This window comes from Manihot esculenta, chromosome 13 (assembly GCF_001659605.2).
Source record: "Manihot esculenta cultivar AM560-2 chromosome 13, M.esculenta_v8, whole genome shotgun sequence".
Classification (NCBI taxonomy): domain Eukaryota; kingdom Viridiplantae; phylum Streptophyta; class Magnoliopsida; order Malpighiales; family Euphorbiaceae; genus Manihot; species Manihot esculenta.
Genome location: NC_035173.2, coordinates 13,883,225 through 14,022,397, shown reverse-complemented (window position 1 = coordinate 14,022,397; position 139,173 = coordinate 13,883,225). Strand labels below are relative to the sequence as shown.

The following is a 139,173-nucleotide window of genomic DNA, read 5'->3' as shown; positions in this document are numbered from 1 at the left end:
TTGTTCCTGTATGTTTGGTCCCTCATTTGAGTCCACCTGTGTAGGTTCGGACTCGAGGAACCGAGGACCCCAGCAGTGAGTACAGCTGCTTCAGTGTCTGTCAGAGCTAGCCAGAGGTGAGTGGAATAACTCTTTATACTTTAAAATAAATAAATCAGTTTTAGCATGTTTCACGCATCATGAATGCCATGATATCTATATAATAGGGTGCTTGCATTAGAAATCATGAATATGTGCATTGCATAATATGTTGATGATGCGGGTGAATGTTGAATGATCCCTTAGTCCTCGTAAGTTAAGATATGATGATGATACGGTACGGAAGACCAGTGAGGCCCATTCTACGCCCCTAGCACAGTTGGACCATGTTATGTTATGCTATGTTATGTAAGGGAAAGACCAGTGAGGCCCATTATACACCCCTGGCACAGTTGGACCATGTAGAGGACCATGGGTGACAAATTCATCCTTGATGTGATATGATTGTGTTGTGATGCATTCCATGTTATCATATGTTTTAAATGTTTTATTATTCTGCTCACTGGGCTCTAGTAGCTCACCCCTCTCCCTTAACCCCCAGGTTTGCAGGTACGGGCTAGATCAGGAGTTCAAGAAGAGTAAAGTTATGTGTCATGTAATAGTTAGTTAGTGGACATGATAAATGGTTGTGTAATGTTAAGAATAGTATAATGAAGTAATGTAATGATGTCTATGGATGTTAGAGATGTGCTTGACCATAGAATGTTGTTATCCCTTTAATACATGATCTTAGATGTTTTATGATGTTTATGTAAACCAACTCAACTCATGTTATGTTGCCCATTGAGGCATTGATGAGATCCCATAGAGGGGTCGATGTTTATGATCATGATGATGTATAATGTATGTACAGGTTAAGTTTGGTAAATGAATGAAAGAATGAATGTATGACAGGAAAAGTTTTGAATTTTTATGTATGTTGTTGATCATGTATGGGATTAAATAGGTTTTCAGATGTATGTTAAGGCTTGCTACGGGTCCAGGCGACCTTAAGTCGATCTGGATTTTAGCGCCGGTAATGGTCCGGTTTCCGGGTCGTTACAACAGGGCACTTTCGACGGCAGGTTCGGCGGCCGAAAGTCCCTCCAGAGCAGAAACCCAGCCACTTTCGGTGGCACCTTCGGCGGCCGAAAGTGAGCTCTAGAGACGAAACTCATGCATGTTCGGCGGCACCTTCGGCGGCCGAAACTCCCCTCCAGAGCCGAAAGTCCACTTTCGGGGGCAGGGCTCGGCAGCCAAAAGGCTTGCCTCACAGACAGGTTCGGCGGCCGAAAGTCCCTTCGGCTGCCGAACCTGGTTTCTCCCAAAAGGGCAGAAACTCAGCTCAACATGCATAAATGCCTCCCAACTCATACAATCAAGCATTTTTCCTATTCCACAACATGCATACTCAAGCATACAAGCTCCTAGGGCTTCAAACCATCTTAAACCCCATCTACAACACAACAAACATGCATATCCAACATACATTGCTCATAAACACACATTTAACCAAAAACTCAACATAAACCTACACATGCATTTCTACCCCAAGGAACTTCATAAAACTTACTTAAAACATGAAAGGAACTATGGATCTACTCTTACCTCTTGTAGAACGAGAGGAGAGATGATCCAACTTGGAGGTGGGAGACATCCGCTCTTTAGTCTCCAAGTTTCCAAAACTTGTTCTTTTGTTCAAATCTCTTCAAATCAACATAAAGCTTGTTAAAACATGAAGGATTGGAGGAAAAACATCAAAAACGAACCATGGGAGAGCAAGAACTCACCGTGGCCGAAAATGGGGAAAAAACTCGCTCGTTTCGGCCATGGAGCCCTTAAATAGGGGCTGACCAGGCAACCTTCGGAAGCCGAAGACGCCCCCTAAACTCATGCAAGTTCGGCGGCCGAACCTTTGCCACCTTCGAAAGCCTAACTTGGCCTCCTAAACCATCCCACGTTCGGCGACCGAACCTGGAAAATGCCTCCATGGTCTTTTCATTCAAAACTTGATTTCTTTCTTACTTAAAACCTTAAAATACATTAAAATATTTTATGAAAACATGATATTACCCTTCTAGAGGTTTCCGATATCAGAGATTCCATCAGACGGTAGGAATTCCGATACCGAAGTCTAGCCGGGTATTACAATTGTTATTCTTCATAAACATATAGCTATATTCTCTTTTAAAATCCCATTCCTTCAATTCACTTATACTTGCCTCATTGTAACCGATTCAATGTAAGAACTATCATCCTGCCCATCTATATTTAGATCATATTCACTTATACTTAAATCTGAATTATTGCATTCTTCTCCATCCAAACCATACTATGTTTCTTTATCTTTCTCTATTCCATCATTTTTTTTAATGATTTCTATATTAACAACCTCATTGTCTTCTTCAACATCAATATCTTCTCATCATCTTTATTAAGTACATTCTTTGTTGAATCTAATCATGTTGAATCAGAAATTTATTTTGTTTATACCAGAGTCCATGATATTAAACTCATCAAACGTATCCATAAAGGCTCATACTTCTAAAAGATTATATTTGAATTTTTCGATTACGTAATGTTTAAATAATTAATAAATAGGATAAAAAGAAATTTTTGGCATAAATTTGCTTAAGTGGTTGAATTCAAATATGTGATTAAAATGTGAATTTTTGGTATCTTTTATGATAAATTTAATTTAGATTGAATTAAAGGATGTTAGAAATTAATTTGACTAAAATAGAAGTTTTGGAAGGGTATTTTGACCATGGCTAAAACTTGGAGGTTCATACGAGAAGCATATTCATGTTATCCTTTTATAATAGTTTTAAGAAATTGGTAGGTTTGATGAATATTTGAAAGTTAAAAGTATTAGAATGAAACTTTAATGATTAATAAGAAAAAAAAAAAACAAGTTGGATTAAATGGAAATTTGGTTAATAAGTGTAAAGTATTAAATAGGAAATTTGCAATCTTTTTGGAATTATGTTGAATTGTATGTTACAAAATCCTTTTGGAAGGATTAATTGAGTAGTTGAATTATTGATTGTTAAATTTTTAAGTGTGAATGAATTATTTGGATATTTATAAAAAAGATATTTGGAAAAATTAAATATTTTAATATGAATTTTGTTTTTCATGTTTATTAATTTTGATTTGGAAATATTGTATTGAACTATGAACAGCATATGCAAAATAGTTACGGTTAAGTGAAAAGTATATGAAAAGTATAGGTTAATTTTCATTAAGGATCAGGTTTAGCTCAACGGTCCTAAAAGCTATCTTAAGAGAAAGGAGTACTTAAAACTCTTTATTACGTTACTCTTATTCTAAATCGACGTGAAATTTAATATATCCTCTCATAAAACTCAACATTTTATAAAAAACTCTAATATGATGTTAAATTTGAGTCAGACTTAATTCACTCTAAATGCTAATTCAAAGAGAGAAGCGCGCTAAGATTCTTATAAAGAGCACGTTACTCCTATTTCAAACTGATAAAACAAGTTATATATGTAAATCAAGTATTTTTAAAAAATAAAAAAGATTTTAATTCCAATTGCATAAACTGAACATAAATGAAAATTTACCATTTTATTTTGAATTTCGCTCAATTCTAATTTTACAAGATTAGAATGTATGAACGAAATAGGTTAATTAAATTGCAAAAAATATTGTGATTAAAAACTAAATTATATTTTTATAAAAATTAAGTATTTATGAGTTAATTATAAAAAAAATGAAAATAGTAAAATTAATGTACTATTACATTGAATTTTTGCGGAAATGATTACTAGAAATATAATGTGGTAAGGTTTTGGTGGAAACTGTGTTCACTGAAATCTTCGAAGGATCTCCATTGGACTCTTCCAATATAACTAGAAGATTTGCAGAAGACATATTAAGAAATGCTCGTGGAACATGGTACCTAAACAGAACCAACATCAACAACATTAACTAGTAGACAGACATTGTTTAAGAATTAGATGATATTCACATTTGGAAAATCGCTAGATGCATACCATGTTTGTGAAGGATGGCCTTTGGATGTAAGAAATGAAATCCAGTAGCGACCAATGTTTTGGCCATTCACCCATGCTTGGCCTTTACCCATTGTGGTAAGGTTTAAGATCACTGGATCATTTCCTTTTGGTGTTTCAAATTTTGTCTGCTCAAATCATCCAATAAAATAGAATTTATAGCTAAATGCTTGCTCAATCTCCAGCGTTTAATTAAAATTATAACCTATTGAGTGGGTTGTATTGTAAAAAAACTAAAATTTTCATCCTGTTTGCACGGCAAGTATTAAATTTTTTAATATATTATAATTTTAATTTTTTTCTTTTTATTTTTTAGAAAAATAAATTTAAAAAAATAAAGAACATTTAAAAAAATAAATAAATTTTAACATTTGTGAGTTTGTTGTTGCCTTTGTTATGCTGTAAAATTTAAATGATTTATTTTTCTTATAAATAAATGAACTTATATTTTTTAAAAAAAATATAACAGTTCAAAATTATGTCAAGTCAATATAAAAATATAAATATATATCTTTTTAGGATAAAATTAATAGATAAATGCTATTTAATTTTTATAAAAATTTTAAAAAACAAATTAAAACTACTCAAATTAAAAAAGAAATTCAAAAGGACAGGGTTAATGCATAAATAAATAAAGAAAAAAAATCAAAAGTTAAGGGGACGGGAGGAAAAAAATTTAAGAGGAACACTTCCCAAAATTTAAGCAACACGAACAAAAAAAATTATCATGTTATTCAATAAAATAATTTTAAATATATTTTTTTAATTATTATCTTAAAATTATTTTCTTTGTATTTATTTTAAATAATAATATAAATAAATTTTATTATTAGTTAAATCACCATGATCTTCTACAACAAATGTTTATTAAACATTATATGTAATTTTAATTAAAAAATATTTTATACGTGATGTTGTATAAGAGTCATATGAAATAAGCCATGAACTGTCGTTACAAAGCAAATTCATGTGGCAAGGAGCTGATAAGTAGGTAATGCTATTTCACCCAAGCAAAGAAAGATTAGGACATCTTAACACCTAATTCATCATCAAGACTTACCTTTCCATGATTGGTCGAGTCTCAGCATAAAGTTATTATTAGCAGGCATAATTCAGCAGATTTTCATTACGCTTGTAATCACGGGATGTCTGACCAGTCAATCTGGTGGAATTTCTTATCACGTAACCAACCACATCATAGCCGGATTATTAGGAAATGTTATATTTATTCCATCTTTTTATAGTATAAAAGGATAATGATCACAGAAATAAATGTACGTAATTCTTATACTACTCAAATTCTAAACAATTCATTACGTTCGCCCTAATCTCCAGTATACTGACTTGAGCGTCACGTTCTCTTTCTTGTAGGTCTAGCCAATCACACTATAGGTTTATTTTTTGGCTGCATCATTTAGTTCAGTTGTCGATAAATCCATTGAATTCTTTCCGTTCATTTGGATTGAAATTGGTCTCTTGTTCCTTTTCTGTGAAAAAGAAATCTTTCCTCTTTCTCTTAAAATGGCTGGGATCATACATGTCATTACAAGAGGACCTGCTGATAGCAAAGGGAAGAATAAGCGCGTAGCAGAAGATGTCCTGTTAGTTGAACATGAGCCATAGACCAAACAGGAAGTAAGGTTCGGCCCTGCAGACAAAGCACTAGCATTCTTCCAAAATGATCCAATGATCGTCAAAATCTTTTTAAACGGGTATGAAGTAAGACGAGTATTGGTGGATACAGGTAGTTCTGTTAATCTTCTCATTTTAAATATTTTTAACAAGTTAGGCTTGGATAGAAATAGTCTTGTCAAAGTTTCTTATCCGTTAGTAGGATTAGGAGATAAGACCATAGTAGTACTGAACCTCCCTCTAGTGCTAGATGATGAGAAATATAGGCAGGAGTTGTATACAGAGTTCGCAGTGGTTGATATCCCATTTTCCTATAATGTGATACTCGGCCTCCTAGTTATAAACTGCCATAGTATAGTTATTAACATGGATGATATGTGTCTTAAGTTACCAACTCAAATGAGGATAGTCATTGTTCAAAGCAACCCAAGGTTAGCCAAAAAATGTTACAAACATTCTACAAAAAGTCTCGAGAAAGTAGCTATGCCCATCGACTTGTTGAGAAGCCGGAATCTCATATAAAATCAGAACCAACAAACCCAGTAGAAGAGGTCCAGCTAGATAAGGATCAAAAGGTACGGTTCGATACTGCGTTAACTGGTGAAATGAAGACTCATTTAATAGAGTGCTAAAATGCCGAGTAACCACTTTCGCATGGTCTCTAAAAGATGTAACAGAGATGGACCCAACTCTCATCACTCATAAGTTGTCTGTTAACAAAGCCATCAAATCGGTCCAACAAAAGAAAAGTAGGTTTGCGCTGAAGAGGCAGCAGGTGATCAAACCATGTGGTCCTGGTGAAAAAGGCTAATGGCAAATGGAGAATGTACATGGATTTTACTGACCTAAATAAAGTGTGTCCAAAAGATCATTACCTATTGCCGTCTATCGATAGGTTAGTAGACTCGACCTTAGGTCATGCAAGGATTTATTTTCTTGATGCCATTTCAAGTTACCACCAAATCATAATGGACACTGAGGATGCAGAGAAAACTGCATTCATAATAGATGAAGGGGTTTTCTGCTATAAGGTGACGCCATCTAGATTAAAAAACGTAGGGGCGACTTAACAGAGGATGGTGTTAGGCATTTTTAAAGACATAGTGGGGTCAACAGTCGAAGTGTATGTGGATGACATGGTAGTAAAGAGCCAATCCTTGAAAGACTATCCAGAAGATATCTGAAAAGTCTTTGACGTACTCGATAAGGCGGATATGAAATTGAATCCTAAAAAGTGCACCCTCTGAGTACAAGCTGAAAAGTTTTTAGGGTATATAATCTCAGAAAGAGGCATACAAGCAAATTCTGAGAAGATTAGCACCATCCAAAACATGAAAGTACCCAAAACTATTAATGAAGTATAGAAGTTGAATGGGTGAGTCACAGCGCTGGGTCGATGTATATTATGCTCGGCCAGAAGGTGTCTTTTGTTCTTTAAAACCTTAAAAGGGAAAAGTAAGTTTGTGTGGAGTGGAGAATGTGTAGAGGTATTTGAAAGTTTGAAAACTTTTTTATTATCTCCTCCATTGTTAAGCTCACCTATCGAAGATGAGGTTTTATTTTTATACTTGTCTGTGACGTAGGAAACAGTTTGCTCGGTACGCATTCGTGAAAACAATGGATAATAAAGCCTAGTAGTTATTTATGAACTATCATCCTTTCGAAAAGTTGGCATTTGCAGTCCTAATTTCAGCCATAAAACTACTTCCATACTTCGAGTCACACACCATAGAAGTCAGAACAAATTATCCACTGCAAAATGTTCTACATAGATCGGAACTGTCAAGGCGCCTATCTACTTAGGCGGTAATATTGTCAGCCTTTGATATCAAGTACGTTCTAAGAAAGGCCACGAAATCCAAGCAATAGCTGATTTTATCGCGAAAATGACTCCGCCGTTAGAACCTTCGGAATCCCCTGAATCAACTATGGAGGAGTAGAAGGTTTGGGAAGATGGAGCTTGTTTGGAGCCGGGGGTTCTGCAATCGGAATCTTGTTGCAGTCTCAAATCGATATAAAACTTCGATATGCGATAAAACTCGCCTTCAACACTACCAACAATATAGCCGAGTAAGAGCCTGTAATAATGGTCCCGAGAATCATCAAAAAACTAATTATACAAAAATCTACCATTTTTAATAACTCACAATTGGTTGTTAATCAGTGCTAGAGATAATTTAAAATCCGAGAATTGAAACTTGTCAAATATGAAGAGAAGGTTCAGTCCCTAATGGAGAGGATAAAAGATGGGCAAGGCAGCTACGAGCTTCGCCAAATGGTTCGAGAAATAAGACAATCATCATTTATAGGCAAAGGCAGGCAAAACGCTGCAAAGAGGGAAGACCAACCAAATCATGCCACATCTTCCAGATCGAAAAAATAAATCATCACCTTCGAATTCGAAGAATCAAAGACTAGCTGGGGGCTTCTAATGCGGTACAAGAGTTGCCCAAAGTAAGACATGAGCTATCACCACAAAACAAGTCCACGTGACAAGGAGCTGATAAGTGGGTCTCATCCAAGGAAAGAAAGATCTGAATACCTTAACACCTGGTTCATTACCAAGACTTGCCCTCCCCAAGATAGGTCGATTCTTAGTATAAAGTTACCATTAGCAGGCACAATCCAGTGGGCTTTCGTTACGCCTGTAATCACGGGTTCCCGAACCAGTCAATTAGACGAGATCTCTTATCACGCAGCCGGCCACATCATCATCGAATTATCAGGAAATGTTATATTTATCCCCATCTTCTTACAGTATAAAATGGAAATGATCTTAAAGGTAAAGGTACGCAATTCTTACACTATTCAAGTTCTAAGCAATTCATTACATCCGCCTTATTCTCCAATATACTGATTTGAGTGTCGGAGTGGCTGCCGTGTACACCCACCACTTCAGGTTCTCTTTCTTGTAGGTCTAGCCAATCACAACACAACTTTATTTTATGGCCGCATCAATACGTTCACTATCCATATGATTAATAAATTTTCTTAAATTCTAGCGTTTATAAGTTTGTTGTTGGTTTTACTGTGCTAAAAAATTTAAATGTTTTATTTTTCATATAAATAAATAAATTTACATCTCCACGAAAGAAAAATATAACACTTTAAACTTATGTCAACCCAACGTAATAACACAAATATATATATCTTTTTCAGGATAAAATTAATAAATAAAATGCAAATTAATTTTTATTAAAAAATCAAAAGATAAATTAAACGAATGTAGATTGTTAAAACAATCGCCTACCAATAATAAATATATAAGTAGATCAATAAAAAATTTAAAAAAAATTAAAAAAAATTAATAATAAAAAAAATTATTTTCCTATTCACTGAGCCAGCTTTATATATATATATATATATAATAGATTATAATAATTAAATATAAAATTATTATGTTACCGATGGCCTATTTAAATATTCAGACTATGCTTTAAATTGACAACTAAAATTCAGACATAAAATTATTAGGTCATATTTATTATTAACTATATTTTAAATTTTCCTTACCATTATTTAAATTTTTATAAAAATAACAAAGTCATTCTCAATAATTTTACCATTTCGTAAAAATTTAGACTACATTTAATGAAAACTTAAAAGCAGATATAGCAGAACATAAGCCACATGAGAGCTTTTTTTATTATTTTTTGATAAATTATTAGAAATATAACTATTTTATTTTTAGTTTTATAAATTTAGGCATTCAATTTTTAAATTAAATATTTAATGGATGGATTTTAAATAATATGGAGATGTAAACGTATGTAGTACCATTTATTTTTAATTGAGAAGTGAAAATGAATTGAATCCACAAATCATGTGTTCCTGTGTTCTGAGCCGAAGGTTGAAGATAAAGCTAAACGGTGCGTTATGCAATAAGTAAGAGAGTGACTGCATTAAAAAAGTTTTGAATAGAAAAGAAGTGTGGCATTAAGTGAAACGGTACATTTTATGTAGAATGTAACTTGTGAAAATGGAGTTGGAAAGAATCAAGATCGGGTTGTTGAGAAGATATGGAAGGCAGTTGAATTTAGTAAATGGGATGAATGTTGATAGCAATTCTGCTGCCATTTAGAAGATCACACAGAAATATTTCCAAATCTACTTGGCTCACTAACTTTGTTGCCAGTGCCACCGCCTCTGGTTACCAATTTTCACCAAATCACCTTTCCTTTGCCAACAACATCTCACTCGTTAGTGAACCTATATCTTATTCTCAAGCAAGTAAATATCCAAGATGGAAGGCTACAATAGAGTTGAAAGTGGATGCTTTTGAAGGCTATTTCCCTTCATTGAAGTGGATGCTTTATCAACGAGATGGGATTCAACAAAAATATATATGACATGAAGTAACTAATCTTAGATTTTACGGCAGACTTTGATCGAATCTAATTTTTGCTGCCGACGTCCGACCGAAATCCACGATAGTTTTTCGAAAAGAGAAATTCGAGACACACGACTTTCAAAAGTGTGACGAAAGCCATAGGTCTGTCACAAAATTCGATATGAAAATTTTATTGTTTAGGGGTCAATTTTGTATTTTAATTATTTTTTTAGATATTTTAGATATTTTCATAATTTTGCATATTAGGGTTTTGTTTGTATTATAAATAACATCCTTTAACTATTAGAAATCTACTTTTCAATATTTGAAAATTTTCGATAAAACTGTTTCTTTTAACCTATCTTAGCCAAACGATATTGATTAACACTCTTGACAGAGTCTAATTAGTCCTTTATCAACATGGAGAATTAATTTATGTACCTTAAACCAAGTAAGCGGCTGAGCAGTGGAGAAATCAGCTTTCCACCAATCAACACTGTCCAAAAGTTCACCTTTGTATATTTGTAAGTTCTCTCCCACCACTCCTACCTGCAACAATGGTGGATAATAAAAAATTATTACAATAAAAACCGACAACATCAGATTCCTATAGTTTGATAACTAACCTGATATCCCCATTGGTAATCGGTAGTAAAATTGTACAAGTCCTTTTCTAGAGTACATTGAATTTCAACTCTTGTTAATCCAGCATACCTCTTCTCCAAAAAAGCTCCAGAATCCTTCAACCATTCTTATTAAAATTAGTTGTTTTTGAATAATTAATTAATTAAAAGTACGCACACCAGCTGATATTATTAATTAATTTTACCGGTAATCCAACCATAACACTCAGAATAGAAATATTATTGGTCATTCCGTCGTCGTTTAAGGCTATCGGCACTTCCATAATGAATGGACCTTTGTCATTTTTACTTCCATGAGCTGACCCTGGAACCAAAAACATTTTCACTGCTGAGCGTGTTGAAATCGCACTTCCAACTTTTGAAAGAGAATGGTAGAAAGTAACCTGCAAATTTGTTGTTGACAAAAGCGTAGGCAACATGTGCAAGAGACTGAAGATGGAGTAGAGGTTGAGTGCAAGAGGAATTAGGTTGAAAGGTCAAAGTATACCAAAGATAATCTGATTTATCTTTGGTTGAATTCATTTGCTCCAACAGACTATTTGATCTTATTGTGGTATCTGAGTAGTTGGGAATAACATCTCTATAACTTTCCCACTTATCAACATCCTTCAATTTGTAAGTTGATGTCATGATTCTTTTGTTGGACTCTACATTTACCTGTGCTTACAAAAACAAAGAAATATAGACCTATTTTCTATTTTCTACAAATTTTTTTTAAAAAAATAATAATTTTTTTGAAATGCAAGAATATTAGGTACGTACCTTAGCTGTGTTGAAGACTATCTTTTCACAGTCGGGTAAAATACTAATGGACTTTGGAAGCAAATCATACGATTTATTTCTAAATTCAACAGTTGCATTGTTTGAATTATTATTCACAAGAAATGCAGCGCATCCTGCTCCTTGTGCTTCAAAAACATATGCCTGCTTTCAATTTCATGAAGAAATGAAGTAAAAAATTTTGATGGATTTACACACTTGACCAAATTCACTGGGAATTTCAAACATGCTTAATCTGACCCAACTTCACTTTGCCAAATTATGACTGATTCGGGTGAGCATTAGGTGAAATAAATCGAAAATCGAAATTTTGGTATTTATAAAAATCAAACCGAATCGATTTTGATCAAAAATCAAACTGAACCGGTTTGATTTAATTTGATTTGATCGGTTTGAATTTTTAATAAATTTTTTTATTTTTTACACTTTAATTTTTTTAATATTTTAAAATTTAATTAAAATATTTTAATTTTAATATGATCTGATCTCTCCAAATTATTGAAAATAATATACTATTATCACTAATCGATTCGATTCGATTTTTTTCAGATCAAAACTAAATTGAACCGAAATAACAAAAATTTTAAAATTAAAAATCAAACTAAACCGAAATAAATAAAAATCTAAATCAAAATTTTAAATTAATTCAATTCGATTAATTTTTTTGATTTGAACCGAATACTACTCATCCTCACCTGTTCCATCAATATTTGACATGGAAATAAATCCAATGATAAATTAATATGCAATTGGTTCTCCTATTCATATAATTTCTCCAAATTAATTAAGGTGGTTATGGTCGGAGAGATCAGTTTAGTAGTTATGCTTTCATCTCACCTGTTGAAGTGGACCCAATGAGAAATTAGTTTGCATTCCTTCAAGTAAAATTGAAGAGCAAGACTTGATCACAGAATGCAGCTCCCTAAGATGGCCCCATTTGGGTTGCCTGATTAAACCTGTATTATTCATTTAGAAAAAAAAAAAAAAAAATCTCTGATGCATTAATTAAATAGTTTTTCTTCTTTTTTTTTAAAAAAAAAAAAAATTAAAACAATTATCCATACACAACCTACCATATTCATCAATGGGAGCTTGATCGTAATAACCTGTTATGACGTAAGCTGATGCTGTTCTGCCGAAATTCGTTCCACCGTGATACTTCATTTATTTATTTTATCACAATTAATCATATAACGTATATATTCATAATAAAGGATTAATTGGTTCAGCGTACCATGTAATAGTTCACGTAGCTTCCATTTTTTGCAATAAAAAGAGCCACATGAAACGCAATGTCCTGAGCTGATCGTATGTATGCTTCTCCTCCATACACTTGATAGCTGAATTGGTAATATGTTATTTGAGTAAAAATAAATTAATAATGAGAATTTAAGAGGGTGATTGCGTACAATGATGTCCAATTCTCTGTCCAAAGTGATGGCTTTGTTGGTGAGTTAGGCCCTCCAAAAGTTTCACCACATCTCATCCCATTGCATGTATTAATCTGCAAAACTTTGAGCTCCTTAAAAAAATTAAGGCAGGTAAAAGAATTAAAAAGAAGTGGGAGAAGCCAACCACCGGATCAGGAGCATCGTTTTGCTTGCACATAATCCACGGCACGCCAGTTTGTAGGTCAACCGCCATTTTTGCTGCCCAACGGACATATGAAGTTCCATTTTCTCCAAAAGCCGCTTCAATATTTCCATATTCATTTTCAATCTGTATTATTTTATTTATTAATATTATTTAATGTTAGTTAATTTCCGATAATCCATTGAATTTTATGAAACTAAATTTAAAGAGATAGCTTGATTGAAATTACATACTCCTATAAAAAAATTATAAAAATAGGTCAAGTCATTATTAATTGAGTAAATGATAAAAAAAACGTATTTTTTATTATAATTATATTTTATTTTTTATCAATTAAAATATAATTTTTTAAAATTATTTTAATTGTATTCTACTGTTATTTATACCGTTAAAAATTAATAGAATTGTCACTTCTCTCGTAAAATTAATGAAACGTTAACATATCCATTAATTTAATTAATTTTAGAGCAAAATTAATAATAATTTAAAAATTTTAAATAAAATTACAATAAAATTAAAAGAATAATGTTTTTTTTAAATCGATAATGATTATTATTAATTTTTTAAAAATTTATTCTAAATATTAGTATAATTTTAAAAAATGTGGTGGATTAGTATTATATTTGAAATTAAAAAATAATTTAAAAAATATTCTAAAAAATTATTTTATTATTTTGAATATTTTTAAACTGAATCTTATTAAATATTATTTTAAATTATTTTTAATACAACACAATTAGTTATGTATTTAATAAAATTATTTTTTTAATTATAGTTTTAAAAATAATGTTAAATAGAAAATATATTAGATAGATTCAAGAAAAATAGATTGATAATGATTTTAGTTAAAATAAGATCAAGGTAAATTATTATTATAAAATTATCGATAAAAATATAAAAAATTAAATAATAATATGAATAATAATTTTTAAATATATTTAATAATAGAAAAAGTAATTTGATGATAATTTTATAAGTTTTTAATTATATAAACAACGATAAATATATTTAGTTTGACTTTAAAAAAAATAGATATATGTATTGGGTGAAATTATAATAAAAATAAATTAGAGATTTTTTACGATTAATTTTAAATTTTATTATATGATATTGACGTGATAATTTTTTAAGAATACAAATACGGTAAAAATTAATTAGAATAATTTTAAAAAATTAAATTTTAATTGAAAAAAAATACAAAATTTTTTTCTATTAATTCTCATTAATTTCTACTTGCCTGTGATAAGATTATGGGACCTCCTTGTGAAGCATATAAACCCTCGGACTTCATCAAGTTGACTATTTTTGTTGTAAAATTTTGCATGTAAAACTGAATAAAAGACAAGGAAAATTAATAATCAATGTGTATATATAAATTTAGAGAAATAGAAAGAGAGAGAAGCTAGGGAGGTGCACACGCCTTGAAGGGTTGATTGTCTGATCGATAAACAATGCCAGGGACATCATGCAACCAAAAGGGTAAACCCCTGAAAACCAATAATAATAAGGCATTTATTTTCTTTATATAAAATTGAAAATGACCTATATTCATATTAATTAATTAGTTAAATACCCGTAAGTCCATTCACTCTCGATGAAAGGTCCAATCCTAAGGCAGGCATAAAGACCTTGTGTTTGTATTTCCCTTATAAATTTCACCAAATCATATCTTCCACTGAAATCATACTGCCACTCCCACAATTACAAATTTCAGACAGCGGACTCGTATATATATGTATATAGTAATTACTCACCTCTCCAGGTTGGGGCTCGTGGAGATTCCAGAACACATAGGTCTGAACAACATCTAGTCCCCCTTCTTTGGCTTTGGCTATCAAAGACGGCCACATCTGTAATATTTATTTATTTATTTATTTTTAAAATATGTTATAATAATAATTGCCTTTTAACTAAATTATTAACAAAATTGAATTACATAGTATTTTAAATCATTATAATAGTGTTTGGATAGAGAAACGACTCACAAAAACTCAACCTGTTGTCATTCCTAAATTAAACCAACAAATTTAAAGAGCTCATTAAAGATGCCAGTAGCCAGTATTCCAAATCTTTTCCTTTTGTACTTCAGCTCATGTTTAATGATTTACCAAAGATACCCCTAATTTATTAATCTTAGCAAAATTCAAAATCTCTAGGTTCAAACTGAAATAATTGGTGGAACTGAATTAATTAAAATTTTAATTTGATTTTATAATTTTTTGGTTCGATTCGTTTTCTAATTTTAAAAATTTTAGAAATATAGATTTGATTTGGTTCAGTTCGATTTCAATAAAAAAATTTGACAAAATTGAACTCAACTAATTTATTATAATATTGTATCGTTTTGATAAAATATGGATCAAACTAAATAAAATTGACATACTTCAATTAAATTTTAGAACATTAAAAATAATGTGTAAAAAATAAAAGTCCAATTAATCGAATCGAATTGAATCAGATCAATTTGATTCAATTTGATTTGATTCAATTCGATTTGGTTCGGTTTTCATAAAAACTAAAATTATAAGTTTTTCATTTTTTCAGTTTAATTCTATTTTGAACTGAATCAACCAAATGTTCACTCCCTTTCCAACTCTTGCACAATTTAATTTGATTCGACTTAAAACTAAACTAACTGAATGCTATAGCTATTTGATGTGTGTATAAGGGGATATTACTTCTAAACAAACTACACAAGGGCTCCAAGAATCTCCAAAGATGCTAGCTAGAAAATTTGAAACTAATTTTGGAATCATTCAATATCAAATCATCATAGGTGGAAGATAGATATTTGAGATGAAAACTATGTTAGGAGAGCACAGAAATATTCATGAAAGATTATTCATGATATAATCTAGTTTGGAATGCATGGCAACCTACCAAAGGACTTGAAAATCAACTACAAGAGTTCAAATAAAGTAAACAGTTGTAATATATGAACTCCAACTTATTTGGAGAATGCAACACCTTTTTTGCCTATATAGCCCATTATGGCCGAAATACACTTACATTTCATTTTATTATTTTAGAGTTTTAGTATTTTATTGTACTTATTTTAAATTAATTAGCCTCAATTTAGATGGCTAAATTCTTGCAGCCCATAAGGAGAAAAGGTTCTCCTAATTCATTTAAGAAAAAGATTTTTATTGTAATATGTATTGAGGAAGGTTTAACCGTTTAACTAAGAATCTTTTATACATTGAAATTAATCATTTTATCACTAGGATTAGGGTTTAGAAGGTTATAAAAACCAATCTAAGTGTCAACCACAAATTAAGACTTGTTTATGAATAATTATTTCTTTGTTTAATAAAATTCTAGTGAGAATTTTGTTTAACTTTGTGTTGCATCAAGAATTAACATCTTATCGAGATTAGTAATTTTGTGGCGATTTCACTATTATTTTCTAGTTCGATTATCTACCTTCTTGTTTATTCATTATTTAATGGTGTAATAGAATGTTTGAGAATTGACCTTAATGTGTAACTTGATATTATTGTGTGTTGGGATTTTATATTGCATTATTAATCTGGGATTCCGCATCAATTGATATTAAAACATAGGTCATAGATAAATTCTTATTTATCTATATTAATTGTTATCTTGTTTAATTTCAATTTTATAATTATAGTTGCTATTATATTTGTTTTCTTGTTTGCTTAGCTTACTTTTCAATTTCATGTTATTATAAGTTTTTTAGCAAAAAAAAAGGAAAAAAAAAAAAACTTAAAAAACAAATTGTGAAAAATAAAAGAGACTTCTTGAAATTCATTTTTGAAGTTGAAGGCAAGAAAAAGGATAACTTTAGAATCTATTTGACATATACCTTGGCCAAAATTGCTAATTTTAGTTGCTAGAAATTTTTACAAGTCTAAAGTTTTTCTTGTTATTTTTTCTTTTATTATTTAGAATATCATTATTTGATATCTGTTATTGCAATTTTATTATTTTCTTTTTTATATATTTTGAAATGTAATGCTCATAAGTTGAATAATTGAGAAAAAAAAAAAAAAAGACTTGAGTGGTGAGTTCATAAGAGGGTAAAAGTCAATTTGTGAGTAAAACACGAGCGAAATTGCCTTTCGAGAGAAACACGTAAAGGAGAATGTGAGGTTCAACCTTTGTTTTCTTTTGTTTGTGTTTTGAAATTTTTAGCAGAATAGAAAACAATGAATTAAGAGAAGATAGCAGGAAGCTCAATGAATCTTTTCAAAAATACATAAAACATTTTGGTGATTTTATGAAGACCTTGAAAAGAGTTATCTAAAAAGAGAATGAAAAAATCGTCAATAATGATGTAAGTCAATTTAAAAATAGTGAAGAATGTGATTCTAAATCCAAATATTGTCATACAGAAGAAATCTAAGGAGATGAGATAGAAAGCACTTTACTAAATTAATTTCAAGATATCCGAGTTGCCAGTACAATTGTTGTAATAACAAGCAATATGAAGATGAATATGTTTACATCAATCCTTTTGTCATTATTATGTTGATTTGTGGACTAATTTTCTTGAGGAGGGAGGAGTTTATGGATTACTTTTAAACAAACTGAGGCACATGAGAGCTCTAAGAATTTTCAAAGATGCTAGCTAAGAAACTTGAAAAGAACTTTCGTATTATCCAATATCAAATTATTATAGGTGGAAAAAAGGTATTCAAGATGAAAACTATGTTTGGAGAGTATGGAAATATTCACGAACGATTATTCACGATATTTTGCAAATAAACAAGCAATGGAAGGATCAAGTTTGCAACACACAAGACCTGCTAAAGGACTTGAAAATCAATTAAAAGAGTCCAAAGAAAGCAAAGAGCCGTAATACATGAACTTCAACCCGTTTGGAGTATGCAGCACATGTTTTGCCCATATAGCCTATTATGACCAAAATGCACTTAGATTCATTTTATTATTTTAGAGTTTTAGTATTTTATTGGACTTATTTTAAATTAATTAAGTCAATTTAAATAGCTAAATTTGTGCATCTCATCTCCTAATCCATCTAGAAAAAAAAATTTTATTGTAATTCTTATTGAAAAAAAATCTAAAAAAATGTTTTCTATACATAAAGATATTATTATTCTTTATTTTTTGAATATTGTGACTAAATGATAAAAACAACTTTCATATTTTTTTTTCTATAAAAGCATCATTTACTTTTTTTTTTACAAAAATTTACTTTTTGTATCCAAGTTATTTTTTCGTTACATCAAACCTTGTGTAAGAATACACAAATAGAAAAATTAAATTAAATTTTATTAGTTAATCTCGGAAAATAACGTTTTACACGATAATTGTTCTGATGTTGTCTAAGACCCAAATTTATTAGGGAGAACTCTTTTAGCTGTTAGTGTGTCCGTGACTATGTTGAATAACTTTGACATCTATTTTGTTTTTTGCTGGCAGCTGCCAAGGCGGCAACACCTATACCCTACCCGTGATGTAATAGAACCTGCGTTTATTTTAATCGTTGCAGTTAACTTTTTCATAATCTGAGAAAAAAAATATTATTTAGTAATTATTAATTTAATTTTAAAAAATAATAAAATATTTTTAAAATTTTAAAAAATCTATTAATTAAACTCAATATTCACTATTTAATCTTTAATAATATGGAAAAATATATTATTAGTTGATTCATTATAATGTTTTTAAAGTTTTAAAAAAATTTATTAATTATTTTTTATATTAAAAATATTTAAAATTTTTCTTTAATATTTAATAATTAAAATTTGAAAATAATAAATAAATTTTTTAAAATTTTAAAAATATTTTAATACATATCTTAAAGTTAAAGATCAATTAAACTAAATAATAAATATTCTTAATTTTAATTAAATATTAATAAAAATTAATTTTTTTAATTAATTTTTTAATTTTAAAAAATATATTAAAATATATCTTTTAAAAAATTTATTTATTAATTATAACAATTAAATATTATAAAAAAATAAAATTCTTTCTATTGAAAGTTTATTAATTAATTAATTTTTTTTTAAAAAAATTTTATTAATTTAAAAAGAGTAGAGAAAATACAGAAACAATATGAGATGAGGATATCAATACAAACTCCTAAATTATTAAAAAAAATTAAAATTTTTTAGATATGAAAGAATCAATTAATAAATTTTTTTATAAAATTGAGAGATCATTAATAGATTTTTTTAAATTACATATAACTAAAATTAATAGAGATTAATAAATTAATTAATAAATTTTTTTATAATATAAAAATTAAATAATAATTTTTTTAAATACTATTATTTATAGCACACACAGAAAGTGAAGTATATATTTACCTCAGGTGTGCTTCGAGGATAGTGAATTGAACCCGAAAACAAAATTTTTCTTTGCCCATCAATGATGAGAGACCTGCCATCGTATGCGACATCTCCTCCGCCACTTTCTGCCATTGTTGCTCCGGCAGCCACCGTTGCCAGCACTATAAACCAACCTATACATACCCATAACATCTCTCCCCAAACTTAACTTGCTCTCTTTCAACCTTATATTGTAAGTGTCAGTTACATATATATAGAATTTGGAGGATAAGTGGTTGTTGGGTCACATCCAATATCTTTTCTTCTGCCCTCTCTCTCTCTCTCTCTCTCTCACACAGCTTTTAATAGAATCCATTGGGTTTATCTTACTCCGATTTCTTCAAGCCTTCCTTTAGAAGAAGTTTTTTTTTTTTTTTAAATAATAAACTCTTTCAAGGTTTTAAAAATCTTGATATCATGTTTAAAGAGCATGTAGATTTTTTAAAGGTTCTTTTTAAAAGAATGGTTTTGGTGCAAAGTCACTGTGATTGCTACAATAGAAAAGAAAATCCACAATTGTCTTGCAAGTCATCCAGGCGTGCCTGCGATTTCAAGATTCATCAAGCGTGAAGGATGAGAGGCTCAACTTAAGCCATAAGTTTAATAATCCATTAGAGAAATGCAACTAAATTCTCCTACACTAATTTACATGATTTAACTATTAAAAATTTCTTGAAATTGTGAAACATTAATATCAATGAAAATTAGAAAAAATTACTATGGAGTCTCTAAATTTTGATGAAATTAATTAGTTAGTCCTCATAATTCTTAGAACTAATTAAAATATTTTTTATTATTTTAAAATATAATTATTTGGTCATTTTGTTAATAATTGATTAATAGATTCTGTTAGTTTTAAATGAAAAATCACAAATACTTTTTTTCATTAAAAAAATTAATAAGAGTTGAGCAGTTTTTAAATTAAATTAAATCAAATCGAATCGAATCGACACTGTATATAATCTTAAAGAAAGCTAATTTTAATCTTTCCATTCATTCTATTTTTCATGTTTTTTCTCCCGCAATATGCATTCATGCTAATCATTTTCTTCCTCTTCTTCTTCTCTTATGGTCCTCAATCTTCATTTCACTAATCGATTGTCTTTCTCTTCTTTTTCTTTTTCTTCGCCCTCATTCGACTTTCCATATTTTTTCATCTTTATTAGTGTCAGCGGCTCTTAATTGGGGAGACAAGATTAAAGAGTAAAGTGAAATTTTAATGGGGCTTGAAAAATATAAGGATAGAGAAATATAAGGATAGAGAGTTCTAATAGTAAATCGTTGAGTTTTAGAGTTCCCTCTTGGCTTAGTGTTCTAGGAAGCCATTCAGCGATGCATCATGTTTAAAGTTTTAAGAAATTGGAGAAGATAAAGTTAAAAGATCTTATTTGATTGTCTACTCAATCGCCTGTTCTATTTTTTATTAATTTTTTTTGTTATATTTGTTGTGAAAAATATATAGAAATGGAGTGTAATTGTCGGACTGTTTTATCTCGTATATCCCTTGATTTTTTGTAGTTATAGCATAATGGTGTTTTTGTTGTTCCTTATCCTTGTGTGCATGATTACTCAGTTGCTTATGATATACAATTCTTCCATACTAAAGAGATTTTTAAATTACTTGTGATGTATCTTGAACGGATCAATTTTCCTCTACAACGATAGCCGTGATAATTATTAATAGTACAGGACATAGTGTACATGGTATAGCTAGACAAGTTTGGTGTTCGTCAGCTTTAGTAGGAGAAGCACGAGCGATATTAGAAAATATCTAATTGGCTTCTACTTTTAGTTTATCGGCTATTATCTACTTTTGGTCTATCGACTATTATTTATAAAACGGATTCACAAGTTTTATATAATGCTATCCAATATTCTTGAGGTTTCTCGCCATGAGAAATTAGAGCAACAGTGACATTTATATTGCATATTAACTCATGTTTACAGCAAATTTCTTATAGGTATATCTCACGCCATCCTAATATTTAGGCGGATATTATGATTAAGTTTAGCTTAAATAGATTATTACAGTAGGATTAATTTTTGTATGACTTATTTTTCCTACAATCTTTATTGTAATAATTTGTTGTATTTTGCAATCATGTAATACAAGTTTTTTGCTGGTAAGTAATAACAACTTTTATGGAATAGTGTATGCATATATACTAAAATCGACTTAATTTAAAAATCATTAGAAAAATCTAAAAAATAATATACAATAATTCAAAGTTCTAGGCTTTTGTAATAGTTAAATAAGAAGTAAATAGTAAATTGCACGAAACTGAATCTACAAATAAAATTGAAGGAAAAAGCTTCCCATAATTAAGTCCATTAAATATAAGTTTATAAAAATGAGGTTCAGTATTTTTTGTTAAAAATTCATTTGAAATTTTATATAAAAAAATTAAAATAAATAAATAAATATTCTCTCTATTCTATAATTTTTTATTTATTTTTCTTTTTTAATTATTTCAAAATTATTATTTATTTTTTATATTATAATAATATGTAAAATTAACTATTATAATACTATTTAATTTAATTTAATTTTTAAAAAAATTTAAAATATTTTTTTATATTTAATAAAAATTTAAAATAAATATAACTGAAAAATAAATAAAAAAATTATTTTTAATATATATAAAAAATAAAAGGTATAAAAATTATGAGATAAAGGAAGAGTAAGAGAATGTGTTGTGGGACCAACACATAAAACTCTTATGATTAGTATTATTATTTTATCCTCCATAAGTTTTTCCTCTCTATCAAAACTCTCTCACTTTTGTTTACCCCTTCCTCATATTTTCTTAGAGTGCTTGGATAAACTCTATGTGATTTGAATTCTGTGACCACCATTTGATAGGATTCATTAAAAAAAAAAATTAAATAAATTTTTATAAAATTTAATTTTTTAAATTAAAAATATTTAAATTAAAAAAATTAATTAAATTAAATTTCTATAAAATCCTTCCTTCCAAATAGAAGGGTAGAGAGATTAGAATGAGATCAATATATATATTTTTTATGAATGGGATACTGCCAAGAGAAAAATAAGAATTTCTCTTTGTAGATGCTACTCCAATATCTTTTTTTGGAAAATAATGTTTCACGTTTGTGTGGAAAAAGAACCATCAATAATAGTTCAATGGACGATAAGTGGAACTGCAGTTCAATTTTCATACTCAAATATTTGGTGAAAAACACTACAATTCAAAATAACTCTTAGACTATGAATTTATATGCATAATTCATTTAAAATACGTGATTATGCATGAATTACGTGATATAAGATAACTTTTGATGTTTTTATTTCTTTTTCGATTCTGAAAAATTAATTTTTTCAACAAAAATTAATAAAATCTAATGATATATAACAATCGCCCAAGACAAGCCATATGATGGCACCATAAGATTGAGACATGTGGCAATAATCTGATAAGTAGGTAACGCGATCTAGTCAAAGAAAAGGAAGGCACAGACATCTCAAATACTAAGTTCATCATCAAGACCCACCCTTCTCTTGACAGGGTGAGTCTAGGTACGAAGTTACTGTTATTAGGCACAATTCAGCGTAACCCTATTATGCCTGTAATCGCGCGATTTCCCTCCCATCAGCAAGCGATATACATTATTAAGCAGCCAACCATATCACTGTCAGTTTATCAAAAAATGCCATATTTATTTCTACCTTTTTATAGCATAAAAGGGAAGGAATCACATAGGTAAATGTACGTTATTCTTAAACACTACTCAAATTCTAAGCAATTCATTACATTCTCTTGATTCCTCAATATACTGACTTAAGCACTACCTCACCTTCTCTTCCTTGCAGGTCTAACCAATTACAACATACCTACATTCCGGCCACGTCATCAATCTAATCTCTGCAATATCATTTGGTTGCTTTCCTGGAAAATCCATTGAATTCTCTTTGTTCGTTTGGATTAAAACCGGTCCTTATTTCTCTCTCTCTTAAAATAGCTAGAGTTGTACATGTCATTATGGGAGGACCTGATAAGGGCAAAGGAAAAAGTAAGCGTGTAGCAGAACATGTCCTGTCAGTTAAACAAGAGGTAAGGTTCGATCCTGCTAACAAAGCGCTTGGATTCTTCCAAAATCATCCGCTAATTATTAAGATCCTCTTAAACCGGTACGAGATAAGGCGAGTATTGGTGGACACAAGTTGTTCGGTTAACCTTCTTATCTTAAATGTTTTTAACAAGTTAAGCTTAGATAAAAACAGTCTTGTCAGAGTTTTCTATCCAGTAGTAGGATTAGGAGATAAGACCGTAGCAGTACTAGATACCATCAACCTCCCTCTAATACTGGGTGATGAAAAGTATAGGCGAGAGTTGTATATAGAGTTTGTAGTTTGTGGTAGATATCCCATTTATATACAATGTAATACTCGGCCGTCCAATCTTGAATTCACATGGTATTATTATTAACATGGGTGCTATGTGTCTTAAGCTTCTAGCTCCCGAAGGAATAGCACCAGTTCAAGGCAATCTGAGGTTGGCCAAAGATGTTTATGAACACTTAGAAAAAAGCCTCGGCAAAGCGACAATGCCCATCGACTTGTTGGAATAGCCAAAATCTCACGTAAAGCCATAGCCGGCAGACCCGATAGAAGAGGTCTAGCTAGGTAAGGATCGAAAAGTTCGGTTTGGTACTACGTTAATCGATGAAATAAAAACTCGTCTAATAAAATTGCTGAAGAGCCGAGTAACCACTTTTGCTTGATCTCTAAAAGATGTAACAAGTGTGGACCCGACTCTCATTACCTATAAGCTATCTATTGACAAGACCGTCAAGCTAGTCCAATAAAAGAAAAGAAAGTTTGCACCAAAGAGGCAGCAAGTGATCAAAGAAGAGGTTGATAAGCTTTTGAATGTAGAGTTGATAAAAGAAGTCCAGTATCCCACATGGCTGGCTAATACGGTTATGGTAAAAAAGGCTAATGGAAAATGGAGGATGTGTGTGGACTTCACTGATATGAATAAAGCTTGTCCGAAAAATCATTACCCATTGTTGTCCATTGACAAATTAGTAGACTCGACCTCGGGTTATGCAATGGTTTCCTTCCTCAATGTCATTTCAGGATACCACCAAATCATGATGGATGTAGAGAAAATCACATTCATAACAGACGAAGGTGTCTACTGCTAGAAGGTAATTCCTTTTTGGTTAAAAAATGTAGGGGTGATGCACCAAAAGCTAGTGTCAGGAATTATTAAAGACATGATGGAATCAACAATTGAAGTGTATATAGACGACATGGTAGTAACAAGCCGATCCTTGAAAGACTACCTAGATGATATCCGAAAAGTCTTTGATGTACTGAACAAGGCAGGTATGAAGCTGAACCCTAGAAGTGTACTTTTGGAGTAAAAGCTGGGAAGTTTTTGGGGTATATCATCTGAGAAAGAGGCATAGAGACAAACCCTAAAAGGATTAGTGCTATCCAAAACATGGAAGCACCCAAAACCATTAATGAAGTATAGAGGTTAAATGGGCGAGTCACGACCCTAGGGCGATTCATACCATACTCGGCCAAAAGGTGTCTCTAGTTCTTCAAGGCCTTGAAGGGCAAAGGTAAGCTTGTATGGAGGGAATAATATGCAGAGGCTTTTGAAGTTTGAAAACCTTTCTATCATCTCCTTTGTTGCAAAGCCCGCCTATTGAAGGCGAAGTTTTGTTTTTATATCTATCTGTGACATAGGAAACAGTTTACTCTGTGCTCGTTCATGAAAACAATGAGAAAACAAAGCCCAATATATTATGCCAGCCAAGTTCTAAAGGGGGCAGAACTGAATTATCCTGATACGGATCCAATAGGGCAAATTTCAAACAATGGTGTGGAGAAACCTTATATCATTCAAATGGGTCTAAAAGTAGTTCAAAATTGATATTCGTATGATCCAAATACACTTGGGGCATGTTTCAATTCATATAGGGTAGATTTGGCGCAACACTTGCAATCATAGGCTTAGGGAGCCTAATCAAGCCTATAAGCTAAAGCTACACAAAGGAAAGTCTAAAGTGAAGATAAAAAAGGCGTTTGCAAAGATTCAGTTTTGTCATGATGGGCTTGTTATATTTTATTATTTAAACACTTGCTTTATTTTGGCTTTGTTTGGGCTTGTATTCTGGCCATATTTTATCTTTTAAGTTTTCGAGTGTTGGGCCATGTTTTGGGCTTATGTTTTAGTACTGATGAGTTTCATGTGTTATTGTAACGACCCGGAAACCGGACCGCTACCGGCGCTAGGATCCAGATCGGCTTAAGGCCGCCGGGACCCGTAGCAAGCCTAACATACATCCTGTACACCTGTTAAAATCCCATACATGATCAATCATTTACATAAAAATTTTAAACTTTTTCTTTCATTCACCAAGCTTAACCTGTGCATGCACAACTCATAACCATAAAACCCCTCACTGGAGCCCTCATCAAATGCTCCAATGGGGTAACATATCATACATTAAGCTTGGTTTCTATAAACATCATTAAAATATTTTATAGATCATGTGCAAAGGGATTAACCAACATACTAGCTAGGGTTAAGCACAACTCTAAACCTCAATAAACATCATTACATTACATTACTGTACTATGCTTCACATTACATTATTTTCATGTCCACATCTAGCTATTACATAAAACATGACTTCTTTACTCTTGCTGACTTCCTGGTCTATCCCATACCTGCAAACCTGGGGGGTTAAGGGAATGGGGTGAGCTACTAGAGCCCAGTGAGTAGAATAGAACATAATAATTTAGATGCCATACCCACCTTTCTACCTACCGTACCCACAGTACCCTATGTACCCACCCCCATCATTCTATCCAGGTACAACAAACCCTACCCCAGGGGATGCTGCACCTCCTCCACCACCAGCAGCACCTACTGTCCCAGAAACCCAAATGCCTAAACCTAGCTCATCTGGGGGGAGCAAGGTCAAGATGACCGACTACATGAAGCTGGGTGCTCCCCAATTTGAAACCGGTGATGACCCGTTTGTGTACCTTGAGAGGGTCAAGACAATTACAGATGAGATAGGAGCTGATGACAATAGAGCCATTCAGATGGCTGGGTTCACATTAAAATGCAAGAAGGCCCGAGAATGGTTTAAGAATTATGTGAACCCGAGGTTGGATAGTCTATCCTGGGAGGAGTTTGCCAATGAGTTTGCGGGATGGGCTTTCCCTGACAGTTCCAAGGAGCTGAAAATGATTGAATTTGAGCAGTTAAGGCAGACTGATGAGATGAGCCTGGATGAGTATACAGACAGATTCTTGGAGCTATTGTCGTTTGCTGGGCAGAATCTGGACACAGATCAGAGGAAGTCAAGGAGGTATATCATGAGGCTCCATTCCAGGTATTCCTCCTTGATTCAGTCAGCAGAGAGGGAGAGTTTCCATGCCATTGTGGATATGGCTCGGAGAATGGAGGCTAGTGCAATCATCGAGGGGAAAGTTAAGCAGTCAGTGGCACAACTTTTTGGTTCCAAGACCACAGGTGGGGGGAGATTAGACCCTTCTTCTCTGAGTTCAGGCAGTAAGAAGTGGGACAGAGGCTCCCGGAAGCCCAAGAAGAACAAGTTCTGGAGCAAGATCAAGTCAGGTCTGGGATTAGGAAGTGGCTCGAGCTCGGGTGCAGGTATTACAGCATGTATGAAGTGTGGGAAGCAGCACAAGGGAGTATGTCTGGTAGGGACGACAGCCTGCTTCAGATGTGGGCAGGAGGGACACATGGCGCGGGAGTGTCCTAGAGTAGCTTCTATGGCACAGTCTCAGCAGACAGCTTCTGGTAGTGTGGCTCAGCCAGTAGCTCCAGCCGCGACTCAGGCTAGTGGCAGAGGCAGAGGAAGAGGGACAGCCTCTTCTTCAGCGGGTTTCAGGGGTGAGGGTCCGTCATCTCCAGCACGGATCTTCACCATGACTTAGCAGGAGGCAAACTCATCCAACACCGTGGTGTCAGGTAATCTCATCATTGGTTGTTCTGATGTGTATGCATTAATGGACCCTGGTGCATCTCATTCTTTCATTGCTCCGAGGGCCGTCGAGAGGTTGGGATTGATGGTCTCTGGGTTAGAGTGTCCCCTATGGGTTAGTGGACCCAAGTGTGACCCGTCAGTGGCAGAGTCAGTCTACCAGTGTAATCCAGTTTTTGTGGAGGGAAGATGCATGTCCGCCGACCTTGTGGTTCTAGATTTGACAGTTTTTGACGTCATTCTAGGGATGGATTGGCTATCTACCCATGGTGCTACCTTAGACTGCAGAGACAAGGTAGTCAGGTTCAGATATCAGGATGGGTCAGAGGTTGTCTTCAGAGGAGATAGGGGGAGTACACCTAGAGGTTTGATATCAGCCCTTCAGGCTCGTAGGTTGCTCAGGAGGGGTTGTCAGGGTTTTCTGGCTCATGTGAGGGAGCTGGATAGTCGTGTCAGAGAGCCCGCCTCAGTGCCAGTGGTCAGAGAGTTCTTAGATGTTTTCCCAGACGAGCTGCCAGGTTTACCGCCTGCTAGGGAGATAGAGTTCAAAATTGAATTGATGCCTGGTACCAGACCGATCTCTATTCCTCCCTACAGGATGGCACCAGCAGAATTGAAGGAGCTTAAGGAGTAGTTGCAAGAGTTGGTAGATAGAGGATTCATCCGACCGAGTACCTCACCTTGGGGTGCTCCAGTGCTATTTGTGAAAAAGAAGGATGGATCTGTCAGACTTTGTATCAACTACAGGCAGTTGAATAAAGTCACTACCAAGAATAAGTACCCGTTGCCAAGGATCGACGATCTATTTGACCAGCTAGCCGGAGCAGGTTGTTTCTCCAAAATAGATCTAAGATCGGGGTACCATCAGCTGAGGATAAGAGAAGAAGATGTACCGAAGACAGCATTCAGGACCAGATATGGGCACTATGAGTTCCTTGTAATGCCGTTCAGGTTAACCAATGCCCCTGCAGCATTCATGGATCTCATGAACAGAGTTTTCAGTCAATACCTGGATCACTTCGTTATTGTCTTCATAGATGATATCTTAGTGTATTCCAGGAATGCAGAGGAGCATGCCCATCATCTGAGGTTGGTTTTGCAGACCTTGAGAGAACATAGGTTGTATGCCAAGTTCTCCAAGTGTGAGTTCTGGCTGAGGAGCATTTCATTCTTGGGGCACGTTGTGTCAGAAAATGGAATAGAGGTAGACCCCAAGAAGGTAGAAGTTGTAGCTAACTGGCCTAGACCCACTACTGTGACAGAGATCAAGAGCTTCTTGGGTTTAGCAGGTTACTACAGGAGGTTCGTTCAGGACTTCTCTAAAATTGCAGCTCCCATGACCAGACTGACTAAGAAGAACTAGAGGTTTGTGTGGACCGACCAGTGTGAGGAAAGCTTTGAGGAGCTAAAGAAGAGGTTGACTTCAGCACCAGTGTTAGCTCTGCCATCTAGTAATGAAGACTTCTCAGTGTATTGTGATGCGTCCCGTGTGGGACTGGGTTGTGTGCTAATGCAGAATAAAAGGGTGATTGCTTATGCTTCTAGGCAGCTGAAGAAGCACGAGTTGAATTACCCTACACATGACCTAGAGATGGCAGCGGTAATCTTTGCACTCAAGATGTGGAGGCATTACCTTTATGGGGTGAAATGTGAGATCTTCACAGATCATAAAAGCCTACAGTACATCCTGAGTCAGAGAGATTTAAATTTGAGGCAAAGAAGATGGGTAGAACTGCTCAGTGACTATAATTGCAAGATCCAGTACCATCCGGGTAAGGCGAATGTTGTGGCAGACGCCTTAAGCCGGAAATCACTTGGTAGTTTATCCCATATATCAGCAGAGAGGAGGCCGGTAGTGAGGGAGTTCTTCGAGCTCATCAATGAAGAGCTACAGTTGGAGTTGTCTGGTACAGGTGCTTTAGTTGCCCAGATGAGAGTGGCACCCGTGTTTCTGGAGCAGGTGGCTCAGAAACAGCATGAGGACCCAGAGTTAGTGAAGATTGCCAGGACTGTTCAGTCAGGCAAAGATAGTGAGTTCAGATTCGACAGCAAGGGGATCCTCCGCTATGAAAACAGATTGTGTGTACCAGATGACGTAGGGCTGAAAGGAGACATTATGAGAGAGGCTCATAATGCCAGATACAGTGTTCATCCTGGAGCCACCAAGATGTATCAAGATCTGAAGAAGGTTTATTGGTGGCCAGCTATGAAAAGAGAAGTGGCACAGTTTGTGTCAGCCTGCGAAGTGTGTCAGAGGGTGAAGCTGGAACATCAGAAGCCGGCTGGAATGCTTAACCCACTACCTATTCCAGAGTGGAAATGGGAGAATATAGCCATGGACTTCGTGGTGGGGTTACCAGCAACGTCCAACAGATTGGACTCCATATGGGTGATTGTGGACAGACTGACCAAATCTGCTCACTTCATCCCTGTCAGGAGTGGCTATTCTGTGGACAAGTTAGCGCAGGTGTATGTTGATGAGGTTGTCAGGTTGCATGGGGTTCCTGTTTCAATAGTGTCTGATCGAGGGCCCCAGTTCACCTCCAGGTTTTGGCGGAGTCTGCAGAACGCTATGGGTACCAGGTTGGATTTTAGCACTGCTTTTCATCCTCAGACGGACGAACAATCAGAGAGGACCATCCAAACAATAGAAGATATGCTCAGAATGTGTGTGCTGGATTTTGGCGGTTCTTGGAGGCAGCATCTACCTTTAGTGGAGTTTGCCTACAATAACAGCCATCATGCCAGCATAGGGATGGCCCCATATGAAGCTTTGTATGGAAGGAAGTGCAAGTCGCCTGTCTGTTGGGAAGAAGTAGGAGAAAAGGCCTTGGCAGGGCCTGAGCTAGTAGAGATCACCAGCAGAGTGGTGCCCATAATCAGAGAAAGGATCAAGACTGCTGCAAGCAGGCAAAAGAGTTATGCAGACATCCGCAGAAGGCAAGTAGAGTTTCAGGAGCGGGATTTGGTATTGCTCAAGGTGTCTCCAATGAAAGGGGTGATTCGGTTTGGGAAAAAGGGTAAGCTAGCTCCGCGGTACATCGAACCCTTTGAAGTCTTGCAAAAGATTGGGAATGTATCGTACAAGCTGGACCTGCCTGCTTTAATGGAGAGAATCCATCCGGTTTTCCATGTTTCCATGTTAAGAAAGTTCGTGTCAGATCCGGGCAAGGTTCTTAATGAGCCTGATGTGGAGATCCAAGAGGATCTCACCTATGTTGAACAGCCAGTACGGATCCTAGACACCCAGATCAGGAAGCTAAGAAACAAGCAAATCCCGATGGTGAAAGTCCTTTGGAATCACCACAACATCGAAGAGTGTACCTGGGAGACACGGGAGTCTATGCTCTGGCAATATCCTCATCTCTTCTAAGGTGAGTTTTATGTGCTTTGTATGAATGTTTATGTTTTATGCTATGCCATGTGTTTGTTTGGTGAACATTCGGGGACGAATTTTCTTAAGGGGGGAAGAATGTAATACCCGGCTAGACTCCAGCATCGGAATTCCTACCATCCGGTGGAATCTCGGATGTCGGAAACCTCTAAAAGGGTAAAACTATGTTTTCATAAAATGTTTTAATGTATTTTATGGTTTTAAGCAAGAAAGAAATTAAGTTTTGAATGAAAATGGTCTTAGGAGGAAGACTCAGGTTCGGCCGCCGAACATGCATGCACTTCGGGAGTGCTTTAGGCCCCCGAAGGCATAAGTGAGGGAAGTCCAGCTTTGGCCGCCGAACCTTATGTTCGGCCGCCGAACATGGCATGCATGCGGAGGCACGTTAGGCCCCCGAAAGTGGCCTGGCCAGCCACCTATAAAAGGGTCCCCTTGTCCGAATGGGCGAGCTTTTCTCCCCATTTTCGGCCAAGGTGAGTTCTCCGCCGTCCCTCGCCGATTTTGAGTCTCTTCCTACAAATCTTTTATGATTTTCACGAGATTTCACTTTGTTTTGAAGATTTTTGAACATTTAAGCAAGTTTTGAGGCTTGGAAGACTCAGGAGCTCTTTTCCTTGGTTCTCCAAGTTTAGGTCATCTCTCTCTCGATCTTCAAGAGGTAAAAGCCGATCTTGAACTCATTTTATGTTTTAAGTAAGTTTTAAGTTGATTCATGGGGTAGAAATGCATGTTTAGGATAGTTGAGTTTGGTTAGGTTTTATGTGAACTTGTGGACAATGTATGATATTTGTGTATGTTTGATGTGTTGTAGTTGGGGTTTAGGATAGTTTGAGACCCCTAGGTGTTGATGTATGTGTGTATGCATGCTTTGAGAGAGTTGGATGCTTGATTGGAAGGTTGGGAGGAAAATGTGCATTGAAGAGCTGAGTTTCTGCCCTTTGGGAGAAACCAGGTTCGGCAGCCGAACCTGTCTGTGAGGCAAGCCTTTCGGCTGCCGAAGCCTGCCCCCGAAAATGGACTTTCGTCTTTGGAGGGCACTTTCGGCTGCCGAAGGTGCCGCCGAACCTGCATGACTTTCGGCTCTGGAGGGACTTTAGGCCGCCGAACCTGCCGCCGAAAGTGCCCTGTTCAGCCCTCCTTTGCATGTTTTCTATGATTGTTTTAAGGTGTTTTAAGGGGTTTTTGGGGAGTATTTTAGAGTCATGTTCATGAATATTTGGTCCCTCATTTGAGTCCACCTGTGTAGGTTCGGACCCGAGGAACCGGGGACCCCAGCAGTGAGTCAATCGCTTCAGAGTCAGTAGAGTTTTAGCCAGAGGTGAGTGGAATAAACACTTATGTTTTAAAGCAATTAAATAAATTTCGAGCATGATACACGCATCATGAATGCCATGAAATTTACTAGGGTGCTTGCATTAGAATCCACGAATATGTTGCATTGCATATTATGTTTTTGATGTGGATGAATGTTGAATGATCCATTAGCCCTCATATGTCATGATATGATGATATGATATGGAGGTCCAGGCGTGCCTGCTCTACGCCCCGGCATTATGTAAGAGAAAGTCCGGGTGTGGCCTGCACTACGCCTCCGGCATGATTGGATATGTATGTATGCTATGGAAGTCCAGGCATGCCTGCTCTATGCCCCTGGCATGTTTAGACAGTATAAAGGGCTAATTGGTGACAAGTTCATCCTTGATGTGACTTGTTTGTGCTGTGTTGCATTCCATGAAAGCATGAAATATAAACTGAATATTTTATTATTCTGCTCACTGGGCTTTAGTAGCTCACCCCTCTCCCTTAACCCCCAGGTTTGCAGGTACAGGGTAGACCAGGAGGTCAGCAGGAGTAGAGTTATGTTGTATGTAATAGCTAGATGTGGACATGAAAGTGATGTAATGTAAAAGTATAATATAGAAATGTAATGTAATGATGTCTATTGAGGATCATAGTTGTGCTTGACCTTAGTATGTTGTTAATCCCTTTGAGTACATGATTTTAATGATGCTTATGTAACCAAACTCAATACATGTTATGTCACCCCATTGGGGCACTAATGAGACTCCAAAGAGGGGTTAATGTTTATGATTATGTTTATGTCTAGTGCATGCACAGGTTGAGTTTGATGAATGAACGAAAGAATAAATGAATGTAAGAAAAAGTTCAAAATTATTATGTATGTGTTGATTATGTATGGGATTAAACAGGTTTATAGGATGAATGTTAGGCTTGCTACGGGTCCCGGCGGCCTTATGCCGACCTGGATCCTAGCGCCGGTAGCGGTCCGGATTTTCGGGTCGTTACAGGGAGAGAACATCGAGGGACCCTAGAAGGTCTTTTGATGTGAGCAGAAGAGGAACAGTGCAAGGAGGAATGTCAGAGGATGTGGGGGATGAAATGGATGTGGATCAAAGGAGGGATGGCAGTCTTGGAGTGAGGATGTCGGAAGAGGGTATGGGAGAGTCCCAAGGAGGCACTCAGGCCTCGGGATTTGTTCAGCCACCCCAGTATCCACTGTTTTCACAGAATCACGGGTATTCGATGGGAGGTACATCGGATTACCCCAGCTTTAATCCTTACCCTTCTCACATGCCATACCCACCTTTCTACCCACCATACTCGCAGTACCCTATGTACTCACCCCCATCTTTCTAGCCAGGTACAGCAAACCCTACTCCGGGGAATGTTGCACCTCATCCACCACCAGCAGAACCAGTAACCCAAATGCCTAAGCCTAGCTCATCTGGAGGGAGCAAGGTCAAGATGACCGATTACATGAAGTTGGGTGCTCCCCAGTTTGAAATAGGTGATGACCCGTTTGTGTACCTAGAGAGGGTCAAGATGATTACAGATGAGATAGGAGTTGATGATAGTAGAGCCGTTCAGATGGCTGGGTTCACACTGAAGTGCAAGAAGGCCCGAGAGTGGTTCAAAAACTATGTGAACCCGAGGGTGGATAGCCTTTCATGGGAGGAGTTTGCGAATGAGTTTGCAGGATGGGCTTTCCCGGACAATTCAAGGGAGTTGAAGATGATTGAATTTGAGCAGTTGAGGCAGTCAGAGGAGATGAGTGTGGATGAGTACACAGACAGATTCTTGGAGCTGTTGCCGTTTGCTGGGCAGAATCTTGACACAGATTAGAAGAAGTCAAGGAGGTATATCATGAAGCTTCATTCCATGTATTCCTCCTTGATCCAGTCAGCAGAGAGGGAGAGTTTCCATGCCATAGTGGATATGGCCCAGAGGATGGAGGCTAATGCAATAATCGAGGGAAGAGTTAAGCAGTCAGTGGCACAGTCTTCTGGTTCCAAGACCCCAGGTGGGGAAAAGTTGGATCCTTCTTCCTTGAGTTCAGCAGCTTCAGGCAGTAAGAAGTGGGATAGAGGCCACAAGAAGTCCAAGAAGAACAAGTTTTGGAGCAAGATCAAATCAGGTATGGGATTAGGAAGTGGCTCGAGTTCAGGTGCAGATAATGCAGTATGCATGAAGTGTGGGAAGCTGCACAAGGGAGTATGTCGGTTTGGGATGATAGCCTGCTTCAGATGTGGGCAGGAGGGACACATGGCACGGGAGTGTCCTAGAGCATCTTTTGTGGCACAATCCCAGCAGACAGCTTCTGGTAGTGTGGCTCAGCCAGTAGCTCCAGCCGCGACTCAGGCTAGTGGCAGAGGTCGAGGGAGAGGGACAGCCTCTTCTTCAGCGGGTTTCAGGGGTGAAGGTCCATCGGCTCCAGCACTGATCTTCACGATGACTCAGCAGGAGGCAAATACATCCAACACCGTGGTGTCAGGTAATCTCATCATTGGTTGTTCAGATGTTTATGCCTTAATGGACCCTGGTGCATCTCATTCTTTCATTGCTCCGAGGGCCGTCGAGAGGTTGGGTTTTATGGTCTCTGGATTAGAGTGTCCCCTATGGGTCAGTGGACCCAAGTGTGACTCGCCAGTGGCAGAGTCAGTCTGCCAGTGTAGTCCAGTTTTTATTGAGGGGAGATGCCTTTCTGCCGACCTTGTGGTTCTAGATTTGACAGATTTTGACGTCATTCTAGGGATGGATTGGCTATCTACCCATGGTGCTACCTTGGACTGCAAAGACAAGGTAGTCAGGTTCAGTTGTCAGGATGGGTCAGAGGTTGTCTTCAGAGGAGACAGGAGGGGTACACCTAGAGGTTTGATATCAGCCCTACAGGCTCGTAGGCTACTCAGGAGGGGTTGTCAGGGTTTTCTAGCTCATGTGAGAGAGCTGGATAGTAATGTCAGAGAGCCTGCCTCAGTGCTCGTAGTCAGTGAGTTCTTAGATGTTTTCCCAGACGAGCTGCCAGGTTTACCACCTGCTAGGGAGATAGAGTTCGAAATTGAGTTAATGCCTGGAACTAGACCGATCTCTATCCCTCCCTACAGGATGGCACCAGCAGAATTGAAGGAGCTTAAGGAGCAGTTGCAAGAGTTGGTAGATAAGGGCTTCATCCGACCGAGTACCTCACCTTGGGGTGCTCCAGTGCTATTTGTGAAAAAGAAGGATGGATCCCTCAGACTTTGTATCGACTACCGGCAGTTGAACAAGGTCACTACCAATAATAAGTACCCGTTGCTGAGGATCGACGATCTATTCGACCAGCTAGCAGGAGCGGGTTGTTTCTCCAAAATAGATCTGAGATCCAGGTACCATCAGCTGAGGATAAGAGAAGAGGATGTGCCGAAGACAACATTTAGGACTAGATATGGGCACTATGAGTTCCTTGTGATGCCATTCGGGTTAACCAAAGCCCCTACAGCATTCATGAATCTCATGAACAGAGTGTTTAGCCAGTACCTGGATCACTTTGTTATTGTCTTTATAGATGATATCTTGGTGTATTCCAGGAATGCAGAGGAGCATGCCCATCATCTGAGGTTAGTTCTGCAGACCTTGAGGGAACACGGCTTGTGTAATACCCGGCTAGCTTCAGACATCGGAATTCCTACCGTCCGGTGGAATTCGTGGATGTCAGAGGTCTCTGGAAGGGTAAGAGAAAGTTTTTCTAAATGTTTTCAAGTGTTTTAAAGGGTTAGAATGGAAAAGGATTGAGTTTTGAAGAGAAAAGGCCAAGGATGCATTTTGCCATGTTCGGCCGCCGAAGGTAAAGTTCGGCCGCCGAAAGTCCCTTAGATTCGGCCCCCGAAGGCAATGTTCGGCCGCCGAACGTTGCATGGGTTCGCATGCAGTTTCGGCTGCCGAAGCTGAGGCGGTTGTTCATCTATATAGGGCACCGAGTCCAGAAACAGAGAGGAGGTTTCGTCTCTCCTTCTGGCAGGTGAGTTCTTGATCTCCTTGGAGTGTTTTCATGGTTTTTCTTCTAATCTTTCAAAGTTAAACAAGTTTTAAGTAAGGTTTATATGTTTTTGAAGAGTTTGAAAGCTTGGAGAAGTTTGGAGCTTGAATCTCCATATCTTTGAGTTTGGATCACACCAGCCTTTGTTCTTCAAGAGGTAAATGGAGATCCTTGGTGTTTATACTGTTTTTTATGAATTTTATGAAGGGAAGGGGAGTTAATGTTTGAGTTTGCATGAGTTGTGCATAGTAGGGTTTATGGACCCTTTGTGCTATATGTTTGTTTGTTGAGCTTGTTTGTTGGAGTTTAAGGGGTCTTAAGCTCCTATATGCTTGTTGTCGGAGTTATGACAGAGGTAGAGAGGATAAGTGCATGTTGGGACGGCTTGGAAGGTGTGGGAGGCGTGTTTATGCACGAAGCTGAGTTCAGGATGAACTCAGGTTCGGCAGCCGAAGGAGGATTCGGCCGCCGAACATGCCCGACTTTCGTCTCTGGAGGAGACATTCGACCGCCGAAGGTGCTACCGAAGGTGCCCTGTCCAGCCTTCCTTTGCTTGTTTTGCATGCATGTTTTGAGGTGTTCTAGAGAGATTTTGGGGAGTTGGTTAGCAGTTGTATAGAGTATGTTTGGTGCCTCATTTGCGTCCTCCATTGTAGGATTGGACTCGAGGAACCGAAGAGTTTAGCAGTAGTAGCTACTTCAGAGTGAGAGTTGGCCCAGAGCTAGCCACTACTTGGCTACAGGTGAGTGGAACTAAATTTGATGTTTTAAATTCAGAAATGACACACTTCTAGCATGATCCATGCATCATAAAATGCCATGTTTTTGTATTAGGTTGTATTGCATTCGATTCATGAATATGACGCATTGCATAAGATGATATTTGTATGGATGAATGTTGGATGATCCTTAGCCCTTGATAGAGAGCAGATACAGAGTTATGGCTTGTGGTAGCCATACCAGGTCGCTCCTAGATAGTCCAGGTCGCTCCTGGTACTATGGGTTAGACAGACAGTCTGTCAGATCAGAGATCAGAGTAGTCCAGGTGAGGCCTAATCGCCCCTGGCACAGTTGGACATATTATGATATCTTAAGAGTAGTCCAAGTGAGGCCTAATCGCCCCTGGCACAGTTGGACATACTACTGTGTATGTAGAGGGCTATGGTGACAAGTTCATCCTTAAGATGATATGTTTGTGATGTGATGCATTTCATGAGAGCATGTAATTAATGAACTGTTTTTATTGTTCCTCCTCACTGGGCTCTAGAGCTCATCCCACTCCCTTGACCCCAGTTTTGCAAGTTCCGAGATAGCTATGGGAAGTCCCAGTCAGCAAGAGTAAAGAAAGATATGAATGTATATTTGTAATAGCATAGTGGACATGATGTAAATAAAGATTAGTTGTAATGTATAGATAAGTACTGTCATATACTGGATAGACTTGTGCTTTCCCTAGTGTCATTGCTATAGTGTGATGTATGATTAATCCCTTGTACATGAATCCTGTTTTACGTTTCTTGATGAGAAATGTGTGTATCAGGCTTAATGTATGGCTTTGATGAGATACTAGTGCATTGTATTACAGATTCAAAGGGTTTAAATCCCTTGACCCACAGCAGATAGTAGTCACTGGTATAGGCCCTGAGGGCCATTTCAGATTAGCATGTCTGAGTAGCAGTCGTTAAGCCTGGAGAGTTTTACAGGATTATTGAGTAGTTTTGTAACATGTATGGGATTTATCAGGTACACAGAGAGTATAGTCGGCTTGCTACGGGTCCCGGCAGCCTTAAGCCGATCTGGATCCTAGTGCCAGTGATGGTTCGGACCGTTACAGAGGGGTACCGGTTTCCAGGCTGTTACAGATTGGTATCAGAGCATAGGGCCTCAAGAGTACGGTGTGCTGAGCATCTTTGTTCAAGGATGAGAGATATCCCACATCGGAAAGAGGTGTTGTCTGGTATAGGAAGGGGAGCACAATAGGTACAATCATGTCCACTAGGATAGGATGTGGAGTCCTATCTTGCATGATGATGTGAAATGCCATGATGAGCTGCATGTGCATTATTGATATGTTCTATATGTGCTGAGGATTCATGTGGTCTCACATGGATCATTTGATGATATTTTTGTGTGTGATGTTGTGCTTTTCAGAGGCAGGATGAGAGGAACTCGTCGATCTGTTAGATTGACTGGAGCTCCGCCGGAGAATGAGGGCATGGAGGCCCATCACCCTGTTCTGCAAAGGGCAACATCAGATAGTGTAAGCAGAGAAGGTACATCAAGGGACCCTAGAAGGTCTGTTGATGAGAGTCGAAGGGGAGTCGTTCAGAGTGATATGTCAGGGTTTATGAGAGTCGTAGAGGAGGATGAGCAGAGCAGAGATGGTAGCTTTGGCATGAGCAGGTTAGGAGGAGATATGGGTGAGTCCCAAGGAGGTACTCAGGCCTCGAGATTTGTTCCACCTCAGTATCCACCCTATCCGTGGGGGGCAAAGTACCTAATGGGTGATACATCGGAGTTTCCTAGGTATAACCCATATCCCACCTTTATGCCCTATCCTCCCTTTTACCCGCCATATCCACCGTCATATCCACAGTATACCATGTTTCCACCCTTCTTTGGTTATCCAAGGTCAGCAAACCCTACCTCAGAGCATGTTGCACCTCCTCCACCACCAGTAGAACCAGTAGCCCCAGTTGTCCAAACATCTAAGCCTAGTTCACCTGGAGAAAGTAGGGTACAGATGACAGACTATGTGAGGTTGGATGTTCCCACATTTGAGACTGGTGATGACCCTGTTGAGTATCTTAGAATGGTTAAGCTGATAACTGATGAGTTGGGAGCCAGTGAGAGTAGAGCCATTCAGCTGGCAGGGGTCACATTGAAATGTGAAAAAGCAAGGGAATGGTTCAACCAGTATGTGGATTCGAGGGTAGAACGCTTATCTTGGGAGCAGTTTGCTCATGAGTTTGTAGAAGGGGTTTTACCAGACAGGTCAAGGGAGAGTTTCCATAATATAGGAGATATGGCACAGAAGAGGGAAGCTAGTGCCAAACTTGCAGGGACAAGTGATGTTAATCTCTCCCCTCTGCATGAGGCTGGGACAAAGAGTAAGAAAGGAGGTAGAGGCCTCAGGAGATCAAAGAAGAATAAGTTCTGGAAGTAGATAAAGTCTAGTCTGGGAATAGGTGAGGGATCGAGCTCTGATTTGAACAACTCCAAATGTTCGAGGTGCGGTAGGCCGCACAAGGGAGTCTGTCTAGTAGGGACAACAGCATGTTTCAGGTGTGGACAGGAGGGGCACAAAGCACGTGAGTGTTCCACCGCGACTTTGTCAGACAGAGTGACTCAGCCAGGAGCTCTAGCCATGGCGTTGGGCAGAGGCAGAGGGAGCGAGATCACTCCTTCTTCCACAGGTTCCCCAGGTGAAGGTCCATCAGTACCAGCACGGATCTTCGCTTTGACGCAGCAAGAGGCTCACACATCAGACATGGCGGTGACAGGTACTTTTCACTTCCATATGTTTTGATGTGTCTGCTATTAAAGACTCTGATGTTTCGCTTTCCTTCGTGCTTTGAGAGCCATAGAGAGTAGGGGTTTGATAGCTTCTGGGATTAGAATGTCCTCTTTGGGTCAATAGACTCAAGTGTGATCCCTCAGCGGCAGAGTCAGTCTGCCAATAGAGTTGAGTGCGAGTTTTGAGTAGGTGCCTTCCAGCTGACCTAGTGGTTCTAGAGTGACTGTTTGATGTCAGTCTAGGGGTGGATGGGCTAGCTACTCATAGTCCTGCCTTCGATAGGCAGAGTAGTCAGGCTTAGAGAGCGCAGGATGGATCACAGGTAGTTTGTTGAGGGGACAGTGTAGAGAGGCCTGGAGTTTGATATCAACCCTAGAGGCTCTTAAGCTGTTCAAGATAGGTTATCAGAGGTTGCTTGCTTGTGTCAGAGAGCATAGCAGTTAGTCAGATCAGGAGAGGAACCAGTTTTAGTGCCCATAGCCAGGCAGAGAAAAGTTGTAGATAGTGACCCAGACAAATCATCAGGTTTACCACCTACGAAGAGAATAGAGTGGGAGATAGGAATGGTGTCGAGACAGTAGAGTAAGCAAGATGGTAAAAGCCAAACGAGTAGTAGCTAGTGGTTAGTGAGCTAGGAAAGATGCTCAAGAGTGTTGCTATGAGATGCTATGGCCTTGGATCTTATCCAGGTATAGGGAGAGTGATCTCTCATCTCCGAGTGCAGCCCTCAAGGATAATAACTAAGTTAGAGAACAGAGTAAGACAAAAAAAAAGAGAAGAATAACAAAAAGAAAAAAAAGAAAAAAAAAGAAGAAAAAGAGAAAAGTAAGTAAACTAGAATAGAACAGAGAAAGAAATGAGTAAGAATAAGTGTAAGTTCCGGAGGAGATTTCAGTTTAATCTGGGATTAAGTGGTAGTTGAGGCAAAGGAAAGGGTTAGCCTTTCCATTAGTCAGTTCCCGAGGGAAGTTCCGTTAGCTTTAGCTCGGATCTTCACCCTGACTCAGTAGGAAACTATCACATCGAACACAGTGACGTCAGGTATGTTCACTTGTGGATGTTCGGATGTGTATGTTGTTTGTTTTGACCCCGCGTATTTCTACTTCCTTGTGGCTTAGTGAGCTGTTTATAGAGTGGGTTTGATGACTTCTAGGCTTAGAGTGTGTTCTCTGGGTTAGTGGACCCGAGTATGATCCATCTGAGGCAGAGTCAGTCAGTCAGAGCAGTTTAGAGTTTGTAGTGAGTAGATACTATCCAGCTGACCTTATGGTTCTAGAGTTGACTATTTGATGTCATTTTAGGGCGGATTGGCTACTTACTCATTGTACTACCTGTGTCTGTAGAGACAAGGTAGAAGAGTTCAGAGGCTAGGATGGATCAGAGATAGTCCTTGGAAGGGACAGAGTATAGGTGCCTAGAGGTTTGATGTCAGCCCAACAGGCTCAAAGGTACACAGGAAAGGTTATCAGAGGGTTCTAGCTCTTGCGAGCGAGTTTAGTAGTCAGATCGGGGAATTAGCCTCAGTGCCCGTTGCTAGTGAGTACTAGATGTTTCCCAGGTGAGCTGTTAGGTTTACCATCTGTCAGGAAGTCAGAGTGTGGAATAGAAGTGGTGTCTGGACGCGGAACCATTTCTTTCCTTCTACCCTACAGGATGGCACCTGCCGAGAGAGAGCATAGTCAGAGTATGATAGAGAAGCTTGGTAGAGAAAAGGTATATCCGACCTAGTACCTCACCCTGGAATGTTCCAGTGTTGGTGTGAGAAACAAAGGATGAAACCTTGAGATTTTGTAACAACTGTGAGCAGTTGGACAAAATCACTACCAAGGACAGGTGTTCCCACGCAGAATTAATGATCTGTGGAGACAGCGAGTAGGAGCTGTGTATTCTCCACGATAGATCTAAGAGTTGGGAACTAGATGTTGTGAGTTAGAGAGAGAGTTAAAGAAAACAAAAAACCAGTATAGGAAAGAAGAAGAAAGGCGGGCAAGGATCAGAGTGCGCAGCAAAAGCGGAGAATAGGTTAGAAAAACAGAGAAGCATGCCCATTATCTACTAAGTGGTGTAGATTTTAAGAGAACACGACATAGAGGCCAAGTTCAGTAATATGAGTTCGATTTCAGGGCATGTCTATATGAATTGTGAAGTGTCACAATCTTAAGTAGAGAGTTAAAGCTATAGCCAAATCATCTAGCATGTCCTTAGAGTTGTTACTCCTCTGATCGGGTTGAGGAAAGAAAAGCAAAGGTTAGTATAACCAGCGTAGTGTGAATTGAGCTGAGAAAAGGTAAAGAGAAAAGAAAGTCAGCGGGTAGCGAAAAGAGTCACGTTGACTGTGTACAGGCAGAAGTAGTGTGGACACAGATGAAATAGTTAAGAGTCAGCAGAGTCAGGAAGTATAGCCAACCCAGGAGTTTTACTCCCGTAATATCTGTGTCTCGTTTCAGAGGAAAGTGTTAGGCTTTCCGTAATTGCTTCTTTGCATATGTGTTTGTTGTGTGAACATTCGAGGACGAATGTTCTTAAAGGGGGGAAGAATGTAATACCCGGCTAGCTTCAGACATCGGAATTCCTACCGTCCGGTGGAATTCGTGGATGTCAGAGGTCTCTGGAAGGGTAAGAGAAAGTTTTTCTAAATGTTTTCAAGTGTTTTAAAGGGTTAGAATGGAAAAGGATTGAGTTTTGAAGAGAAAAGGCCAAGGAGGCATTTTGCCATGTTCGGCCGCCGAAGGTAAAGTTCGGCTGCCGAAAGTCCCTTAGATTCGGCCCCCGAAGGCAATGTTCGGCCGCCGAACGTTGCATGGGTTCGCATGCAGTTTCGGCTGCCGAAGCTGAGGCGGTTGTTCATCTATATAGGGCACCGAGTCCAGAAACAGAGAGGAGGTTTCGTCTCTCCTTCTGGCAGGTGAGTTCTTGATCTCCTTGGAGTGTTTTCATGGTTTTTCTTCTAATCTTTCAAAGTTAAACAAGTTTTAAGTAAGGTTTATGTGTTTTTGAAGAGTTTGAAAGCTTGGAGAAGTTTGGAGCTTAAATCTCCATATCTTTGAGTTTGGATCACACCAGCCTTTGTTCTTCAAGAGGTAAATGGAGATCCTTGGTGTTTATACTGTTTTTTATGAATTTTATGAAGGGAAGGGGAGTTAATGTTTGAGTTTGCATGAGTTGTGCATAGTAGGGTTTATGGACCCTTTGTGCTATATGTTTGTTTGTTGAGCTTGTTTGTTGGAGTTTAAGGGGTCTTAAGCTCCTATATGCTTGTTGTCGGAGTTATGACAGAGGTAGAGAGGGTAAGTGCATGTTGGGATGGCTTGGAAGGTGTGGGAGGCGTGTTTATGCACGAAGCTGAGTTCAGGATGAACTCAGGTTCGGTAGCCGAAGGAGGATTCGGCCGCCGAACATGCCCGACTTTCGTCTCTGGAGGAGACATTCGGCCGCAGAAGGTGCTGCCGAAGGTAGGGGTGAGCAGAATCCGGTTCGAACCGAAAAAACCGACCGAACCGAACCGATTTGAAAATTTGGTTCGGTTTTTTATACATTTCGGTTCGGTTCGGTTCGGTTTTAAATTTCAGAAATTTTGGTTATTTCGGTTCGGTTCGGTTTTGATAAGAAAAAAACCGAAAAAACCAAACCGAACCGATTAGGAATAATAATATGTTTTTTCAATAATATAGAGAAATTAAATTATATTAAAATTAAAATATTTTAATTAAATTTTAAAATACTAAAAATAAAGTGTAAAAAATTAAAAAAATATTAAAAATCGAAACCGATCAAACCGAACCGAATCGAACCGAATCAGACCGGTTCGGTTCGATTCGGTTTCTGACCAAAATCGGTTCGGTTCGGTTTTCATAAAATCTAAAATTTCGGTTTTTGGTTTATTCGGTTCGGTTCGGTTTTGAACCGAACCGACCGATTGCTCACCCCTAGCCGAAGGTGCCCTGTCCAGCCTTCCTTTGCTTGTTTTGCATGCATGTTTTGAGGTGTTCTAGAGGGGTTTTGGGGAGTTGGTTAGCAGTTGTATAGAGTATGTTTGGTGCCTCATTTGCGTCCTCCATTGTAGGATTGGACCCGAGGAACCGAAGAGTTTAGCAGTAGTAGCTGCTTCAGAGTGAGAGTTGGCCCAGAGCTAGCCACTGCTTGGCTACAAGTGAGTGGAACTAAACTTGATGCTTTAAATTCAGAAATGACACACTTCTAGCATGATCATGCATCATAAAATGCCATGTTTTTGTATTAGGTTGTATTGCATTCGATTCACGAATATGACGCATTGCATAAGATGATATTTGTATGGATGAATGTTGGATGATCCTTAGCCCTTGATAGAGAGCAGATACAGAGTTATGGCTTGTGGTAGCCATACCAGGTCGCTCCTGGATAGTCCAGGTCGCTCCTGGTACTATGGGTTAGACAGACAGTCTGTCAGATCAGAGATCAGAGTAGTCCAGGTGAGGCCTAATTGCCCCTGGCACAGTTGGACATATTATGATATCTTAAGAGTAGTCCAGGTGAGGCCTAATCGCCCCTGGCACAGTTGGACATACTACTGTGTATGTAGAGGGCTATGGTGACAAGTTCATCCTTGAGATGATATGTTTGTGATGTGATGCATTTCATGAGAGCATGTAATTAATGAACTGTTTTTATTGTTCCTCCTCACTGGGCTCTAGAGCTCATCCCACTCCCTTGACCCCAGTTTTGCAGGTTCCGAGATAGCTATGGGAAGTCCCAGTCAGCAAGAGTAAAGAAAGATATGAATGTATCTTTGTAATAGCATAGTGGACATGATGTAAATAAAGATTAGTTGTAATGTATAGATAAGTATTGTCATATACTGGATAGACTTGTGCTTTCCCTAGTGTCATTGCTATAGTGTGATGTATGATTAATCCCTTGTACATGAATCTTGTTTTACGTTTCTTGATGAGAAATGTGTGTATCAGGCTTAATGTATGGCTTTGATGAGATACTAGTGCATTGTATTATAGATTCAAAGGGTTTAAATCCCTTGACCCACAGCAGATAGTAGTCACTGGTATAGGCCCTGAGGGCCATTCAGATTAGCATGTCTGAGTAGCAGTCGTTAAGCCTGGAGAGTTTTACAGGATTATTGAGTAGTTTTGTAACATGTATGGGATTTATCAGGTACACAGAGAGGATAGTCGGCTTGCTACGGGTCCCGGCGGCCTTAAGCCGATCTGGATCCTAGTGCCAGTGATGGTTCGGACCGTTACAGAGGGGTACCGGTTTCCAGGCTGTTACAGCTTGTATGCCAAGTTCTCCAAGTGTGAGTTCTTGCTGAGGAGCATATCTTTCTTGGGGCATGTTGTGTCAGAAAATGGAATCGAGGTGGACCCCAAGAAATTGGAAGCTATAGCTAACTGGCCTAGACCCACTACGGTGACAGAGATTAAGAGCTTTTTGGGTTTGGCAGGTTACTACAGGAGGTTCGTTCAGGACTTCTCTAAGATTGCAGCTCCCATGACCAGACTGACTAAGAAGAACCAGAGGTTTGTATAGACTGACCAGTGTGAAGAAAGCTTTGAGGAGCTCAAGAAGAGGTTGACTTCGGCTTCGGTGTTAGCTCTGCCAGCTAGTAAAGAAGACTTCACGGTTTTCTGTGATGCGTCCCGTGTGGGATTGGGTTGTGTGCTGATGCAGAATGAAAGGGTGATTGCTTATGCTTCTAGGCAGCTGAAGAAGCACGAGTTGAATTACCCTACACATGACCTAGAGATGGTAGCAGTAATCTTTGCACTCAAGATGTGGAGGCATTACCTCTATGGGGTTAAATGTGAGATCTTCACCGATCATAAGAGCCTGCAGTACATTTTGAGTCAGAGGGAATTGAACCTAAGGCAGAGAAGATGGGTGGAACTGCTTAGTGACTATGATTGCAAGATTCAGTACCATCCGGGTAAGGCGAATGTTGTGGCAGACGCCTTAAGCCGGAAATCACTTGGCAGTTTGTCCCATATTTCAGCAGAGAGGAGACCAATAGTGAGGGAGTTCTTCGAACTCATCAGTGAAGGGTTGCAGTTGGAGTTGTCTAGTACAGGTGCCTTGATAGCCCAGATGAGAGTGGCACTTGTGTTTCTGGAGCAGGTGGCTCAGAAACAGCATGAGGACCCAGAGTTAGTGAAGATTGCCAGGACTGTTCAGTCAGGCAAGAATGAAGAGTTCAGATTTGACAGCAAAGGGATCCTCCGCTATGGGAACAGATTGTGTGTACCAGATGACGTAGGTCTGAAGGGAGACATTATGAGAGAGGCTCATAATACCAGATAAAGTATTCACCCTGGAGCCACCAAAATGTATCAAGATCTGAAAAGAGTTTATTGGTGGCCAGCTATGAAGAGAGAAGTGGCACAGTTTGTGTAATACTCGGCTAGACTCCGGTATCGAAATTCCTACCGTCCGGTGGAATCTCGGATGTCGGAAACCTCTAGAAGGGTAAAATCATGTTTTTATAAAATGTTTTACTGTATTTTATGTTTTTAAGTAAAAAGGAAATTGAGTTTTGTATGGAAAAGACCGAGGAGACATTTCCAGGTTCGGCCGCCGAACGTGGGATGGTTTAGGGGGGCATGTTAGGCTTCCGAAAGTCTCAAAGGTTCGGCCGCCGAACCTCATGTTCGGCCGCCGAACTTGCATGAGATGTGGGGGCACGTTCGGCTGCCGAAAGGTGGTCTGCAGCCCTATATAAGAGCTTCATGGCCGAAACGGGCGAGTTTTCTCCCCATTTTCGGCCACGGTGAGTTCATGGTCTCCTATGGTTCATTTTTTATGTTTTTCCTCCGATCTTTCATGTTTTAACAAGCTTTATGTTGATTTGAAGAGATTTGAGCAAAAAGAGCAAGTTTTGGAAACTTGGAGACCAAAGAGCGGATCTCTCCCATCTCCGAGTCGGATCGTCTCTCCTCTCGTTCTACAAGAGGTAAGAGTATATCCATAGTTCCTTTCATGTTTTAAGTAAGTTTTATGAAGTTTATGGGGTAGAAATGCATGTGTAGGTTTATGTTGAGTTTTTGGTTAAATGTGTGTTTATGAGCAATGTATGTTGGATATGCATGTTTGATGTGTTGTAGATGGGGTTTAGGATAGTTTGAAGCCCCTAGGAGCTTGTATGCTTGAGTATGCCTATTGTAGAATAGGAAAATGCATGATTGAATGAGTTGGGAGGCGTTTATGCATGTTGGAACCGAGTTTCTGCCCTTTGGGAAGAACTCAGGTTCGGCAGCCGAAGGTTCTTTCGGCCGCCGAACCTGCCTGTGGTAGCATGAATCGGCTGCCGAACCCTGCCCCCGAAAGATGACTTTCGGCTCTGGAAGGGACTTTCGGCCGCCGAAGGTGCCGCCGAACATGCATGAGTTTCGTCTCTGAAGGGAACCTTCGGCCGCCGAAAGTGCCGCCGAAGGTGCATGACTTTCGGCTTTGGAGGGCCTTTCGGCCGCTGAATCTACCGCCGAAAGTGCCCTGTTTAGCCCTCCTTTGCATGTTTTCTATGATTGTTTTAAGGTGTTTTAAGGGGTTTTTGGGGCGTATTTTAGAGTCATGTTCATGAATGTTTGGTCCCTCATTTGAGTCCACCTGTGTAGGTTCGGACCCGAGGAACCGAGGACCCCAACAGTGAGTCAGTCGCTTCAGAGTCCTTAGAGCTTCAGCCAGAGGTGAGTGGAATAACTCTTTATGTTTCAAAGCAAATAAATAAATTTTGAGCATGATACATGCATCACGTATGCCATGAGATATAATAGGCTGTTTGCATTAGAATTCACGAATATGTTGCATTGCATAACTTGATGATGATGTGGATGGATGTTGAATGACCCTTTAGTCCTCGTATGATATGGTATGATATGGTATGGAAGTCCGGTTGACCCATTCTATGTCCTGACACTATGTAAGAGAAAGACCGGTTGACCCACTCTACGTCCTGGCATATTGAAATGTATGATATGTTATGTTTAAGAGAAAGACCGGTTGATCCATTCTACGTCCCGGCACCTTGGAATGTAGAGGACTATTGGTGACAATACCATCCTTGATGTGATTTGTTTGTGATGTGTTGCATCTCATGAAAGCATGAAATTTAGATTGAATGTTTATCTATTCTGCTCACTGGGCTTTATAGCTCACCCCTCTCCCTTAAACCCCCAGGTTTGCAGGTACAGGGTAGACCAGGACGTCAGCAGGAGTAGAGTTATGTTATTGTAATAGCTAGATGTGGACATGAATGTGATGTAATATAACAATATAGTATAGAAATGTAATGTAATGATGTCTATTGAGGTTTATAGTTGTGCTTGACCCTAGTATATTGTTAATCCCTTTCTAGTACATGATCTTAATGTTTAATGATGTTTATTGAAAACCAAACTTAATTTATGTTATGTCACCCCATTGGAGCATTGATGAGGACTCCAAGGTGGGGTTAATGTTTATGTTTATGAATAGTACATGCACAGGTTGAGTTTGGTGAATGAATGAATGACCATTAAGAAAAGTTCAAAATTTTTATGTATGTTGTTGATCATGTATGGGATTAAACAGGTTCACAGGATGAATGTTTGGCTTGCTACGGGTCCCGGCGGCCTTAAACCGATCTGGATCCTAGCGCCGGTAGCGGTCCGATTTTCGGGTCGTTACAGATTGGTATCAGAGCCCTAGGTTCATATGGTCGGACCTAGAGTGTCGGGCTCATAGATGTTATAGAAGGTCAAGCACAATAGGAAAAATCATGTCCACTAGGATAGGATGTAGAGTCCTGTCTTGAATGATGATGTGAAATGCCATGAGTATATGCATGTGCATTAATGATATGCTATGTATGTGATGTATGTGATGCGGTTCATGTGTTTGCACATGAACCATTTGATGCTAATGTTTATGTGATGTGTGTTGTTTTTCAGTAAACAGGATGAGAGGAACTCATTGATCTGCACGATTGACTGGAGTACTACCCCAGGACGAGGGCACTGATGCCCGTCCTCCTGCATTGCCTAGGGCAATGTCAAGTAGGTCCAGCAGAGAAAGAACAGTAAGAGACCCTAGAAGGTCTTTGGATCTGGGTAGAAGCAGATCAGTGAGGGGAACAGTGCAAAGGGATATGTCAGAGGATGTGGGGGATCAGATGGATGTGGATCAGAGGAGGGATGGCAGTCTTGGAGTAAGTATGTCAGAAGAGGGAATGGGAGAGTCCCAAGAAGGCACTCAGGCTTCGGGATTTGTTCAGCCACCTTATTACCCACCCTTTTCACATAATCCCGGGTATTCGATGGGAGGTACATCGGATTACCCCAGTTTTAACCCTTATCACTCTCAGATGCCATACCCACCTTTCTGCCCACCGTACCCACAGTACCCCATGTACCCACCCCCATCTTTCTATCCGGGTACAGCAAACCCTACCCCAGGGGATGCTGCACCTCCTCCACCACCAGCAGCACCTACTGTCCCAAAAACCCAAATGCCTAAACCTAGCTCATCTGGGGGGAGCAAGGTCAAGATGACCGATTACATGAAGCTGGGTGCTCCCCAGTTTGAAACCGGTGATGACCCGTTTGTATACCTTGAGAGGGTCAGGACAATTACAGATGAGATAGGAGCTGATGACAGTAGAGCTATTTAGATGGCTGGGTTCACACTAAAATGCAAGAAGGCCCGAGATTGGTTTAAGAATTATGTGAACCCGAGGTTGGATAGTCTATCCTGGGAGGAGTTTGCAAATGAGTTTGCAGGATAGGCTTTCCCTGACAGTTCAAGGGAGTTGAAAATGATTGAGTTTGAGCAGTTGAGGCAGACGGATGAGATGAGCGTGGATGAGTATACAAACAGATTCTTGGAGCTGTTGCTGTTTGCTGGGCAGAATCTGGATACAGATCAGAAGAAGTCAAGGAGGTATATCATGAGGCTCCATTCCAGGTATTCCTCCTTGATTCAGTCAGCAGAGAGGGAGAGTTTCCATGCCATAGTGGATATGGCTCGGAGGATGGAGGCTAGTGCTATAATCGAAGGGAAAGTCAAACAGGCAGTGGCACAGCCTTCTGGTTCTAAGACCCCAGGTGGGGGAAAGTTAGACCCTTCTTCTCTGAGTTCAGGCAGTAAGAGGTGGGGCAACACCACCAGGAAGCCAAAGAAGAACAAGTTCTGGAGCAAGATTAAGTCAGGTTTGGGATTAGGGAGTGGCTCAAGCTCTGGTGAAGATAATGCAGTATGTGCAAGGTGTGGTAAGCCACACAAGGGAGTCTGCTGGGCTGGGATGAATGTATGTTTCAGATGTGGACAAGAGGGCCACTTGGCTCGATAGTGTCTAAGAGCAGTTCATATGGCACAGTCCCAGCAGACAGCTTCTGGCAGTGTAGCTCAACCAGTAGCTCCAGCCACAACTCAGGCTAGTGGCAGAGGCAGAGGAAGAGGGGAAGCCTCTTCTTCAGCAGGCTTCAAGAGTGAGGGTCCATCAGCTCCAGCTCGGATCTTCACCATGACTCAGTAGGAGGCAAACACATCCAACACCGTGGTGTCAGGTAATCTCATCATTGGTTGTTCTGATGTGTATGCATTAATGGACCCTGGTGCATCTCATTCTTTCATTGCTCCGAGGGCCGTCGAGAGGTTGGGATTGATAGTCTCTGGGTTAGAGTGTCCCCTATGGGTCAGTGGACCCAAGTGTGACCCGTCAGTGGCAGAGTCAGTCTGCCAGTGTAGTCCGGTCTTTGTGGAGGGGAGATACCTTTCTGCTGACCTTGTGGTTCTAGATTTGACAGATTTTGACGTCATTCTAGGGATGGATTGGCTATCTACCCATGGTGCTACCTTGGATTGCAGAGACAAGGTAGTCAGGTTCAGATGTCAAGATGGGTCAGAGGTTGTCTTCAGAGGAGACAGGGGGAGTACACCTAGAGGTTTGATATCAGCCCTACAGGCTCGTAGGCTACTCAGGAGGGGTTGACAGGGTTTTCTGACTCATGTGAGGGAGTTGGATAGTCATGTTAGAGAGCCCGCCTCAGTGCCCGTGGTCAGTGAGTTCTTAGACGTTTTCCCAGACGAGCTGCCAGGGTTACCGCCTGCTAGGGAGATAGAGTTCGAAATTGAGTTGATGCCTGAAACTAGACCGATCTCTATTCCTCCCTACAGGATGGCACCAGCAGAATTGAAGGAGCTTAAGGAGCAGTTGCAAGAGTTGATAGACAGAGGATTCATCCGACCGAGTACCTCACCTTGGGGTGCTCCAGTGCTATTTGTGAAAAAGAAGGATGGATCTCTCAGACTTTGTATCGACTACAGGCAGTTGAACAAGGTCACTACCAAGAACAAGTACCTGTTGCCAAGGATCGACGATCTATTTGACCAGCTAGCTGGAGCAGGTTGTTTCTCCAAAATAGATCTGAGATCGGGGTACCATCAGCTAAGGATAAGAGAAGAGGATGTGCCGAAGACAGCCTTCAGGACCAGATATGGGCATTATGAGTTCCTTGTGATGCCGTTCGGGTTAACCAATGCCCCTGCAACATTCATGGATCTCATGAACAGAGTATTTAGCCAATTCCTGGATCACTTTGTTATTGTCTTCATAGATGATATCTTAGTGTACTCCAGGAATGCAGAGGAGCATGCCCATCATCTGAGGTTGGTTTTGCAGACCTTAAGGGAACATGGCTTGTATGCCAAGTTCTCCAAGTGTGAGTTCTGGCTGAGGAGCATTTCATTCTTGGGGTATGTGGTGTCAGAAAATGGAATCGAGGTAGACCCCAAGAAAGTGGAAGCTGTAGCTAACTGGCCTAGACCCACTACAGTGACTGAGATCAAGAGCTTCTTGGGTTTGGCAGGTTACTATAGGAGGTTCGTCTAGGACTTCTCTAAGATTGCAGCTCCCATGACCAGACTGACTAAGAAGAACCAGAGGTTTGTGTGGACCGACCAGTGTGATGAGAGCTTTGAGGAGCTAAAGAAGAGGTTGACTTCAGCACCAGTGTTAGCTCTGCCATCTAGTAATAAGGACTTCACGGTCTTTTGTGATGCGTCCCGTGTGGGACTGGGTTGTGTGCTAATGCAGAATGAAAGGGTGATTGCTTATGCTTCTAGGCAGCTGAAGAAGCACGAGTTGAATTACCCTACACATGACCTAGAGATGGCAGCGGTAATCTTTGCACTCAAGATGTGGAGGCATTACCTTTATGGGGTAAAATGTGAGATCTTCACAGATCATAAAAGCCTGCAGTACATCTTGAGTCTGAGAGATTTGAATTTGAGACAGAGAAGATGGGTAGAACTGCTCAGTGATTATGATTGTAAGATTCAGTACCATCCGGGTAAGGCGAATGTTGTGGCAGACGCCTTAAGCCGGAAATCACTTGGCAGTTTGTCCCATATTTCGGCAGGGAGGAGGCCAGTAGTGAGGGAGTTCTTCGAGCTCATCAATGAAGGTTTACAGTTGGAGTTGTCTGGTACAGGTGCTTTAGTTGTCCAGATGAGAGTGGCACCCGTGTTTCTAGAGCAGGTGGCTCAGAAACAGCATGAGGACCCAGAGTTAGTGAAGATTGCCAGAACTGTTCAGTCAGGTAAGGATAGTGAGTTCAGATTCGACAGCAAGGGGATCCTCCGCTATGGGAGCAGATTGTGTGTACCAGATGACGTAGGGCTAAAGGGAGACATTATGAGAGAGGCTCATAATGCTAGATACAGCGTTCACCCCGGAGCCACCAAGATGTATCAAGATTTGAAGAGAGTGTATTAGTGGCCAGCTATGAAAAGAGAAGTGGCACAGTTTGTGTCAGCCTGCGAAATATGTCAGAGGGTGAAGCTGGAACATCAGAAGCCGGCTGGAATGCTTAACCCCCTACCTATTTCAGAGTGGAAATGGGAGAACATAGCTATGGACTTCGTGGTGGGGTTACCGGCAACGTCCAACAAATTGGACTCCATATGGGTGATTGTGGATAGACTGACCAAATCTGCTCACTTCATCCCTGTCAGGAGTGGCTATTCTGTGGACAAGTTGGCGCAGGTGTATGTTGATGAGGTTGTCAGGCTGCATGGGGTTCCTGTTTCAATAGTGTCTGATAGAGGGCCCCAGTTCACCTTCAGGTTTTGGCGGAGTCTGCAGAACGCTATGGGTACCCGGTTGGATTTTAGCACTGCTTTCCATCCACAAACCGACGGACAATCAGAGAGGACCATCCAAACAATAGAAGATATGCTCAGAATGTGTGTGCTGGATTTTGGCGGTTCTTAGAGGCAGCATCTACCTTTAGTGGAGTTTGCCTATAATAACAGCCATCATGCCAGCATAGGGATGGCCCCATATGAAGCTTTGTATGGAAGGAAGTGCAGGTCGCCTGTCTGTTGGGAAGAAGTAGGAGAAAAGGCCTTGGCAGGGCCTGAGCTAGTAGAGATCACCAGCAGAGTGGTGCCCATAATCAGAGAAATGATCAAGACTGCTGCAAGCAGGCAAAAGAGTTATGCAGATATCCGCAGAAGGCTAGTAGAGTTTCAGGAGGGGGATTTGGTATTGCTCAAGGTGTCTCCAATGAAAGGGGTGATTCGGTTCGGGAAGAAAGGTAAGCTAGCTCCACGGTACATCGGACCCTTCGAAGTCTTGCAAAAGATTGGGAATGTATCATACAAGCTGGACTTACCTGCTTCAATGGAAAGAATCCATCCAGTTTTACATGTTTCCATGTTAAGGAAGTTCGTGTCAGATCCGGGCAAGGTTCTTAGTGAGCCTGATGTGGAGATCCAAGAGGATCTCACCTATGTTGAACAGCTAGTACGGATCCTAGACACCCAGATCAGAAAGCTAAGGAACAAGGAAATCCCGATGGTGAAAGTCCTTTGCAATCACCACAACATCGAAGAATGTACCTGGAAGACACGGGAGTCTATGCTCCGGCAATATCCTCATCTCTTCTAAGGTGAGTTTTATGTGCTTTGTATGAATGTTTATGTTTTATGCTATGCCATGTGTTTGTTGGTGAACATTCGGGGACGAATGTTCTTAAGGGGGGAAGAATATAATACCCGGCTAGACTCCGGTATCGGAATTCCTACCGTCCGGTGGAATCTCGAATGTCGGAAACCTCTAGAAGGGTAAAATCATGTTTTTATAAAATGTTTTAATGTATTTTATGTTTTTAAGTAAAAAGGAAATTGAGTTTTGTATGGAAAAGACCAAGGAGGCATTTCCAAGTTCGGCCGCCGAACCTCAAGTTCGGCTGTCGAACGTGGGATGGTTTAGGGGGGCATGTTAGGCTTCCGAAAGTCTCAAAGGTTCGGCCGCCGAACCTCATGTTCGGCCGCCGAACTTGGATGAGATGTGGGGGCACATTCGGCTGCCGAAAGGTGGTCTGCAGCCCTATATAAGAGCTCCATGGCCAAAACGGGCAAGTTTACTCCCCATTTTCGGCCACGGTGAGTTCATGCTCTCCTATGGTTCATTTTTGTTGTTTTTCCTCCGATCTTTCATGTTTTAACAAGCTTTATGTTGATTTGAAGAGATTTGAGCAAAAAGAGCAAGTTTTGGAAACTTGGAGACCAAAGAGCGGATCTCTCCCATCTCCGAGTCGGATCGTCTTTCCTCTCGTTCTACTAGAGGTAAGAGTAGATCCATAGTTCCTTTCATGTTTTAAGTAAGTTTTATGAAGTTTATGGGGTAGAAATGCATGTGTAGGTTTATGTTGAGTTTTTGGTTAAATGTGTGTTTATGAGCAATGTATGTTCGATATGCATGTTTGATGTGTTGTAGATGGGGTTTAGGATAGTTTGAAGCCCCTAGGAGCTTGTATGCTTGAGTATGCCTGTTGTAGAATAGGAAAATGCATGATTGAATGAGTTGGGAGGCGTTTATGCATGTTGGAACCGAGTTTCTGCCCTTTGGGAAGAACTTAGGTTCGGCAGCCGAAGGTTCTTTCGGCCGCCGAACCTGCCTGTGGTAGCATGAATCGGCTGTCGAACCCTGCCCCCGAAAGATGACTTTCGGCTCTGGAAGGGACTTTCGGCCGCCGAAGGTGCCGCCGAACATGCATGAGTTTCGTCTCTGGAGGGAACCTTCGGCCGCCGAAAGTGCCGCCGAAGGTGCATGACTTTCGGCTCTGGAGGGCCTTTCGGCCGCCGAACCTGCCGCCGAAAGTGCCCTGTTCAGCCCTCCTTTGCATGTTTTCTATGATTGTTTTAAGGTGTTTTAAGGGGTTTTTGGGGAGTATTTTAGAGTCATGTTCATGAATGTTTAGTCCCTCATTTGAGTCCACCTGTGTAGGTTTGGACCCGAGGAACCGAGGACCCCAACAGTGAGTCAGTCACTTCAGAGTCCTTAGAGCTTCAGCCAGAGGTGAGTGGAATAACTCTTTATGTTTCAAAGCAAATAAATAAATTTTGAGCATGATACATGCATCACGTATGCCATGAGATATAATAGGTTGTTTGCATTAGAATTCACGAATATGTTGCATTGCATAACTTGATGATGATGTGGATGGATGTTGAATGACCCTTTAGTCCTCGTATGATATGGTATGATATGGTATGGAAGTCCGGTTGACCCATTCTACGTCCCGACACTATGTAAGAGAAAGACCGGTTGACCCATTCTACGTCCCGGCACATTGGAATGTATGATATGTTATGTTTAAGGGAAAGACCGGTTGACCCATTCTACGTCCCGGCACCTTGGAATGTAGAGGACTATTGGTGACAATACCATCCTTGATGTGATTTGTTTGTGATGTGTTGCATCTCATGAAAGCATGAAATTTAGATTGAATGTTTATCTATTCTGCTCACTGGGCTTTATAGCTCACCCCTCTCCCTTAAACCCCCAGGTTTGCAAGTACAGGGTAGACCAGGAGGTCAGCAGGAGTAGAGTTATATTATTGTAATAGCTAGATGTGGACATGAATGTGATGTAATGTAAAAGTATAGTATAGAAATGTAATATAATGATGTCTATTGAGGTTTATAGTTGTGCTTGACCCTAGTATATTGTTAATCCCTTTCTAGTACATGATCTTAATGTTTAATGATGTTTATTGAAAACCAAACTTAATTTATGTTATGTCACCCCATTAGAGCATTGATGAGGACTCCAAGGTGGGGTTAATGTTTATGTTTATGAATAGTGCATGCACAGGTTGAGTTTGGTGAATGAATAAGACAATGAATGAATGACCATTAAGAAAAGTTCAAAATTTTATGTATGTTGTTGATCATGTATGGGATTAAACAGGTTCACAGGATGAATGTTTGGCTTGCTACGGGTCCCGGCGGCCTTAAGCCGATCTGGATCCTAGCGCCGGTAGCGGTCCGATTTTCGGGTCGTTACAGTTTGTGTCAGCCTGCAAAATATGTCAGAGGGTGAAGCTGGAACATCAGAAGCCGGCAGTAATACTTAACCCACTACCTATTCCAGAGTGGAAATGGGAGAATATAGCTATGGACTCCGTGGTGGGGTTACCGGCAACGTCCAACAGATTAGACTCCATATGAGTGATTGTGCACAGACTAACCAAATCTGCTCACTTCATTCCTGTCAGGAGTAACTACTCTGTGGACAAGTTGGCGCAGGTGTATGTTGATGAGGTTGTCAGGTTACATGGGGTTCTTATTTCAATAGTGTCTGATAGAGGGCCCCAGTTCACCTCCAGATTTTGGCGGAGTCTGCAGAACGCTATGGGTACCAGGTTGAATTTTAGCACTGCTTTCCATCCTCAGACGGACGGACAATCAAAGAGGACCATCCAGACAATAGAGGATATGCTCAGAATGTGTGTGCTAGATTTTGGCGGTTCTTGGAGGCAGCATCTACCTTTGGTGGAGTTTGCCTATAATAACAGCCATCATGCTAGCATAGGGATTGCTCCATATGAGGCTTTGTATGGAAGGAAGTGCAGGTCACCTGTTTGTTGGGAAGAAGTTGGAGAAAGGGCTTTGGTAGGGCCTGAGCTAGTAGAGATCACCAGCAGAGTGGTGCCCATAATCAGAGAAAGGATCAAGACTGCTGCAAGCAGGCAGAAGAGTTATGCAGATATCCGCAGAAGGCAAGTGGAATTTCAGGAGGGGGATTTGGTATTGCTCAAAGTATCTCCAATGAAAGGGGTGATTCGGTTCGGGAAGAAAGGTAAGCTAGCTCCACGGTACATCGGACCCTTTGAGATCTTGCAGAAGATTGGGAATGTATCGTACAAGTTAGATTTACCTGCTTCTATGGAGAGAATCCATCCGGCTTTCCATGTTACCATGTCAAGAAAATTCGTGTCAGATCCGGGCAAGGTTCTTAGTGAGCTTGATGTGGAGATCCAAGAAGATCTCACCTATGTTGAGCAGCCAGTTCGGATCCTAGACACCCAGATCAGAAAGTTGAGAAACAAGGAAATCCCGATGGTGAAAGTCCTTTGGAATCACCACAACATTGAGGAGTGTACCTGGGAGACACGGGAGTCCATGCTCCAACAATATCCTCATCTCTTCTAAGGTGAGTGCTATGTGTTTTGTATGTATGTTGATGTTTTATGCTTTGTATGTTCATGTTTTATGCTGCATGTGTTGTTTGGTGAACATTTGGGGACGAATGTTCTTAAGGGGGGAAGAATGTAATACCCGGCTAGACTCCGGTATCGGAATTCCTACCGTCCGGTGGAATCTCGGATGTCGAAAACCTCTAGAAGGGTAAGATCATGTTTTTAATAAAATGTTTTAAGGTATTTTATGATTTTAAGTAAGCAAGAAATTGAGTTTTGAATGAAAAAGACCAAGGAGGCATTTCCAGGTTCGGCCGCCGAACGTGGGATAGTTTAGGGGGCTAAGTTAGGCTTCCGAAAGAGGCAAAGGATCGGCCGCCGAACTTGCATGAGTTTTGGAGGCACTTTAAGCTGCCGAAGGGTGGTCTGGCCAGCCCCTATATAAGGGCTCCATGGCCGAAACGGGCGAGTTTTCTCCCCATTTTCGGCCAATAGTGAGTCCATGCTCTCCCATGGTTGTTTTTGATGATTTTCGTCAAATCCTTTAAGTTTTAACAAGTTTTATCTTGGTTTGAAGTTATTTGAGCAAAAAGAGCAAGTTTTGGAGCTTGGAGACCAAAGGAGCGAGATCTCTCCCATCTCCGAGTTAGATCGCCTCTCCTCTCAATCTTCAAGAGGTAAGAGTATATCTTTAACTCCTTTTATGTTTTAAGTAAGTTTTATGATGATTTGTGGGGTAGAAATGCATGTTTAGGTTATTTTTGAGTTTATGGGTTAATGTTGAGTTTTGAGCAATGTGGGTTGTTCATGTATGTTTGATGTGTTGTAGTTGGGGTTTAGGATAGTTTGGGACCCCTATATGCTTGTTGGCTTGAGTTGCTTGTTGTAGAATAGGTAAATGCATGATTGAATGTTTTGGGAGGCAAATGTGCATGTTGGAGGCTGAGTTCTGCCCTTTGGAAGAACTCAGGTTCGGCAGCCGAAGGGACTTTCGACCGCCGAACCTGCCTGTGGAGGCCAGCCTTTGGCTGCCGAACCCTGCCCCCGAAAGCAGACTTTCGACTCTGGAAGGGCGTTTTGGCCGCCGAAGGTGCCGCCAAACATGCATGAGATTCGTCTCTGAAAGGAACCTTCGGCCGCCGAAAGTGCTGCCGAAGGTGCATGACTTTCGTCTCTGGAGGGACTTTCGACCGCCAAACCTGCCGCCGAAAGTGCCCTGTCCAGCCTTTCTTTGCATGATTTCTATGATTGTTTTAAGGTGTTTTAGGGAGGTTTTTGGGGAGTATTTTAAAGTCATGTTCATATTTATTTGGTCCCTCATTTGAGTCCACCTGTGTAGGTTCGGACCCGAGGAACCGAGGACCCCAACAGTGAGACAGCTGCTTCAGTATCTTGTCAGAGTTAGCCAGAGGTGAGTGGAATACCCCTTTATATTTTAAAGCAAATAATGAAAGTTTTAGCATGATTCACGCATCATGAATGCCATGAGATATATTAGGGTGCTTGCATTAGAATTCATGAAAATGTTGCATTGCATATTATGTTGTTGATGTGGATGAATGTTGAATGATCCATTAGCCCTCATATGTTATGACATGATGATAGGATATGGAAGTCCAGGCGTGCCTGCTCTACGCCCCTGGCACTATGTAAGAGAAAGTCCGGGCGTGCCTGCACTACGCCCCCGGCACAATTGGATATGTATGTTATGATATGGAAGTCCAAGTAGGGCTGAGCACTGTTCGGTTTGAACCGAATAAACCGACCGAACCGATTTAATTTAATAATTTGGTTCGGTTTTAAAATAAAATCGGTTCGGTTCGGTTTTAATTTTAAAAAATTTCGGGTTGGTCGGTTCGGTTCGGTTTTGGAGTCAAAATAATTCGGTCGAACCGAACCGACCGATTTTAATTTTAAACGCAGCGTTTTATTATAGGTTATATCAATTCACTTCCTAATCCTATCCGTCGTCATTCTTCACGCGGCATACCTTCGTCTCTCTCAAACCAAATCCCTAATCTCCATCATTCGCGTCTTCAATCCGTAGCCACAGCCACCCACCCCAGTCGCTACCCACCGGCCACCCACCCTGCCACCCTTCGCGTCTCTCTCTCACGGCCATCGCTCGCGTCTCTCTCTCTCATAGCCGTCGCTCTCTCGTTGAATCGTCATCTCGTTGAATCGTCATTCTCGCGACTCACACCGGCGGTCAGACAGATTTTGGTATTCTTTCTCGCGACTTCAAAACCGAACAACGCTTTTCCAGTTTCAATCCCTCTTTGTAATCGACATCCCCTATTCTAGATTATCCAAGGCGTACAGGTATAAAATCGGTTTATTGGGTTTTGATTTTAAATGAAATTTTTTTGTCTCCTTTGGTTGTTCTGATGTAGGTGAGCATGTAATTGCTGCCTTTTTTAATGACAATTAGTCATCTCAAATTCTATTGTTGAAAATTGTTAAATTACATGTGTAGATACTGTGTTATGGAGATTCGTATCTATTTACTCTTCCTGATTTTTGTTGATATGAGAATATTATATGTCAATGCCATTGGTTGCTGGTTTTTGCACTACCTGCTTTGATGCTCTCTAGTTCTGCTATTGTTTCTAGAACTTGGTTGGCAATGTCGATTTCTTTTTGGCTTTAGAAGTTTCTTGTAGATATCTGATTCTCAAACTCTTGTGCAATTGAGTGTCTAAGTTGGAATTACAGCAAATTGAGAGGGAAAAATACTATGAAAAGCCCTTGTCATTGAGTGTCATTGAGTCTCATAATTACAGCAAGTTGGAATTACAGCAATTGAGTGTCTAAGTTGGAATTACAGCAAATTGAGAGGGAAAAATACTATGAGTGTCTAAGTATGTCTAAGTTGGAATTACAGCAAATTGGAATTACAGCAAATTCTAAACAAATATATTAGGTTTAAATTAATTTTTATTAGGCCCAAATTATTATATAATTCAATGAAATTAGAAAAAAAAGTTCAAAAATCGGTTTCGAACCGAACCGAACCGAACCGGTTCGGTTCGGTTTTCTATCTTATTTGGTTCGGTTCGGTTTACATTTTGAAACAATTCGGTTAATTCGGTTTTGGCCGGTTCGATTCGGTACCGAACCGAACCGACCGATGCACACCCCTAAGTCCAAGCGTGCCTGCACTACGCCCCTGGCATGATTAGACAGTATAGAGGGCTAAATGGTGACAAGTTCATCCTTGATGTGATTTATTTGTGCTGTGATGCATTCCATGATATCATATGTTTTAAATACAATGTTTTATTATTCTGCTCACTGGGCTCTAGTAGCTCAACCCACTCCCTAAATTCCCTAGATTTGCAGGTACGGGATAGACCAGAAGGTCAGCTAGAGTAAAGTCATGTCTATGTAATAGTTAGAAGTGGACATGTGAATGATGTAATGTAAAGTATAGTATTGATCAGTTATGTAATATAATGATGTTATTGAGGATTAGAGTTGTGCTTGACCCTAGTATGTATGTTAATCCCTTTTGTTACATGATCTTTCAAATGTAATGGTTTAATGATATATTATGTAGACCAAACTCACTATATGCTATGTTACTCCATTGGAGTATTTGATGAGGACTCCAGTGTGGGGTTGATGTTTATGTTTATGAGTTGTGCATGCACAGGTTGAGTTTGGTGATTGAACGAGAAAGATCAAAATTTTTGTGTACTTGTTGATCATGTATGGGATTAAACAGGTTTACAGGAGGTATGTCAGGCTTGCTACGGGTCTCGGCGGCCTTATGCCGATCTGGATCCTAGCGCCGGTAGCGGTCCGAATTCCGGGTCGTTACAGCAATAATGCCAGGGGCATAGAATGGGTCTCGACTTGGTCTTTCTCTTAACATAGTGCCAGGGGCGTAGAATGGGTCTCAACCTGGACTTCCATACTATACCATATCACATCATACTAAGGACTAAAGGATCATCCAATATCCACCCACAACATCATCATATTATGCAATGCAACATATTCGTGAATTCTAATGCAACCAACCTAATATATCTCATGGCATTCGTGATACATGAACGTGCTCAAAAATTATTTATTTACTTTGCAGTATAAAAAGTCATTCTACTCACCTCAGGCTAGCTCTGAAAAGACACTGAAGCAGCTAACTCACTGCTGGGGTTCTCGGTTCCTCGGGTCCGAACCTACACAGGTGGACTCAAATGAGGGACCAAATATACATGAACATGACTCTAAACAACTCCCCAAAAACCCCCTAAAACACCTTAAAACAATCATAGAAAACATGCAAGGGAAGGCTGAACAGGGCACCTTCGGCGGCACTTTCGGCGACCGAACCCTCCTCCAGATCCGAAAGTCATGCACTTTCGGCGGCACCTTCAGCGGCCGAAAGTTCTCTCCAGATCCGAAACTCGTGCATGTTCGGCGGCAGGTTCGGCGGCCGAAACTCCCATCTAGAGCCGAAAGTCCAACTTTCGAGGGCAGGGTTCGGCAGCCAAAGCATGCCACCACAGGCAGGTTCGGCGACCGAAAGTGCCTTCGGCTGCCGAACTTGAGTTCTTCCAAAGTGGCAGAACTCAGCCTCCTCATGTACATTTTGCCTCCCAAACCATTCAAACATGCATTTAGCTATTCTACAACATGCATACACAAGCAAACAAGCATATAGGGGTCTCAAACTAACCTAAACCCCAACACAAACACATATAGCAACTCATACAACTCACATTATCCAAAAACTCAACATAACCTAAACATGCATTTCTACCCCATAACCCCTCAAAACTAGCTTAAAACATACAAGAAAGGTAGGATCTAAGCTTACCTCTTGAAAATCGAGAGGAGAGACGATCCTAACTTGGAGATGGGAGAAATCTAGCTCATTGGGTCTCCAAGCTCCAAAACTTGATCTTAGCTTCAAAAATCTTCAAAACCAAGTTAAAACTTGTTAAAACATGAAAGATTTGAGGAAAATCATCAAAACCAACCATGGGAGGGCATGGACTCACCGTCGGCCGAAAATAGGGGAGAAAGCTCGCCCATTTTCGGCCATGAGGCCTTTTATAGGTGGTTGGCCAGACCACCTTCGGAAGCCGAAAGTGATTCCAAAACTCATGCATGTTCGACGGCCGAACCTAGATTTCCCTCTATGGTCTTTTTCATTCAAAACTCAATTTCTTTCTTACTTAAAACCATAAAATACATGAAAACATTTTATAAAAATATGTTTTTACCCTTCTAGAGGTTTCCGACATCTGAAATTCCACCGGACGGTAGGAATTCCGATACCGGAGTCTAGCCGGGTATTACAGTTATTTTAGCGTGTGATTGGGCTTGGGCCTTGTGTGTGGTTCAGTCAAGTTTAAAAAAGTGTCTTAGGGTTTTAATTTTCTCCTTACTATATAAGGATAAGGAACACTTGTAAGAGGGAAGATAGAAGGATTTAGATGAGAATCCGGCAAACGCCACAATGAACAGTTGATAAGTTAGCCAAGATTCTTGATGCAATTGATGAAAGCAAATCCTCACTCTCACTCAAAGAAGTACAACCAAAGGCATGAAGAAGATTTTGAAAATTTTGATTCAAAGTTTCATTTTACAAGTGTTCCTTATCTTTATATAGTAAGGAGAAAATTAAAATCCTAAGACACTCTTCTTAAGCTTGGCCGAACCACACACAAGATCTAAGCCCAATTATACCAAAATAACACATCAAATTCATAAGTACTAAAACATAAGTCCAAAACATAGCCCAACACTCTAAAACTTAAAAGATAAAATATGGTCAGAATATAAGTCCAAACAAAACTAAAATAAAGCAAGTGTTTAAATAATAAAACATAGCAAGTCTATCATGACAAAGTTGAATCTTCATAAAAGTCTTTTTTGATCTACACTTTAGACTTTCCTTTGTGTAGCTTTAGCCCATAGGCTTAATTAGGCTCCCTAAGCTATGATTGTAAGCGTTGCACCAAATATGCCCCATATGAATTGAAGCATGCCTCAAGTGTATTTGGGTCATATGAATATCATTTTGAACTCCTTTTAGACCCATTTGAATAATATAAGATTGCTCCACACCGTTATTGAAAATTTGCCCTATTGGATCCATATCATATCCTCCCCTCGAAAAATTGGTGTTTGTAATCCTAATGTCAGCCATAAAGCTACGACTATACTTTGAGTCATACACCATAGAAGTCAGAATCGATTATCCTCTACGAAAGATTCTACACAGATTAGAATTGTCTAGGCAGTTGTCCACCTGAGTGGTAATATTGCCAGCCTATGATATCATGTTTCAAGAAAGGCCATGAAAGCCCAAGTGCTAGCCGATTTTATCGCAGAAATAACTTTGTTGTTAGAACCTTTGGAGTCCCCTGAGTCAACCATAGAGGAATGGAAGATTTGGGAAGACGGAGATTGCAAGGCTGGGGGATCCGAAATCGGGATTCTGTTGCAGACTCAAACCGGTATAAAACTTCGATATGCAGCAAAGCTAGCCTTCAATGTCACCAACAACGTAGCTGAGTCTGTCACATTCTAAAACCTACGGACAGAAATAGATAAACTATTATATTTAAATTCTACCATTCTAAAATTAGAGTAATTAATTATAGGGAGCTGGTAGCTTAACCTCGAGCTACGGATAGAAATAAAGAAACTATTAGATTTAAATTCTACCATTCTAGAGTTAGAGTAATTAACTTCAGGGGAGGTACTAGCTTAACCTCGAGCTAATTAGCGGAGGTGCTAGCTTATCTATAGCCGTTTGATACACAATTCATCTATAGGTAGAGCACTAAAAATTGTGTTTAGAGATCCAACTTGCATTTCATATAGAGTTATACATGCAAAGACAGAGTTAAAATAAGAATGACCAGTAATAGTATTTTAATATCTTTAAGTTGTAATAGCTGAATCATAGAAAGCCCAAATAAGAAAACAGACATATCTTAAAATAAAGTATCTAATGTGATAAACAGGTCGAAATCAAGTTACTATCGAGAGGTGATTAAGGATTTCCCAACATGTTAGCTTGAGGTGCTTGTTAAAACCAACGTGCTTACCTAAATGAAATAAATTTCTAAAGGTTAAAAGTGTAAATTTAGTAAGTCAATCTATGAATATTGAAAATATAAAAACTAAATTGAAACATATGGAAAAGTTTAGTAGATTAAAGTGTGAATATGGAAAGTTTAAAAGTAAATTTCAAGTTGGATCCTCTATTTTTTTCTACCTTTTCACCTAAACCCTTCATGTGTCACCGAGCTATACATGAAAGACATGACTCTTCCATTTTCTCTATGCTAGCCGTACCTACACTAAAAAGAAAAGACAAAGTAAGTTTTCTTCTTTTCTTCCATTTCCACCATATTTCTCCATAAAGATAAAATCTCCATTCATGCAAAATCTTTTCGTAAGTGAAATAACCAGCAAAGGAACCATAGAAAAGGAGGAAAGGAGAGAAGTTTAGGTGTTTAAGTGGTAAGGGATAGAAATTAAAACTTAGATTAGGCAAACATATTCTTCTATATTTTCAATCAATTATATATTGTTAATTGAATTAAAACTCTTTTTTTTTCTCATTCTTTGTGAAGAAAAAATTCAAAAGGAGGAAGGTACATCAAAGAAAAAAGGCAAGGAAAAAGAGTAACTAATGTGTACCTAAAACTTTTGAAAAGAATTATACAAAGGTTTGGTATTTATTTGAAGTTCCATTTTTCCTTTGATTTTCTCATGATTATGTGAAATTAGGGATTGGTTTTGATTGCTAGAAATATTCTTTTGATTGTATAGATTTGGAATATGAATGTTGAAATGATGATTAAAAGGCTTAAAAAAATAGATACAACATGGGACCTGAAAATACAAAACTCGCAGAATAAGTTCCAATAGGACAGTCAATGTTGGAAGCCTCATAACTTATTGTGTAATCATTAAAATTAAGTCTAATATGTATCAAAAGAAATCTGAGACAAAAGGCTAAAACTTTCATGAAGTGACCAAATTTTGAATCTGTAGCTAATTATATGTAAATTGCTAGTGAACCTAAACAGGTCACATGTGTAATACCCGGCTAGATTCCGGCATCGGAATCCCTACCTTCCGGCGGAATCTCCGTTGGAATCTGGAATTTCTGAAGATGCCAGAGGCTTCTAGAGGGGTAAAATGTGTTTTCTAAAAGGTGTTTACTGATTTCATGGTGTTAAATGAAAAAGAGTTTGAGTTTTAAAAAGAAAAGACCAAGGAGGCGTTTGCCAGGTTTGGCCGCCGAAAGTGAAGTTCGGCCGCCGAACATGGAAAGGCTTCGGGAGCGCCTTTGGCCTCCGAAAGTCTTGTTTGAACGAGCCAAGGTTCGGCCGCCGAAAGTCAAGTTCGGCCGCCGAACATGCATGAGTTTAGGGGGCACGTTAGGCCGCCGAAGGTCTTCGACTAGGCCACCTATAAAGGGCCCTCAGATCGGAAATGGGCGAGTTTTCTCCCCATTCTCGAGCTCAGGTGAGTTTTTGTCCTCCCTTGGCCGTTTTCATGTTCTTTCTTCATCTCCTTCATGTTTTCATGAGTTCCATGGTTGTTTTGAAGAGTTTTCAAGCTTAGATCAAGTTTTGGGAGCTTGGAGCTTTTGGAGCTTGGATTCTCCACACCTCCGAGTTAGGGATCACACCACCCTCGATCTTCAAGAGGTAAGTGTAGATCTTTGCTTCCCTAGTGTTTTTATAAAGTTTTATGAAGGTTTTAATGGTAGAGTACGGGTAGATATGCATGTTAGGATTTATGTGGGTTTTATGCCCAATGTATGTTATGTGATGTTTGTGTTGAGGAGTTTATGTTAGTTTATGCTCCTTTATGCTTGTGGGAGTGAGTATGCATGATTGGGAGAGAGTATGTAAGGTTTGGGTTGTTTTGATGGTTTTGGCCTATGTGGGTCATAAACTATCTAGGTATGTTTTGATGTTGTTTTTGGAGTTTAATCAAGTTATTAAGCTCCTTTGTGCATGGTTAAGGGTTTATGCATGTTTTGGTATAGATGGGTGCTTGTTTTGGGGTGTTTGGAAGGTTTGGGAGGCTTGAATGCATGAGAAGCTGAGTTCTGCCCTTCTGGGAAGAACTCAGGTTCGGCCGCCGAAGGTGGTTTCGGCCGCCGAACCTGCCTTTGGATGCATGGTTTGGCCGCCTAACCTTGCCCCCGAAAGCTGAGTTTTGGCTTGAAAGCAGACTTTCAGCCGCCGAAGGAAGGATTCGGCCGCCGAAAGTGCCTGACTTTCGTCTCTGGAGTGGGACTTTCGGCCGCCGAAGGTGCCGCCGAAAGTGCCCGAGTTTCGTCTCTGGAGGGAGGGTTCGGCCGCCGAAGGTGCCGCCGAAAGTGCCCTGTCCAGCCTTTTCATGGGTGTTTTCTATGCATGTTTAAGTGATGTTTTAGAGGGTTTTTGGGGAGTTGTTTATGAGTTGTTTAGAGTGTGTTTGGCACCTCATTCGAGTCCACCTGTGTAGGATCGGACCCGAGGGATCGAGGAGGCCATCAGTGTTAGCAGTTGCAGAGTCAGTTCAGCGTCTGCCAGAGGTGAGTAGAACTAAACTTAATCTTTTATTTTACGAAATCTAATGCCTAAAGCATGTTCATGCATCATGATTACATGTAATAGGATTGATTGCACTAGTTTCACGAATATGGCGCATTGCATTATTTGATGTTGATTCAGGAGGTTTGGACCAAGGCGACTTCAATAGCCCATTTCTGTCATGGAGTCTTGGGTAAGTCCTTTGAGAGCCGGACAAGTACATATAGGAAAGTCACTGTGAGCTCTCTGTGGACTAGGTACCCCGTCATGTATGTGAAAGTCCTGTGTGAGCTCCTTTGGGGGAGCCGGGCACCGACAGAGGGAATTTTGAGGTCATGTCCGATCCTTGAGAGTAAAGGACGCTAGCAAAAAGGAACTCTCAAAAACAAATCCGTGGGGAATATTTATCTGCATGAGCCCCGAGACGGACCAGATACAATTATGTGATTTCTTTGTGTTCTGACGCATTTCATGAGAGCATGTAATTAATGAACTGTTTTCTCTGTTTCTACTCACTGGGCTTTTTAGCTCACCCCTCTCCCCTAACCCCAGTTTTGCAGGTCAGTGGTAGGCCAGGAAGACGTCGAGGGTAAAGGTTAAGTTTATGTAATAGTTTTAGATTAGCACTTTTAGTGTGGACATGTATTATAAATTGAGATGATGCTTCGCAAGAGAATGTAATGTAAAGTTAAGTGGAGTTATATTATGGTTTAGTACTGTGCTTGGCCCTGAGACTTGGTTAGTCCCTGTTTAATACATGATGTATGTAATGTTTTAGATGATGAGTTGTGTTGAACTAATCTTGTGGCATGTGTTGTTTACCACGTTATGTTATGGATGAGGACCCTAGAGGAGGTCTTATGTTTGTGGTTTGATGCATGCACAGGTTAGGTTCTAGTTCTTTGGATGTAATCCCAGCTTGATGTATGTTATGTAGACCCAGCTAGAGTTTTGATGAGGACTCTAGTAGGGGGGTTCTTTATGTTTCCAGTATGTTGCATACAGGACAAGCTCAGTACTTACATCATATGTTTCAGTTTTTATGTTAAAGTTTCGATCATGTATGGGATTTGACCAGGTGATAGGAGGTATGTTTGGCTTGCTACGGGTCCCGGCGGCCTTAAGCCGATCTGGATCCTAGCGCCGGTGGCGGTTCGGGCCGTTACGGGAGGGTATCGGTTTCCGGGCTGTTACAACATGGGATTGTGCATCCAGAATAGTCTGTATCACTTAGACCATAACTAATGATTTACTCATTGAAATGAATAAGACCAGTGCCAAATGGACCCTGAGAAGTATACTTAAAACTTTGTATAAGAAATTTAAGCTTGAATCTATAAGCAAATATGCATACAATATGTTTTGATAGATTAAAAACAGATACCAAAACTGTACTAGTTAGAACCATATTGGACAGCTTGCAAAGACAAATTCATAACTTAAGTTAAAAATGTCAGAATCAGATGTAATATATTTTCTTAGAAAGCTAAGACATAAATACACAAAGTTTATGAAGAAATGTGAGTCTAATTATGTCCGTAATATACTTAGAAATGTGACACAATCTCATGCAGAAATAAACCTAAATCTAAATATTGACCTGAAAGGGATTGACATGCTAGCTTTGTAGCCAAATTATGCACGTGCAAGCTTAACGTGTATGCTTTACGCACGTGCAAGCTTAATAAATTAAAACTTCACACACACATTCTTAATGAAATAGCAATATGTTCATGACTAAATATTACATTCATGGCCGAATATGATCTGTTACACACACATGTATGCTTTTAAAAACTCTCCTTTTGTCGACATACTTGCTTGTTTTAACATGTTAAGCATCTAAATGAATAATTTTAGTACAAATAAATATTTAACACATAAATATGCATTCTTGATCCTAGTAAATCTCGGTGGGAGTCATAGACAGAATAAATGTATGGTATGCCATATACAGTTTAGCAGTTATGGCAGCATGTCATATACAGTTTAGCAATACTGCGCCCTAATGGGCTACATGATATGATATTTTCAACACACCATATATCATATAGTTTCTCGGCTTTTGAGCCATACAGGCACAACATTTGGCCCCCAGACCATACAGTTTGGTACTTTGTGCTATACAGACATAGTTTTTCCTTATCCAACTAGTTGATCCTGCTAAGATTTATAGGGACTAAGATTTAATTATATAACTTGTTAATGCCTTACAAGCATGCACGCAAGATGGTTACCGTAATATGAATGACCTTATAGTTATACAACTGCATAACTTAATTTGCCCACTTTTCACCCACTGACACATAAAGTTTTCACTCATTTTTATAAAATGATTTCGTTATAATTGTCATGTGTATTCTTATTTATAACTTGATTGAATATATATATTATTATTCACTCACTGGGCATAAGCTTAGCGCATTAAACTTTTCCATGCACAGGTAATAGATAAAGGAAGCAACAATCAAGAGGTCTAGTTCTACATCAGCACGGAGACATCATCATAACCAGTTATTCACAAGTCTTATACAGAGGTTGTTTATGTTTGGCATGTACATTAGTAGTCTACCAAGAGTCTGTAATTGAGTGTTGAAAATAGTACAAATATAAATAAATGTGTTTAATGCTTTAAGTTAATATGTTCTATTTATGAATTTAATAGTGTAAAATAAGTAAATATTGAGATTTTATGATTATTTTTATAAGGATAATTGCTGATAAACAGGGGAGACTCTTGCAATTTCTCCATTTAAAGTTGTTTTTGTGAATTAACTTATATTTATATAAATTAAATAACAATTGATAATGTAAAAGCTAATTTAATTCCATATATATAATTGCATATAGTATAGTATGTGGCATCCCTTACTGAGCTATTTTATAGACGGATTAAGGGTGTTATAGAGTACGAGACTGTAATTATGGCTCTGAAAATTATCAAGAAATTAGGTATACAAAAATTCATTATTTTTAGTGAATCACAATTAATTATTAATTAGTGTCAGTGGCAGTTCAAAGTCCGAGAGCTGAATCTTATCAAATGCAAGGAAAAGATTTGGTGCCTGGAGAAAATCAAGGACGGGCAAGGCAGCTATGATCTCTGCCAGGTGGCCAGGGGCAAAAATGAAGAGGCAAATCTTCTAGCCATGATGGCAATGATGAGTGAACAACACTTGACTCAACTATTTTAATTTGAAGAATTGTACACTCCAACAACGAAAGTAGAAGAGTCTTTCCCCATAAAGGAGGAGGAGTCATGGATGATACCCGTATACAAATTTTTAATATAAAACATTCTTCCAACAGATGAGTTATTGACCAAATAAGTAATAAAGAATTCTTCTAAATATGCACTGGTAGATGGCTGGTTGTACAGAAGATCCTCCACACAATCATAGCTGCGATGTGTTACAGAGGATAAAAGTTAGGAAAGGCTAAAAGATATCCATGAAGGTAATTGCCGAAGGCATGAAGGAGTCCAGACAATCACCCAAAAAGCATTTAGATAAGGGTGCTACTAGCCAATGATAATGCAAGATACGAAGCAGCTTGTCTAGAAGTGTCGAAAATACTAAGTACATTCAAACATCTTAAGGATTCCGGAAAAAATGCAAACAACTATTAAAAGTCTCTTTCCTTACTCAAAAGCAACAGAATGTTGAGAATTTAAAACTTATCTCCTTGAGAGATCCACCCAATTAAACTTATCCTCAAAAAAATTAAAAATTTTACCTCAAACTTTTAAACTATTATTAATTCTACGTTGAAATTTATTGAAGAGACATTATGATATGTAATAATGTATTGGGTAATATAGTAATTCCGTTAGACTTTAATGATAGGGTGTATTTAGAAACACATTAAAAGATTTGAGTTTAAAAGAAAAAGCAAATTTAAAAATACAAAGTTTTTTTTAGCTATTGTCTCTATATTAAAAATTTATGTTGACGCGTATTTAATTAATTAAAGTATAATAAATACACAAATTTATATACAAATATTTAATGTCAAAATAATAAAATCTTTTTCTTACATAAGCTCATTCTCTCCATAGCCTTGCCTTTTTGTATAGGCTTATAATTTACTATTTTATATAAACAAGGAAGCAAATATGTTCAACTTTAATAATTATATTTTCTGCAAAATATATCTCTTACTTTTCAATGCGCAGTCTTTCGTTTACCTTCCAGTGAACATTAACTCACTTTCTGTAAACTTTCAACGGTGCACTGTAGAAAGTCTTGATGAAACGGTTCATGGATTCAAAAATACATTTAAAAAAAATTAGATTATGATTTTTTTTTTCTCCACACACAATCAATCTGATTGCAAATCAGAAAAAGACATGCACAAGAATTCATTTAAACCACTCATGATTAGATGTTTAAAAGAACAAGCATTATAGATGGATCTTAAAGGGTATCAATTTTATATACATTAATGCACTGATTGGATTTCTAAAAATATTAATTTATCCGAGTACAAAATATTCATTAAATCATACTCTTTTATCCTCTTTAAAATAAAATATTTTATAAAAAATTTAATTTTAATCCGATTCGATTCAATTCAATTTTTTTTATTAATTTAATCGATAGAAGGTTTCATTTATTTTTAATTAATAAAATTTTTATTTTAAAAAATGAGAATAAAAAATAAATAAATCATTCCAAATAAAGATTAAAAAAAAATTATTCATTCAACTTAAGAAATGTTTGGTTTAATTGTTGGATGCAGCTGATAGCTAGTTGATAAACATCTAAATAGCTAAACCAAGGTGTTCGGTAAACAACTGATATAAAATCTATCAGCTTCATTTTAGATTAACTCTATGACTAGAGCTATTTCCCACAAACTAATTGTTGTTTTGGCTTTATTTTATATTTATACTATACTATCCTTTTAAAATTTATTAATTATAACATTTTAAATTAATTTTTTACATTACATCAATAAATCATTTAAAGGATAAATTATATTATACTCTAAATTTTAATATAATTAACAGATTAAGTTTTATATTTTTAAAATTGAATATTTAAATTTTTTTATTTTTCATTCTATTCAAATACAATGTTCCTCCAACAATTTCTCTCCATTACTAATAAAAAAATGTTTATATTGTCCCTCTTTAAATAAAAAAAATTTTAAAACGTAAAATTTCATTCTGTTCTAAATCATAATTTCTCTCCATCACTGTCTATTCTTTGCTGTGGTGTGAAGAGTAGCTATCAGTGGCAGTGGAAAAGATAAAAAAAGAAAAGAGACACGGTTTCTCCTCTTTTCTTCGGCTTTCTTGGGAAACAAACAGACCAACAGCAGAATTGCGAAGAAAAGCCGCAGACCTTTGTGCTTGCTAGTGGCAGCTACCACAGGCCAACGGGTTCTTATTTGATCGGGGAAGCGAAGCGCGAGCCATGTTTTTCATGCAGTTGTAGCCGTACGGTTAGTACTGCAGGGGTGTTTGGTAGTACCAAATCAATCAAATTTGGTTATCATCACATACCTATATTCAGTTTGATTTAATTTTGTTATCGATTGTGATTTTTAAAAACTTTATTTTTTTTTTAATTTACGTACTTTTAAACTGATTTTTTATTAATTAATAGCTACAGTGCATTTTAGTTCTATAAATTTTTTTATATATAATTTAAGTAATTATAAATAATTAAATTCTTTAATTTTTATATATTAAAACTGATCAATTTCTAAATTCAAAATCTGTAATTTTATTAAAATTTTCATATTTTAAATTTTTTTAGTATCAAATCAAACTAAATATATAATATTAATTCCTTTTTAATACACAAATATAAAATAATTTAAAATTTTCTGACGAATTATCATTTCTCAAATTTTCTAGATATAATTCAAATAAATACAAATACCTAAGTTCTTCAATTTTAATTTATTAAATTAGAGCAGTTCCTGCATTGAAAATCTGCATTTTTTAAAAATTTTCATCATTTTTAATTTCAAATAATTTCCACTATTCTTAATTCCTCATGTTTTTACCACCAAAATAAACATTACAAAACAAACACCTTCGAACGAGAGATAAGAATAAATAAGAAAGGAGATTTGAGATTTTAAATGTAAAATTTAGTTTTATATGAGTTCTATAAACAATAAGGGTATTTTAGAAAATTTGAGAAAAAAAATTTTTTTTTAATGTTTAACCAATCATTTACATTGAATTAACAGAAAAATAAATAAATAAACTGTGCATTTAAATAGAATGAAATGGAGGAATTTTAGTGTTCGATGCAAAAACTATAGAAACCGATCCATTAATTATATTCAAATTCAGAAACTAAAGTATAATTTACCCTTATTTAAAATTACAAAACACAATAATATATTAAGTAGACTATAAATAATAATCAAGATAGTTATACTATTCATTAAAATTATGATAAAAAATTATGTTTTTAAACATTTTGTGTATGATAAACTAATATTTTTATATTTAATATATTAAATAATAAATTAATATAAGCCCTAATTAGTTATTTAACATACCAATAGTAACAGTTTCACATAATTTATCAAATACCTAATATATATCAGCTGTCCATTATAATCAGTCATCCGCAATCAGCAATAGCTATCAATTATATCCAACAGCTAAACCAAACAGGTTATTAGTAAAATTAATTAATTAAATAACATCCCTAACCGTCAAATATTCATCCTTTTCCAAATATTTAAGTCGGAGATAATGTATGAAATGACAAAATACATATATGAAAATCAATTATTAGTCCTTGCAATTTCAAAATCACAACTATCAATACCTCTGCTAGTAATTAGGCAAATCCAACATGAATAAATTGCATTTGAACCTAGTGAAACGGATTAAAATATTTCACAGTTGAAGTCTCAACTCAACTTGCCGAAGAAAGTATGCTTTCAAAGCTTTCATTACTTGTAACACCATAATTGCATTTAATAGTGGTCTATACATTCAACACTCGTTGAAGGTCCCCAGTAAGATCATCCAGATCGATAACTTCATTCTGAGTTGTTTTTTCCATCCTGAGTTGGTTGAGCTCTAAGTTCAATTCCGAAATCTGCTTTTGCAATTTCGCTCCTTGGTCTGGTAATCTTGAAACTGTAGCCTGTCAAAAGTTTTCAACATCCAAAATTGAGAAACCCCAAGTTTGCATATTTTCAAATTTAGAAATTATTTTTCCCCAATATACTTGTTCTAGGAAATAGAATAAGTAAATATTTGATAGATATTGTATATTCATTGGACTTGATCTTAGACTCAATCTAAGGCTTGATTTAAGAATTCACATTCCCTTTATAGTTGTGACGCTATTCTTCTATATAGAAATACAATTCTATACGATACTTGTTCAAATGTAAATTCAAACAATTTCCACCGGAGCTATATTCTGTCTCTCAACAAAATTGGATCAAAGAACCCTAAAAGAAAAACTATAGGCAGCGAGGTAATTTACCTAGGCGATAGATTAATTTAGGGGGCCTGTAATAGTAAGGTATCCAAACTTTATTGTCACTTAAAACCGCCTCATCTTCTATTTATATGACATAAAATTCTTTTAATCTACAATAGTAAGATCCCAAATTACATTTACTAATGTGGCATCCATTAAATTAAAAAATATTAAACACTACATTAATTAAAATTATTTTAATCAATTAATTGTTTTAATTATTTTATCTCTCTCTTGACTTTCTATCTCTCCATCCACACGTCTCCTCCTCCACGAAGATCTTCCAACTTCTCTGCAAAATCCCCTTCTTTTTCAGAGAGAAAGCGAAAGAAAGAATGCAAAACCCTTAAACTCCTGCATAGCAGTTCGTTCTTTATCCCTCTCTCTCTTCAGAAATTTATCACTGTATACCTAGAGAAAAAGCTACTGTTTAATATTGTTTATTGATTTGAAAATTTGGGTTGGTTTTTTTGGATGCTATTTCATAGGTCTGATTGAGAAATGGAGCAAATCTTTTGATAATTGCCTTGTGAGAAAAGTGCGTGTAATCTGCCTTCAAATTTTGCTTTGGTTTCTTTACCATGTGGGATTTGATTGATTCTTTTTTTTTTAATTGTTTTCGCAAATCGGTGAGATCTAAGTGAGAAGCTTGTTGGTTAATAGAAATTTTATAATGCCAAGGCAAAGTCGGGCCACCATGGAAGAATTGCTTCCTAGAAAAATCAGAAGATGTGGGTGTTCCTGCTCAGGGTCTTCGTCATCTTGACCATTTAGAATTACAGATTTAAGAGAGCTATTTTGGTGGAGAAGAGGGGCGCATAAAATCAAATATACTTAACTATATATTTTTCATTGATTAAGATAATTTTAATTAATGTCTCATAAATCAAGTGTTCAATATTTTTTAACTAATGATACCACATTAGCAAAGGTAATGTGGTATCAATTGTTCCTCCACAGTCACTAAGCCAACATATCATCTCCATGAAAATCATATAGAAATTCAACATCAGAGTTCATGATGGGTGCTTCAGTATGTTGAATTTAGTCACTAGTAAGCATTATAATAGCAGTGTCCAAACTAACCAAGTGGATTTAATAGAAAAAAGTTCCACTAGTTTTTAAAATCTAATCATGGTTAGATGATTTGGCCGCCATTAAGCATTATAAGAGCAATAATAAATAAAGATTTGACAAATCAAACAAAAGAATAGACAAAAAGCATGCTACATTGAGTTTGTACTATTACTGAATCAGAACAAGCACATTTGACTCGCTAACAAAAACATAGTATGAATTGTTCTCCATACAAGATTTATGTAATTAATTAGATATACTTGTCCACATTATGCTTGCAGTTCAAACAGTTATTAAGTTCATTAGTTATTTAAGCATATTGTACGCAAAAGAAGTCTTTGGTTATGAATCATACCTTATTCCCAAGTAATTTTGACAAACGACTGATTCTCTCTTTGATTTCAGATTCCGTCAGTTTGCCAACACTATCTGGAGAAGAGCTTTTCTTGTTTAGTTTTACATCCTTCGGATTGAAAGCATGCACAGCCCTATCAACAAAAAATTGGTTACTTACATTGACTATAGATCTTGAAAATATGCACAATCTTACTTTAAAGATTATAATGTATCTTACAGGCCATACCCATTAATATTATTGCTCTCAAGTGAATAACTTGATGAACTTCCAACAGATGCATTTCCTTTTCTCCTGTATCCATAATGAAGCACCAATTAAAATATATTTTACTCAAAGTACCATTTCAATTCAAATGTGAGATTATACTTCATAGATTCAAGAGCACTAGATGATTTAATCGAGGGGAGAAAATGACAATGCGGATTTTAAGATGAGTTAAAGTAGTATTTAATCGGATTAAGAAAAGTTCAAGCAGTGATGACCGACGGTTCCAATTCAAGATTCAAGGAATCAACTTGAGGGGGAGTGTTAACAGATTTGTTTTCCTTTGATAGTGTAAAGATTTTAACCTTAATTATAGAGATTTGATTATAGAAATTATTTGTTGAGTTTTTTGTATCACGTGCCAATGCCCAAAATCAACATGACTAGTTGGATATCCTCACTCCTTCCCCATGTGATTGTTACCTACAAGAGAGAAACGTGCATTTGGAGACTCTAAATCTCCCATTTATTCTATGTAGCTAAGTGGTATCTTATCAAAGACGCGCTCCTTCCTCCCTCCATATCCTAATAGCAGGTATGTGTCTTCTTTCTCTTTCTCCCTCTCTCTTTCTCTCTTCTCTTCTCTTTTAGCTGTACCTAGCACAATAGATTCCTTTTCTTGAATATTTTGTTACTTCTCTCTTCCATTCTCACAATGGCAACATGTTTCTTTTCCTTGCAATTTCAGAAATTTTCATATCTATTTCTCTTATATTACATGTAGTGCAAACAATTTTTTAATCTTTTCGAGATGCATTTTTTACTTGTTAAACTAGCTAAAAGTAGAGGCTATGGTGTCTCACTTTAAAAAAGGCCTCATCTCCCCTATAATATATATATGCTATGGCATCTCACTTTAAAAAGGTCCTCGTCTTGCTTGTCACCTAAAGCCGATCACCTCTCGACTTGATAAACATTAGTTGCCTCCATACCATTGTTGCCTTCCCAACTGCAAGAACGGACACATTCGACTCAGCAGGCCTTCTTTAATGTGTTATTGACTTACCATGTTCTTGCAGCTGGTTATTGTGTTTCTTTAAATTTCTGGGTTGTGCTTTTTCTTTGCTGTCTTGTTAGAATTTTTAGGTTTTCTCTTTCTATTGTGAGTTTGAATCTAGACCTTTTTTTTGGCTGGATCTTAAAATGCTAATTAACCTGCTCATTGTTATCAATGGAGACCAAGCTTTGATGTCTAGTAGTACAAATGCAACCTTTCGTTTTATTTGCATCTAAAAATCCAAAAGATAAATGCTTTTAGATGGGTTCACTTAGTATGCAGGTAGTATAATGAGAAGGATACTAGTAGCAAGAGTTAAATCTTAATCATACTTGGGACATGTTCAGATATCATATGTTGCATGCAAATTCAGGTGGCTTGAATTTCACAGGCTCCCTACCGTCTGCCATCCCAAATTATACCCATTAAATAAAAATAGCAAAACAAAGAAATTTTGGAACAGATACTTTCAAGTCCATTCTACTTGTTAGTAACTGCAACACTCGCTAAAGGAATCTTGAAATTTCAAATAATGACAAGTCATGCAAAGGAGAAAGACAAGAAAATACAAAATCCAAAACTAAAAAAATGTCACAAGCTATTAATATGTTTGACATAAAAGAAGTAAAGGCAAAATAGAAGTTTCACCTTATCTCTTCCTCTTCTATGTTTACAACTTGTACGCAGGCCGTTTTGGAGAATAGCAAACTGTGGTGACTAACCCCTGCTATGCCTAGACTCTCCAGGAAGTTCACATGGGCTCCCAGGGATTCATCCCTACAGCAAAAGTTAGAATACTTGGAGTTAATTTTAAGTAAAATCGCTTTGTATTAATATTGTAATTCATGCATGCATACAAATTTGAAAAACTGTATAAAAAATTAAATGTAAAGTATAACCAGAAAGGATTAGAAGCAGAGCTACACTACTCGATTTAGGCCCATGAACTGCTTAGCTTCTAATGAAGATTTTAGATATAAATCGTTATGAGTTTTACACGACATCAAAGCTCTTAAACTACAACAGGCTTCCGTGATTCAAGGACAGCTGTTAATGAGGCATCTAAATAATAAAGCACTAAATATTTTTAGGAAATGTCGGCCTAAATTTGAATCACGGTTGCAGCTATGGTGTCACATTTCTGCCTATCGCTACTCATGTTTTAAATAGACTTGTGAAATAAAAAAGGCCAGTAGAAAGTAGTAGAACCAATTAAAGCTATCAAAATCCAACAAACTCACGAGCACAGACACATCTAATGAAGGCATCAACCCAATGATCTATATTCTTTAATAATTGCTATAGTGTAAACATAATCTGTACATTATTAGAACAAATTGCAAAATCATAAAGTTAATTGATAGAGAGAGGATTTTAGGAGAATGATTTATTATCTTAACAAGACCTTATAGTCTATATATAAACCTCTTATTCAATAGAGAATGCATCAATTATTTCTTACAAATCTAGTTTGTTACATGATATCAGAGCTTTCATTTTTCTGAGATTTTGTGTTTGGGTATTGTTCATCGTTACTATTTAGGAATACTGTTCACACGCACTGTTCAAGTTGTCCGGAAGCCACGTGTGGTTTATTGTTGCCTCTTCCTTGCGATTCCAGCCCTGTGTACTGTTTTGTTTTTAGCACCTTTCTTCTTGGTGCTTTGAAGTGTTGAATTTTATGGGATTTGTGACATTGCTAAATTGGATCTCGTTCAAATCTGATTTTCAAGCACTGTTACGACTTTAGTTTTGATGTTTGGTGTTGAGTTGTGTTTAGTTTTGAAATTTTATTTATAGATTGAAGTATTTTATTAGTTATAAATTTAGAAATGGCCATCGATAGTAAGTCTATGATTGCCAAAGAAAATCGAAAAATAATACTTAGGTGGAAATATCACAGAAGCCAATAATTTGAGTGATCTTGTTTGCTAGTATTGTACGGAATAAGGCCATATAAAAAGATACTATAAGAAGTTGCAAAATAAAAATCAACAAACTCCAATTGTTAATGTTGCTACATCCAGCTCTATTTCTGGGAATACTATCACTATCTCGGCTGATGAATATGCTCAGTATCAAGACCTCATTTAAAAGTCCACTTCAGTCACTAATATTGTTGAGACAGATAAAACATGTCTTATTTTCTCCTCAAACAAATGGATCATTGATTCTAGTACCACAGATCATATGACAAATAATCTCATCACATTCTCTAGTTTCCAATCAAATAAAGCACCTTCCCCTATAACCATAGTTGGTGAGTTACAATATATTATTGAGGGTTCTAGGACTGTTAAGCTTACTTCTTCCATCACTTTATCATCCGTCTTAAGTTTACCCAACCTTGCCTTTAATTTAATCTCTAAAAGTAAACTTATCAAAAACCTAAATTGTTGTCTCTTTCTTTCCTAATCATTGTCCTTTTCAGGATCTTATAACAAAGAAAATTATTGGTACAAAACATGTATCTGATGGTCTCTACATTTTGGATACATAGATGCCTTAGTCAATTATTTGTTCTAGTGCGCTCTCTATTTGAAACACATTGTCGATTAAGACATATTTCCCAACCAATTTTGAAAAGTTATGCCCCAATTTCATAACGTACCTTCATTGGAAGGTGAGTTATCATATTGCAAAATACCATTGTATCTCGTTCAGTCCTAGAATCAATAAATGGGCGGAATATGCTTTTAAACTACTTCATTCAAACATTTGGGAACCCTATCATGTTAGGCCTAAAGACTGAATTCGAATGTTTTGTCATTTTTATAGATGATTTTTCTAGAATAACTTGAATTTATTTTATAAAGCATCAGTTTGAAATTTTTTTTCTCATTTTTTTTTTTTTACTTTTTATGCTGAAATCAAGATTTAATTTAATATATCTATGCACATTTTGTGAAGTGACAATGCTAAAGAATACATATCAAGCTTATTTCAAAGACAAGAATACACGTCAAGCTTATTTCAGACATTAGTCTCAACTGATGTAGTTTTTTTTGAGAAAATCACATTCTTTTTTGCGAAAATCACATTCTTTTTTGCAGTACAACAATCGACTGGTCAAGAGAAGGAAGATGACTGGCCCATCTATAAGGTCACATTAAATAATGGGATCTCCACTAGTATGTCTTCTCCTCCACAATCCATTAAAGGGGTTTCTTTTAGTACTCAGCCTTCTGCCAAATTGTCACTGATTCAAGTTTACTCTAGAAGACCAGTGCCTACTGATACATGTCCTGCACTAAAGTCTTCTTTACTATCGAATTCACCACCGAGTGACCTTGATCTCCCCATTAGTCTTCGTAAAGGTAAACAACAGTGTAAGTCTACCTATTATGTTGTTAACTTTATTTCTTATGATCATTTGTTTTCTTCTACCTCTTTAATTGCCTCTCTAGATTCTATTTTCTTACTTAAGACAGTTGAAGAGGTCCTAATCTATTTTGGATAGCTTGATGCAATGCTTAAGGATATCAAGGCTCTAGATGATAATTATACTTGGAAACTAGTGAATTAATCCCAAGGCAAAAAGGTCGTGGGCTGTAAATGAGTGTTTAGTGAGGTTTAAGGCACATCTTATAGCTAAAAGATATGCACAAACCTATAGAATCGACTATTCTGACATTTTCTCTAATGGCCAGAATGATCTCAATTCGCTTGTTCATTTCCTTTACTCTTTCTCAGCATTAGCCTTTAGACTAGCTCGATATCAATAATGCCTTTCTACATGGTGACCTCCAGGAGGAGGTGTATACAGAGCAACCACCTAGATTTATTTCTTAGTGGGAGTAGGAAAAAGTCTGTTGTTTAAAAAAATCTTTATATGGTTTGAAGCAAAGTCCTTGTGCTAGATTTGGCAAGTTCAATGAAGTTGTTCAATAATTTCAATTGAAAAAGAGCAAGTGTGACCACTCAGTCTCTTATAGGCATTCAAGTCCTGGTATTATTCTCCTTATTGTGTATGTTGATAGACATTGTCACTGCAAGAAATGATTATGTCGAAATTTCTTCTCTCAAATCCTTCTTTCATACGAATTTCATACTAAAGATTTGGTCAGCTTAAATATTTCTTAAGAGTAGAAGTCTTGAGTGAAAAAGGAATTTTTTTGCCTTAAGTATGTTCTTGACTTACAGAAACTAGAAACTGGAAAGTTAGGAGCTAAACCTTTAGCACACCAATGATTCCTAATGTATATCTCACGAAGGATGATAGAAACCCCTATAATGACTTAGAGAGATACAAGAGCTTGATTGGAAAGCTGAGCTACTTTACAGTGATAACTCGGCCAAATATTACTTTTGGAATAAGTGTTACAAGTTAATTCAAGTCTATATCTACGATAAAATATTGGGCCGCTCTAAAATAAATTTTATATTATCTAAAAAGGACCTCTAGACTCGGCATACTCGTGATCATGGAAATACTACAATTAAGTGTTTTTCGAATGTTAGTGGGCGAGATCCAAAAGTAATAGAAAATTCACTACAGGCTACTATGTACTTTTTGAAGGAAACTTAGTGTCTTGGAAAAGCAAGAAAAGAAGCAGAATATGGTATCCAGATCCTGTGCGGAGTCAAAATACAGAGTCATGACCCAATCCACTTATGAGATTCTATGGATAAATCATTTGCCGAAAGAAATTGAGATGGATGTTGGGCCACTCACAAAACTTTAGTGTTATAATCAAGTTGCTCTTCACATTGCATCCAATCCGATATACCATGAATGGACTAAACATATTAAAATTGATTCTCATTTATCTGTGAGAATATTCAAGAAGATTTAATTTTCACCAGTTATGTGAAGACAGAAAAGTAATTAGCTTGAAGGCAAGTGTGATAGTGTGAATATAATCTGTACATATTTAGAATATATTGCAAAATCATAGGACTAATTAATATTAATTGATAGATAGAGGATTTTTAAGAGAACGATTTGTTACCTAAATAAAACCTTGTAATCTGTATATACATATTATTGTTTAACAGAAAATACATCAACTAGTTCCTACAAATCTAGTTTGTTACAAAAATAAAAAACTCGATACCACTAACGCAAAACACAATCCTACGAACCCAAAGTTCAAAGAACATGCCTTCCATTTGTTCTTGACTAAAGTAAAATAAAAAGTAAATAAATAAATAAAAGTTATTTAATTGGATGGAAGAAATACAAGGCAAAGCAGCTTTAATGGGCGCATATTGGACTTGTTAACAGCTTAGGTAAAGGAGAAACAATAAAGAAAAAAGCTGAGTTTCATATCATAGACACCACTATGGGCACAGGATCAGAATATGGATAATGGTTGTTATCCTTACGAGGGGTGGTAGCAGTTGTCACCCATATAGAAAAAGGTTTTTGTATGTTTATCAGGGTCACAATAACTGCACCATCAAAATGTCTGTTATATTATTCATCAACCATCAGTTAAAATGATGGTTCTCTCAAGTGGTTTTTATTAGTGCTAGTTAAAATTGATATATGGTTTTTTTCCACATTCAACAATAGCACATTAGCTCATGTAATAGTTGCAGTAAATAGAATAATTACATCTTGTACTGGTGGTCATGCTCTTCATGTAATTGCTGTTGTGTGAGGGAAATATCAAACCCCTGCTTTGGGAGGCTGAATAGTTCCCGAAGGTCCTGAAATCATTTGCATTTGAGTAAAGACTAGACTCCAAAAGCTGCACCACAAATTGCTCCAATAAGGAAGCAAACAAAAACCTCATACTGTTTACCTGCTGGCTAAAGTACCGAATCTGTTCCTTGTGTTCAGTTGCGCTTTTAAACAATCCTCCCTTGAATATCTAAAGCAAAAATTTTCCAAATGACATCATTATACTATAGCTTTATTAATTCACAAGCATTGCACATATAAACAGTTATTAAAGATGCATAGCAAACTTTTAGTTAGGGAACTTTACTATTTAGTCCATATGGTATAGGGAAAACGATCAGTTTTAGAAAATACATTAAAATGCCCGAGTTTTAAAAAAAATTTACTAATTATTCTTTCCGTTAGTTTTAGTTGTTAACTATTTTACTATTTAGTCTCTATTGTATGGAAAAACTCAATAAATGATTCCTTAATTTTGTAAAAATATTTACTATTTAGTTCCTTCGAATTGAGGGCATTTTAGACTTTTACGCAACACTTAACAGCTAAAATTAACTAAGGGACTAATTAATAGACTTTTTAAAATGTAAGAACGTCTTAATATATTTTTTAAAACCAAGGGACGAACTAATGAATTTTCCTAATCTACAGAGACAACGTAGTAATTTTCCCTTTTAGATTTGTGATACAACTGTTAATCAAAAGAATGGAAAATAATCCATAACTCAAAGATCAACACTAGTTACATGTGCATGGTCAACTCTAATGGCAACCAGAATATGAATTGCATAAACAGAAATTTCTTCAACAATAAAAAAGAAACTAGATACATTTAAGATAATATCCAAGAAATATATTTTTCTAACCACTTGCAACATTGTATTTAATAATGGTCAATTGAATCTCAGCTAGGGGTGAGCATTCGGTCGGTTCGGTTCAAAACCGAACCGAACCGAAATAACCGAAAACCGAATTACAGTATTTTACATAAACCGAACCGAACCGAATAAGAGAGATAACCGAATCAAACCGATTTGGTTCGGTTCGGTTCGGTCGGTTTGATCCGTTAAACCGATTTTCAAACTTTTCATTATTCTTTTTACTCTTTTTAAATTGATTTTTAGTATTCTAAAATTTAATCTAAAAAGAGTAAAAAGAACAATCACAGCACACAAATTCAACACACAAATTCAACAATCAAACATTCAACACACAAATTCAACAATCAAACGTACACAAATTCAACAATCAACAGCAAATAACACTTGCCAAAATAACACTTGCCGACTGAGGGCTGTGGAATAAGCACTTGCCGACTGTCCGACGACGCGTGGAGAGCCGATAGAGTACAACGACCGACGTCGATGATGAATCAGTTCAGTTGAGAGGAGAGTGGAGGCACAGGTGCGAGAATCTCGCGGCGAGATGAGAGCCATGCAGAGCATAGAGATGAGAGATTGTCGACTGCCCGACGACGCGTGGAGAGCCGATAGAGAGCAACGGCCGACGCCGATGGTGAATCAGTCCAATCGAGAGGAGAGTGGAGGCACAGGCGCGAGAATCTCGCGGCGAGATGAGAGATGGAGCAGAGCACAGAGAGAGAGATGGAGCAGATGGAGCAGAGCACAGAGAGAGAGATGGAGCAGATGGAGATGAGAGATGGAGCAGATGGAGCAGAGCACAGAGAGAGAGATGGAGTAGATGGAGATGAGAGATGGAGCAGATGGAGCAGAGAGCACAGAGATGAGAGGAGCACTGGCGGCACGCACGAAGAGATAGAAATCTGTTTTAGATTTAGGGCAGGGAAGGGAAGGGAAGGGAAGGGAAATAGGGAACTATTAAAACGACGTAGTATAGGTGATTTCGGTTCGGTTCGGTCTAATCGAAATTTTTACGTCTAAAACCGAACCGAACCGAAATCACCGATTTTTTAAAAATTTCAAACCGAACCGAACCGAAAAAAAAAAAAAACCGAACCAAAATTTTAAAATTAATCGGTTCGGTCGGTTATTTCGGTTTAAACCGAATACTGCTCAGCCCTAATCTCAGCAGTTCATTTGTATATTTCATAATCTGAACATTAAGACCATTAAGTAAAAGAGGCTTTTTCAATAGTTCTAAACTAAATCTAAACTTTAGACACGTTGGAGCAACATATTGATTCATAACCAACCTCAGTTTGAATAACAGAACCAGAATTGGTGTAACAGAATTTAATTAAATTAGTGTGAAATAGATTAAATCATCTCCCAATTCAGAAATAGATTCAGAATTTAAAAGAATGTAATAGAATCAGTCTGAATTTGAAACAGACAACATTTTAAATTCCAAAACTAACATTCTAACAGTTCATACTGCAAATTTGCATACTTTATATGATCTTCACAGCACAACGATAAGCAAGAAGGGTAATAAATCCTTCACCTGCTTTCTGTATATCTTTTCTTCAACAGTTCCACATGTCATTAATCTATACACAAGGACATCTTTCTTCTGGCCAATTCGATATGCACGATCAACACTTTGGTTATCCGTGCTGCAAAAAAAAATCAGTGAATTTACAAATTACTCCAACAAATAAGTGAACTTACAAACTTCTTTACAAAGCATGGTAAGCAAAGGCAGAAAATATTACATGAGTCATGTATACTCTGGATCTAAACTAAAACAAATCAGACAGACTACAAACTTCTTTACAAAGCATGGTAAGAAAAGGCAGAAAATATTACATGAGTCATGTATACTCTGGATCTAAACTAAAACAAATCAGACAGACTGCATATATATATATATATATTATCATGTAGTTGTAATTAGAAACCTATAATTGCTCTACTAATTAGGAATACAAATATACAAGGATAAGATTTGGTGGACTTTCTATTACACTTCCCCTCAAGTTGGAGTATAAATATTAATCATATCCAATTTATTACAAATGTAGTATACTTGAGCTCCAATCAAAGCTTTTGCAAAAATATCTCCTTATTGCTCTCCCCTCAAGTTGGAGTATAGATATTAATCATGCCCAATTTATTACAAATGCAGTATACTTGAGCTCCAACCAAAGCTTTTGCAAAAATATCTCCTTACTACTCTCCAGTTTTGACGCGTCCTTTTGAGATAACTTTTTGTTGAATCTTCTCGTGTGATAATCAATCTCTATTTGTTTGATTCGCTCATGAAAAACAAGATTAGAAACAATATGGAGGAAATTTTGATTATCACACCATGCTTTCACAAGTAGTTAGGTTTTAAGGCCAACATCATCTTGTAACTTAAGTATTCACATTACTTCATAGACTGATTGATCCATGGCTTTCTACTTCGATTCAGCACTACATCGAGAAACTCCGCTATGCTTCTTACTCTTACAAGATACCAATTACATCTAACAAAAACATAATATCCTCTAGTTGATCTCCTATCAGCCTTAGTTCTTGCCTAGTTATGTGTCTGAAAAACATTCAATGTTCAAATGCCTATGATTATTATATAAGGAAAAAATTACTATTAGGTCCCTAGGATTTCAATAAATTTACCCTATTCCTAAAGTCACTCAATTAAAAATGTTTTTGTATTTTATCAAATTAAAATCTTTTGTCAAAGAAACCATTACCAATCCTGAATATTTAGGCTTATTAAACATAAAAGACCAAAACTTTATATTTAATCACCATTATAGCTAAAACTTGCAAATTTTGGATGACAAAGCCCATATTTTAAATTTATTACAATTGTAACCAATCCTTAAAATAATTTTTCCAATTGGACATAATAGTATAAATATTTACGTTTAATCACGATTATAGTCAAAATTTAATTAAAAATTGGTCAATTTATTTATGTGCATGACATGTGTATCTTCTTTTGTTTTTATTTTTCAAAATTAAATGGATGAACTATTCTTTGAGATTGAGATTCAAATACAAATAAAGTGGATGGCTTGTGATTTGCAATTAAAACATTTCGTGTTGCTCTTCAATAAATCCCATAAAGAGTTTTGAGGTTATTTGCTCCCTAGCATTTGTCTACTCTTCAATTTTATCATTTATTAAAGATAACATTCTCTAGGAACTAAAAAATGAAGACACTATTTTAGATGCAATAATGCATACCAACATCACTTTAAGCAAAGATGAATGATCTATTATTGATGCTAGTTAAAAAACTAAATCTGCAAGCTGTTCATTTCTTCTCTCCTATTTCACTTCTTTTATACCTAAATTTTTGCTTGTGATCTAAAAAACCAACTCTAATCAGCATAAGGTCTGTTTTTCTTTTATATTATTAATTTTGAATCTGTAGAGGATATCAACATTTAAAATTGAATGAAGCTCACCTCTCTAGAAGTTATTTTCTTTTAAAAAGTTTGGATATTTGAATGATGCAGACAGCCTTTAAATTTGTTTTAAAGAAGAGCATATCCAGTCATTGAAGAGGGTTTCTAGACCTGGTCATCTGGAATGGCTCCAAAAAGTTGGGCTGTTATTGCCATGCCATTTTTACTTTAAGTTGGGCTGTTATTGCCATGCCTTTTTTACTTTATTTATGTAACTTACCATCTTCCTTTGATTAAAGAGTATGAACTTTGGTCTTATTGTCAAGTATGTCACCATTAGGTGATAGAAATAACTCGAGTTTTACTCATTTTACATGTTTGCCACTATAGCCTATTTCCTTTGTAAGTTCATAAGATCTATTGCATTCACAACTATTGAAATCAAAAATTAAATTGTTCATTTTAGTTTATGGATGAATTAAAGTTCAATTTTAGCTTTATACGTGTGATTTATTTTGGTCTAATAGAGCCACAAATTATAAGATTCAATGATTAATCTAAAATTTGAATTCTAAAATTAATTATGGGCAATTATACAAATTTGATTAGAATTGAATTTACTCTAAAGTTATTTTCCAAGATAATTATGCAGCATCTAAACTTATTTTAGAGTTTAGCTCTCTAATTTTAATATTCTAATACTGCTACGTATGTTGCATTTGGCTTTTACCTTAATTTCTAACCAATTTTGTTTAATGCTACCAAATAGTAGAATGTAAGCCATTTTCTCATAAGATGTTCTTAAAAAAAATATATATTACATAAACAAGTTATTTTGAGCAAAACAGCAGTATAGTTGTCTTTCCATTTCAACAACACCAAAATTTGCTATATGTAAATAAAAGGAAAAGCATAAGCACCTTGGATTCCATGCAGGATCAACCACAATGACACGGTCAGCTTTTGTAAGTGTAAGGCCAAGACCACCAACTTGAGATGTGAGGAGAAATATAGGGGCCCCAAAACCTTCTTGGAAATCCTGAAAAAGGAAATGAATATTTTAGATAAAGGTTCCATAAATGAGAAGTTCAAGCTAACTATTCTGAATTCTCAAGACACTTAACATTAACAATCTTCAATCTGTCACTAGCTTTAGTGGTGCCATCAATGCGTAAGAATTTGTAACCATTAGACAGCAGGGATTCCTACAAAAACCAAAGATTGATCCAAAAACACCTTTAAATGCGTACATATTAACAAAATTGAAGCAAATTAGAAAAGATAACATCCATAAACTTACAAATATATCATAAATTTTGAGATCAAAAGCACTGAAAACTTAAGAAAGATACAACAAAATTTTGCCCAGCTCTTTGTCCATCAATAGCTATATAACGAAATATATACTAAAGAATTTGATCCTCTCAAATAACAAAACAATAGATGAAATAAACAAATTGTATAGAATGACAGCTTATACATATTCAAGGTGAACAAGCACACTACATCAGCTAATGCAGACATGACAGCAGCATAACTACATCATCACTTCCTACTCTGTCAGAGAGAAACCAGAAAAGTAGGAGGATAGAGTTTCAGCCTTTGGAGCACTAATTTTCACCTTACCGGGCTTCTTTTATAGCTTATGACAAACCAAGGCCCTAACCCTATTCCACATGTACCTATGCCTCAAGTCAAGTCATGAAAATAAGTAATCAGACAGAAACATAATTTTGGTGATATCAACTAAATAATTCAATGGATTTAAGACAGTTTTGAAATCCGATCCAAAAATAGTTTTTTGTGCTAAAAATACTGTTTACAGGAGAAGCACGAACACAATAGGAAGTGTAACCTAGCAGAAGAAGATTGATTATTCAAGGCTGTTTAAGTATGATTGCACTCTCTAATAGTATGAAAGGAATATAGATTGTATCCACAACCTATATAAATTCCCCTAGACTTCATAATATCAAGATTGCAACTTTTACCAAGTCTTCCTTCATTGAAAACATCAATCAAGCCCCATCTTTTCTCCTATAGAGCAAAGAATTTCTATTGATAAATTATAAGAACAAGTAAAAAGCCCCTAATGATAATAATAGTAATAATAATAATAATAAATGAACATCTCAAACTAACAAAATAAAAAAGTAAAACAGTAGTGAAGCACAAATGCTCCAAAGACCCACTTTTTGAGAAAAATTTATAAAACCACCAAACTATGGAACATTAACATAAGCCAAAAACACTACCCTATACAGCAATAATAGTACAAGTAGATATTGGTCCCTAAAGAAAGTTTCCCCATCCAAATATACCAAATAATAGCAAAATTAGCCCATCTACAGAGAACGATCCCCTACTTTCTTCTCCCAAAACATGTAAATTAAATTATAAAATTCTTAAAGTCTGTAAGCAAACTGGCCTATTCCAAAATGCCTACAACATATACCTCAGTGTGTATTAACAAGTATATATAATAGTTTGAAAGTCTTGATTCTTAGAAGGTACAAAATAAATAAATAAATCTAAAGGGTATTAACAATAACAACTAAACCCTAATCCCAAACTAGTTAGGTTCAGATATACGATTTCTTTCGCCACATAAGAAGAGGAGAATATTAATAAGTTCATAATTTGATGCACATTTTGCATTAGATCCATTTGCACAAAGTACTGTGTAACGACCCTAAATTCTGAAGATCATTAGTCGAGTCAATAAAATATTCTAGGACTTGGAAAATGATTCATAAAGACAGTTAAAAATGTAAAATAATTACAATGAATAAAATTCATATAAAAAATAGAAAAGAACATGAATTATTATAATTTAAGAACTAAAATTAATAGACTAGCTAAATCAAAGACTTGAAAATTAATAGACAAACTTAAATTAATTACATAAAATTAAAAGAATAAAAGTAAAAAAGAAACGAAAAAAAAATGTAAGCATTAAAAGGGATAGTGGAGCTTTCCACCACCACCCACCATCTTCTTCCTTCCTTTATCCCTTCTCTTTCCTTACTCTTCTTTTTTTCCATTTTCTTTCCTCACATTCGGTTACAATCAACCAACTGTCACCACCACCAAATTTCACCCCATTTTACCCAAATTCAAGTATAAATCAAAACGAAATAGAGCAAATAAGTGAAAATTTACAAGTAAGGGAAGTTTGGTGAAAGAATTGAAGAGCAAGAATTCAACCAGCATTAGGTGAGTAAATTTCAGCCTTCTTTCAACTCTTCAGTCTTCTCTTTTCCTCCTTGGGTGTTTTAGCGATGGGGAAAGGCATAGGAAGTGTTGGAGTAAGCAAACAAACAAGTTTCAATAGAGAACTTATTAACATGATATGATGATAATTATATTTGTACACCAAATTCAGATGAGAGGTGACACAAGAAAGCCAGTAATTTATGCACTTAAATTTTCCTCTTTGAAAAACAAAACAAAGGAAAATACACCAAAAATAAAATTATAGTTTTAAACAAACCTGAATAAGATTAAGCATCTTGCGTGTTTGGGAGAAGATAAGAACATTATGCCCCTTTGGAATTAAATCATCCTAGTAAAAAACATCATATGCATTAAACATAAGCAATTCAACACTAAAACTTGGGCATAATTTATGATTTGAGTTATCTGGAGGTATCTAACCAGTAGTGACAAAATAAAAGATATCTTGCATGAAACGTTGTCATGCTTCTCTTGAAACTCAACTCTTTCAGCTACATCAGCAACCTGCTTTGCCAATTTTTCTGCTACACCAGCATCCTCTGGATTTAGCATTGAATCCATTCCTTCTAATACATCTTCAGCAGCTCTTTTTGTCAAAAGAAGTGGGTGATCACATATTTTTTTTAGAATCTGCACCAAGGCAAATAGTAATCAGTCATAAACACAGTCTATGCATCAAAACAGAAGTTATAAAGCAATTAAGTGCAAGACAATGTTTGGTCTAATCCTATATATGTACAGTGTATGAAATAACAAAAACAAAAATGTGTGGATAATGATAAAGCACCGTCAATGCAGCCAGTGGTGAGCCATCAAAAGCTGATAACACCAGCTCACTTTGCAAAAAGGCTTCATACATTTGTTTCTGCACACAAATAAGCGGACCTGTCACATGATTAATTAAAAATAATTCCATGAAAATAAAATGGAAGATGACTTGAAATGTAGACCAAGCAAACAAACCCCACCTGACAGCGGGTAAGTCTTAGCCACACAATCATCTCATTCTTTTTGGAAAGTGTAGCAGTTGTAGAATCATCTTCCTTAAATACTTCACTCTTCAATCGACGTAAAAAATAAGGTTGAATGCGTTCTCTTAGCTCCTATTAAGTAAATAACAAACACTTATGAATCATTTTTGGCTATAGTCATGAAATTTACCCAATAACTACTAATAAAACAAAATTAAAAAAGCTGAAATCTTAAAAATTGTAAGGTTTATGTTACGTGTTATAGGAGAAAGATGAGAAATGTAGAGGAAAATATGTAATTAGACTTGAGGGTAAATTGGGTATAGATTCATAAAGTAGTTAGACAGCCAGAAGGTTATTATCCAGCTGGGTTTCTGTTAGAAAAACAATATATATGTTTGCAGCTTATTGTAGAGAGACTATGCAAATACATTAATACAAAAGCCTATGCCCCATATACCCCAGAATATTCTGAGTTATTATCTATTTTTCAAATAACCGTACACCTTCATAAGTTCTGCAGCATCAAAGTCCTCATTTGTCCTGTTTTTACCCAGAATTCCAACCAATTATCTTTGCAAGTTTTTAAATGTATATGTTTTTTTCATGATCATACTCTTAGAAAAGACAAACTCGAAGTTAAATCCATTAAATGTGTTTTTTTGGATATTCACAACTTTAATTAGGCTACAAATATTGTGATCCTACTACTAACAAATATTTTGTATCTGCAAATATAATCCTTTTTCAAACTTCTTATTTTTCCTCTAATCAAGCACACAAAACCTTTGTTCCTTCAACCTTGCCTATACTCAACTCTTATTTCTTCTCTATCTCAAATTTGTCAACCTTCCACTTCTACACCACCTCTTCAGACCTACTCACGTCGTTCTGATTCCCCATGCTAATAACAATATTTTGAGACAACTAAAAATGAAAAGATGGACGAAAATTATAGAACGGAAGGAATACTAGACTTTGAGATCAATTCTACTTTCATAAAAATTTTCATTTTTTCAATTTACCTTTATTGTTTGGCAATGTACAAAACCTAATTTCTACAGGTACGATTGATATGAGGTTAAATAGGGTTATGTATTACGCGGTAATAGTTAACCTCATTTAGTTATAATTGGATTTGCATTAAAATTTACACTAGGTTAATATATCACCTCTGATAGGTGCATGTTCATTGCACTACCTCACCCTAGTGCAACCTCCGAATGATTTTATATCACTTTAAATGGGTTACATTTTAACCCCTCAACTTTTTTTATTTCTGATCTTGTCATACCATACATGAGATAGGTTAATGGGTTAATAGTTAACCTCATTTTCAATATTGAATCAAACATCATGAAAAGAAAATTTTTTTTAGGAATTAATTATTCCTCCATAAAAGAATGCACAATTAACTATTAACCTTATCTTATTAACCCTATACCAAACATATCCTAAGAGTTGCAACTTCTCCATTACGACAATTATATCTATATAACACATTAGCCATTTCAACAACATAAATGAAGTCATGGTTGCAATCTTATCACTCATGAAATATAGCTGAAAAATTCATTATTGTGTTGCTTAAATAAAAAGAACAAAATGGATAAGGATAGCATATACAAGTAATTTGAGATCAAAGTAAATGGAAATTTTAAACTTGGTATTAGAAGAAATGGAAAGTTTTGTCATAAATATGGATAAAATTAACACAGAGTTACTAACTTAAGTTTTAGGTTTCTCTAGATTGATAAATATTAGGTCTTGCAATTAAGAATGGAAAGAAAATTGCATCAAATAGAATTGTAAAATGCTCATTAATACAACATGGTTTCTATTCTAATTTAAGACCAATACAAAAGCATGATATTGAAGTTATGGGGAATGAAAATTACCATAACCGCATTAGTTAATATGTAGATAAACCTAGACATTGTAAATTTTTACTTCATATTTGCTTTCAAGCGTGACAAAACTTGTAGCATCCCAATAAGGGTAAACCACTATAAAGCAATAAGAAGTTAAGGTGTAAGTGATGGGTTAGTTGCAAGCCTAAACATACTAACAATTCTTTATTAATAGAGCACATCACAATAATCACAGTACTAAAGAATATCTAAGCATGTACTTGTCATGCTTGCAATACTGGAGCCCATTTTGATTCCGTTAGGCACCCTCCAAAACTCATTAATATCAAAAACCTCTTTCTAACTTTGCAAATACACCAATATCTTTTCGATGGCAATATACTAATAAAAATTACATAGGTTAAAGTTCCAACACAAAGCAAAAAAGTGTTAAGCTTAGAGCAAAACAATTCATTGATAGGGTTCCTTCTCCTTTTCACCTTTTTTTACCATTTACAAAAATGTTTTGCACCCAACCAACTGGAAAAAAAATGTGAATATCCATATCATCATTACACATTTTGATTTGGTTATAACACCCCATGAAATGCATAGCAAAAGAACACACAATTGATAAAGTGTTCCCTCTCATTTTCACCTTTTAATTATTTAGAAAAATATTGCGCAAATAAATATCCTAAGCAATTTGCTTTTAACATCATAATCTCATTGAGAAGAATGAAAAGAAAAAAAAAAGAATCTTTGAACCCATGATGCCTAAACAGCATTCCACCACATATAAATTCATCACCTTTGCAACGGCTGAACCAATATGCTTCTCCCTAGCAGAAGCACTTTTATCATTGCCGCGAAGGATTGGATGTTCATAGTGTTCTTTAAACCTAAGAAATTGTCAACATTGACATCATTAAAAGTACATATTTAGTCAAAGCCAAATGAAGCATGAAGGAAAACAATACCATTTATAGTCACCAAGCAGAGTGGGGCAACAAAAGTTGAATAACGTCCACATTTCCTATTTTGAAGAGACAAGTAATCAATTTACATTCAGAACTTTCTTCATGTGGTTTAATATGAAACAACATTAGCAAAGTATGGATCCTAAACATGATACCTTAAGATTGTTTTGAATTGGTGTTCCACTAATAATAATACGATGAGCACTCGGTATCTCAAGCAAACTTTTTGCCCTCTGTGTGCTAGGATTTTTTATGAGATGTCCCTAGAAAAACACAATGCATAGAAACAGATTAAATAATGTATTCATAAACAAAGCATTTGTTACTTCTAATTTGAAAATCTCAAACTGTGGGAAATTTAAATGGAATTCCATAATTTGGAACCAAAATTATATCAATAAAGCTTTGGAATCAATCAATTTTAAGGCTCCAAACAACTAACATCTAACAATCAACAAATTAAAATAAAATTTGGTTAATAATTGGGGACCAAAAGGCTAACATATGAAATACCCCCCCCCCAAAACTTTCCATAATGGAATACAAAATGCCACTCTACTATTCCATCTCAAAACAACTAATCTATTAACATGCACATGCTCTCTTATCTTATTTATATAACCAATTATCACAATTAAAATAAGTATGATTGAGCTGCAATTAAATATGGACATGGTGAATTGTATAATGAAGACCCTAAGTAGAGTTTAGAGAGTTGTAAATGGAGGCTGCAATTAGTAGAAACTGATAGGTTTGGGGCTGGTAAAAGGAAATGAAGTAAAATTGGGAATAAGCATAAAATATGAATAAAAAGCAATTGAAATGTCGTTTTGTTTATTTAATTGAATTGGTTCACCAAATTCTTTACAAACAAAAGAGTAAAAACATATAAATTCCAATTGAACTCAATCGAATTCGTCTAAAGATTCTGAAGTAAATCTGGATCTTGGTCCAACAGTGATAGTTATTGGAAAGAAGATATTAAGAGCAGGAAAAAAAGTTAGAACTTAAGCACAAAGCAACTTTCACTAAGCTTTTCTCAAGGCAATGAGAGAATCCTAATGTAGTTATGGTTCCAACTCAATTAAGTTAGGGGCCTACTGTATGCATATTAAAAAAAAGCCAAGAAACCTGGAATAAATAAGGGAAAAAGATAGAGAATGGTTCATATACGATTTTACAAACGTGGTAACTTTTTTAATGGATGACATTACCAGCTAACCATATATGGTTACACAAATGTAACAACCTTGTCATAGCAGAAGCATCAAAGGAAAAGTCAATGCTTCCCTGGCTTACATTACAACTAATGTCTCCATAATTTGAGCAGGTGAAAAAAGGATGCATCGTAAAATTAAATATCGTATAAAGATATCTACCTCATCAAGAATCATGTAATCCCATATGTAACCACCCTCACTTTCCTCATCAGCATAGCCATCTCCTCTTAATGATTTTGCATTGTTCCGCACAATATCATAAGTTGTAAGGAGAATGCCTTCGTGCTACAAGGAGACAAGGAATGCAGAAACGATGGAACTTAAAAATATGCATATAATCAACAATCAAGAGAGAGGTAAACAACTCAGTATTCACAATTCTCTAAAAACCAAGATTACAGAACATGGATCATGAGGAAAGTGCTTGCAAGAAACTACAAAAACCAATTCAGATTCAAAAGCATATTGAATTGGACTTGAACTTTAAATTTACAGTTGAGGTGTTGTGACATTTCATTTTAAAATCCATAGAACTGAACCTCCTTTCAAGTCCCTAGTTCAATGTAAAGAGTAAAAATCTAGATCATTTTCTTGCTTCCCATTTACTGGTAGGGTATTGTACTTCATGAAATGCATGGACATTATATCATGTACTCTGATTGGAAATTCAGTAGTATCAACAAAAAAAGCACTAGTGAAACCTGAAGTATATATTGCAGCTCATATTGTCGAGCTTTGGAAGAGGTCCCAAAGTATCTACATGGAAGCACAGTGACAGATCAATATATATCAACAGACAACTTTTCTTCAACCTTTTAATATAAGAGCTTCAGTTAAATAGCCTTACTCTCTAGTTTCTCCAGAAAGCCCAACAGTGGATAGCTCTTTGATCCAATGAGGAAGTAGTGTTTTAGGGGCCACGACCAATGCCCTTTTAATTAACCTCGAATGAAAAAGTCCAGCTATAAATCCACAAATCTGCAAAAGCAAACAAATCAAAATCAATTAATTGGATACATAACTACAAAAATATTCCAATAAAATTTGCTCCAGTTTTCTTACCTGCATTGTCTTACCTAGACCCATATCATCTCCTAGGATTCCACCCTTACCCTGATAGTGCAAAGACCATAGCCACTTTAACCCATCACGCTGATGTGGATACAACATTTTTGCAATTTTACTTGGTAGTTCAAATGTAGATCTTGGACCAGCCAAAGAAAAGGAGCTTTCATCCTCCAAAACTGAATCATTTGTATAATCATCCAACAAATCAATTGCACAGGGGGCATCAGATGACTCCTTGCACTTGCTATCACGCCTCCCAGCTTCTTCAACCACCTTTTTGCCACTCAAAACGAAGCAATCATCATCCTCTTCTTCCCTAAGAATAGGCACATAAGATTGCCTTGCAGAACTTAATCTCCCTTGCACCCTTTTGGATTCATTTTTCTTTGGTCCTTGAGTACTTGTCTTAGTTTTCCACTCCCTAGTGGCATGGTTGTCACCCTGGGACTCACGACTCAAAACATTTTCCTCATTTTTTTCAACATTAGACATGTAGGAATGTCCCCCAGCTTCCAATTTGTCATCCACCCTTTCATACTCATTCTCCATTAGCCCTACGCTATAATTGTTGGCCCTGTGCAACTTATCAAGAAAAGCATCAGCTCTAGACTTGCTCAACATATGAACCTCATCATAATCATCCACAACACTCTCAATGCAACCACCAACAATCTTATTCACTTCAGATGAAGAATCAGATGGATAAGATGTACCAGAAAATGAGGAGTCAGCACTTGCATATTGAGGCACATCAACTTTCTTCTCTCTATCTCCAACTCCAACCAATTGTGAACAGTCATCAGCTGCCTTGACATTGTGAATGTCTCTCTTTTTGTCAATTGATAAAAGATCCAGCCTGGAGCTCAAATCATCAAGAATATACCTGATTTCATTGGCAGCCTGATTACTGTTGGCATGAGTTGTAGCTCCAGATGGGAGAGGTGAATCGAAATCTGTAATATCAGAAAAAGTAGGTTCATTGAGCTCAGGAGCTACTCTCCCAGCATTCTCCTTCTCCCGAGATGAGGCTTTGCATAGTCGACGTCTCCCTTCAATCTTAACCTTTGTCTCCTTTTCTTCTTCAGAAATCCAAGAACCCGCACACAAAAGCAACAAAAACTCTTTGTAAACAAACAAATAGAGATTAAACGGGGACAAAAAGTAATGGAAAGTAAAATCCATAAAAGCATTACCAAAAGGAAAATTAAAATCAGTAATAGCAGGAACACTAGGTTCATCGAGCATAGGAGCAACATTCCCACCATTTTCCTTGTCTCGAGATGAGACTTTGCAAAGTCTACGTCTCCCTTCAATCTTAACCTTTGTTAGCTTTTCTTCTTCAGATATCCAAGAATCCCACACAAAATCAACAAAAAGTTCTTGGTAAACATACAAATAGAGATTAAATATGGCCAAAAAGTAATTGAAAATAAAATTCGTAAAAGCATTACCAGATGAAGAATTAAAATCAGTAATTCCAGAGAACATGTGAATTTGATGATGATCATCATCATCATCAACGCCCCGCTGGGTCCCAGTAGCCGATGCTTTGCATAGACGACGTCGTCCTCCGAGATTCATACTCTCTTCTTCCTCTTCTGTACACCATACATTAATGAATTAACAAATAACACACAATCAAAACCCTAAAGTAAAGCAAGTGAAAAAAGAAACAACGACAAAGAGAGAGACCGAAAGAAGATGGATTCTTCGGGGGAGCAGAGAGGTCGTAGAGAAAACGATAATGGCTATCGTTTAAGCTTACTGGTTTCCTGCTACTTTTCTTGGCGTCGGCCATTTCTGTTTACCAGACCCAGTAGTGAATAGAATTGGGTTTGTTTTTAATGGGTTGTGGAGCGGAGTTATTGAATTCTCCCGCTTATTTGAAATTTGGATTTTGCATTGGCAAATGATGTAATAATCGCCTAGGGAGTAGTCCCTGTTTTTTTATCTTTCACTCCGGCTTTGTTAAAAATATATATATAAAAAAAAACCTACTTCAACGAGGCTCGGCAAAGTTACTAGAATTGAAAAACCTACTAAGTTATACCAGAACAAAAAAATCGATATCATAGGAAATGAACTAAATTTATTTTACTATATGATTTCAAATATGATTCCAGTTATGATTCTTTCTGAATCTTTCAATAGATTTTTAAAATGTAAGATAATTAATTTGATGTGATATTCCATTAGATTCCAAATAAACAAAAAACAAAATATTCATCCATATGCTTTATACCATTATTCATTCTCAAAACTTTTATTTTAATATCAAATTGAGTAAAAATTATCTTGTGAAAAAATTAAAAGCAATAAAACATATCACTCTTTGTTCTTATTAAATAAATTCAAGTCATACCTGCAATCAATAAAAATAACAAATCAATAATTATTAGATAATGGGACCATTTGAATAGGTGTCCAAATATCAAAATGGATGATCACAAAAGGATCTCAATCCTATTATTACTTGAGAGAAAAAAGCGTTTTGTATGCTTAATATACTCATAGCATCACAAACTAAAGAATTACACTCAATTTTGAAAAATAAATCAGGATAAAATTTATTTAAAATAAAAAATTATGGATATCCTAACTGTTAATGCTAGTGTATGATTTCTTATTGACTTCCTAATTTTTTTCAAAAATAGTCCTAGGTGAATTCAAATTCAGATTCTCTTTCAACATATATAAGTTATCGTATAGTCTACCATTGTCAATCATCTTCCCAATTTGAAGGTTCTGAATAACATTATGGTCAATAAAATATTTACTTTTATAATTAAGTACTTTATTGAGAGCACTAACAGATAAAATATTAATAAAGAAATAAAGAACATGAAGAATAGAGAATAGTATAATATTTGGAGTACATGCAATAGAACTGGTTCAAAAGATAGGAGTGAAAGAACTATACACTATTGTAACAGTGCTCGTTTATAGACATGGAAAATAATTGAGGAAGTCTTTAAAAGAGTATGTCATGTGTCTATTTGCACCAAAATCAATAATCTATAGAGACGACATGTTACAAAATAGCAATAAAGTGAACACAACAATGCAAGAGGTTGCCTAACTAAAGCGAACACCCAATCAACACCCAACTTCAGCAAGAAACCCTTTTTGCTTCTACCATGGCAAGGAGCAGCAATGAAGCCAAAAAAAAACCCAAAAAGAGGGTAAAAAGAAGCTATCCACACTAAATAAATATCTAACCAACTCCTAATAGAGAAAGGAATAGTAGTAGAAGGCTGAAAACAGAAGCCCAAGGTCAACAGCATTGGACAGACGTGAAGATCCTTACTGAAAACAGGGTCACGCGCCAATAATGAGTGGCGCGTGAGCACGCACCGATAGATGACACATCGAAGGCAAGCGGACGGCCGGTGAGGAGGCTACGATCCTTCTGAGAGTGGCGGTGATGAAAGAAAATATGCCTAGATAGAAGAGTAGCAAATTTGGTTGTCTAGGGTTTTGAAAATTCAAAACTAAATTAGAACCCTAAATCAGGCTTAGACTCTAATACCATGAATAATTTTAGGAAAAATTTTTAATTTTATTCTAAATGAATTGATCTTTACAAGATTTTAGTATTTATACATAAAGAATTAACCTAAATTAGGAATATTTATAATAAAAATAAAATCCCTATAATGAAGCTTAATTAGAATCCCTATAATGAAGCCTAATTAGAATATCAAATATCTAAATTCTCCTAATTAGAAACTTTTTATGTTGGTCAACATCATCAACTTCCACAAACTCTCCATCGCCCAAGTGCATTCCAATAGCTGGCGCATTCTTGTGGCGTTCCGGTTCATCTGTTTCAACAACATTGAGCTAAGCATTACTATATTCTCCGAACTATACCAGCTAGGCACCCGAGTCAATGAGGAGTATTGGTTCTTCAATGGTAAGAAGCGTCACATCCTCTTTGATTAGCTCTCATCATCTCTTAATCGATGGAAGAAAAAAATTTTCATCATCCACTATCATGTGTCTGAGGGGTTCAGTGTTAGGAAATCCAGAGATTTACTGCAACCCAAACACGCAGCGAAAAAAAATAAAAATCTTTATTTTCCTTTCCGGGATTCGTGTGCTTCGTTTATTTCGAAGAAAATGATACGAGACTAACCAGTTTGACTCGACGAGAATATACTATTGGCGATTAATGATGCTACTTTTTCAACGAACACCCTCTATGGTATCCACACAAATATCTTCTATCCTTCTAGAGTGTTAGCTTTCTCAAGATGGATAAACTATGTACTCTCGATCTGCAACTAAAACGAATTCTCAAAAACGATACTTCCACTTCGCAGAAGCGGTTTTTATTCGTTTTTAGTCTTTTATTTTCCCACAACTCTTTTCGTGAAAGAGTTGTGTTCATAACCCACTATCACGATCTCACAGATACTCAAATATCTTATGTAGAGTTGTGTTTATAACCAACTATTACAATCTCACAGATACTCAAATATCTTATGTGATAGAGTCCTTTATCTGTAACAGTTATAGATAAACTGCATATCCTTTTAAATATTATTATCTTATAATAATAAATAATTAATATTAATAATAATAACTCTTTATTATTATTAATTATATTAATGGGCTTTGGGCTTTTAGCCCATTAATATGACATAGCACATCAATAACGTTCTTTTGTGTGTAACCCAATAGGCTCACATTAATTGGCAATAGGCCTAGTCCCACAAGGCCCACAAATCATAAGCGGCTTCTAGCAAGACATTATGACTACCCAATTAATATGAGGATCGATAATCCGATAAAGCCTAATAAATAGAACGTGTATTAATCCCTTTATCACACGATATCTAGTTTGAACATAAGTCATGGTCAATGTCAAACTTATAATGTTCAAACTTATGATTTCTCGATCTCTAAGTAGACTGATAAATTCAAATAATATTGATCGCACTATCAATTCATTTGAGCACGGCCATGCATTTCTCAGCCTCACTTATCGAGAGACCTAGAAGATATCTCTCTTAGAGAGACGGATAAATTCTATCTTGATTGTTCAATATCCTCTACATAATTTCTGTTATGCTCAATCATAACATTTATGATTGTTCGATTAAAGACAATGTTTGGTTATGTCAAAATATAACAGTCCCTATGTTAGAAACTATGACAATCTCAAGTCAAAAAATTAAGACATAACTACTTTGAGATTCACTGATGACAATAACCCATGTAGTGATCTCAGTATGGGTCCATCCAATACTTTGTTCTCAAACAAGTATCTATGATTATTGAATTCTATCAACATATACATAATCATCTCATGATTATCAATCAATAACCATACTAGTTATATTTTATTATTATCAACATAATAATAAATAACCAGGAATGTTAATCATTATTATGTAACATGCAAACAAATAATAATGATAGTAAAAACTTTTTTTATTAATAACCAAAACGACATACAAAAAAGTCAAAGATAATGACATAGGGCAAATACACTAACATTTAGAACCTTCAAATAGACTAAAACCTGTATGTGGAGTTGAGGAAGGATGGGGGCTAGGCCCAGTAGAGAGGAAGAGGAAGCCTCGACCAATTGCCCATAGGCCACATGAGCAAATTAATCCTCGCTCTCAGAACATAATATTTATTTCTAAAAATCATTATCTTTACTCTGCCATACTTACTCATCTTTTTTTGTGCAGATATGGTTGGCAAGGGAAAATTTATTGAAGCTACTCGTGCTGCTTGCAAAGGTAAAGCTACCATGGCTGAAACCTTTGCTCTCCATCAAAAAGACCATGTCATCAGGAGCAGACCATATGCTACGCATTTAGGTAGCAATAAGATGTATCAGGATCTGCAGATGTACTATTGGTGGCTTGGTATGAAAGAGATATAGTTGAATTTGTAATAAAATGTTTGATATGTTAACAAGTAAAATTAAAACATCAGGCTCCATTAGTGTTATTGCAGCCTATCTCTATACTGGAATGGAAATGAGATAGAATTATCATGAATTTTGTAACAGGATTGTCACTCATACCAAGAAAGAAAGATATCATTTGGGGAATAGTTGACAAGTTAACTAAATCAACGTATTTCTTCCCAATTGGAACTGACTATGCACTGGAAAAATATGCAAAATTGTATATTAATGAACTTGTGAGACCGTATGACATTCTTATCTCTATAATATCATACAAGGATAACCAATATTCACATCTAGATTATGGAAAAAGCTATATAAAGCCCTAGGTACTAGATTGAACTTTAGTACAACTTTTTATTCTCAAACAGATGGTCAATCAAAGAGAGAAATTTAAGTTTTGGAAGATATATTCAGGAGTTGTGTAATTGAATTTGAAGGTAGCTGGGAAAGACATCTCCTTCTAATAGAATTTGCTTACAATAACAGTTATCAAGATAGTATTAAGATGGCTCCTTATGAATAATTATTATGTGGTAGAAAATGCAGAACCTCATTATGGTGGATAGAACTCAATGAAATTAAACTTAAAGGTCCAGATTTAATAAGACAGACTAAAGAAAAAGCTAAAACTATCAAAAAAAGATTGAAAATTGCAACAAATAGATAAAAATCCTATACAGATTTGAAAAGAAAAAATATATAATTTGTTGTTGGGAGACAAAGTATTTTTAAATGTTTCTCCATGGAAGAAAGTATTGAGATTTAGTAAGAAAGATAAGCTAAGCTCTAGGTTTATTAGTCTATATGAAATAATTGCACGTGTGAGTCCAGTAACCTGCAGGCTAGCTTTACTTTTAGAGTTAGACAAAATACATAATGTCTTCCATGAATCCATATTAAGAAGATACAGATCTGACTCTTCACATGTCATCTCAATAGAAACTATTGATATACGGCCTGATTTAACTTATGAAGAAAAGCCACTGAAAATTTTAGCAAGGAAATAAAAGAGTTGAGAAATAAAAAGATCCCCTTAGTTAAAGTCTTATAGAGAAATTAAAATGTGAAAGAAGCTACCTGGAAAAGTGAAGAGGTGATGAAGCAGCAGTACCCACAGTCATTCAGAGCAAGTAAAATTTCAAGGCTGAAATTTCTTAAGATGGAAAGAGTTGTTACATGCTCAAACTCATAATTATGAATAGTGACACTATTAGATATGGGTTATGCTATTTCACAATTAGAGCAACTAACATTAGGATTTTGAAGATATGAGTTAGGCTAGATATGACAAAAGATAATGCTTTATTGATTTTGAAGAAAATACTTGACATGCACAAAAGTGCACATATAAGTTCAGCGTGTTGATTTTTACTTCACGCAGGTTATAGATAAAGTAATAACTACAGAGGTAATCAAAGATCAACATCAAACATCAAGCCTGTATCATAGTCAATTGTTATAGTCTTTGAGTGCATGTACAATTATAATTTTGGCATGTACATAGTGGAAAAATTGAAGAGGCTTAAGGTTCTCATTATAAGGCACAATTTTGGGAGGAAAGAGCAAAAACAAAAGAGAATTTTTTTTCTAATTAAGACAAGGGGGTGGCCACGCGAGAAAAAAAAGAGAGGAGTGATTTTGACTAAATCAAACCCTAACCCTAAACCAGAACTAAATCATTGACGACCGAAATAGACAATAAAATCTTTTAATTTGATCGAAGCTTCCATATGTGCATTTTATGTATCATACTTCATTGTACATGAAAAATTATATTTTGGTTTTTATTTTTAAAAATTTTTAAAAAGGTCCCTTATAGGATTTTCTATTTCGAAATTCATCCCTCGTAGAGGCGGTTCAACAAACTTTCATAATTTTTTTTCTTTTTCAAGTAAAATAGAATCTATTGCAAGATACAAGACCCAATAAGTCGATTAAAGCATGATCAAAGCCCCTTTAATATTTTTTAATAAATATTTAAATCTAAAAACTTTTTAAAAATAAAAAATAGCTCAATAGCCACAAAAACCCTTATTGGATAAATAAATTTAATTTTTAAATTTTATTATTTAGTTTATAAATATATTTATTTATATTTATTTTTTAATAAATAAAAAATAATAATTATATGAAATAAATAAAATATCATAAGAAATTTATAAATATTTAAATTTAAAATTATTACAAAGTATAAAAGAATAATTCACTTTAAAAAATACAAAAAAAATTCAAATTTCTTTTTATTTTTTCTTTAATTAAACACTAATTTTAATATTAGCATCTCATTTAAAGACTTATAAATTTATAAATAAATTTTATTTTTTAAATTAAAATTAAGAAATGATAAACGGAAGCTATTTTATAACTCATTTGTATGATTAGTTACTCAGTTTGGAGTATGTTAGTAGTGGCAGCTAGGGTTTTTGAACTCATGATAGTTAATACAATATAAGAGATATGGCAGGCAATAGGAATCTCTTACTTTTTTTTTTTTTTTTTCATGTTTATTAACAAAATTTATGTGCGATTCTTGCGTTTTTATACAAGTTAAATATGTTAATAATGTCCTAAGTAAGTGATGGCTCAAATATGGATGGTTTATTTTATGTGATGAATTAGTAGATTTTTTATAAAATTGGAAAATCAATTAATAAATTTTTTATAAATTATATTTACTAAATAGTATTATTTTTAATATATAAAATTAATTGATAAATTTTTTAAAATTTTTAAAAAATGTAATATATTTTTTAAAATCAATATATTAATTAACGAATTTTTCATAATATATTGAGTAAATAATATGTATATATATATTTAAAATTAATAATAATGGTAAACAATAATTTTTTTTTTAAATAGGGGGTGGGGGGAGTCGAACCTTTGCCCTCACAAGACTACAAGAATACACTTTCCACCAGGTTAAAACTCGGAGTGCTGATAAACAATAATTATATTGTGAAATGAGAAAATAAACATATTAATATCATTAATGCTTATTATAGTATGTCATGAGTATCTAATTAATAGTAAATAAAAATATTCTTATTCTTCAGAATATTAATCATATATGCCATGGACAGTTACTATAAAATCTCATCTAACCTAAAGTCATGGTAAATTTCTGCATCTTAAATCCAATTCTTAATTTAAAGAATTTCCCAAGAAAATACCTTTCTGCTTAAGACTTGCAGTCTTTGTCCAAAATTTAGCTGATCAAGAAGACAAGAATAATCAAAACAGAAAAATTTACTATTTAATCCTTATATCATATAGAAACTTATTAGTTGATTTCTTAATTTTAAAAAATATATTAAAATATCCTTAATATTTTAAAAAATCTACTAATTAATATCTCTATTAATTTTAAACATTAAATGTTTTATTATTTAGTTTCTATATTTAAAAAAAGCTCATAAATTAGTTTTTTTAATTTTATAAAAAATTTTTTAATTAGTCCATTTCTGTTGAGAATACTTTAAATTTTTTTATAATACTTAACTGCTAAAATTAATAAAAAGACTAATTAAAAAACTTTTTAAAACTTCAAAAATATTTTGATATATTATTCAAAATCGATAAACCAACTAAATAAATTTTTTCATAATATAAGGACTAAATAGTAAATTTTCTTAAAAACAGTATAGGATTTTATCCTTGAAATTAATTCTTTCTTGACTGATCACCTATCTCCATATCCAAATGATTGAGCAACACATGCCAGTAATACCCATACATTAGACAAATATATAAGTGCTATCAAACTCAAATCATATGTAAATGAGATAATTGTGTGGTGTACCAACAGAAGAAGGAAATAACACAAAATAGGGTTAAAGAGAAGAGAGAAGGGAAAGGAGAGTGAGAGATAAAGAAGGAGGAAAAAGATGTTAGTGTTATACTTTCCTGCTATGCAATATATATCAGTGATTGCATAATAGAATGCAGGATAAAAATAAAAAATATTCTTTTAATTGAAAAGGCCGAACCACATTCAAACTCATTCTTCCAAATAAGAAACTTCTTCTAGAACCTCTTCTTATGGTGGTATGTGACATTGTATCATCTTAAGTCAAGGGATTTTCTAGATTATTATGATCTAGAAGATAGAACACTAGTAAGAACACTTTTTAATATAAACGCACCCTTCATTTTCACTACAATCTTCTATTTATGATAATATCTCGAATGAGCAAAGAGAAACTTGAACCAGAATTGGACTAACATTTATTCTCTTCATAATATCATGGACGAGCAAAAAGATGGAACACAACAAATCAAGTAAACTAGATGAACCATCGAATCTCTCACAACATCTATTACAAATGCTCCTACCTCAGTTTGTTCTCGTGGAACTTTCCCACTGATTTAGAACTCCTACAGAAGTAGCACTTGCAGAAAGAGGAATTTTTATGAGAACAAAATCTTCTTTATGGTCTAAGTGAGACAAGAATTGTGTTGGGGGGTTATAAAGAGACGGATGATCCAAAATGGGGTTCAGACATTGGAATCAAGAGAGATTGAGGGCCAACTGCTCCAGAAGTATCTTCTTTTGGGAAGCATTAATAATTCCTTTACACTCAGCATCCACCAAAACCTGCGTCATAATTGCTGCGGGATGGCCTCTGGGCTCCTCCGAGGCCTTCCTCAACACAAATACCTGAACATACAAAACATTTTCAGAAACTATCGTTGAAATGTTTAGATCAAAGCTGACTGCAAAACCCTTTCCTTTACCCATATCCAAAATCAAATTCTGATAAGAGAAGATTAGAATGACAAGCTGACATCATTTACACAATCAAAGTATTGAAAAAAAAAAAATTCTGGAATTTTGTATCACAAGGCTCTTCAAGTATTTTATTCTGCACATTGAACGTGAATACTTAATTAACCACTTCAGCAGAAACATGCAATGAAGATGATGATAGAATCATTATTGTTAGAATTTTTATTAGACCAGAATCAGTACTATTGGAATTGATGAGACTTTTCCTTAATTCATTGAATATAATTATGACAAAATCATGTGATTGATTAGCAAGATCATTAGCCTAATTAATGTTTTATGAATGATTTAAGGGATGGCATATGTATGTATCTTCCATTATAAATGTGGACTTTTATGCACTTTGCTAACATACAAATTAATAAAGGGTAATCACTATCATGCCCCTATAGTTTGATCTAACTAAATAAAATGTCCATGTATTTTTAAATTACATTAAAATACCCCTATAATTCAATTTTATCAATTGAACAGGACAAGTGGACAACCGTTACTTTTAGTTCTTTTTACTGTTAGTCCACTCTTTTTCTTCAAGTAAAAAGTCAAAATAATAATTCTTACGACCAAAGTACCCTCCAATTAATAAATATAATCCACCCTCCTCTTCTCTATTTCTCTTGACCTCTCTCACTACCTTTTTTTTTTTTTTTTTTTTTTGCTATATGCAGAAAGTGTGTGCTCTTTACATTCTATATCATTTCTACTTCCATGCAATCCATCACCGTGGAACAACTTCAAGAATGTGAAACAACTTGAAGATGGACAAAGCTTCTCTCCATGGAGATGCTATCAATTATGTGAAACAACTTCAAGAACGAGTGGAAGTCCTCGAGGAACAGACCAAGAAGATAACTATAGAATCAGTAGTTCTGGTGAAGAAGTCTCAGCTCTCTATTGATGGCGACTCTTCTTCATGTAATGAATTTCCGATGGAGCCTTCAATTCAGCACTTCCAGAGATTGAAGCGATAGTTTCAGATAAAGATGTACTGATCCGAATCCATTGCGATAAACAGTAGTTGTTCCAAAAATATCAAGTGAAGTAGAGAACCTCAACTTATCCATCATTAACAGCAGTTCTTGACTTTCGAGAATTTCACCCTGGTTACTACTATTATTGCTAAGGTAAATTGAGTTAAATCTTATATATCGAACATTTTCAAATTACATTTAATTGAGTACCCATCTAACTAATAAAAAAATGTGCAGATGGAAGCTGAAAAATCTCCATGGCAGTGAAGGATCTTGTGAAAAACCTAAGAGTGGCTTTTTTGAATTTCATGTAGACCTAGTTCGCCAAGGACCACGACATTGGCTTGTGATCTCCACTATGCCAATAGAAAATAATAAAAACCAAAAGGCTCAGTTTCATCAAACCCCATCCATAAAAACTATATATATATATATACATCACATCCCTAAAAGAATTTCTTAAAACACATCTTCATACAAAGGATTTGAGCTCCTTGAAATATTTTTTGGAAATCGAAATTATGCGGTGTAAGAAAGGCATCTTCTTATCTCAAAGAAAATATGTTCTTGATTTGTTGGCAGAAACAAGAAAATTGAGTGCTAATTCTTGTAGTGCTCCAATGACCTCTAATCTTAAACTTACTGTAGAAGATAGTAAACGATTTGCAGATCATGAGAGGACTAAACACATCGAGATTGATTGTCATTTTGTTCGTGAGAAGGTCCAACAAAAGATAATCTCAACAGGACATATCCGAACTGGAGAATAATTAGGAGATATATTCACTAAAACTCTAAATGGGACTCGAGTTGATTATATATGTAACAAGTTGGGTATGATTAACATCTATGCTCCAACTTGAGGGGGGAGTGTTATAGGTTATAGGAAGTAAATATGTTAAAATAGAAAGTAAATATTAATAGATGTATTAGTTGCTTAATCTTAGGGATTGCATGATCATAGTCTTGATTTTCTTTCCTTTCTAGATACGGTTTCTCATGTATAAATATGTTGTAATATCTATTGTAACATATGTCAAATATTACCTTTCTATAGCAAGGAAATGATAGAAAACCAATGTATATTAACATTATACATGGAAGAAAGCCAAGAAGATGTGATAGAAAATATTTTGGTAGATCAATTCAAAAAAATCCAAGTTGCCACTGCAATTATTGAAAAGCACAACCAATGTGCATATGATTTTCAAAACAATGAAATTGAGCAAAATTTGATATTGGCTCTAATTCTGATTCAGATGATTATTTCATTCAACAAATCCAAAGAAGATGAGATTTCAATTGCCTTTGACATTCTTGCACTAGACAACCTGTGTGGAGATGATCCCGTATATGTCGATCCTTTTCTTGCCATTATAGTTGAAGATTCGAGGACGAATCTTTTCGAGAAAAGAGAGAATGATGCTAGCATGGGAATGACACGATTCTTCAACAATAAGTTGTGCATTGAAGTCTTCACATCCTCCAAAGATTCAATATGGGAAGGCTTTGAATCACGAGAAATCAAGGAGACTTCAAGTCATGTATTCTAATACCACGTTTAAAAGACAAAAAAAAAAGAAATGATATTATTTTTCTTAAAAATTCGTAGATCCAATTCCAACCGTCATTAATTTACTTTTGAAAATTCATATAAGAGATATATTAATGTGTTTTGATATCTTTTATAATTCTATATAGATTAGGAGTCAAATTAGTAGGATTAGATGTAGTTTTTCTTGTTCAAGTAGGATTACCTTAGGTTTTCCTATTTCAATTAGGACTTATTTTGTTTTCCTATTCTAACTAGGATTAGGAGATATTTAGCTACAAATAGCCTTTATTTTATATGTATGGGGGAGAAGTTAATAAGTAAAGATTTGATATTTTTCTCTATAATGAGAATTTATTCTTAGAATTTTGGTTATTCTCCATTATTTAGCAACTTATCAATGTTCAACCTTGTGGCGTTTTAATTTGAATTTCTTCCATGCTTAGTTAACTTATTAAGAAATTCTTCTTATGGCGTTTTCTAACTAGAATTGTTTGATTATCTATATTATTAATCACATTGGTTGGTTAGGGTGTAGTAGAGCAACCTTTTGGAAGATATATTTGCCTCATTCTTTGTCGAGTTGTGTGACGGAATTTTTTATCACGAGTTGATTTTGGATTCCGCATCATACAGGATTGAGAATATAGTTTTAAAAAAAGAATGTTACGTTACGTAAAAATTGTTATTTATAGGTTTTTGACCCTTCCGTAAAGGTTACACCCATAATTTAAAAGGTACGAAAAAATTGTTCCTTTAACTGCCATTATATAACGGTAATGGCCATTATTTGCCGTTAAGTAATGGCAACGGTTCAGTATCTTTTTTTTTTTTTTTTCTTTTCAGCTATATGGGGGCAACAACTCAAAAAAATTTTTTCTTAGATTTGGGAAGTTTTACACTATTGTATCTCACTTTTTTCAAATTTCTATAAATTTCTATCAAAAGTTAATTGTATTCTATAAATGTCTCATTTCTTTTCTCTTAAACTAAGATCATCAACTATCTTTTTATACATTTATATCTTATAAAATTTGAGTTATTTATCCTTGTTTTACTTATTTGTTAAATAAAATAATGTTGGATGCCAACTTCTTTTTGTTAAATTTGGAGAATTATTTTTTATTATCCATGTTTTCTATATTATTATTTTAGCTATAAATTAATTATTATTAAAGATGACTAATAATGATAATGATGGATTAAATGTTTTTATATGATGTATTAATACTTATTATTTGATTAAGTATCTTAGTTACACTCATAGATTTAAAATTTTGAATAGCGATAGGCCATTACTATTATGGTGTGTAAACAGCCTGTTTCAATCACTTGTGACCGTGACTGCGAATGCAGCCGCGATAGCAATTTAAATCCATGATTGAAATCTTATCCCAATGAAAAATCCGAAACAACAAGAAAGGTGTTAGTGACTTAATCTATACACATGTTATTTAATCAAGTAGAATACCTGCAACATAAAAATAAGGAAAATGGACCATCATGGCATTCAAGCCCATATCACTTGTTCTAATACCAAGAACATTCAATGATAAAAAAATCATTCAACATTTATTTTGTCCTTTATTGTGTGTGCATATGTCCTTTGTCATACAATTATAAATGTCATTTGGAATTGACTTCAAATTTTCAACAATTCTAATTATTTAGCAAAACTTTAAAATCAAGATTTCTTTCACAACTTAAATCTCAATCTAATAATAAGTGCCTTGAAATAATGTTACTAGATGAACTATCCAGTTAGAGGTACTAGGAATTTAGGGCCCAATAGAAACTAATTCTTCATAAGAATGAAAAACCAATTCTCGAAATAAAATGTAATAGAAACTAATTCTCAATAATTGTATTAATCTCAATAATAACCACTATAGTCAAAAGCTACTGAATTAATAGAAAACTAGACCTATTTATAGAGTCACAATCTTAATCAAATTTGGATTAGGAAAGCCTAAATCAAATTTAATTCAAAAATTATTAAGATAAATTTCCATAAATAAAATACAAATCATAAGAATAATATAATTACTGAATAATAAAACCAATAAACTTACTAATTTTACAATTGGCAAATGACCTTTTTAAGTTCTTGAGAAATAGGCGATTAAGAAATGGCATGATTATGATTCAAGCCCTTACTGAACCCAAAAAAAATTTTAATTTTAAAATTTAATAATTTATTTTATAATTAAATTATGTTAATTAAATTGTTAATGAAATAAATAAATTTATTTATAAATTTAATTGCTCAAGTTTCTAAACTACATTTATTTGTTCAACGAGGCTTAAATGATTACATAGCTCTTGCTTAACGGCTTATACATCCATGTTTTAATTCACTAATGGAGATTCAACGGAGTTAAGGTTTTTTACTTAAATGGCTACTTTAAAGGCTTATACATGGACCATTTTGTTTAACAAGACTTAAAGGACTTTTGCATATTTCTCAAGGGTTTAATAGGGCATTGCCTCTACAATTAAAATCGAATCAACATAATAGTTTCTAAATAAAATTTTGAGCTTTCTATACTACTGTATCAACAGTACATGATCGGCCAAGATTTACATTAGCAAAAGTGCATTATAAGATAGATGCAATGATACCTGCCCATCATGTTCTATCTCTAAGCAGCCCGGTTGGTGGATGAATGGTTCTCCGTCTATCTGAACTGGGAAAGAACTTGAAGCATGTATTTTAACAACCTTCCCTTGGGCCAGCCTCCTTGCATGAGAAAGTCCAACCTACAAAGCAATGCAGCTTAGACAGAACTTGTAAAACACTTAAGGACAGAAACAAGTACCAAAAAGATAACCAAAATTTCAAAAATAACTAAGTTTTAATTCTAAGGACAATGTACACTTTAATACGCTGCATTATGATGGTTTTAGCATTCAAGGTCTATACTTTGTTTTGTTGCAAATAAAGGCATGTACTTTCACACCACTACAATGTTATTAAAGGTGAAATAAGGCATTGCGTGAGGCGAGGCGCCCTTCAAAGAGGCAAGTGCCTCTAGCCCCTGAGGCGCCAGAGGCATAGGCTTACTAAAATAATAGAATTTTTTTTTCTTTTTTTTGGTGTTTAAATGCTTTTAGACAACAAAACAAAAGCCCTTGCCTCTCCCAATTACTTTCAAACAGTAGCCAGCAACGCAAAGAGTATTGCTCTCCTAACAAAAGCCAGCAGCTATGTCCCTCTTTCTATCTCCTCTCCCCTTCTTCTACTACTTTTCTCTTTCTCTTCCTCTCTTTCTCCCTGCTGGACCTGGCGTAGCAGCAGCAGATTCCTTCTTTCTAAAAGGAAAAAAATTTTTCTCTCTTCTTCTCTTCTCTTCTCCTCTTCTTTTTCTTCTTCCATTCTTTTCTTCCCTTCCCAAATTGGCACTTAGGCAGCATATTTTTATCTTAATTACCATGTATGAATGTACAATTGTGTATATGCACGCATATAAACACATAATTTTGTCTGTATGTGTATAAATTTAGGCTATGACGCCTTACTTTAAAAAGGCCCTTGCCTCACCTCTCGCAATAGGGCACCTTGTCTGCTTGGTGTTGCCTCTCTCCTATACTACTAGCACTATAAGCACAAAGTACTAACTACAATAAGTAGTACGGATATGGCATGTTGATGTCACCTCAATTTGATGACATGACACTAACATAGTACCTATTGCTGATATGGCATGCCACATCAATCTCATAGATTATGTGTTACATGCAGCATATCACATCATCTTCATGGCCAATGTGGAGCCACATAGCATGTTGATGTTAGCTTTATATAAGTAGATTTGATACCAATTGTCATGTTGTCCTTAAGTGCAACAAACTAAAAGTTATATGTCCTGAATTGCCAAAAATTCAAAATCAATATCTTAATCCTAAACACTATAAGTGTCAAAATTTTGAAAATACATGAAAAAACTAGAGAAGATAAGGAGGTATAGGAGAGAGAGATGGAAAGGGACAAATGTGGGGGGGGGGGGGGCAGAGAGAAAGAGAGAGACAACATGAGGAAGAAAGACGAGAGAGTTACTCTCTTTCTCTCTCTCCCCCCCCCCCCTAATATAATAGATAAAAAAATAAGAGAGAGAGAGACGGAGTAACTTTCCTTGCCTCTATCTTTCTCTCCCACTTTTTTTCTTTCCATCTCTCTCCTATGCCCCTTTCTAATTTCTCATTTGTCTCCCTTTCCATCCCTCTCTCATAACTCCTTTTTTCTAAAATTTTTTTATGTATTTTCAAAATTTTGGTGGTTCCAACATTTAGGACTTGAACTTTGACTTTTTTTATGATTCAAGGTATGCACTCTCAATTTTTCACAGTTAAAGACTACATGACAATTGACATCAAAATCTAATGACATGAAACTAACATTGACATGCTATGCGACACCTATCAATCATTAAGATGACATGGCATGCCACACGGCAACATATAATCCACAAGGATGACGTGACATAACATGCCACACTAGCAATAGATCTAACGTAAGTGCCACATCATCAAATGAATCTGATGTCAATATGCCATGTTACCACCACTTAATATGGTTAGGACAAAGCCATGTTAGCACCACTTAACATGGTTAGGACTTTTGTCCTAACGATGCAAAAGTAGGTGCCCTTATTTGCAATAAAACAAAGTAGAGGTCTTAAATACTAAAAGCACTATATTAAGATGTACTAAAGTGTATTTCCCCCTATTTCTAAACTAGTTGGAATTGATTATGTGAATACTTTTTTGCTATTCTGATTTATTAGCAACCAATCACATCATTATTCAAAATTGTAGATCTTTAATACTACTTCCCTCCAAATCATTTTAAGTCTCTCTTTTTTCCTCCTCACTCTTACTATGACTAATTTATCACACTTCCATGTTGGAGCAATTGGTCTAGCTCGCTAAGCTCAACCCACCGTGCTTTTAGGTCCTGCACTTGTGGCCATTAAGCCTTACTACTTCTATACCAAGTTAAAAATTGAAGGCCAACAATTGTGGATTAATATGGCTTGTTAAGTAATCTGCATTGTACAATAAAAGTAAAGGACATATAGGCGTTAGCAAATCAATGTCATCTCTATAATGGACAGCCTAGTTCAGCATGGAAACATGCTTGTTTATGAATCCAAATGCCTTGGCCCTTTATTTCAGCATGTTGTCAGAGCAGTGAGTCCTAATGACCATAAATCTAGTATTCAATAACATGTTTAGCTGAGTCAAAGCGAGCTAGACCCATGAGCAAAGCTAATTGATCCAGACTCAAAAGAATTGATGAGCTAGCCTAGCGAACTAGACCTTGAGGGCACAGCCAAGAAGGGCCATACCAAATTTAAATAGTGTTACATGGCAGACCTGTAAGTCCCTTTGAAACAAAGAAATAGGGAGAGAAAGAAATAGAAGTAGATTGGGTTGAAGTAATAGAGAGAATTAGACAAGAGGAGAAAGGAGAAATAGGGAGAAAGAGTTTATCTCGATTACTAATAATCTTGAATATCTTCCTCTTTATAAGTAAGTTCTTATTTATACTATTTTGGGTCTTATAACTATTTTCTACAATTACAACTAACTGAAGAGACTAATCTACTATTTATTTATTCCTTAGTCATAACATTCCCCACCCCTTGAACTAATTCTTGTCCTCAAGAATAAAGAAAATGCTGAATATTGAAATGAATTTCTAGTGCTTCTTTCCTCAGCCTTAGTCCGAAGGATGTGGAAATCCCAAACAGCTGAAATGTTTGGCCAATTAATCCCCCTCCCAAATGTTAACTTCCACCACGTGCTTCAGCTGAAATGTTCCAGAGAATTGGGCTAAAGTTGTAGCTGACAGTATGGACTCTTTATTGACGAGGATTTTTTTTCTTTTTCTTCTCCAAATTTCCCATGCTTGTTCTTTCAAAATCACATTTCCATTTGATGGCTGAACTTTCTTCCTTTCCCTTCTCGATGTTTCCCATTCATCTTCCAAGAGACTTGTCGGATTACAGCAATTGAGCTCCCCATCGTGTTCCCTAAAATTCTGCCAATTGCTTACTATATTCACACTTTTTGTAACTCCTTTATCTTTCTTGTTTTCAAGAACATTCCCACTAATTTCTATAGCAAAATTTTCAGTTGTAGTTTCTGTTGCCCCTGTTGCAGATTCTAGTTTCATGTCATCACTATCTTCATTATTCTCCTTCTCATAGATGACCTCATTTACACTAGACTAATCAGCAATAAAATCCTCCTCCATCACAGTACCCTTAGTTTCGTTTTTAGAAGTTTCATATAAGGTATCTTCTTCACTAGGGCTTTCAAAAAGTTGATGAAGATAAACAAAAACTGCAACCTTCTCTCTGAGTGGATTGCTCTAATTTTTCCCATTTTCTGAATCACGATTTCAATTCTTTGTTCCAGCGGCTCTTATTCCTTTAACATTCCATCTAGAATGTCCACCCTTATATTAAGAAACGTTTGTACCAAAGATTGTACTTCCATGATTCAAGAATTTCAAGAACAGTGTTTCAGAAGAAGAGAAGAAGAAAGTAATCTTCGGTCAAGTCCAAAACCTAGAAAGAGACATGGAATAGAGACCCAAAACAGCGAAAAGAAACTATAAAAAAAGATAGGGTTGAGAAAGGAAATAGAAAACTTGGAACAGTACTCCAAAACAAGAAACAGAGGATAACACTAGATTGAGATTTTCAAGAATTTGAATAGTAGATTTCTTGAAATGTAGGAATTGAAAATTTTAAGAAGGAAAACAAAAGATATAAGCAGAAATCTACAAAAGAAAAAGAAAGAAGGAAGGAGATTCCAAGGAAGCAAGGGAGAAGACTTAGGGGAAAGAAAAGAAAAAAATATCAGAGAAGAATAAAAGGAATAGAAGGAAAGAAGAGAGAAAGAGAGAAGAACAGAGAGAAACCTGAAATTCTGGAATTTTGAAAGAATCCCATAATTCTGCTCAGGATTGCAATGCCAGCAGAGGATTGGAAGAAAACCAGATCAGAATAGAGCTATGATACCACTTGTTACATATAAGACTTGTAATTCCGTTTGAAACAGAGAAATAGGGAGAGAAAGAAATAGTAGATTGGGTTGAGGAAAGAAATAGAAAGGAGAGTAGTAATAGAGAGAGTTAGAGAAGAGGAGAGCTGAAATAGGAAGAAAGAGTTTATCTTGATTACTAATGATCTTAGATATCTTCCTTTTTACAAGTTCCTAGTTTATATTATTTTGGGTCCCATAACTGCTTTCTATAGTTACAATTGACCGAAGAGACTAATCTACTATTTCTTTATTCCTTAGTCATAACAAATAGCCACCCCATGTATTGTGCCATGGACCTCCCAATTTGTCCCTCAGATGGTGCCATCACCAAAGGCACGTGACAATTGCCATGTAACAACAAGGCCTACAAAGTATGAGCCAAACATAGTTGCACTTGCAGAAAGGTGTTGGAATATGGCTTGTGGAATAAGTCCCACATCCATAGTGTTAATTAGAGCGCATACAGGTGCTGCCAAACAAAATCAAAATGACCTAGTTTCAAGTCCAGTTCAGTGTGCAGCTCTATGAGTTTGATGATCACACTCCTAGGCCTGTCATTCTTAACACTTGATTTTAGTTGTTTTGCTATTTGTTTGAAAAAATTAATGATATCACTTAATAATTTAATCCAATTCCATTATTTAAAATGGGCGCAATGGTTTCATATCAAATCAATTTATGCATATATAGATATTTAGAGAAAAGGTACACAATAAGAGAAATGTTTTTCAAAGAAGCTCATACTTGAAGTTTTCCAAGATGCCACGCTCCATGAACACATACAATCTCAAGCGTTTTATCTTGCATGGATTGAAAACTAAAACTGTCATCATGCTCAGAATCATTTTGCCATAGATCTACTCCACCCATATAGCTACCAATATTCAGCACAATTAAACCCTCAGAATCCTGGAGAGAAAGAAAGATGAAAGTAACACAACATTCAAGAGACGGAAGAAAATAAGATAAGATTAAAACACACAATAAAAAAGATGGAATTAAACATTGAATTAATTAAGCACCTTTGGTATGTAGATGTCCTTGCCATCAACTTCAAGCCAAACTTGCCATGGTAAATCAGCACACGCTCTATCCATAATATCCCTGGCACCTTCTTTGGCGTATCGCAATTTATTCACAAACTGTTGCTAATTTCTAGTTAGCGAAAGTCCCATAACAAATTTCACAACAATTATAACTATTTTTAAGAAACATTGGACTGAATCTTATTTACAAAGAAAACTGTTGAAAATCTCTTGAACTTAAATGTAAACAGGTTTTATATAAGGGAAGAAACGAAAAAGCATTGTTTTCTATTTTAATCTCATGCAGACCCTTGACAACATTTACAGTCAAGATGCTTAGCCACAATCCACCTTAGTAGAAAAATTACAACATGAATGACCAATCTACGAGCCCCATGGGCATTAGTGCTTATGTCGAGAATGACAGTAGAAGCACTGAATGCTCCTAAGTTTCCATTGGTCATTTTACCTTACTCACCAAAAGTTTAGGAGATGAATAACCATATGGAAACCATTGACTTATTTGTTGATTCTAAGGATATGATTTGATTTGATTAGGATCCTTAATTATTTTTGGAATTATTATTTGATTATTTGCTTCCCGTTTAATTATAATTCTTTATGTACAAATAGTCATGTAAACCAATTGTAAAAATTAAGAGTGAAATACAAGAATACTCTAAAATTTTTTAAATTGTTCATAATATCAGAGTTTTTTCATGATTTTAGAGTTTAAATTCAATTTTTTCTTCTTTAGAGTTTCAAAACCCTAGATTTACCTTTTTGGTACTAACCCATTTAAGAACCTTCCCACCTCTCACTGCCGGCACCGGGAGAATAGCCGGACCGTCACAGGCCCGATTGCCCAGCTCCGACGCCGGAGATACCCACGCATGAGGCTTACGCGCCCTCCCATCCTGACACGTGAGACATCATTCGACACTGCTTCGCCGCTCCGATCACTCTCGCGACGATTTCGACCATCTTTCTAGCCTTCCCGTGCCGCTACCCACTCTTTGGTGATTCGGTTGGACTCTCTTGTGTGTACAACCTTGGGTACTCCTATTTTTTCATAGTTCATTTGTCTTTACCATGGCAGAAGGTAAAAGGGTCTCGATGGCAGAAGGTAAAAGGATCTCAATTCCTAACTCTTATAATCCTTCATTACAAATTAGTCCCATAAAATTTGATGGAATGAATTATCTTGCTTAATCAAGGTCTTGTTTGTTGTTTATCAAGGCTAGAGGACTGTAAGGCTATGTCACTGGTAATAAAAAGCAACCGAATGAAAGTGATCCAGATTTTCCTCAATAGGACTCGGATAATTGTCTTGTTATGACATAGTTACTTAACTCTATGCAATCTCATATCTCTAAGTTCTATTTATTAATTAATACTGCTGCAAAAATATGAAAGGCTTTGTCCTTAACTTATTCCAAGATTGAGAATAATACTCAAATTTAAGATATTCGGAATAAGATCCATGGTACTAAGCAAGGAGAAATGACTATCTCCCAATTTTATTCTGATTTATATGGCTTATGGCAGAAACTTGATTACTATCAGGACTTCCAGGCATATTGTACTGGAAATGCAGTCAAATTTCAGAGAATGATTGAAAAGGAGCGGGTCTATAATTTTCTTGCAGGGTTGAATAATGAATATGATCCAATTCGGGTCCAAATGTTGGGAAAAAATCTTTTTCTTTCTCTAAAAGAGGCCCACACCCATGTTCAACAAAAAAAAAGTCGTCGACATGCTATGCTCTATACTGCATCGGTTGAAAAGACTGGGTTGGCTACTAGTTTGAGCACACCGCAGCCTCTTAATTCTAAGAAAAATCAAATGCATTGTGACTATAGTAGGAAACTGAGGCATACCAAGGAGACTTGTTGAAAGTTATATGGTCGTCCCACTAGAAGCCGTGGGGGAAAACGAGGTACCTCCAGAACTCAAGCTAATTTAACAGAAATTGTGGAGGAGCCCTTTAAGGAGACAACATAGGCTGAATTCTTTTCTCATAATGAAATTTAGAGTCTCAAGCGCCTTCTGTCATATATTGATACCTCTTCATCCTCAGGTGCCACATTTAACTTTGTAAAGTAAGGCAATGATTCTTCCCTTGATACTGTTCCATGAATTATTGATTTTGGTGTGAATAGACACATGGCAGGCTCTTCTAAAGGATTTCTCAATTATTTTTCTTCTCTAACCAAAGATAGTATCAGAATTGCTGATGGCTCTTTTACTCCCATATTCGGAATAGATTCTATTATTTGCACGCCCAATATTAAATTATCATTTGTCCTTCATGTTCCCCGTTTTCCTGCCAACCTTTTATCTGTCAATACTATCACCAATGCTCTTAATTGTAAAATTGAATTCTTTCCTGATCATTGTGTTATTTAGGATCTTCCTACAGGGAAGAGAATTGGCAATGGTAGGCTGCATGATGACTTATATATGTTGGAAGATAATCCAGGTTCTCCAATATCTCAAGCCTGTTTCGGAAAAAATAAGAATGTCAATCAGAAAATAATACAGTGGCATAGGCGGTTAGGGCATCCATTATTTTTTATCTTAGAAAAACATTATCCTAGTTTATTTGCCAGAACTCATATTGGTTCTTTATTTTATGATGCTTGTAAGTATGCTAAGCACACTAGAAACTTCTATCCTTTTGAGTCATAATAAAAGTCAAATTCATTTTGTGACTATTCATTCTGATATTTGGGGCCTACTCAAACTGTCTTCTTATCTGGTAATCGATGGTTTGTCACTTTTAGTGATTGTTACACACGAATGACTTGAGTTTATTTGATTAAAGCTAAAAGTGATATCTTTTCTTATTTTTAATCCTTTCATAAGATGATTTATACTCGATTTAGTGAAAATTTTAAGAACCGACAGTGGAAGAAAATATATGGCTAGTAGTTTTTCTGCTTATTTGGAGAATAATGGGATAGTACACCAGACTAGTTATCCTTATACCAGTGCTCAAAATAGATTTATTGAAACTAAAAACAGGCATCTATTCCAGATAGCTCTATCTCTTATGTTCACTATGAACCTATCCAAAGCATATCGGAGAGATTGGAAAGATGCAGTCCTTATATCTGCTTATCTTATCAATAGAATGCCCCTCAAGACTCTTGACTTTATGAGTCCTTTGGAGGTTCTACAACGGAAAAATTTATACATTATTCCACCAAAAGTATTTGGATGTGTTTGCTTTGTCCATACTAGGACGGCGGGAAAATTAGACCCCAAAGCCCTTAATTGTGAGTTTGTCAGATGTTCTCCGACACAGAAAGGATATAGTTGTTATCACTCTCCATCTAGAAAATACTTTGTCAGTACAAATATTACCTTTCGAGAAACTGAACCCTACTTCAGCACCACTGACTCGCCTCTTTAGGAGGAGAATAATGAGCAAGAAGAGGTGATCCCGAATTTTGTGATTATAAATGATATGGTTCAGCTAGAGAGTTCGAGTTCTAGTAGACAGGGAGAGATGTCCAATCAGAATAGAGAATTAGATGTTTGGACAAGTCAAATTTGAGGAGGTATTCGAGGAGAGAGAAGGTAGAAGAAGCCATTATGCAGTCTACGCAGAGTCAAGAATATTTTTTTGGTGAGTTGCCCACAACTCTTGAATTCTCCAATAACTTAGATAAACCTATTGCACAAAGAAAAAGGGTCAAATCTTGTACTAAACATCATATTTCTAACTTTGTTCTTATGAATCCTTGTCTCTCTCCTATAGGGCCTTTACCTTGTCTATTCCACGGGATTAGAAGGAACCTCTTGCAAATCCTAAATGAAAGGGAGCAATGATTGAAAAGATGAAAGCATTGACTAAAAATGAGACCTAAGAGCTTATCACTCTCCCACCTGGGAAGAAACTTATTGGTTGTAAGTGGGTATTCACAGTGAAACACAAAGCTGATGACACAATTGAACAGTTTAAGACCAGATTGGTTGCTAAAAGATTTATCCAAATCTATAGAGTGGATTATCAAGAGACATTTGCCCCAGTTACAAAGATGAACTCAATCAGAATTCTATTAAATCCTATTATCTTGTGTAGCTAACTTAAACTTACAGCAATTTGATGTGAAGAATGTTTTTCTCTATGGATATTTAGAGGAAGAAGTGTTCATGGAGATTCCTCCTGGGTTCACTGATGAGAAAACACAAGGAAAGGTGTGCATGTTAAAAAATGCTTTGTATGGACTAAAACAATCTCCCAGAGCTTGGTTTGATAGGTTTAGGAGAGTCATGATGTCCTTTGGTTACTAACAAAGCAATGTTGATAACTCTCTGTTTTTTAAATATCACATCGCAAGGGTAAGATCACCCTTCTTATTGTGTATATTGATAATATAGCAGTGACAAGTGATGACAGAGGAAATGGCTCAACTAAAAATGTTATTGGCTCAAGAATTTGAAATCAAAGATCTAGGAAAACTGTAATATTTCCTAAGTATTGAGGTAGCTAGATCAGAAAAAGAAATCTTCATCTTCCAAAGAAAGTACATTCTGGATCTTTTAAAAGAAACTCGTATGCTGGGCTGTAAACCAGCAGAATCTCCCATTGAAAGTAATCACAAGATGCAAACAGGAACTGGTGAGTCCGTGGATATTAGTAAATATCAGAGATTGGTAGGGAGGTTGATTTATCTCTCACACACTCGACCGGATATAACCTATGTTGTTAGCTTGGTCAGAGCCAATTCATGTATAACTCTTGCGAGACTCATATACAGGCTGTACTTCGCATCTTGAAATATCTAAAGTCTACGCTAGGGAAATGGCTTCTTTACTCCAAACATGGTCACTTCCGAATTGAAGCTTTTACAGATGCAGATTGGGCAGGATCTCTCAGGATCTCTCACTGACAGGAGATCCACCTCTGGCTACTGCAAAGTTGTGAGAGGGAACCTTGTCACGCGGAGGAGTAAAAAATAAACAAAGTATTGTTGCACGATCAAGTGCTGAAATAGAATTCAGAGCAATAGCCTAAGGTGTGTGTAAACTTTTATGGTTGCAGAAGTTATTGGAGGAGCAGAGGTTGCCCGAGAGAGACAAGATAACTTTGTATTATGACAACAAAGCTGCCGTTAGTATAGCACAAAATCCAGTCCAACATGACCGAACGAAGCACGGTAAGATTGATCGACACATCATTAAAGAAAAATTAACAGACGATATCTTAAGCTTAGTTCATGTGATTTCCACTAGGCAACTTGCGGATTTGTTTACTAAAAGGCTCAACAATAAGATCTATCATAATCTGATTTGCAAGTTAGGTATGTACGACATCTTTGCACTAACTTGAGGGGGAGTGTTGACTTATTTGCTGATTCTAGGGATATGATTTGATTTGATTATGATCATTAATTATCTTTGTAATTATTATTTGATTATTTATTTTCTGTTTAATTATAATTCTTTGTGAATAAATAGTAATTTAAACTAATTGTAAAGATTAAGAGTGAAATACAAGAATATTCTAAAATTTTCCAAAATTCTTCAGAAACAATAATTCCAGTAGGACTTCTAGTACTAGGATATACTAAAATACTATAAATGCAATCTCATAAAATTATTTAGTAGTACCCTATCTAAGAGTACCAAAGAAAATAAAGTAAACTAGAACTCTGTTCAATAAAAATATTTGGCATAAGAAGTTGTGGGATTTAATTTAATAACAAAGTGCACAAATATATATATATATATATATAAAGATATAGATATAGATAAAAAAATGCACCCTTGTACGTATGTATTAATGTATATATGCATACCTGGCTGCTAAATTTCTCAGGTTTATTCTTGCGAGTTACATGAAATTCATATGCAAGCTTAGCATCACACCCAATTCCTTCATAATAAAAAATAAAAATGGTTAGCAATTAATTAAAACAATAGACAAAGAAACTTTTTTCAAAAAACAAAAGCAACTCCTATAAATCTACCTAAATAGTTCATCATAAATTTGGATTGTTCTTTATTTGGATAGCCTTCTAAGTTCTCTTCTTTTATATTTACTTTCCAACGATCTAGCATAGTAACTGCAGCACAGTCAATGTCATGAAGAAGTGTTCTTAAGCCATATTGTCCATTAACCATTGAGAAACCTCTTCCCCAGTGCAATACCCTCGATAAATCATTCCCTGTGCCAAGGGGAAGAACAGCAACTGGTGGAGGAGATCCAAAATTATGTCTTTCAATAGCATCAAGAACCCATGCAACAGTACCATCTCCACCACAGACCAAAACTCTAAAATACTGCAAATTACTAAAAAACTCCAAACCAACCTCAGGGCCCTGAGAATCACTCAGCTCAAATACCTGCAATGATAATGGAGAATTCAAATATCCCAAATCCCAATAAAGCCATTACACAAACAAATGAGCATTAAAATATTAATTAGACAAACCGCAATATGTAAAGAACAAGAACTCACATTCAAATGACAACTACGAAGGTTTAATAAAATTACATCATGAAAACATAATTATCCACATATTAAAGAACAATTGGTCTTTGTCAGCACAATAGCAATGTCCAATTAGCTTACATGCAGATGTAATTGACCAATCCAATCCAAGGAGTCCACCTCCATGGATAGGTGAAAAGTCCCCGTCCCCCCAAGAAAAAAGAATTCCTAGGTCAAAACTCCATACAAGATAAAACCTAGTTTTTAGAGTTCAAACTTCCTATGATCTAGAACAGAAATTACTAAACTCTTTGACTAGGTTTGGCATCTGCAATCGCTAATGCCTATGTTAATTTCAGTAAAGTCTAAGAGGTTATACTTCATTCAGTGTTGTATTTGGATTTAGCAACACAAAAATCGTTGACCTATGTTAAATATTAGAATAACAGTTATCACATATTGTCCAAACTATGACTAAAATGCAAAGGTCGTAGCAAGGTTTTAGAGATCAGCCGTTTCACACTAATCCAACCAATTTCCCTTGCACTTTTTCTGATTCTGAAACTATTCCATAACAAAAACCCTGTTTGGTCTAGTCTAATCCATAACACGTATTCCAATTCTGTTGACTAAAACATCAGTGAGGTTTATTATTCATAATTTTGATAGGAGTGTGTAACATTGTGTAGCTAATTCTTTTTCTACTTGTTCTATCTACTATCCCCCACTCCCCCTTCCATTTTCTACTTTCCATGAGGCATAAAATGAATAAAAAAGTTAAAACAGCTCATATCTTTCTTTCCATCTCATCCAGTCTCTCTTTCTTCCTCAAGATCCTATCTAGTTCTCTAAATCTCTGTCTTTCTCTCTCATTGTTCTCTCTATTCTCTCTCTCTCTCCCTTGCATTCTATCTTTTCCCAAGTGACATACAATCAAAAAAAAAAAAGTAACTAGATAAAACAGCTTGTATCTTTCTTTCCATCTCCCCCATCAAATCTTTCTTTCTTCCACAAAACCCTATCTGTTTCACTGAACTTAATAACGTCAGATGAAACTCGCAACATCACAAAAGCAACCGCCATAGACATCTGGAATGTAACAGCTCTTTAGGGACCACTTTCCAGCTAAGCTTGTTGCTCTTGCTCGTAATCCAGAAAATTTTTCAAAAGGATGAAATTGTAACAGCATCCTACAGAATCACATAAAAGTCGATCCAAATCATAAAAATATAGCAGAAAAATTAGCTTCTAGAGTTTATGGCAAAGACTAGTGATGGAGTACAATGGCAATATATATACAAAAAGGCCTTCCAAAGCTAATTCTAAATTTCTAATCCCAAAGCACTTAATTGCACTTTGATACAAAAGAGCATTGCTGGGAACTTAATTAGAGTTCCAACTAACCTTGTTGTATAATTTTGACTTTCTGGAAGACGAGTATTTTTCTGACTTCAGATTCTATGCGACATTCTAGAATTATGTATGAGTCTTACTTTTTAGATCACTAAACAGTCAAGGGTTACATTTTTTACTCCAAATCCTTAAAGGATAAAGATTAAATTGTGAGTCTATAAATACCTATCCTTGTACAAGTTTGGTAGATTTTTTTATCAACAATAATTCCTGCAGGTGAGTGATAAAAATCTACCCTTTGGTGTGATTCCTAAAGCAGTTGTATGATGCCTAAAGTATTTTATTGCTTGTTCGCCTAATTCATTCCTGCAAGCAACCCCCAAAATCCTGCTTTCTGTACTAATTTTACTTGTACCCTCTAATCCTGAACTTTCCAACTAAGATCTTAGCCACTTTAGACTTCAAAACACCTCAAATTTTTAGCGCCAACTCTTAGACATACAGGCTCTCCTGCATCAATTTGGTGTAAGAGTATCAAGATCCTCAAATTTTACACCTTTCTCTTCTCAACTATGATGATAAACCTCCTCATAGCCCACAAGTGTGGATGCCTAGGTCACCCTTTATTTTCCTTTGACTTTCTTAATCATTCTCCTACTATTGTTTCATTACTTTGATGATATTCCCATATATAGCAAAACCAAGGTTGAACATATCTATCATTTCCAACAAGTCATGATGAAAGTTCAATGTCTACAAAAGCCCTAAGTTAATTTTAAGAAACACCCAAATGCCAATTCATGTAGAACCAAAAAGTTTAGGGACCAAGCTATTCTATATAACATTGAGAAACAGATTCTCAAAAGAAAAAGAATTGGAAGAAAAACTAATTCTCATTCATTTAATTAATCTCAATAGCAAAGTCAAAAGCTACCAAATAATAAACTCTGGAACCTATTTGTATATTTTGAAATCCCAATCACTTCAAGATTTAGAACCTTAATTCAATTCTAATTAGGAATATTAAATAAACGTAAGCTAAAAAAATAATATACCTAGTAATAATAAAATTCCTTAGCAATACAACTTTAAGTTTCCTAATTCTATAATAAACAAAATTCTTAAATTCCTATCTTCCTTTGCTGCATCAAGGAGTGCAGGCATGGTTTTAAATAACGGCCGTTACGTTATTATGTAATGGGTTTTGGAGGGCAGTTACCCATTACCCTGTTATACAACGGCCCCCCGTGATTTGCAGGCATAACAGCCGTAACAATAACGGCCGTTACCAATAATTAAAATTCTTTTATATCATTCCTTTTTTGCTCCCTATTCTCATTTTTATTAGTTTCTACACTTTTCAGCAGCTTCAAAGACTACAAATTTTAAGTTTTCTCTTCATGTTCTCTTACAAATATCAATCTTCCCTGCAAATTTCTCATATAAGCTTAGATCTATCATAAACTACTCTATTTCCAAGCTTATTTCTCCTAAAAAGTTAGTTAAATTTTATCTATTTCAGTTTTTAATTGTTATTTTTTCCCTTTTTTAAAAAGGTTTTATGAATTAAAGTGTTAGTTTTGAGTTAAAATTATACTTTGAACTATTAGTTCACTCGATCTATAAAGATTACATTGGTTTTTCTTATTTTAAACTATATGATGTCTAACTTAAGTTAAATAATCTATATTTCATATATCTATGTTTATTATGTATTTGTATACATTGTTCTGAATTAAATCTAATCAATATTATCTCACTTATGAACTTTGCAAATTATTTTGAAAAATTTTTGTAATGCCACTGTTACCACTACGTTACAGGCATGTTTCCGTTACTCGCAAACATGGCCACGGCCGCAATTTAAAACCATGGTAGGGGTCTATGGGAAATCTCCAAATAAAAGGCTTAGAGAATAATCTCATTAAAGATGATCTAACATACATGAGGTGTCCTTTTTTATAGGTACAGAGCTGATTGACTCTTGATAGGTCTAGGATTCCTTTTTGAAATCCATCTTGGTCCTAGATTGTAGAGTTTTAGTTCTTTGAAGACACTTTTACTCATGATTTGGAGTCCTAGTTGTCATAGGACTTTTATGTGATTCGAACAACTTCTTCTATTTGGATTTTGGCCTAAGAGACTGGAGCTTTTATTGTTTCGGCCTCCAGACCCAAATCTTTCTACCTTGAGACCGAGACCTCCAGTTGGTTTCAACCTCAAGGCCAAGGTGCCAAGACCTTTAGGTTTCGACACCCTAGTGTTTCAGACCCTTGGGTGCTGACACCCTTTTGTGGACCCAGATCTTTGGGTTATTTTCGTTCTTGGATTTGGTTTCTTGAATATTGAATTATTCCTTAGGTGGTATCAATTAGTTTTTAGATTAAAGGTTAAGGTTTACTTTCGAGTCAGATCCTTACACGATATAAATAACATATTTGTAATTTCATTTGTTAGTTTTTTTCAAATCAATATGAATTCTTGCACTTTTTGCTTCTTGACTTGTGTGATACAATTCTAATATTGGTGTGATGCCCTAGGATGTTTTCCATGAAGTCTGAACTGTTCTATTGCTCACTTTGCCGAATTCAGTCCAATAAACAGCCCCACAACATTGTTTCTTGTACTAGTTTTACTTCCCAAATCTATCTGCTTATAAACCTAAAATTTGGAACTAAATTCTACCTACTTTCTTCAACAATCTTTGGCCTGGTATTCCCAAAAAAAAAAAAAAGAAAAAGAAAAACCCAAAAAGTAAGTGGCCAAAATCAAACAAATTACCTCATGTTCTCTTACCCTTCTCTCTTATACCAATGCCTCTTCTCCCAAAGCCTAATTTGCTTTGTTTTTCCCTCTACAACCGTATCTATGGTATCTCTCACACCACCTTGTCCCTACCACCTACATATCCCTCTCTAGCATCCCCTTGGCCACACATTGCAAAGAGGTTAAAAGACTCCAATAATATTAAGGCTATTGAAGAAATGTTCTAAATTGACCAAACATGTCTTATTGTCAAAGCTCTCATCACTTTATCGGTACCTCAATTCTCAAGCTTGCTGCTATATTAGTATATAATGTGCAATAGGATTGGACATGTTACTGTTGCTCTCATTTTGGCAAAAGGGAGTTTGTGATGATGAAAACAGAAATATGAGAAGTTTATGATCATGTCTGCAGTTTGATGCGATTTCGGTGACTAGCTATCACAAGCTATATGTTGGATTCTAGTAGATTACCAAATTTTGGATTCCTACTATTTTTTGCCCATGGAAGTGCTCACCGAAGGCGGAAATAAAAAAGGTGCACTTTTCTTGAGCCTTGAGACTAGAGCAAGGCACTCCTAGGTGTACAAGGCAAGGGCTTGGTGAATATCACCTTCCTTTCTCTCATAGAGGCACTAAGGTTGGAGCTTAATAAGCCTTGAGCCTAAGGTGTGCCTGAGTACGCATTAATAACTATTCAACTATCATTCAACAGTGGCAATGCCAATAATGGTCCAACATTTATGTTGTTCATTGGTGAGGTAATAATGGGAATGGTCATGGTGATGGTATTGGTTATTCATTGGTAGTAGTATGAACAAACATAGTGATAATGATGATGACAAGAAAAAGTATTTGGTTAATCTTACTTCAAAATGCTATCTATCAGTCTTATTTCAATCAACCAAAGAGCAATTTAACCTTTTTAAAATCCCACATCCAAACCATTTACCAACAAAAGAGCAAGCCCTAAGTTAAAGAATCCTGATTTTAGTTAATCATCTATGAAATAATGTTGGGAAAATATTGTTACTTTGTTAGTAAAAAATTGAAGTTGAGCATATTTGAAAGTGTAAAGGAGGCTTCAAAGGAGGCACGACTTGAAACTTGAAAGTAGCTTGCTATCAACGCTAAGGAAAATGCCAAGCTAAAGCATAGATAAAAGAAGAAATTGGAGCAACCTAGAAAATACTGTATTCAATTTGGACACAAAGAATGCAATAAAAATCAATAATGAGCCAAAAAAGAAAGAATGATGGAAGAAAAAAAGCAGTCTAATATATATCTAGAACAATTCTTACTACTAAAAGCTCAGGCCTCACCTGCAAAGGATTCAACAGCATGTTTAATCTCTTTTGAAGAGAAGGTCCAAGTTGACCTCCACTCTTAGAATTAATAAATACCAAAAGAGGCCTGGTATCCTGGGCTAAATCAACCAATACATATTTCTTAACTTCGGCACAGATGGTTGTTCCAACTTTCTTAGGCATCAACCAGTTAGAAGTGCTCTTCATTTTGCCATTTTTCTTTAAACATACATTGTTCTTTTCACCTTTTGATTTCTTCAAACCAACCAGCCCATTCAGTACATATTCTAGAGCTCTATTGGTAGCTGACGAGTCCTGCAACTTACCATTAACTGAATGACCACTTCCATATTTGGCCCGGCTGCGCCTTCTTCTCATCTGCCCACCAGCAGAAGAGGCCATAATTTCCTCTGAAACAAAATTTAAGGTGTGTCCATCATTAACTTCTTTAACACAGAGTGGAGAAAGAATAATCCTTCTAAGAGGACCCAAATCACAAATGTCATCAGATCCTTTTGACATGTTTGCGTGGCATTTTACATGGATCAGGCGCTGACACCATAAGCAATGCCACATTGGAGAACCATCAATTAAAGGAACACCACATGGTTCATCACAGTAAAAACAGAAGGCAGACATCTCAGGATTTTCATCCATGTTAAACCATTTTTCTGACCACTGGTGTCGCACATGGCTGAAGCCAGCTTGGGCAACGCATTTGCAATCCATTGCTGCATACTTTGAACAGTATAAATGAGCAGCTACACCACAAACAGCGCAAAGATGTACAGAAGTATGAAATCCAGCTTTTAAGCTAACATTTTCAGGGGTCACCAGGGAAGTAAGACAAACAGAGCATGTAGAAGGCTGATGACCATAACCCAAATCTTCCATCCACGAGTGACAAGATCGAGGAACATCTAGTTCCTTCCAGACTTCCTTCTTTGCCCTGGCAGCTGCTTTGACCCAATTTAGGGATGTCTTTCTCTGCCACCTAACAAACACGTATATGACAGCTAGAAGACCAAGTAATGCACTGGCTACCCATACAAGCGAAATTCCCAACTCAATCATCATGAAGTCAATTTGGCATTGTCAACTTCAATTCACTTTCATTGCTGAAAATTCTGGCAAAAACCAACACCAACCAGATTCTGCAAACAAACATCACGACTATAAAATGAAAAGTAACATGAAACCCTCTACATCATTAACCCTACAATCCTAGATGAAGAAAATAAAAAGAAAAAGAATAGAGTTAGAGTCTCAGGTAATTTCTGCCCCTGAAGCTAAGGACATAAACAAACATAATAAAAAATATTTAAAAAAAAAAGGAATGAGCACAGTGCAAATACCCAGAATGCATGCAAGAGTTGCACCTGTAATTCAGAGCAGTAAAACAGAACAAATTAGGTATACAAAGATAATGACCAGGTTTTTCGATTCTGAGATTATGAGAAAATTGGGGAAAAAAAATCAAAGAAAAAGATTGAGATCTGATAGAACAGCAAAATCAACAAATTGGCAAATAACCTGGAATGGTAGTCGAAAATCGAAGAAAATACTCCAATGCAGATTGCACCTCATAGGATTATAGATTTTTTCAGAGAAAATTCTGAGAGTGGACGACGGATTTGACAACATAATTCTTTTTTTCTTTTTTTGTTTATATTTAAGTTGTAATAAGAAGAGAGGGAGAGAGTGAAAACAGGGGCGGGATTTTCCTAGCGCAATGAACGCGGCTTCGCCTTGTTGTAATGACCCTGGCGCTTGGGAGTGCAGGGACTGCAATGCCTTCAAATGCAAAAGAATTAATTATTGAATTATTATAATTATTAAATAGAGTTCATACTAAAATGTGACTAATAAAGAAATTAACATTTTTTACATTATTGTTTAATTGCTAATTTGAATATAATAAAATCAAAAATCAATTTAATATTCTGACGAGAATCGATAGAGCTGAGAATTAAACTGATAGCATGACCGATTAGTAACTATATGGAAAAAAGTGTAAAGAAATACTTAAAATTGAAGTGTTTATGAATAACATTTATTTATGTGGTTCTTCTCCCTTTGTACCATAAGAGATTAGGATGAGTATGGTATTTTTCTGATAATTCAGCAGTAATTTAGTCGTCTGCTTGATATGGGATATGGTCAGTCATTTAAGTAGAAATCTCTCGATTATAGGTATAATAGAGATATGTCACGCCGTGTTTGATAACGGTAATTTCACATTGTTAAAGGAGACACAAGTCCTTTAATAATAATTCGGGCGCTAAGGTATCCAGTTCTCCCTTACTTCGGGACGGACTGCGTCTTCGGCTCACCGGACTATTGCCACGTGGACCTATCTCATAATGACAGATCATGACTCATTTTAAGCCATTGTTATGTAGTATCAGAGGTCTTCTGCTAGTCTTCGTTTTTTCAGATTCAAAAGGGATGTCTTTTCTCGAGGTCTGGGGCATGTGGGCCCTCGAGATTGGTTTTTAACATTTTGATGTCGACTACCATGTTTATTGTGCTGCAATGTTACGAGCTTTCGGACATTTTTCTAGCCCTTACTAGCTCTTTGGCCTTATACAGTCTTGATGGGTTTCCGGCACTAAATGCCTTCGTGAGCTTCTGGACATTTTTCTAACCCTTACAAGCTCTTTGGTATTATATAGCTCTGACGGGCTTCCTAGCCCTTTATAGCCCTGACGAGCTTCTTACACTAAATGTGTAACGACTCGAAAATCGGACCGCTACCGGCGCTAGGATCCAGATCGGCATAAGGCCGCCGGGACCCGTAGCAAGCCTACCATGCATCCTGTACAGTCGGTATAATCCCAACATGAGCAAACATTTTCATAAAACATTTAAAACTTTACCTTTCACCATCTTGACCTGTGTATGCACTATGACTGAACTCATAGAACCCCTAGGGTCAGCATACCCTATGTCAAACTCGGTCCAACACATACATCAACATAAAAATTAAAACTCATGTACAAGGGGATCATCCAACTCGGGCCAAGCACAATACTATAAACCTGAACACATAACATAATATCCTTTTGTCATACAACTCTTTTTACATCATTACATAAACTTACATTACATCATTTCATATCTTTACAAAGCATCATGTCCACTACTAAACTATTACTCAACATAACCATAGCCATAGCTTGGTGACTTCCTGAACTATCTCTGACCCTGCAAACCTGGGGTTAGGGGAGAGGGGGTGAGCTATAAAGCCCAGTGAGCAGAAACCATACAAGAAAACAGTTCATTTTAAAGTATGCTATCATGGAATGCATCACATCACAAACATATCACATCAAGAATGAATTTGTCACCGATAGCCCTCTACATATCGTTACATGTCCAACTATACCAGGGGCGATGAGGCCTCACCTAGTATTCGCTTACATAACTCATATCATAACATGTCCAACTATGCCAGGGGCGATTAGGCCACACCTGGTCTTCTCTGTCATATCATATATTGCCAGGGGCGATTAGGCCACACCTGGTCTTCTCTGTCATATCATATATTGCCAGGGGCGATTAGGCCACACCTGGTCTTTCTATCTCATATCATACCATGTCATATCATATCATTTCATATCGTACTGAGGGCTAGAGGATCATTCAAGATTCATCCACATCACTTTCATCGTATTATGCAATGCATCATATTCGTGAATTCTAATGCAAACAACCTATTACATAACATGGTAATCATGATGCATGAACATGCTTAACATTTGATTTATTTTAAAACATAAGGTTCAGTTCCACTCACCTCTGACTAGCTCTAGGCCGACTCTGAAACGGCTGACACTGCTAAACACCTCGGCTCCTCGGGTCCGATCCTACACAGGTGGACTCCAGTGAGGTGCCAAACACACTCTAAACAACTCATAAACGACTCCCCAAAAACCCCCTAAAACATCATAGAAACATGCATGGAAAACAATCATGAAAGGGCTGGACAGGGCACTTTCGGCGGCACTTTCGGCGGCACTTTCGGCGGCCGAAGGTCCCTTCCAGAGACGAAAGTCATGCAGGTTCGGGGGCACCTTTGGCGGCCGAACCCTCTCTCCAGAGACGAAAGTCAGGCACTTTCGGCGGCCGAACACCACCTTCGGCGGCCGAAAGTCTGCTCCAGCTCCGAAACACAACTTTCGGGGGCAAGGTTTGGCGGCCAATCCATGCATCCATAGGCAGGTTCGGCGGCCGAAACCACCTTCGGCGGCCGAACCTGAGTTCTTCCAGAACTCAGCCCTTGTGCATACAAGCCTCCCAACCCCCCAAAACAAGCATCCAACCTCATTAAAACATGCATAAACTGCTCAAAACCAAGCATTAACCCTTAACCATGCATAAAGGAGCTTAACAACTAGATTAAACTCCAAAACAACATCCAAAGCATACATAGATAGCTTATGATCCACATAGGCCAAAACCATCAAAACATCCCACAATCTCACTTGCTCCTTTCCAATCATGCATACACTCTCCCACATGCATAAACTAGTTCAAACCTTCCACATAACATCACATAAACATACATTGGGCATAAAATCCACATAAACCTTAACATGCATATCTACCCATACTCAACCATCAAAACATCATTAAAACAGTAGGGAAGCAAGGATCTACACTTACCTCTTGAAGATCGAGAGGTGGTGCGATCTCTAACTCAGAGGTGTGGAGGATCCAAGTTCCAAAAGCCTCCAAACTTCCAAAACTCCCTTTTAAGCTTCAAAACTTCAAAACCAGAGTAGATCTCATGAAAACTTGAAGGATGGGTAGAGAAAAACATGAAAACGACCAAAGGAGGTGTAATACCCGGCTAGACTCCGGTATCGGAATTCCTACCGTCCGGTGGAACCTCGGATGTCGGAAGCCTCTAGTAGGGTAGAAACATGTCTTCATAAAATTTTTTAAGGTATTTTATGGTTTTAAGAAAAATGGAAATGAGTTTTTGCATAAAACAACCTTGGAGGAAAACTCAGGTTCGGCCGCCGAACATGCGTGCCTTCGGGAGCGCCTTTAGGCCCCCGAAAGCATAAGTGAGGAAAGTCCAGGTTCGGCCGCCGAACCTCAAGTTCGGCCGCCGAACATGGCATGCATGCGGAGGCACGTTCGGCCCCCGAACGTGGCCTGGCCAGCCACTATAAAAGGGTCCCTTAGCCGAAAACGGGTGAGCTTTTTCCCCATTTTCGGCCAAGGTGAGCTCTCCGCCGTCCCTCACCGATCTTGAGTTCTTTCTTTCCAATCCTACTCGATTTTCATGAGTTTTTACTTTGTTTTAAAGATTTTCAAGCTTTGAGCAAAGTTTTGGAGCTTTGAGGTTCAAAGGAACTCAACCCCTCCCATTTCCGAGTTTAGGACGTCTCTCTCTCGATCTCCACGAGGTAAGAGCCGATCTTAAGCTCATTGCATGTTTTAAGCAAGTTTTAAGTAGATCTATGGGGTAGAATGCATGTTTAGCTCATGGTTAGGTTTATGGGTTTTATATGTGTTTATGAATAATGTGAGTTGCTTGATGTGTTGTAGTTGGGGTTTTTGATGGTTTGATGCCCCTAGGAACTTGTATGCTTGTTTGTGTATGTTTGGGAATGTTGTAGAATAGGTTATGCATGATTTGGGTAGTTTTGGAGGCAATGTGCATAGGAGAGCTGAGTTTCTGCCACTAAGGGAGAAACCAGGTTCGGCAGCCGAAGGAACTTTCGGCCGCCGAACATGCTTGTGGAAGCAGCCTTCGGCTGCCGAAGCTTGCCCCCGAAAGGAGAATTTCGTCTCTGTCTGGGAGTTTCGGCCGCCGAAAGTGCCGCCGAACATGCATGAGTTTCGCCTCTGTCTGGGAGTTTCGGCCGCCGAAGGTGCCGCCGAACCTGCCTGACTTTCGGCTCTAGAGGGACTTCCGGCCGCCGAACCTGCCGCCGAAAGTGCCCTGTCCAGCCCTCTCTTACATGTTTTTCTATGATTATTTTATAATGTTTTAGGGGGTTTTTGGGGAGTAGTTTAGAGTTATGTTCATGTTTGTTTGGTCCCTCATTTGAGTCCACCTGTGTAGGTTAGGACCTGAGGAACCGAGGACCCCAGCAGTGAGTCAGCTGCTCCAGTGTCTGGTCAGAGCTACCCAGAGGTGAGTGGAATAACTCATTTTGTTTTAAAGCAATTAATGGACTTTTTAGCATGCTTCACGCATCATGAATGCCATGAGATGTACTAGGTTGTTTGCATTAGAATTCACGAATATGTTGCATTGCATACTTTATTGTTGATTGATGTGGATGAACGTTGGATGATCCAAAGCCCTCGATCTATGATATGACGATGTGATATGTACAGTACGGAATGTAAGACCAGTGGGACCCATTCTACGTTCGCTGGCACCATGTAAGGGAAAGACCAGGACCCATTCTACGTTCTGGCACAGTTGGACTATGTAGAGGGCTATTGGTGACAAGTTCATCCTTGATGTGATTAGCTGTGATGTGATGCATTCCATGATGCCATATGATTTAAATGTTTTTAGGGTAATTTACGATTTAGTCCCTGGGTATTGCCATTATTAACAAGTCAGTCCCTGTATTTTCAGAAACCTATTAAAACGTCCTTATGTTTTCTCTCCGTCAACGAAATAGTCCTTCTGTCTATTTTTGCCGTTAAAAATATAGTAAAAGACTAAATTACCCCCAATTATTTTTCTCCTCCTCCTCCTTCCTTTTCTTCTTCATTAATTCTTCTTCCTTTTGCTTCTTCTTCTTCTGCTTCTTCTCCTTTTTCTTCTTCAGCTTCTGCTTCTTCTTCTTCAGCTTCTGTTTTTTCTCCTTGTTCTTCTGCTTCTTCTCCTTTTTCTTCTTTTGCTTCTTTTTCTTCTTTATCTTCTTCTTCTTCTTCTCATTCTTCTCCTTCTTCTTCTTCTTTTTCATCTTTTTCTTCTTTCTCTCCTTCTTCTTCTTCTTCTCCTTCTTCTTCTTCTTCTTCTTTCTCTTCTTCTTCTTCTTCTTCTTCTTCTTCTTCTTCTTCTTCTTTTTCGGAGGAGGAGGAGGAGGAGGAGGAGGAGGAAGAGGAGGAGGAGGAGGAGGAAGAGGAAAGAAAAGATAGGGACTATTTTGTTGATAAAAAGAAACAATAAGGATGTTTTAATAGATCTGAGAAAAGATAGGGACTATTTCGTTGACAAAAAGAAACAATAAGGACGTTTTAATATATTTCTAAAAATATAGAGAGAGACGATTTCGTTGACAGAAAGAAACGATGAGGAGGGACTATTTCGTTGACTTAAATAAACGATACGGTTGTTTTAATAGATGTGAGAAAAGATAGGGACTATTTCATTGATGAAAAAAAATAATAAGGACGTTTTAATAGATATGAAAAAAGATAAAAATATTTTAATAGATTTTTGAAAATGTAAGGACTAACTTGTTAATAATTACAATATACAAGGACTAAATAAATGGTTTTATTTGAGGGTAAAATTGGATTTTAAAAATTTTATCTCTCCTCCTTTATCTAATTTTAACGGAAAATAGGACGGAAGGACTATTTCGTTGACGGAAATAAAACATAAGGACGTTTTAATAGGTTTCTGAAAATACAGGGACTGACTTATTAATAATGGCAATACCCAGGGACTAAATTATAAATTACCCATGTTTTTATTATTCTGCTCACTGGGCTCTAGTAGCTCACCCCTCTCCCATTTTCCCCAGGATTGCAGGTACAGGGTAGACCAGGAGGTCCGTAAGAGTAATGAAGTCATGTGTATGTAATAGATAGTGTGGACATGATAAATGTATTAATGTTATGTAAAAGTACAGTTTTAGTCATGTAATGAGATGTGAGGATTAGAGGTTGTGCTTGACTATATGTATAAGATATCCCTTTTAATACATGATCTTAAATATTTTATGATGATTATGCAAACCAACTCAACGTATAATGTATCGCCCATTAGGGCATTGTTGAGATCCCACAGAGGGGTCATGATTATGTACAGTGCATGCACAGGTTGAGTTTGGTATATGAATGAAAGAAAAGTTTAAATTTTTATGTATGTTGTTGATCATGTATGGGATTAAACAGGTTTACAGGTTGCATGTCAGGCTTGCTACGGGTCCCGGCTGCCTTAAGCCGACCTGGGTCCTAGCGCCGGTAGCGGTCCGATTTTCGGGTTGTTACAGAATGGTATCAGAGCCCTAGGTTCATAGGATCGGACCTAGAGTGTCGGGCTCATAGATGTTATAGAAGGTCAAGCACAATAGGAAAGATCATGTCCACTAGGATAGGATGTGGAGTCCTGTCTTGTATGATAATGTGAAATGCCATGATTATATACATGTGCATTGATGCTATGATATGAATGATGTATATGTGATGAGGGTTCATGTGTGCCCACATGAACCATATGATGCTAATGTTTTTGTGATGTGTACTGTTTTTCAGAAAACAGGATGAGAGGAACTCGTCGATCTGCACGATTGACTGGAGTGCCACCTGAGGATGAGGGCACGAGCGCCCGTCCTCCTACATTGCCTAGGGCAATGTCATGTAGAGCAAACAGAGAAAGAGTGTCAAGGGACCCTAGAAGCTCTTTTGATGCTAGCAGAAGGGGGACAGATAGAGGAGGAAGTTCTTCAGATGTGAGGGAGGTTATGGAAGAGGATCAGAGGAGGGATGGGAATCTGGATGTTAGCATGGAGGAAGAGGGGACAGGGGAGTCACAGGGAGGCGTTCAGGCCTCGGGGTATGGTTTTCCACCCCATTATCCACTCTTCCCATAGGGTTCAGGGTATCCGATGGGAGGTACATCGGATTATTCCAGCTTTAACCCCTATCCTACCTACATGCCTTATCCACCTTTCTATCCACCTTACACGCAGTACCCAGCTTATCCACCCTCACCCTTCTATCCAAACCCGGCAAACCGCACCTCGGGGAATGCTGCACCCCCACCTCCACCACCTACAAAACCAGCAGCCCCAGTTACTCAACCTTCTAGACCTAGCTCAGCCGGTGGGAGCAAGGTAAAGATGACAGATTACCTTAAGCTGGATGCTCCCAAATACAAGTCAGGGGATGACCCCTTTGAGTATCTGAGAGTAGTGAAGACAATAACTGATGAGCTAGGGGCGGATGATAGCAGGGCCATTCAGATGGCAGGGTTCACCTTAAAGTGCAAGAAGGCACGGGAATGGTTCAAGTGTTATGTGGACCCGAGACTAGACGGCATGACATGGGAAGAATTTGCAAATGAGTTCGCTGGATGGGCTTTTCCAGACAGTTCCAGAGAACTGAAGATGATTGAGTTTGAACAGCTGAGGCAGACAGAACACATGAGTGTGGAGGAGTTCACGGATAAATTCTTAGAGCTATTGCCTTTTTCAGGGCAAGCTCTAGATACCGATTCGAAGAAAGCCAAGAGATATGTTATGAAGCTGCATTCCAGAAGGGAAAGTTTCCACACTGTGGTGGATATGGCTCGAAGGATGGAGGCGAGTGCTATAGTTGAGGGGTCAGTGAAGCAGTCAGTGACCCAGTCTTCAGGGGTTAAGACCCCAAGCAGAGGAGGGCCAGGTCTCTCTTCTCAGGGCTCAAGTAGCAAGAGGTGGAATAACACCACCAAGAAACCGAAGAAGAATAAGTTTTGGAGTAAGTTGAAATCTGGTCTGGGATTCGGCGGTGGCTCGAGTTCAGGTTCAGACGGTACAGAATGCCAAAGGTGTGGGAGGCCGCACAAAGGAGTGTGTCGAGCTGGGACCAATTCATGTTTTAGATGTGGACAGGAGGGACACATGGCTCGGGAGTGTCCTAGAGCACCTTTTATGGGCCAGCCCCAGCAGACAGCTTCTGGTAGTGTGGCACAGCCAGCAGCTCCAGCCACAACTCAGGGCAGTGGCAGAGGTAGAGGGAGAGGGGCAGCCTCTTCTTCTGGTTCCCGAGGTGAAGGTCCATCAGCTCC

General features: G+C 36.6%; 3 protein-coding genes across 9 annotated transcripts; all 3 read right to left on the bottom strand.

Moving 5' to 3' along the window:
- Positions 1-3,700: 3,700 nt before the first annotated feature.
- On the bottom strand, positions 3,701-19,568 carry LOC110629676 (beta-galactosidase 6). The gene is made up of 17 exons (XM_021776760.2): positions 19,337-19,568; positions 14,792-14,887; positions 14,611-14,723; positions 14,458-14,524; positions 14,275-14,367; positions 13,020-13,163; positions 12,854-12,948; positions 12,679-12,784; positions 12,518-12,602; positions 12,282-12,400; positions 11,427-11,588; positions 11,048-11,321; positions 10,850-10,968; positions 10,647-10,760; positions 10,462-10,569; positions 4,041-4,186; positions 3,701-3,946 (listed from the first exon to the last, which is right to left on the bottom strand). Exons 1-17 carry the CDS (start codon positions 19,508-19,510, stop codon positions 3,784-3,786), a joined length of 2,178 nt encoding a protein of 725 aa, XP_021632452.1. The 5' UTR covers positions 19,511-19,568; the 3' UTR covers positions 3,701-3,783.
- Positions 19,569-73,245: 53,677 nt separating this feature from the next.
- LOC110630120 (protein CHROMATIN REMODELING 24) lies at positions 73,246-97,934 on the bottom strand. 4 transcript variants are annotated; one of them, XM_021777443.2, is made up of 23 exons: positions 97,691-97,934; positions 97,450-97,596; positions 97,192-97,335; positions 95,993-97,074; positions 95,778-95,908; positions 95,632-95,686; positions 95,090-95,215; positions 93,866-93,973; positions 93,711-93,766; positions 93,542-93,632; positions 90,878-91,012; positions 90,697-90,774; positions 90,330-90,539; positions 90,166-90,237; positions 87,797-87,877; positions 87,593-87,711; positions 84,815-84,926; positions 82,512-82,580; positions 82,322-82,416; positions 77,410-77,538; positions 75,726-75,791; positions 75,498-75,630; positions 73,246-73,720 (listed from the first exon to the last, which is right to left on the bottom strand). In XM_021777443.2, the coding sequence occupies exons 1-23, from the start codon at positions 97,794-97,796 to the stop codon at positions 73,559-73,561; spliced, it is 3,507 nt and encodes a 1,168-aa protein (XP_021633135.1). In that variant the 5' UTR covers positions 97,797-97,934; the 3' UTR covers positions 73,246-73,558. The 4 variants fall into 4 exon arrangements, with proteins under 4 accessions (XP_021633135.1, XP_043805486.1, XP_043805487.1 ...); XM_043949551.1 differs by having other exon boundaries at positions 95,993-97,119; positions 97,261-97,335; XM_043949552.1 differs by having other exon boundaries at positions 95,993-97,077; positions 97,261-97,335.
- An 8,200-nt stretch (positions 97,935-106,134) lies between these two features.
- On the bottom strand, positions 106,135-131,003 carry LOC110630394 (diacylglycerol kinase 2). 4 transcript variants are annotated; one of them, XM_021777875.2, is made up of 9 exons: positions 130,728-130,993; positions 130,550-130,573; positions 129,210-130,418; positions 123,305-123,680; positions 123,134-123,210; positions 117,321-117,440; positions 117,043-117,207; positions 111,865-112,002; positions 106,135-106,590 (listed from the first exon to the last, which is right to left on the bottom strand). In XM_021777875.2, the coding sequence occupies exons 3-9, from the start codon at positions 130,269-130,271 to the stop codon at positions 106,441-106,443; spliced, it is 2,088 nt and encodes a 695-aa protein (XP_021633567.1). In that variant the 5' UTR covers positions 130,272-130,418; positions 130,550-130,573; positions 130,728-130,993; the 3' UTR covers positions 106,135-106,440. The 4 variants fall into 4 exon arrangements, with proteins under 4 accessions (XP_021633567.1, XP_021633569.1, XP_021633568.1 ...); XM_021777877.2 differs by having other exon boundaries at positions 129,210-130,348; XM_021777876.1 differs by lacking the exon at positions 130,550-130,573 and having other exon boundaries at positions 129,210-130,348; positions 130,728-131,003.
- Between the last annotated feature and the right edge of the window lie 8,170 nt (positions 131,004-139,173).

Excerpts from the sequence above, each read along its gene's own strand:
- LOC110629676 (XM_021776760.2), bottom strand. The coding sequence starts at position 19,510 with ATGTTATGGGTATGTATAGGTTGGTTTATAGTGCTGGCAACGGTGGCT. Across the intron at positions 12,785-12,853 it reads ACAGAGAATTGGACATCATT|CTATCAAGTGTATGGAGGAG; the intron begins GTACGCAATCAC and ends TTACCAATTCAG. Across the intron at positions 12,603-12,678 it reads GCTACGTGAACTATTACATG|TATCACGGTGGAACGAATTT; the intron begins GTACGCTGAACC and ends AAATAAATGAAG.
- LOC110630120 (XM_021777442.2), bottom strand. The coding sequence starts at position 97,796 with ATGGCCGACGCCAAGAAAAGTAGCAGGAAACCAGTAAGCTTAAACGAT. Across the intron at positions 87,712-87,796 it reads ACAGATTGAAGATTGTTAAT|GATTTCCAAGAAGGTTTTGG; the intron begins GTTAAGTGTCTT and ends TTCCTTTTTCAG. Across the intron at positions 75,631-75,725 it reads GAGAGCAATAATATTAATGG|GGCTGTGCATGCTTTCAATC; the intron begins GTATGGCCTGTA and ends TTTTGTTGATAG.
- LOC110630394 (XM_021777876.1), bottom strand. The coding sequence starts at position 130,271 with ATGATGATTGAGTTGGGAATTTCGCTTGTATGGGTAGCCAGTGCATTA. Across the intron at positions 117,441-123,133 it reads CTGAGAAATTTAGCAGCCAG|TTTGTGAATAAATTGCGATA; the intron begins GTATGCATATAT and ends AATTAGCAACAG. Across the intron at positions 106,591-111,864 it reads AGATAGAACATGATGGGCAG|GTATTTGTGTTGAGGAAGGC; the intron begins GTATCATTGCAT and ends TTGTATGTTCAG.